General features: G+C 44.2%; 3 protein-coding genes and 1 long non-coding RNA gene across 7 annotated transcripts; 1 reads left to right on the top strand and 3 right to left on the bottom strand.

Annotated features, from left to right (window-relative positions):
• Window positions 1–38563: 38563 nt before the first annotated feature.
• SST (somatostatin) lies at window positions 38564–39917 on the bottom strand. Its single transcript, XM_069573018.1, has 2 exons — window positions 39723–39917; window positions 38564–38881 (listed from the first exon to the last, which is right to left on the bottom strand). The coding sequence occupies exons 1-2, from the start codon at window positions 39858–39860 to the stop codon at window positions 38669–38671; spliced, it is 351 nt and encodes a 116-aa protein (XP_069429119.1). The 5' UTR covers window positions 39861–39917; the 3' UTR covers window positions 38564–38668.
• A 23512-nt stretch (window positions 39918–63429) lies between these two features.
• On the bottom strand, window positions 63430–67014 carry RTP2 (receptor transporter protein 2). The gene is made up of 2 exons (XM_069573004.1): window positions 66811–67014; window positions 63430–63937 (listed from the first exon to the last, which is right to left on the bottom strand). The coding sequence occupies exons 1-2, from the start codon at window positions 66972–66974 to the stop codon at window positions 63430–63432; spliced, it is 672 nt and encodes a 223-aa protein (XP_069429105.1). The 5' UTR covers window positions 66975–67014.
• Window positions 67015–87746: 20732 nt separating this feature from the next.
• Window positions 87747–139210, bottom strand: BCL6 (BCL6 transcription repressor). 4 transcript variants are annotated; one of them, XM_069558164.1, is made up of 10 exons: window positions 139017–139210; window positions 100519–100557; window positions 99544–99714; window positions 97735–97956; window positions 95155–96126; window positions 94427–94611; window positions 92995–93162; window positions 91797–91927; window positions 91539–91676; window positions 87747–88148 (listed from the first exon to the last, which is right to left on the bottom strand). In XM_069558164.1, exons 3-10 carry the CDS (start codon window positions 99702–99704, stop codon window positions 88005–88007), a joined length of 2121 nt encoding a protein of 706 aa, XP_069414265.1. In that variant the 5' UTR covers window positions 99705–99714; window positions 100519–100557; window positions 139017–139210; the 3' UTR covers window positions 87747–88004. The 4 variants fall into 4 exon arrangements, with proteins under 4 accessions (XP_069414265.1, XP_069414237.1, XP_069414255.1 ...); XM_069558136.1 differs by lacking the exon at window positions 139017–139210 and adding an exon at window positions 110819–110883; XM_069558154.1 differs by lacking the exon at window positions 139017–139210 and adding an exon at window positions 103096–103250.
• Window positions 110914–117719, top strand: LOC138422742 (uncharacterized). The gene is made up of 4 exons (XR_011250004.1): window positions 110914–111493; window positions 115690–115997; window positions 117125–117243; window positions 117435–117719. It is a non-coding gene; the product is annotated as an uncharacterized lncRNA (long non-coding RNA).
• Window positions 139211–144179: the final 4969 nt, after the last annotated feature.

Below are 144179 nucleotides of genomic sequence, written 5' to 3'. Positions count from 1 at the left end.
CCCTAAGTGATATGCTGTGTGTCACTGATACGGTGTGTGTGTGTGTGTGTGTGTGTGTGTGTGCATAGGCAGGAGGTATGTGTGCAGAGAAAGAGAGATGGACACTTTTCCCTTTACTGACTCCACACCTTCCAAACAGTCTTTCTCTCACACGCTTCACCTAACTCTAGTCTCCATCTAGTACTCCCATACTCAGAGGGTAGGCACTATGACTGACGTCCTCAGACTGGTTGTCTCCAGCGAGGTGGTCAGAGGTAAGACTCCCTAATTCCACAAGTATTTGACTTGCCTTAAGAGCATGGGCTTTGTGGTCAGATTCTGATAGGGGCACAGTAAAAATACAAAGTAGATGATTAAATAGATTATCCCACTAGGGGATTATAAGTAGAAAAAGTATGGGAAACCCCTGTAAGTTAATGATTACTCTAGAAAGTAGGTTTGCTTAACCACATAACCAAGCAGGCTTCTTTAGCACAAAGAAGTGGAAGCATAAGACATATCCCCAAACAGTAAAACAGTGATGGTACGTGACCTACATAGTACTCAGTGAGCTCAATAAATTAGTTTTATGTGTGCTCTGTACACACATAAAAAACCAATAATTTGTGAACCTAGCTTGACCAGATAGAGACCAAAAAAAAGCAAAACCCTGCACAACCTGGAGGAGGAACTGATGATGGAAACATGATGTCTACTCAAGAAAGACAAAGAAGTTCTTCTCGCTTTCCCCACTTTTCCTTCGATTCTAAAACTGTAGTCCACTAAGCTCTTAGGAACAGCATTTCTCACCCACCAGCTTGCAAACCTCACACACGTCCTATTGTAATAAGTCACTTCTTACCTATCACTTTACTCTCGATGAATTCTCCTCTGTGCTGAGACATAAAGGACTATGGTATCCGAGCCCTTCTGCTGCAGCTTAGTCACTTCGGTCGTGTCCGACTCTGTGCGACCGCATAGACGGCAGCCCACCAGTCTCCCCATCCCTGGGATTCTCCAGGCAAGAACACTGGAGTGGGTTGCCATTTCCTTCCTCAATGCATGAAAGTGAAAAGTGAAAGTGAAGTCACTCAGTCATGTCCGACCGTTAGCTACCCCATGGACTGCAGCCTACCAGGCTCCTCTGTCCACGAGATTTTCCAGGCAAGAGTACTAGAGTGGACCAGAGCCCTTCGGAGCCCCCTTAATGACATCTAATGGTTTTAGCTCCACCAGGGACCAGTTGCTCTGAACCTCAGTGTCCTCACCTGCCCCACAGGCTGTTGACAGAATGATATGAAAAGGCAAGTCTGGTATCCATCACAGCACATGGCACACAGTGAACGCTCAGTTCACAAAAGCAGCTACTATTGACTACTCTGCTGACTCCCGTGTCACGTCTGGGCAGTGGCGTCCAGGCTGTTATCTGGTCTAAAGCTGGTGTCCTGAAACCTTCACCAGAGTCACTCTCTGGGTGTGAAGATGGAGGGGATCAGTGCTGTTCTCTCCTCTGAAAGTTTCCAGTTGCTGAACTATAGCAGTGACAATAAGTAGTCATTCCCATTTCCTGAACATTTGTTTTTGCCCAGAATCAACTTATGGATGCCATTGATGCAGTCAACAGCCCTGTCACAAAGGGCTACCATTATCCCCATTTTACATGTAGTAATGCCATTGATTGTGTCACCTGGGAAGCCCCAGTAAGAACAGGGATCTTGTCTAATCTATTATCTTTACACTATTTTCCTTGGGCTTAGAACTGGGCCTTGCATACAACAGGTCCGCAGGAAATAACTGTTTAAAGTAAATAAAATCACTGAGTAACTCATATTCTAAGTCAAGAGTCTAATTTACAGAAAGTGGTCCAACCCCATCAATCCATCAGTACCCAGTTGTCATTCACTGAATGTTGGGCTCGTTGTGTGAACTTGAGGTTGGGACGTGGCTACAGAGATTCATATGGCTAGTCCCTAAGCTCAGGAAGTTTATACCCTCGTTTGGAAGTTAAGACATATGCATCTGAAAACATAGCTGGAAAAATGCCACCAATGCTCAGGGACAAACAAGGGTTCCAAAGGCAGAGGTGTTGAAGGCGAGACACACAGAAGGTGAAAGAAGCTATGAAGGACACTTCACAGAAGGCACCGTATCTCTCAAATAGCCATAGCACAGGAGCGGCAGAGAGAGGGGACCACAGCTCACAATGTCCCCAGCCAGGACCCTTCAGCTACACTGCAGGCTTTCCTAGAAGCTCTGTGACTCCAAGAGACGTGGAGTTGGAGAGCTTGACTCAGAACCTGGCCCTTGGAGAAGAGTCTACATGAATCAAGTGCTCTTTCTGTGAAGGTGTACAAGGGTCACCTCAGTTATCCTCACCACAACCCTGCCACAGACGTACAATAATTCTCATTTTAGATCTATGAACATTGAGACCCTGGGATGGGAACTCTTTCATCCAAAGTGACACAGCCAACAGAACCTGGTGTACTGACCTCTCCAGCCTCCTACACTCAACCCAGTTCATACATCTGCCCCCTTTTGCAGGCTGGCAACTTGTTCAAATTCACAGAGCAACTAAGAATCCATCTCCTGATCTATACAAAGTAGACGCTCTTTAAGAAAACAAACAAACAAAAAAACCGAAACAAAACCCTGGCAGAGGTGAACCGGGGCAAAGCCCACAGTTGCTCCTTTTGCTCCAGTGCAGAAACTGAGTGCTTCAGAAGGCTCACATGCTTATGTAAAGGCAAGAATAACAGTTGTTAAAATGCGAAGCTGTACTTCCCTGTAATTCAGTTGGTTCTCCCACCCCTATTCCTAAGGAAATGATACCCTGGTGACAAGCTCTTTAAAGAATTTCCTCTCTACTTCTTTCTGCAGTTTGGAATAATTGTATGTCATCACAAACCTAGGAATAGTCAAGATTGCAAAATTCTTGCTGTGCTCTTGGCAACATTATTGCTCACCAACCAATGTTTAGAAATCAAAATGCTTCCCCTAAGTGCCATTAAACACAAATATTTATCAGCACTGTGCTAGAATGTTAGGCTGACGAAGGTTGGGTGTTGGTGGGTGTGCATGTGTGTACATAATTAGACTCAGATTCTCAATGAGCACAAGATGACTTACTTCTGTTGCTTTACTTCTCAGAAAAATGTTTAAAATCTTAGCAGTACCGACCAGAGATAGCCAGGAAAATTGTGCTTCTTAGCTCTTTGCAGGCATTGTGAAAGGTGCTGCCTATGATAAAACAAATGACAGGCTGATGGAAGAGACAAAAATTGGCAGATCAGGATAGCCAGTGCTGATGGATAAGTCATTGTTATAAACTCCTACTAAAATTTTCATGTTTGGGAACGCATGTAAGAATTAAAGATTTTAAAATTTAAAAAATAAAAAACTAAAAAAAAATAAAAAATAAAGAAAGTGCAGTTTTTAATCTCTTTCTTCAATTTGCCTAAACTCTGCTATGGGAGTTAACACCTCCTAAGACAGGTTAGCAGGCTTCCCTGGTGGCTCAGACAGTAAAGAATCTGCTTACAATGCAGGCTACCTGGGTTTGATCCCTAGGTCAGGAAGATCCCTGGAGAAGTAAATGGCAAGCCACTCCAGTATTCTTGCCTGGAGAATCCCCATGGACAGAGGAACCTGAAGGACTACAGAACATGGGATTGCAAAGAGTCAGACACGATGGGCCACTTTCACTTTTTCAAGGCAGGTTAGCATATAACTTACTGAGGTCAATCTCCCTAGAAGCTGAGCCCGAGGCTGGGGTTCTTGTTCCAGTGATTAATTGGAGGAAGGGCTCTCTAGGTAAAGAGAGTAAGGAAAGCAGAGCAGGGCAGGGGAAAAACTCAGAATATCCAATCCCACAGTAGTACAAATCACCCACAGAGTTAATTCCCAATCCCAAAACAAGGGAACAACTGGCCTTCTGTACTCTGTGCCAACTAGTCATGTGCTGAGGTCTGTCCCTGGAAAGACTCCCCTTCTCCTTGGTGTGACACAGCTGTGAGTATTATGACCAACACACAGAAGCTGGGACTCATGCATGAGTTGCAAAGGCATCTGAGTGGGGCACCAAGTCGGCCACAATAGTACTTGTCATGGTCCTTATGAAACTTTTCATTCTTCAGGAAAATGTGCAAACTTTTCAACATGGATTTGATTCCTTTTTTTTCATTCTTTGTGGCCACGTGGCATGTGGGATCTTAGTTCTCCAATCAGGAACTGAACCCCTGGCCCTTGCATGGGAAGCCTGAAGTCTTAACCAATGGACTGCCAGGGAAGGCGCTCAACATGGATTTGAAACCTTCTGCATTCTGGCCTAAACCTCTTGATTCTGAAATAGATTTTCTAAAAATCTCAGCCTGTTGATAGATCTGTCCAAATGTCTATGTGTGTGTTGAACGTACCATTCCAGGGGGGTCATAGGACATTCCTTCTCACACTGCCAATAGCCTCCCCTGTTTCCAGAAGGAGGTGGACTTCCTAGCCCAGCTGTCTCTGAGTCCCAGCCTCACCCTCACCCTCCAGCCTCATCTCCTCTCACCTCTTTTCACACAGCCTGACCTTGACAGTGCAGTAGACTCTGAGTCATTTCCCAAAGATGCCATGTTCTTTCACCTCTCGCTGCTTTTGTGACACTTGCGATCGATAAAGGTAAGATAGTACAGAGAACAGAAGCATACTTCACCCCATCCCTCAATGCTGCTGGCATTCTTGTCTGTAAGCAGTCTTAATCTCCTATGGCCCTTCTTACAAACCTCCCATGGTCTCTGTCTTAAAGATCCAAGTCCTAAATCCTAGGCATGAAATGTCCTTCGCCTGCTTCTCTCTTGTTCTCAGTTCTGACATCCTGCTCCAGTGCACATGCCACCTCTGCTGTGGACACTTCCCTGACTCACCCAAGCTTTCCTATCCCCTCACAGCACCACCCTGATTCCTTTTCTTAGACTGCCTTTATTCTGCTGTGAGCCATGGTCTGTAGTGTTGGTGCCCATCTCCACCATCAGATTGTGAGCTTCCTAAAAACAGTGAACTCCATAGCACCTGACAACTTGCTGGGTACCAAGCACATGTCAGTGCAAGTGTGTTGAAAGGAAGCAAGGAATATTCCTTTAGAGAATAAGGCCCTGGGAGAGGCATCACACACAAGGGGAGACTTCCATAAGGGACTCATTATTTGAAAGGCTGTAGAGAGTGACACAATAACAGCAGCAGCAAAAACCAACACGAAGACTCGCTGAACACATATCAGAATCTGTATTTAATATTCTACGTGAATTCACTAATCAAATCCTATTAGGCAGGTACCGTTTTTACTGCCATTTTACAGATGAAAAGACCTTGTCTTGGAGATTATGTGACCTATTTAAGATCACACAGCTAGTGTGATCTTAGTGCTAGAGCCAGGGTGTTGGAGCCAGAACCTGGGCCTCAGATCTTTGCTCTTAAGACTAAATTATCAGTGCAGGGAAGATTGGTAAGTCTCATAAAGTGAAAATGAAAGCATCAGTCACTCAGTTGTGTCCAACTCTTTGCAACCCCATGGACTGTAACCCTCCAGCCTCCTTTGTCCATGAGATTTCCCAGGCAAGAATACTGGAGTGGGTTGCCATGCCCTCCTCCAGGGGATCTTCCTGACCCAGGAATCAAACCAACATCTCTTATGTCTCCTGCATTGGCAGGCAGGTTCTTTACCATCTGAGCCACCAGGGAAGCCCAACAGTCTCATACTTGAAGTGATCCACCCAGAGGGCAGGGCTTCCTAAGTGGTGACATGGTAAAGAATAATAGAATATGCAGCATAATGAAAAACACAGTCAAGGCACTTCTGTGAGTAACAGTGAAAAGCCCCCTTCCTCTTCTTTCCTCAAAGGGAAATGGCCAGAATGAGAAGACAGTAAAGCAGATTCTTGATGGGTATTTTATGTTCACATACTCGTTTTATTTATTTATGTCAGAAAGGTTCTGACATGGAGTGAGAATAGTGCTTCTCTGGGGCTCATTTCTCATGAGTAAGAAGGGCTTTTGCCTGCCTTGAGTTATCTTAGGTGTGCTGCAGTCCATGGGGTTGCAAAGAGTTGGACACAACTGAGTGACTGAACTGAACTGAAGTTATCTTAGAACTCCGCACTGTTCTCCTGTCAGTTATAAGCTCCACAAAAGCCTCTAACACAGCACTAGGCGCATAACAGGCCTCAATACATATTCTTTGAGTGCATGAATGGTAGGCCATGCTGCTGGAAGTAATGCAGCATTTCTTTTTCTTTTTTATTGTAATGAGTATTTCTTCTTTATTCTGTTTTGAATAAGTTAGCATGCATTTATTATACATATATATTTGACTAGGAAGCTAGACCCCTTGTTGCAAATTTCTACCCTTTCTTGTTGACTATCAGTGCATTTTGGCCATTAAATGTCCAAATATGGAATAAGTTGTCCCCTCTCTTCCATAGTTGTGCCCACGAGAGTAATTTAATAGTGCTTCATGCTGCCGCTGCTCTAAGGAGTCTCACAGTCCAACACAATGTTTCTTAAAGTGCAGTTTTGGGACTCCCTGCTCCAGGATTGGCTTGGGTGGGGGGCTTATATAAATGCAAATTCCTGGGCTCAAAGGGGCTTTTCTACTCATTCATGTTGGAGAACCACTGAGGTTATCTCTCTGCAAGGGTCTGCAAATTCTGTTCAAAGTTAACAACTTAAGCTAACTTCAGATGAAGTTCCAAAATGAAGAAGCGAGAGGAAATTGTCTTGTTTCTCCCACACTTTACCTAATTTAATCATCTCACTCTCTCTGTCTTCTCTCCCCTTTTTCTCCTCCTCCTATCAGTCCCCTCGATGTCTCCCCAATGCCATTTATAGGCATTGGCTCAGGGCAGGACCTGGGACAGCAGACAGAAATGAAATTCTATATATGGGATTTCATTTATATAAATGCATAAATGTAGAATCTAGAAAAATGGTACAGATGAACCTACTTGCAAAGCAGAATAGAGACACAGACATAGAGAACAAACGTATGGACACCCAGGGGAGAAAGGGGGGTGGGATGAATTGGAAGATTGGGATTGACATATATCCACTACTATGTATAAGACAGATCGCTAATGAGATCCTACTGTGCAGCAGAGGGAACTCTACTTGGTATTCTGTGATGACCTAAATGGGAAAGAAATCTTACAAAGAGGGAATGTAGGTATACGTATAGCTAATTCATTTTGCTATACATCAGAAACTAACACAACATTATAAAACAACTGCACTCCAATAAAATTTTTTTTAAAAAAAGAAATAAAATCTTGTCCTTTGCCCCCAAGGATCTCTCAGTCCCACAAGAGAAAGGAAACAGTAAATTACATTTGGAGGTAATAGACTCTAGAGCAGAAATAAGCTAGGATAAAACTTTCCCCACTTACGGGGTAAAGAAAGTGGTTGCCACCTTGCGTTGGGCCTCTTCCCCTTAAGTACTATCCTTTAAATGTTGATGATCAAAGGAACTAAGGTGAAGAGTTTTGTTGTACTTTTTCAACTTTATTGAGGTATAATTGACAAAATGGTAAGACATTTTAAGTGTATATCCTGGTGATTTGATATGCTTACACATTGTGGAAGAATTCCCACCATCTAGTTATTTAGCACATCCATTTTGGTGAGAGCATTTAAGCTCTATTTTCTTAGCAATATTCAATTATACAGTACAATGCTATTAACTGTTTGACATTAGATCCTCAAATCTTATTCATTGCATAACTGAAAGTTTGTACCTTTTCACCAAGCTGCAGCCCCAGCAACCACTTTCTTTCTACTTTATGCGTCTCCGAGTTTGATTTTTTTTTTATTCCACATAAAATTGATACCAAGCAGTATTTGTCTTTCTCTGTTTGGTTTAAGTTTTTTATCTTTTTCATCTTAAAGGTTTATTTACTCTTTTCTTTAATAATTTCCTACCAATCCATACTCACCTTGTTTTTTCATCTTAAAAATCCAATTCCCTTCTATCCCCAGAACCTGCTTTTCTTGGTCAATATTTCTTCCTTTCAGACTATTTCAACTTTATGTATTTGTTTTTATTTGGGCCCAGCTTAGTCACAGTATAGGCTAGTAAATACTGGTTGTTTAACATCTTTTAGACAGTAGTAAATAACAATGATCAAGAATATCCCCTGAAAAATTCATCTTCTACATGATACTTTTCTTGCCTGTATTCTCATTGTGAGTGGATTTTTATCATCTTAATTTCAGATTCACAGACAGCATTTGATATTTTTCTGTGGACTAAATTCTGATTACTCGAACATTTACCATTTAGCAAAGTTAGGCATGAAAGTTGGTTACTTGAGCTCATGCCATGAGCTAAGCACATTGTATTTACTGTTCAATTCAATCCCACAACATACTTCCTGGGAGATATTATTACCCTCATTTATAGAAGAAGAACCTGAAGTTCAATTCCACAGCTAGTTAGTGTGAATAATATCCAGATTTCTTTGAACAATGACCAAGCACTTTTTCTTTATACTACTCTACCTCTCGCAAATATACCATCTGCTGAAGGAAAGTATGACCCTTTGTGCAATTAGCTACTCTATCATCACACTCTTCTCTCTTGACATTTTGCCTGCCTCTCTTTAATATTCATCACCACAGGGGATCTTCCCGACCCAGGGATCGAACCAGGTCTCCCACATTGTAGGCAGACACTTTACCATCCAAGCTACCAGGGAAGCCCACAAGGGCCAACACAGAGCTCTAAATATAGTAGCTTTGGGGAAAATAGAATGACTGATTAAATAAATGAATTTTTTTTTAAAGCCAATAGCCTGAGTGCAAAGTACTGGCTCTGAAAGCATGGAGCATCATTTTAACTGGAGAGTGATCTGAGAAACTTCAAGGAGGATGCAGTCTTTGGTGAGGGAGATTTTCATAGGTAGCCAACATTGCCAAAGGGGTTACCAGGCAGAGGAGGTGAGAGAAAGGCAAAGAGGTAGACAAGGCTGATGGGCTGTGAAAAGGAGACTGAGAGTACATATATGAAGCTTAAGGCACACTGGGGACAAGAAGATGAGATGCAGCAGGAGAAAGATCGAGGCCACAAAGTGAAGGGGCTTGAGGCCTTGGGAACAATGAAGAATCACCAGTCGTGCTTGAGAGGCTGAGAAGTGACCCCGAGGGTGCAGGAAAGACAGGCAGCAGCAACAAATAAATCTCAGAATTTACTTCGGACCCTGACAGCCAGCCCCAAATTCTAGCAGTCACCTCCAAGTTTCAGACGGAAAAAAAAAAAAATGACAAGAATTATACAATTCAAGGCACAATAAAATATTTTCCAAAAAGTCATCACATTCCTCTCCCCACAGCTGAGTGAAGCCTTGTGAATTTGTGCTCACAGTATGGAGAGATCCAGAGGGCCCGTCAGGAGGTGCTGTGTAAACCTCTTCAACTCGGGGATGTATCTAGAGCACTTGTTTACAAGACGGAAACCTCACCCGGTGGAATCTCATTGTCCCAACAGGCTTCAAGGAACCGAAAGACAGTCTACCTCTCTGTTCTCACTGCCTGGACCCTGGCCAGGGGCTTGACGGTGTTTGAGCCTGTGAGTGTCAGGACCTTCAGAGCACTCAGAGAGTCTGGGCTAGAAGTCAGGGCAGCAGAAGGAATCTGCCTCTAGGGATGTTCTGTGTCTCACTTGCGGAGACCTCAGCCCTTCCCTTGGGCAGCCAGCACAGGCTGTGACAGACTTTTTTAACCCACTAGGGTACGGTCTACCAACGTCCTTCCTGAGGAGGACAGGAGGAACACCGAATCAAAGATCCTGAACAGAAAAAACTCACTGTCCTGATGACAACATGAAGGTGAGAATCCTGCAGAGCGCAGGGGACCCCAAGCAAACCACACACAGTTGACTTTCTCTCCATGCCTGCTTGCCCACCGGCCACTTCATACCTGATGCCCGGCAGAGGCTTCAGGCTCTTTCCTCCATGTACTCTGATGTATGGCTAAAGTGACCCTTCCTCCACACCCTGCATGTATTTGCATTTTGACAAAGATTAAATGCTTGGGAGTAGCTCCTTTTAGGTTCTAACAATGGCCAAAAACTCCTTCTTTGATATGGGATCTTTCCCTTCTCCCCCAGCTTATCCCATATCCCATTGGAGCACAGAGCTCTGGACCAGAAATACTTGGATTACAATCCCATTTCTGTCATTAGTAGACTGTTTAAATTTAGGCAAATTATTTGGAGTCTCATTTGCTCATATGTGAAATGAAAATGATGCCTTTCTTCTCCGTCTCACAGTGGGAAAGTGCCATGTAACTGAAGATGCTGCTCACCCCACCAGTGAGCCCTTATGCCTGCCATCTAGGCAGCTTTGGGGGACACCTTTCCTGCCTCTGAGCAGAGCTCATGTCAATGGCCTGCTCCTGAAAGACCTGTGGCTCCCTATCACTTACAGAGTAAAATCCATATTTCCCATTTGAATAGACCAAGTCCTACACAGATTTGTCCCAATCTATCTTTATTTTTGTCTCCTGGTGATAAACACACCCTTAATACGGGCCAGGCACTGTTCTCAGTGTTTCACAGGCCTGCATATATCAATCCTTATAAGTGTGAACTGGGTAGGACTCTGATTCCTACTTTCTTATGTGGAAAATGAGTTTGAGAAAGGCAAGTGGCTTGTCTATGAATCTCTTGATCATTAAGGTAAAGCTGAGATTCAAACCAAAGCCAAATCTTTTGCACTAGATGACATTTTTTCTAGATAGTCCCTGGTTTTGAACCACACTGTGCAACACACCATTTCTCAAATGTGCACGTCCTGTTTGTCACCTACTCTGTGCCTTTATATCATCTTCCCCTGGCACACTTACTCTCTACCTGTCAGGATCTCTCAGGTGGAGATCCTTTGAGGCCCCAGTATGACTTAGTGCAGGAAACCCTCCTGCTGACCTCAAATGACTCTGCCTCTCCTGCTTGCTTAGCTCCTGGTGCCTGTCTAGGAGGTATTCTATGTGCCTGGATCCTCCACTAGGTCACAAGTTCTTTGAGGACAGGGACAGGTTTTATTTGACTGTCACCTTCTAGAGCGCACATGAGCACATCCTGCACTCACTCCCTGCCACCAGGATACCATGCACCAGCAACGTTCAACTCCCTCTGCCATGCGGACACGGCTCATAATCTTTCAAGCTGGAGCAATAGCCGGCCCACCTCCTTGTACAGATGAGGGCTCTAAAGTCCACAGAGAGAACACATATGCTCACAGATGCCAGCCAGGGAATAGGCTTCCCTGGTGGTTCAGTGGTAAAAACCTGCCTGCCAAGGCAGAAAACGTGGGTTCAATCCCTGGGTCGGGAAGATCCCTTGGAGAACCAAATGGCAACCCACTCCAGTATTCTTGCCTGGGAAATCCTAGAGAGGAGACTGGTGGGCTACAGTCCATGGAATCCCATGGACAGAGTACTCCAGCAGACTACAGTCCATGGGGTCGCAAAGAGTCAGGCACCTCTTAGCAACTAAGCACACACACGCACACCAACCAGCAAGGTGAGTGCAGACACAGACAGACGATAAAATCCCCGTTGCTGGCTTGCTGATCTTTCTTCTCTACCAGTGTTTGGCCTCAACTTCTTCCACATACACAGTGAGCGTTAACATTTTTCAGAGACCACATACTGCAGTACAAAGAGGTAAGTCATAACAATAGCTAACATTTCCAGAACCCTTACATGTGCCTGGCATAGTTCTGAATGTGCCTTGCACAGTGCCTGGCACAGGCATATCAGTTGGTCCAAGCAATAAGCCTGTGGGTGAGGTTCATGTTTATCATCACCTTCATTTTATACGTGATAAACGAGTCACAGAGAGGTTCAGTAACTTGCCCAAGGTCACACAGCCAAGATTTGAAACCAGAGAGTCCAACTCAGACCCACACATATAGACACTCTGCTTTGCTGGCTCAAAAGGCAATAGGTCCTGTTGCTGATTCCTGTGTGTCCTCAGGGGCTCCCGCAGTGAGTTAGTGGTAAAGAATCCACTTGCAGTGTGGGAGACACAGAAGATGTGACTTTGATCTTTGGATTGGGAAGATCCCTGGAGGAAGGCAGGGCAACCCACTCCAGTGCTGCCTAGAGAATCCCATGGACAGAGGAGCCTGGCTGGCTGCAGTCCTTGGGGTTGCAGAGATGGACACACGTGAAGCAACTGAGCTCACATGCACACACATGCACCCTCAGACACAGCTAGGACGCATCTGTGGCGCATGGGATGATGGGGAGAATGCACAGGGCAAAAGATGCAGGACACGTCCTGCGAGGTCCTGTACATAGTAGGCCCTCAGTAAATCACAGCTCTGAATGTTGCTGAGAAGCATCTCTCAGTGACAGAGCCCAGATTGGCAAAAGCTTTTCATGGTAATGAAAGAATTAGGCAAATAGAAACGTTTAATTAGCTGTTTATTTTCAGATTACCTGCACTGAGTTGAGATAAAACCTTAAGTGCATCACTCCAGTTGTGAGAAAGAGGTAGGCGAGAGCCAAAGTTTGACATTGGACTTAAAAGCTCTTAAATAATTACGGCGTTCAGAATAAACAAGGCCTTCATGCTTCATTAGGTGATGTGTATTACGTCTCCATTAACATACTGTGGCGCTTTTCCATTTCCCATTTTGTGAACCATGCTGAGAGGAGAGCTGAAGTCATCAGTGTTAATTGATAGCTAACAGAAACAAACTTCCTAAAAGAGGAATGATTTTTTTAGGTCCTAATTTGATTAATTATTAAAGCTCCCAGAACCTATCTTGATGGGGTGACAGGAAAACAAGATAATGTCAATATTTATTCATCTGAAAACACAGCTTGGTTACAGCCTACATGTACCTGCACCTTTTAATGTTTGTTCTTGATTCTCCCAAGGTAAATAGAAAATTCAGGAGCAGCTAAAGGGATATGTTAATATCTTAGTTAAGATGATTTGAAGAGAAAGACTGTGCTTTTGACCCTGTACTATTCTGTCTCAGCCTGCTCTGATGCCTCAATAACCACAACACTCACTGCTTTGGTTCATAATAAAAACGCAAGCTTTAAATGACTAAATGGGTGGTCATCTGAGTGAATGCCATTTCTTAACATCTTTATAGTTATATATTTTCTAATGTTTTTATTGGAGTATAATTGATTTACAATGCTGTATTAGTTTCAGGTGCATAGTAAGGTGAATCAGTTATACACATACATATATCCACTAATTTTTTTAGATTCTTCTCCTGTGTAGGTCATTACAGAGTATTGAATAGAGTTCCCTGTGCTATAGACATACGTACATACATATATATACATACATATGTATATATGCACATACATGTATATACATACATACACATATATACAACAGGTTATTATTAGTTATCTATTTTATATATAGTCATGTATATATATATATACATATCAGTCCCAATCTCCAACACCTTTATAGTTATAGATGTCTATGCAGGTATAGCTATAAGTAGATAGACAGACACAGATGCAAGCATAGATGTAGATATAGGTGAATAGATATTTCAACAAACACATGTAGGCTAATTTGTGTAGCAGTTAAGGATTGGCTTCTGGCACTAGATTCCCTGGTTCTGATTCTGGGATTAACTAGTAAGTAGATTACTACTGGGAAACCTTAAACAATATACCTAAACCTCCTATACCTCAGTTTCCTCATCGGTAGAGATTTAAAAAATGACCTCAATGTAGTTGTTGTCAGGATAAATGATTGACTAAATGTAAAATGGCTTAAACAGCTTCCGACAAAAGTGTTTTGTTGGTATTTGCTTGTTACTATGATCATTGTTTTCTCTGTGTGCCAAATCTCATTATGGGAAATATAAAGGTGACTCAGACTCAGGCCTTGTCCTCAGGAAATTCATCAACCATGTGCATTAAGACTTTTGCACAAATAGTAAATACAATTTCATAAACAGTAAGAACCTTACAGAGAAACAAAATAAAAGCTATAAAGATTCAGAGGGAATGAGAACACTTTCCAACAGGGAAAACAAGGGACGCTTTCCAGAGTGAGAGGACACGCTATGTGGAGGGAAGCATGTGCACGGAAGAAGGGAAGAGGGAATGGTTCCCACCAAGAGAAGTAACGCAAAGTGCTAGTCAATTAACTCTCACGTCAAGCAGGGAGAGAGAAGTCAGTCTGAGGGGTGAAAGTGGGGGAATGGGCTTCTCAGACAGCTCAATGGTAGAGAATCCATCTGCCAATGCAAGAGACTCTGGTTTGATCCCTGCATCGGGAAGATGCCCTGGAGTAGGAAATGGCAACTCATTGCAGTACTCTTGCTTAAAAGATCCCATGAACAGAGGAGCCTGGTAGGTTATAGTCCATGGGGTCACAAAGTGCCAGACATGACTAGGCACACATGGACCTTCTATTCTGTTGGCTAAAAGTAACACAAATTTATTATCTTACGTTATCAAAGTTAAAGGGCTTGAAGTCAGTCGCATGGTATCAACAGGGCTGTGTTCCTTGTAGAAGCTCTCAGGGAAAATCCATTTCCTTGACTTTCTTCAGCATTTTGAGACGTCACATTTCTTGGTTCATCCCTGAGCGACTGAGCGCCCACATGTAGTGGGTGTAAGAATGGCTCTTCTTAAGTTTACAGTGATGAATGGTGCCAGGAAGTACTGCCCAAGACCAAGAGGGGTGGGGAAGCCATGGGCTACCACCAGAAGATGGAGTATGTCATCAGTAGAAAGAACAAGCCAAACAGAGCAAAAGGGCATGAAGTCTCGCCCCATTCGTCTTTCACTAGTCCTGGTGATACCGTGGGTGATTCCCTGTCCTTCTCTGGGCCCATTTGCCTCAGCTATAAAATAAGAGATTGGGGGTAGGTAATCTCCAAAAACCCTTCCAGCTTTGGCATTCTCGGAGTCTAAGACTTTGCCAAAAGCCAGGGTACTTCCCTCTCTGAACCAACCCTCCCTCCACCAACTTCCTGCTCACACACATTTCCAACCCCTGGTACTCCTTCATTTAGACACAAGCGGAAATTAGTCAAGTAAGAAAATGACAAGAACTCACCCCAAAGAGAAAATATTAGTAAAGGGTTAAAAGTACAAAAAGCAAAGGAAGAGATTGAGGTCAGAGGCCAGGCATTTCTGCAGACAGGATGAGAACAATTTAATGGCAAGGCCACCTTTTCCAGGGCCTTCATTACTTGATGGTGAAGTTATTAAGGAGCTCAAACCACTCTTTTCTAATGAAGTGCTTTATCGGGACAAACACTTCAAGCTAAGAGGCAATGTTGCTGCAGCTAGAATTGAAGTGTTTTGCAAAGCATTAACACAATTTCTCACTGTCCTTCATCCTCCCCACTCCATGTAGTTGAGTTATTTGAATTAGCATTCAGCCAATACCATTTGGAGCCCTTCTGTGGCCCAAGTTTCTTAAGATTCTTCTATGTCACTTCAACTGACATGATTAACTTTTCATTAACTTTAATGGAAGCTGTGGGCCTGAAGTCCATTTTGTCCTCTGGGACTTTTGCTTCTTGTTTGGTGAATTTGGGAGCTTTATTTGACTCATTATAAATATACATTGGGTAAAGACTACTAAGGAACAGTGGTTCCTGAACAAAATGGAGCTTCCTCATCCAATTAATTTAATAAGCCAATAGATGTTCAGGATTAGAAGAATCACAAAGGTCATTGAGTCCTGCCATCATTTAAACCTCCTTTTAATGTCCTTATCAAGTAATAGTTCAGCCTTGGCTTGAATGGATCCAAAGGCTGGAAGTCAACATCTTTCAAGTGCTCGTCATGTGACAAATATTCAAAACATGTCACCATTCTGCTTACCCTTCTGTGGGTGCAGTCTTAGGTATATTTGTGGTTCCTATTGGGCCATGAACAATGGATTTCCAGGGACCCATCTTAAGATCACACTCCATCTGCTCAGTCAATTTCCATCTCAGTGAGCCAGACTATGTAATGTATACCTACAACCTGGTTAAGAACATTATACAACTGAGGATTGGCCCTCGGTCATTTGTGTAAAATGTGAAATAGTAGTTGTGGTTGGCAGAATAACAGCTCTCCTCAAATAAATGTATGTCCTAATTACTGAACCTATGAATGTGTTACCTGATGTGGCAAAGGGGGCTTTCCTGATGTGATTGTGTTAAGGATCTTGTATTGAGGAGATTATCCAGAGAGACCCAAAGACGAGGGTCCCTGTAAGAGAAAGGCATGAAGGTCAAGGAGATGTGACAACGGAAGAGGAAGTTGAAGTGACTTGGGGTCATGAACCAAGGAAAGTGGCAAGTTTCTAAAACTGAAAAAAGCCAAGGAAATGGATTCTCCCCTAAAGCTTCTGGAGGGAACACAGCCCTATTGACACCATGAGACTGACTTCAGGCTTCTGACTTTCAGAACTATAAGATAATAAATTTATGTTACTTTTAGCCAATAGAATAAAAGGCCCATGTGTGCTCAGTCTTGTCCAACTCTTTTGTGACCCAGGGGACTGTAGCTTGCCAGGCTCCTCTATCCAGACAAGAATACTGGAGTGGGCTGCCACTTCCTACTCCAGGGGATCTTCCCAACCCAGGGCAGATCCGGCATCTTTCGCATCCCCTGCATTGGCAGGTAGATTCTTTACCACTAGCCCTACCTTTCAGCCAATGCATTGTGCTAATTTGTTATCATAGCAGTAGGAAGCTGAAACACTAGCAATAATAGAATAAATTTAAGCCTGAATTGAATTGGATGAGTTCACCTAGCAGTAGGGACTGACTCAAGCTACCCAAATTCACAAAAGTCTAAGAACCCAAACTGACACTAATTTTAATAATTATTAACATTATTTTATCCAGGGTACACCCTTTCCAGGATCAGGATACCTAAGAATGAAAATGATATTTGCTTAGTAGTATAAAAATCAAAGTGGAGGAAATTATACTCTCTTTTCAAATATTTTATCAAATATAAATTATCCCTGGCCTGTTACTACATGCTCCTGCTGCTCAATCTGAAGTACAGATCCTCTCTCACAGGAAGGTCTATAATCATTAGGTAGTTTTCTTTCTCTGGTTTTCCCTTATCATTTGCTCTAACAAGTCAAAAAAACACCTTTCATCTTATATCAGTCAGGGCACACCTAAATACATTTTCCTGATAGACAAGATCAGTTGGAAGCCTCAGAATTAACACACATCTTGTGTTAATTAATTACATCTGAAATTGGTATCTTTTAATATCTTGGGGTGGGGGGAAAGCTATAGTTTCACTAACAACATTCAGAAGTCATCTCCAAGTGAATTATTTCCTGGAAGCCTTCCATACTTGATGGATGTCATACATTTCTGTTAAATTCCATTCCTGAGAACAGTATTTTCTGACATTCTCCTCAAATCCTTGAGCTATGCCCTACTTGGTTCCTGCAGACTCCTTGTCTTAGTACTGTTTTGAGATGTAAAAGAAATCTGTATGTATTCACTTTTTTCAATGAGAAATTGCAGAGTCACTCTTGACTCATTACTGTCTTTAAGGTCTTATGTCTAACTGGTCATTAAATACTGTCATGTTTTTTTCTTCCAAAATGTCTCTGAGTTTATTCCCTTCCTGGGTCAGCCCTCCAACTCCCACACCATATGATAATCATATTGGATCTCCCTGCCACCAAGTAATACTGAATTCAACCAGTGAATGCCAGGATGGACTTCAAAAGTGGGCTCTCTGTCTATTGACCTTTGCCTGGCCCCAGACCGAGGCACTTACACCTCTATCCATGACCCTTGAAGAGCCGACATGGATTTCTATGCCGAGTCCAATGTATCCAACTGGCTTGCAATCTGTTCTCCACCTAACATTTTACTTTTCACTATTTATTTAATAATTATGCCAGTTGGGTTGATATCCTGCAGATCCTATCCAACAAGACCTTCCAAAAAGGTCTTGCCTGTATTGGCTCTCACTCCTAGACCCACCCAGGTCTAACAGGAGGAGATCCCCAGGGGTTATGACACTTATCTAATGTGAGAACCACAGCAAGGGTCCAGGCTGGCTCTGTCGCCTCCTCCTAAGCCTCCCTGTAGAGTAGGGACAACAGTAACACTTATTTCCCTGGGTTGGAAGGGTTAAATGTGAGTGCTATTGTCATTGTGTGAAGTCCAGGGCTCTTCTAACCCAGTCGTGTGGGTTCTCAAATAGAAAAAATAAGCAGCAATGAAACCTCTCAGGACTCTCAAATTTACCCAAGTAACTGAGGCAAAGGGCCTCTCAGACTCAGGAAACATTAATTCCTTACTGATTACCCTAGCACGCATGCATGCTAAGTCGTTTCAGTCGTGTCTGACTCTGTATGACACTATGGACAGCAGCCCACCCTAGAGCCAATGAGATATCTTATTCTGCCACCCATGCAGTGCTAGAGTAAAGAGAACCAAAGGGTGGGTGGTTATGCTTTGAGCTGAATGAGAGCAAACTAGACCAGCCAGTGATTTCCATACCAGCAAATTCTTGGAGCACAAAGGGTCATTTTGATGACAAAATACAAGTCTCTTCGGTGGTAATATCTGCAGTGGGTCACCACATAGTACAAAAGAAAGATTATTTTATTCTAAAGTCTGAGCAGTTGATTCTGTAACTAACTGAGCTTTGACCTCAGTTTCAAGATCTGTGCATAAGCAATGGGACCTAAGACCCTCCACCCAACACGTTCTTCTATTTTATCTTCTCCAGGTTTCCAATGCTGCAAGAACTATGAGAGAGAAAACGAAAAGGAACAAGGGAGGCAAGGAGAGAAGGAAAGGGAGAAAGAGAGTTTAGCTTAGAGTTGAAAACTTCAAAAAATTGAAGGATACAGCTTATTAGTAAGGATAGTAAAGATAACAACTGACTTATCTTAGAGCTGCTCTAAGTCTGCCTGGTTATCCTAGAGATGCTCTAAGTCAACACTACCAACCATGATGTCTATCTTCCATGACCACCAGCCTCATAGAATTCAGAAACTCTGCACTCAGGGTTGCCTCATAAACAGGACTAGCTCTGGAAAGTTCCAAGATCTAGGATGTCTTTCAAATGCCAAGACATCAAGTTTCAGGCAGGTATCCCTCATTCCAACTTTGGGCCAGTCTGCCCACTTGAAATGAGAGGCAATAAGCCAAAGCCTCCCAGAATGCCTAGAGGCTAGAATTCCTACCAAATTACAGGAAGTGCTCAGGTTGAAGGTTTGTTTCCTGTCCAGTGTTCTTCCCTTCAGTGTCCACTTTCTTCCCTTGTTTACAAGATATGCTTAATGACTTAAGAATCCTTGGAACCCATTTTTTAAAGTTTAAGGTAGAATCTAGCCTTCCTGACCTCCAGAACTCTGGTCCTCCCAGGAGAAGATACAGACAGCCAAAGGAACTAACAGCCCATGTGAGCTCAGAGAATGGGAGCCATGGGCAGGAAGAAGAGAAGGGTTCATGACAGGCCTTCCTCTCTAACGCTATCATTGACGCTAATGAAAAGAACCAGGACATTATTACAATGAAATTCATCCCGAATCAAGCTGGTATGGGTGTCAGGGAATATGTTAGCCTGTATTTAAGCAAAGAGGAACTGTGTGCCTGCCATAAGTTATGATAGAACAAAAACTGAGACAATCAAAGCTGCATGCCTAACTCCCAGGGCTAAAAAGAATTTTTTTTCTGTCTATCCTGTTCCTAGATCTGCTGTTCCAAATTATCACAAACTCAGAATTTTAAAACAACGTGCATTTATTCTCTTACAGTTCTGGAGGTGAGAAGTCCAAGATCAGTTTCACTGGGTCAGAGCCCAGACCTCAGAAAGCGAGTGCTCCTTTCAGAAGGTCTAGGGGAGAATCTGGGTCCCGGCCTTTTCCAGTTTCTAGAGCTGCATTCCTTAGCTAAACCTCCTTCCTCCAGCATCTTCTTGTCTTACTTAGCTCCTTACCTTATTCTGTCTCAAATCATTCTCTGCCTCTCTCTTATATAAGGATGCTTGTGAATACACTTAGGGTCCACTCAGACTATTCAGGATAACCTTTCAATCTCAAGATCCTTAATCACATCTGCAAAGTCCCTTTTGCCATATGAGGTAATGTTCACAGATTCCAAGAGTTAGGATGTGGGTCTCTTTAGGAGGCCTCATTCAAGCTACCACAAGTGCCCTTGACTTTGTCAGATGTGGAAGTGGGTGGAGGATCCAAGGAAGCAAGAAAAAGTGGTGAATCTGACACCTCCCAGAGTAAAATTAACCTGAGGGCTCAGCAGTGTGACTCAAGGTCAGGAGGTTTGCAGACACAATCTCTTATAACACCTCCAAAGGTTATTCCAGTAGGAGTAAGACTCAGATGGAGACCCAGAATGGCCTGTTAGCAGACAAACACATTCCTTGACCCATGACCTCAAGCAGGTGGTGGTAAAAGGTTGCTGCTGTGAGCCATGTGTTACTCTGGGATTGATGACCTCCAGAAGAGAAGTTTTTGATCTGAGGTCAGAGATGAGGCTTCACTACTTGGAGCCTTTTGTGTAGCAAAGTTCTATTAAAGTATAACAGATAGAGAGAAAGCTTCTGACATAGACATCAGAAGGGAACAGAAAAAGTGTCCCTTGCTAGTTTTTAGCAAGGCATTTTATGTCTGTCGGTGAGCTCCTAATCAGATAAGAGAAACACTCAAGGCTGAGGGAGTTTCACCAGGCCCCTCTCCCACAGTGTGCATTTCTGAGATAGGATGGCACAAGGTGTGTCATCCCTGGCCATAAAACAATTGACATGAATACTGGTATGTTGAGCCATTATCAGCCCAAGGTTTGAGAAAAGAGAAAAAGGTTAGTCTTAGGCAGAACTGGTTTCATCAACAGAGAGGGGAGAAAAAAAGAGTCTGCCACTTGCAGATTATTTCCTCCTGACACTAGGGGACTGCTGCCTTCCTACCTGTTACCCTCTCTGTGGTACCCTGAAGGTCTGTGCACTACGACCTCTCACCTTCATTTTATAAGGGTTTATGACCTTCCTGGAAGACTCTGGCTAGATTTTCAAGCCCATCCTAAGTCCACTGACAATTTCAGCCCCTGTCCTGGAAAGAGTGGGAAATGGGAAAGAACAAGCTTGGTGTAACACATGCCGGACCCTCCACTCCTGCACCCAGTTTTGAGCCAATGTCTCAGGAACAACCAAGGGCAGATACCAGAGTGACAAGCGGTTCCAGAGGCTTCATGAGATTCTGAAATAAGTGTGCACTACCTCAGTGCTGGGGCCATGAAGATGACCTTCTGGAAAATGTGTCTGGGAATCCTGTGCTTCCCAGGGTAACTTCAGACCCTATCTGGGCTGGAAAGGCCTCAATCTGGGATCTTGGAGCCTGCAGAGCCATTTGTCTGAATTAGTGCAACTTCCAGTAGAAAGCCTTAGTCACAAGACCCCAGGGCTCATTCCCAGAGACAGACAGAACAGAAACAAAGGAAGGCAAACCTCTAAGACTTAGCTCCCAGACTAAGATGTCTTCCTCGTATGTAACAGATCCCATCCCAGTGAATCTGCACCTTAGAGATCTATACCCTCTGTATTCTCCCTGCCCAATACCCAGTTCCCTTCCAAGCTTCAGGGAGCCTCAGAAATACCAGAGTTCATGGGTTGACTTGTCCATTCTTATTCTATACAAAGAAAGATGGCCTGGACATCAATGAGCCATGGCCCCCTTTCTACTTCTAAAGGCACTCTTTTAGCTCCCTTTATCTTTCCCAGTTGAATCCCCTCACTCCTGAATGTCCAATATTCTGGGTCTTGGACTTGTATTTAAATCAAGTCTTCTGACTATCTTATTGGGTCCAGCATTTTAATTGCCTTCTTTTCCTATTATTTGATGTCTTCTTTTTATTTAATGACTTGCAAGAGCTCCCGTGGCACCCAGATTGTATAAGCGCCAGGGCTGGGATAAATGATGCCAGCAGCTTTACAGCCTGGAAGGAAAACATTTAAAGAGAATTTAATTTCATTCTACTTTCCTTTCAGCATGCAAAGACTCAAGGAAAATGATGTGAGAGTTTTCTGTTGTTTTTTTTTTTTCCCCCTTTCTGAAATGGGGGAGAATTTTCAAGAGGAAAAGCTTTTTTCTAATATCAGTTTATTACTATTTTTTTAAAGGCACTCCAAATACGAAGTGAATTGGCATCGCCATTTCTTTATTGTTCTTAATATGAGCAATCCAGTGTGATTGTCTTTAAATGCATCTCTGGGGCTTCAGCTATTTTTAATTAGTGTGGTTTTAAGTTCTGTTTTTGTTGTTGTTGTTGTTGTTGTTGTTTTTTACTGTTATCATTCTAGATTTGTTTTCAATCTTCACACTCCATCAGTCTCTGCCTCTTCGCCTAACTCTTCTGTATCCCGCATTATATTCAGCCAGGGTTTTATAGAAACTGGTACAATTCTGAATTATCTCTGTCTATAGAGATAAATGTCTGTGGTTCTTTCTCAGTGCCTCCCATAGCCCTCTCACCCTCATACTTAGAAACAGAATTGAAAGTTTATGAGGATATGTTCCCTCTGTAATGAGGAAAAACCCAATAAGCTGTATCATAAAAAGTGACTCATAGAATTAGAGGTGGGAGACTACATTTTAATGTTTCTCCAATTCTATAGGGAAGGAAACTGAGGTCCAGCCTGGCTGAAATCACTGCTTCAGTTAAAGACCAAGCTGGCCTCCAGGCTGGTGCTTGCACCAGGCCGCCCACCTGCTCTGAACTGGTCTCTGAAGGATGCAACAAGGCAGCAACCACAGGACCTCTTCCTCCATTCCATCACTTCCCCAACTGCCATCTCTTCTCCCCAGGAGAGCTGGGTGGTGCTCCAGCATTTCTTTTCCCAGGCACTGTGGTCATGTTCTGGAGTTGCAAGATCCTAGGGCTGAGAGTCAAAACACCCCAGTTCTAGTCACCTTTGACACTAATCAATCCTATATTATTGAATGAGTCATTTAAGTCTCCAAATTTCCATTTTCTCCCTGTGAACGGAAATAATATCTACCTGACCCACAGCACAGGACGATGATGAACAACTTTCCCATTTTTCAAATTTCTGCATCCTTTGCTTCCAGAACACCTTTCTTTTCTGTTCCAGTCCACTCAACCTCCTCTCTGATTTTATTCTCTTCTACTGCCTCCCACTAGGGGCTCCCCTCAGGGTTCCATCTTCCCTCCATTTCTCCATTGACTCTGCATTCTACTCCTGGAAAATTTCACCCCGCAGCTTCAATTACCATCCATGAACTATGATTCCCAAATCTCATCTTCAGCCCAGACCTCATTCCTGTAACATCTCTCTTCACCATTCCCCTTTGGTGGTCCTCAGTACCTAGAGTCAACATACTAGCCATACACCTAAGCCTTCTCTTCCTCTGTTGTCTTGGAGAATGGCCCTCCATGCTATTCTGTCGCTTACATTTAGAAAGTGGAAACAAAATGACAGGGACCTACTGTATAGCACAGAAAATGATATCCAACATCTTGTAATAACCTATAATGGAAAAGAATCTGGAAAAAGAATATACATATTATATATATATATATATATAATGAATCATTTTTCTGTATACCTAAAGCATTGTAAATCAACTATATTTCAGTTAAAAAGAAAGTAGAAACCAAGAGTCTCTACCTAAATGCCCAGCCACATTGTATATGCTATAATATTCGATTATGTCTTTCTCCTGAAGTCTTTTTTTCCATTTCATCCCATTTTACCCACCTTCACTGTCTAGTTAAGGCTCTATTTATCTCTTACCTAGACTATTTCCACTACCCCTAACCTATCTTCTCTTTTTCTGGTTTATTCCTTTCCAATTTATTTTCCACATCACCATCTTAGTTAACTACCCAAAACACAGTTCTGATCATTTTACTCTCGGTGTATTTAAAAGTCCCTAATTATCTGAAAAACAAAAGTAAAACTCTTTCACAATGTCCTTCATGCTAACCCTCCAATTTCATCTATTACCTTACCTCCATTAACATGCATGTGGTAACACACACACACACACACACACACACGCACACACACCCCATCACTACCACCACTACCACCTCACCCTCTGGCACTACCACCATTCTCAATTCTTATGAAAAACATCTACTTATAGCAGATAACTACTGCTATCTACTCATAGCAGATAACTTTCGGATTATCCTTTCAGCTTTCGGGCTCCCTTCTTTGAAGCTTTCACCCAGAGTGGAGAGCTTTGAACACCATGCCTGTACTACCTGACCTTCCCAATCTTGTTTTATTGGTAGGGCTGGAGTAGATTCTGGACCCAAGCCAAGCCAAGTACCAAAAATGTACACCGAGAGCTATAAACTAGACACCTCTGGTTCTGGGAATTCCTTTTCTGTTCTTGTTCAGCCCCGTTATGTGGCCTGACATTACCTTGCCCTTGGGGTCTATGCCATGCCCATGGTTCCCAATCATGCATTCCTATTCATATTCAAGCAAGTATGAAACGGGTTTCTTATACTTGCCTATAAATGAGTCTGAGTCACAAGTCAATGCGCTTAGTATCTGCTTTTCCTCTGACTGAATTATCTTCAACGCTTTCATCTTCATCCTCAGGACCAAGCTCAAGCACGGCCTCCTCTGCAGACACATTCACTTACTCCTGCCTGTGAACTGCAACTGCATTTGCTATCATACTTAATCATGACTTTGCTTACAGGACAGATTTTCCCAGAAGACTGTGAGCTCCTTCAGGGCAGAGATGAGGCCATAATTACTGTTCCAGCACTAGAGGAGAGCTTCACATGTAGGAGACACTCAGTACATTTATCTTGAGTGAATGAGTTGATACTTATAGAAGTGCTCAGGAAACTATTAAAGGCAACACATCATTAGATGCAGTTTTTTAAAGAAAGCAATAATCTTCATGTATAAAACAAAGGCCTTATTCTCTAATCACTAGATGATTCCCTCTGTCCTAAAATTCTGATTAATGCTTTGTCCTGAATATAAATGTATTATTGATATTATCAAGTTATAGGCTTTCCATAAAAATTAAGACAAACACAAGAGGAAAACCAGATACTGAAGTTGCTACCAATTTAGAGAAACAGAAGCTATATGATAATTGATCAACCTTCAAAATGGCTCTCCATCTTTTATTTAAAGTCACTTGGAGGTTGAATGGTCAAAAAATATTTTGACCACCTATTTTAACATTTTGTTTTTGTTCTGGGGCTGCAAAGTATAGCAAAGCCTCTTTGTTTTGACTCCTGCAAATACATTTTACTTTCTGAAAGACAACGAAAAATATTCACACCCCATCTCAAAAGAGATTCATCCTTCCCCCATCCATCTCAGGGAAAGACTTGACTCTCTGCATCAACTATGAACAAGCAACAGCTGAAACTGTTGCTTGAGGGCCAAGGAAAATCTAGATCAGAGTAATACACCTCAAAGCTGATCCATCATTCTTGGGACGTCTCTGGTGGTCCAGCAGTTAAGAATCTGCCTCACAAGGTAGGGATGCATGTTCAATTCCTGTTTGGGAACTAAGATCCCACATGCCTCAAAGCAGAACAACTAAACTCTCACACTGCAACCAGAGAGTGCAGTCTCTGTGCCACAGTGAAAGATCCCATGTGCCATAACTAAGACCCCACTCAGCCAAATAAATAAATAATCTTCTAGTGTCTAAAAAAAAAAAGGATTCAGCATTCTTGAAATGCTCCCTGCATTTTCCCACTCTGTATTTTTGCCTTTGTCCCCTCAGTATGGAGTAACAGTCACACACATCAGCTTTCCACCAACTGTAAAAGCTCAGCTCTTCCAGTTTCCCTGCATGGGAACTTTTTTTCTCTTGGCTGCTCTCAGGCAACAACTGCTTCACACCTTACCCATAGAACTTCCTACACTCACCCTTGAGCTTGTCAACCTTCCACCCTGTATTGGGCTCCTCAAAGTCAAGGTCTGAGTCTCTGAATACTCATAGCATCTGGTTGGTGCCTCAGCACTCAATAGTATTTCGTGTAACTAAATAGAAAGAAAATGTTATTCACCAGTCCTTCTTGAAGACTGTACGACACTGCACTGGTTTAAAACTAAGCCCAGCTAAAATTGGGAAATCCAGTTACCCAGTTCTACTCATTGTGTCTTCAGCTCAGTTCAGTTCAATCGCTCAGTCGTGTCCGACTCTTTGCGACTCCACGAATCGCAGCATGCCAGGCCTCCCTGTCCATCACCAACTCCCGGAGTTCACTCAGACTCACGTCCATCGAGTCCGTGATGTCATCCAGCCATCTTATCCTCTGTCATCCCCTTCTCCTCCTGCCCCCAATCTCTCCCAGCATCAGAGTCTTTTCCAGTGAGTCAACTCTTCGCATGAGGTGGCCAAAGTACTGGAGTTTCAGCTTTAGCATCATTCCTTCCAAAGAAATCCCAGGGCTGATCTCTTTCAGAATGGACTGGTTGGATCTCTTTGCAGTCCAAGGGACTCTCAAGAGTCTTCTCCAACACCACAGTTCAAAAGCATCAATTCTTCGGCACTCAGCCTTCTTCACAGTCCAACTCTCACATCCATACATGACCACTGGAAAAACCATAGCCTTGACTAGATGGACCTTAGTCGGCAAACTAATGTCTCTGTTTTGAATATGCTCTCTAGGTTGGTCATAACTTTTCTTCCAATGAGTAAGCGTCTTTTAATTTCATGGCTGCAGTCACCATCTGCAGTGATTTTGGAGCCCAAAAAATAAAGTCTGACACTGTTTCCACTGTTTCCCCATCTATTTCCCATGAAGTGATGGGACTGGATGCCATGATCTTCGTTTTCTGAATGTTGAGCTTTAAGCCAACTGTTTCACTCTCCACTTTCACTTTCATCAAGAGGCTTTTTAGTTCTTCTTCACTTTCTGCCGTAAAGGTGGTGTCATCTGCATATCTGAGGTTATTGATATTTCTCCTGGCAATCTTGATTCCAGCTTGTGTTTCTTCCAGTCCAGCGTTTCTCATGATGTACTCTGCATATAAGTTAAATAAGCAGGGTGACAATATATAGCCTTGATGTATTCCTTTTCCTATTTGGAACCAGTCTGATGTTCCATGTCCAGTTCTAACTGTTGCTTCCTGACCTGCATACAGATTTCTCAAGAGGCAGGTCAGGTGGTCTAGTATTCCCATCTCTCAGAATTTTCCACAGTTTCTTGTGATCCACACAGTCAAAGGCTTTAACATAGTCAATAAAGCAGAAATAGATGTTTTTCTGGAACTCTCTTGCTTTTTCCATGATCCAGTGGATGTTAGCGATCTGATCTCTGTTTCCTCTGCCTTTTCTAAAACCAGCTTGAACATCTGGAAGTTCACAGTTCACATATTGCTGAAGCCTGGCTTGGAGAATTTTGAGCATGACTTTACTAGCATGTGAGATAAGTGCAATTGTACGCTAGTCTGAGCATTCTTTGGCATTGCTTTCCTTTGGGATTGAAATGAAAACTGACCTTTTCCAGTCCTGTGGCCACTGCTGAGTTTTCCAAATTTGCTGACATATTGAGTGCAGTACTTTCACAGCATCATCTTTCAGGATTTGAAATAGCTCAACTGGAATTCCATCACCTCCACTAGCTTTGTTCGTAGTGATGCTTTCTAAGGCCCACTTGACTTCACATTCCAGGATGTCTGGCTCTAGATGAGTGATCACACCATCGTGATTATCCAGGTCATGAAGATCTTTTTTGTACAGTTCTTCTGTGTATTCTTGCCACCTCTTCTTAATATCTTCTGCTTCTGTTAGGTCCATACCATTTCTGTCCTTTGTCGAGCCCATCTTTGCATGAAATGTTCCCTTGGTATCTCGAATTTTGTTGAAGAGATCTCTAGTCTTTCCCATTCTGTTGTTTTCCTCTGTTTCTTTGCACTGATTGCTGAAGAAGGCTTCCTCATCTCTTCTTGCTATTCTTTGGAACTCTGCATTCATTGTGTCTTAGGTTAGCAGAAATTGACCACACAACCTTCCTAAGCACCACTTCCTAACTCTACCTCCCCAAGCACCAAATTGTCTTAAATTCTACTATTAACTTATGTGATGGTTAGATGGCACCACCAACTCAACTTGAATTTGAACAAACTCCAGGAGACGGTGGAGGACAGGAGCCTGGCGTGCTCCATGGAGTCGCAACAACAGCAACTTATGTCCAGTTGATACCTACAAGTGTCTTGGGGAAGATGATATAGGGAGCACTGGCTTAAAAAATAACGAGAGCTAAGTTTTAACCTGAATGTAACACTGAATATAATACTTTTCCTACCTAATTCTCACCTTTGTCATCTATATAAAAAAAGGAGTTCTCAGTATTTGAGAAAATATTTTCCCATGGTTTGGTGACAGTAATGAAATAAAAAAGCCAGCACAAATTAGCTTCCAACTAACACTTAATCAATATAGCCAAGGTACCACGAGGCAGAGTCCACCAAAAAAGAAAAGTTGGTAGATATAACCCTTTTCTTAGAAATCTTTCTTTCTTGAACATTTAGAATATCTTTTCTTTTTTTTTTAATTCTCAGGAGACAAAAACAAAAGATAGAACACATACTCAAAGGCATGCACAAATGGGTGAAAGAATTGAAATATGTGTCATTTGCAAGATAATAGAATTGGGGATGGCTAGGAGGAAGAAGAGAACATGTAGGGGCAGTCAGGGGCCAAAGCATGGGTGCTCTCTGCAAACATTTGGAGGACTTCCCCTGAAGGAGTGATTAAACTTTGTCTAGCTGCAAAGTACCTCAGGAGGGAATGAGTCCTCCACCATTAGAGAAATTTAAGTCTGGGTGACAGATATCTGGATAAGGATATGGTAGAGCAAGTATAGGAATCGAATGGGGGATTAGAACACAGTGTCAAGGACAGGTTCAATTCTGAGCCATGGGTTAGCATATAGCCAGGAAATACTATGATTCTTTCTCTTAGGTCCAACCATATGTTGCTCAGGCCTGGATCAGAAGGGTATCGGCGAACGTCTGATTAGGGGAGCTGGACAGAACTGTTACAGTAATGAAATTCACCAAATACAAATTTACCAGATTTCTAAAGAGGCTTATAGCAGGTTAAACAGCTTTAGGCCATAATGGCCCCTGGACTGGTCCCAGTGAACAACTGATTCTCTTTGTGATTTGATCCACTCAGGCAGATAAAGCCTTTGCCAGTTAATCCCCAGGTTAGTCCTTTTTTTTTTTTTTTCTCCTGATTGTCTTTCTTTTATTTTTTCGATTTTTTAAAAATTAATTTTATTAGAGTCTAGTTGCTTTACAATGCTGTGTTAGTTTCCAGTGTACAGCAAAATGAATCATCCATACCCCCTTTTTGAAATCCCTTCTCGTTCAGGTCACCACAGTGCCTTAAGTAGAGTTCCCTGTGCTCTGCTGCTGCTGCTGCTAAGTCGCTTCAGTCGTGTCCAACTCTGTGTAGCCCCATAGACAGCAGCCCACCAGGCTCCCCCATCCCTGGGATTCTCCAGGCAAGAACACTGGAGTGGGTTGCCATTTCCTTCTCAAATGCATGAAAGTGAAAAGTGAAAGTGAAGTCACTTGGTCATGTCCAATTCTTCACGACCCCATGGACTGCAGCCTCCCAGGCTCCTCCATCCAGGGGACTTTCCAGGCAAGGGTACTGGAGTGGGGTGCCATTTCCTTCTCCACTGTGCTATGCAGTATGGGATAAAGAAAAGGTGGTATATATATACAATGAAATATTACTCAGCCTCCAGGTTAGTCTTGATTCAGCTCCTTCCGGATAGAGGTTGAAATAGCACGTTTCAGTTTTTCAAACTAGTGTCTGATTGGTTCAGCTCCCAGTCTCCCTTAGAACCACATGATGGGAATTTATGCTAACTGGGATAAAGGGAATTTAGAAATACCTGCTGAGATTCAGAGTATTCTCTTTACAGACCATTTCCAAAGAAGCAATTTTAGTGAGGCCAAATCTTGATGAGATGAAGAAAGACAGAGAGGCAATAAGTAGTTGGGCTTAATTATATGGATTTTCAAGTGTAGCCAGCTACAGTGCAAAAGTTACCTGGAAACATGGAAGGAACTCTTTTGTCTGACAGAAAGGGACTAGGAGACCAGCAGAATTATTTTGATTTTAGATTTCTTCTTTGGTAAAGACAGATCATTCAGTCTCATAGTACTGAGGAATTTCTAAGGACATCAACAGCTTCTCTCCCAAACAAATTTGAAAAAATCAAATGTTTATCAATAGACAAACACATAATTAATTTGGATATATTTGTATAATGAAATATTATGCAAAAATTAAAATGACTGAAACATATTAAAAATTATAACTAAGATTGTAACTAAAGGTTATAACTAAGCTATAAGGTATAAAGACTGTTACAGTACAAATCTATACAACGTATTATTTATGATCATGGAAATTGCAGCCCACTCTAGTATTCTTGCCTGGATAACCCCATGAACAGAGGAGGCTGGCGGGTTATAGTCCATGGGACCCCAAAGAGTTAGACATGACTGAGCAACTGAGCATACACACGTATATATAGTGAAAGTATAAAATCATGGACAGGAAGAATACACATTAAATTCATAAGAGTGCTTGGCTCTAACTGAAGAGAGAGGAATAAGAACATACCTGATGATGAGATCAAGAGACTTCCACTGTATTTGTGAATTTATTTCAGAAATATTTTGGTAGGAAATATAAAAATTTGAAAATTAAACATCTTACTCACCATGGTGACTTTCCTGTTACCACCCAAGCTTCATATTTTTTCCTTTATTGTCACATAATGATGATTCTCAAAATGTAGTATGCATCAGAATCTCTTATCCCAGATGACCCCCACAACAGTCTTAAGTTTCACTGTGATTGGTCATGTGCCCAAGTCATCAACCCATTGCTATGATCGGGGATGATATATTGTGAATGGCTTAATCCATTCTAGTCTCCATCCTGGACTAGAAGTGGAGTCATTCCCATTTCCGCATGGCTGAGCATGCACAGAAGGTGGATTACAAAAAGGAACTTGGGGTGCTGCTATCCAAGCGAAGAATGAGTGTTAGAGAAGAACTAAGAAGAGGAGAAAGAAGAAGGCAGCAGCAACACCACCAGAAATCTGTCCATTGACACTATCCACAGTAGGAGAACACATGAATAAGTGTTCTCATAAATCATATGAGAAAAACAGCATGACAGCCAGGGGATTCCAGAAGGCTTCTTGAAGTCTGTAGAACTTCAGTGCTTACTTATGAGTCCATCATGCCAACACATGTATAGTAACAAATAAAAATCAGGATGATGAAGACGTTGGTGGTTAGTTTGATAAAATCATCACCTTTCATCCTTGTGTTTGGGGAGATTGTAGACAGAAAAATGAAGAAGAAAGATCTAGGAAGGAAGTCCTAGTTAAATTCATAAATCTTGAGTCTCATAATATGCCTTTTGTAGTCAGATAAATCCTTACCAGGGGATAGCAATTCTAGGGTAGCTTAATGTTTTTTTCATAGAGTGTGCCATTTGACCCTAATGTAGCATTGGAAATGAAAATGTACTTTTACACATTTTTTATACAGGAAAGATAGAATTAAACAGCCATTAACTGGGAACACATTATCTTTCTTAACTATTTGAACCTTATTTTAAAAGCTTGAATTTCTTGAAATATTATTAATTTTAATGAACTATTTAATCTCTAGATAACAATTTCACCATCTTAATGGGCCATATTCCAGAGACATGTGAAGCTAATAGGAATAAGGTGGCCACCCACATGACCTAGAATATTTATCTGAGACCTTGAGGGATGTATCAGCTTCAGTGGTATAAAAGGCTACTTAGTAACAGCTTGTCTCATTTATAAGTCTCAATGAAAATTTTCTGGTCTCTACATCCCAGCTTCAGGCCAGCTTTTCACAGGATATACCTGCAAGGTCAGAGGAAAAAATATACAATCACTACCCAGGGTTAAGTGAGGCAGATGTCATGACCTGTAAATTAAAGAAGGACTTGATGGATTTGTAATTACTTCAAGCAAAAAATGCCCACAGCCCGGGTAGTACTAAAATTTGTGTGTGTGAGACTGAGTGGGAAAAAAGATGTGCTTTAAAGCCTAGAGCTATTAATTCTATTTGTTTGTTTATTTATTCCTTTAGCAAAACTAAGACTACGATATGGAACATGTGGAAAAACAGATTACAGGGAGTTCCTTGGAAATAGCGCTCCTAATGAAGTAACAGAATGAAACCCCAATCCCAGGGCCTAAATCTGTTTTTCCTCTGACAATAATAGAGTGGTAATGCCCATTTGTGTATGTACAGAAGGGCAAATTAAGATGATCTGAAGTTGATCTGCTCTTAATTTGCCCAGCAAGTTATAGGTTCCCTTTAATTCACCTCTTTTCCCTAAAATACTCTGGGAAGTGCCCTGGATTAGAAATCAGACACCTATTTCCAGCTCCATCACTCACCAGTTACTGACATCTTGGGCGAGCTATATAATCTCTCTTTCCCTCAGGCTCGTCATATTTAAAAAAGGAATATAAACACTTTTCAAGCTAACCTAGATTATATTGCAAAAGTGTGTATTATATCATTATATACCTATAATTTATTCATTCCACCAAGGGTAAAATCACTTTGACTTTCAAACCATAATTTAAAACTAATGAGGAGAATGATTTATAGAGAAAAAACCGAGGACGCTACTGGCGCCTCTTTTTACCCCTAACACTCTAGATGGTTTGTGCATGCTCAGGCGTGTCCAGCTCTTTGCGGCCCCATGGACTGCATGTTCCTCGGGGCATGCTCCTCAGTCCATGGGATTCTCCAGGCAAGAATACCGCAGTGGGTTGCCATTTCCTTCTCCAGGGGGATCATCCTGACCTAGGCATTGAATTTGGGTCTCCTACATTGCAGGCAGATTCTTCACTGTCTGAGCCACCAGAGAAGCCCAACAGTCTAGACAAACCTCCATTATAGCATTTGCTCATTTTTAAGGAATATGTCTTACCTCTTAGGCTCGGTTCCCTGAAAGCATACCATACAAGCTTTTTTTCCCAGTGTCCAGCAAGTTCCTTGACCCTGAGGCACATTCTAGGTAACAAGAAACTGAACACCTGGAATTAAGGCACTCATTCTCATTTACTGCGGAAGCAGAGGAGGTCACTGAGGTGTCTCCTCCTGGGTCCCACAGACATGTATCATAACATCTTTGAAGACCACCTTCCCAGGCACAGCCCTGTCTCCTGGCTATGAGTCCATCCACCACCTGCCGGGGAAAGACTTAGTCTGTCTAAGCCCTTTGCTTCTTGGATCTGTCTTTGTTTCTTGGGTCTAATTTAGCCAAAGAGTGTCTCCCTTGAATCTCCTTTTTCTTCATCCGTATCTTTTCCATTTCTTCCTAACATTTTTTCTATAACTACAGGAAGCTATTTTATATCAACTGTCTTATTTTTTCTCAGATGCAGACGAGTTGTTTGGGGGAAGGTGAAGAAGTTCCAGGGACAAAATCAACATTCACTAATGGAACACGACAATTAATGGAACTACTGGAACACAACAATTATCTAGAAGGTCAGATTCCTTGAGGGACAGTGTAGGAAAATCATCAAAATAACCCTGAGGTATGAGAGGGGGACCTTTGACTTTGTTCAGACTCTACATCAACACTGCGTATCCTGAGCAGTGTCTCCATATGTCAGCCTCCAGTAAAATGAGTGCTGAGAAACATGATCTCGGGGCTCTTTTTATGTCTACTATTCAGAATTAAAGGTATATTTTTATGTCATCATAAAACAGAATTATCTCTATATTGGAGAATAGTTTGAGCCAAGGCCAAAAAACTGGTCTTGTAAGACCAAGTGTGGATTTGCATGATCTTAAAATAAGTGAATGTTATAAAAGTGCTAATGAATCTGATTCTCTATAACTGTGAGTCCATAGCTGGTAGACAGTTAAGCAGACCCTATTTGAGGAGCTCTGTAAAATGGTTAAGGAAAACTGGACTAATTTCAGTGTGCAAAATGAGTGTCTGCTAGTCACATACTTCAGTGGTTATTACAATTATAACCATGTGCTGTGTCTTTCTGGAGTCACACCAGCATCATATAGAGTAACCACTAATGCCATTTTCCTGTGCCATTCTTGAGAAAAACCTCCATTGCCTAGTAATAGAGTTTTGTTTCACAGGAGATAAGCTCCTGGATCATTCATTCATTCTTCAATGAACACTGAGAACCTGCTATGTGCAATGCCTGAGGCGCTGATTTCACCTTACATATGTATCCGACATATATTTAGTCATTGGATGGTCATACACAAATGCTTTCTAACATATACTCATGCAACTATTAATATAACCAATGGGTTAAAGTGATAAGTAAGTACCTTGGAAGAGATGCAAATTAATAGAGAAGGGAAATGTCCCAATTGAGGGCTCGAAGCAAGACTTTTATGGAACAAGAAGCATATAAAACAAGTAGTAAAGGCTGGCTTAGATTCAGGCCTGCAAAAATGACAGGAAATAGCAAAAGCAAAGGAAGAGAGGCTAGAAAACACAGCACATGTGATAAAAATAACACCAGTTGTGACATCTAACTTACCAAGCGTTCACTACATGCTAAGAACTATAAACACATGGTCTTGCTGAATCCTCATGACTCTAAAGGACTGGTTTTATTAGTATTCCTGTTTTCAAATGGGGAAACTTGAGGCCCAGAAAACAAGAGCACCTTGCCCAAGCTCTCCCATTAAAAGAAATAGTAGATAGTTTAGGACTGCTGAAGCCTGTGGTTGTGTTAAGAGGAAGAAAAATATAATCTGAAAGATTCATTGTGGTTAAATGATAAACGAGCTAGAATATTAGACTCTTCCAGTGAATAAAACTTAAGAGGAACACAAATGAACTAAATGGGAAGTAAAATGTAAAGCCTTCTATATATTAAACAAACAAACTATGCTCCATATCTTGACTAAAATGATCAAAAATCAGTACTCCCTTAACTCTTTTGTCAATATCAAAGCACAAAAAGGCAGGCACATCTGGAAGGGATATGAGTACCTTTGCCAGTATGACGTCCTACTTAAGAAAAAAAAAAAGAATTTATTTATTTGTTTGGCTGTGGCATGTGGGGTCTTCATTGTGTCATGTGAGATCTTTCATTGCAATGCATGGACTCTCTAGCTGCAGCACACTGGCCCAGTTGTTTCAGGGAATATGGGATCCTGGTTCCCAAGCCAGGGATCAAATCCATGCCTCCCACACTGCAAGATGGATTCTCAACCACTGGAACTCCGGGGAAGTACCTATGACCTTCTGCTTTTGCAGGTGACAAAACTGAAGCTGAAAGACACCTAACACTGATTAAATGTTCGTTCAATTTAATCTTTAAAGAATAACTATAGATATGTGGGCACATAACTATACAATTATTGCCAATTATTTCCATACTACTTTGGGAACAGATAACTAAAGATGATACTGAAAACTTAAAATCTCCTGGCACTCATAGAATCTATGTACTGCTCAGAAAACAATTAAGTTGTGTTCTCTTCTGGGCTTTAATCATAGTAATGTGATTATATCACTCTACTGAGTTGTGAACCATGAACTTCCAGATGTTCAAGCTGGATTTAGAAAAGGCAGAGGAAACAGAGATCAAATTGCCAACATCTATTGGATCTTTGGAAAAGGAAGAGAGTTTGAGAAAAACATCTACTTCTGTTTTATTGACTATGCCAAACCCTTTGACTGTGTGGATCACAACAAACTGGAAAATTCTTAGAGATGGGAATACCAGACAGCCTGACCTGCCTCCTGAGAAATCTGTATACAGGTCAAGAAGCAACAGTTAGAACTGGACATGGAACGACAGACTGGTTCCAAATCTGGAAAGGAGTACGTCAAAGCTGTATGCTGTCACCCTGATTGTTTAACTTATATGCAGAGTACATATGAAATGCCATCCTGGATGAAGCACAAGGTGGAATCAAGATTGCTGGGAGAAATATCAATACCTCAGATATGCAGATGACACCACCCTTTATGGCAGAAAGCAAAGAAGAACTAAAGAGCCTTTTGATGACAGTGAAAGAGGAGAGTGAAAAATTTGGCTTAAAGCTCAACATTCAGAAAACGAAGATCATGGCATCTGGTCCCATCACTTCATGGCAAAAGGATGGGAAAACAGTGGAAACAGTGATTTGGGAAACACCAAAATCACTGCAGATGGTGACTGCAGCCATAAAATTAAAAGACACTTGCTCCTTAGAAGAAAAGTTATGACCAACCTGGAGAGCATATTCAAAAGCAGAGACATTACTTTGCCAACAAAGGTCCATCTAGTCAAAGCTATGGTTTTTCCAGTAGTCATGTATGGATGTGAGTGTTGGACTATAAAGAAAGCTGAGCGCCAAAGAATTGACGCTTTTGAACTGTGGTATTGGAGAAGATTCCTGAGAATATCTTGGACTGCAAGGAGATCCAATCAATCCTAAAGGAAATCAGTCCCGAATATTCATTGGAAGGACTGATGTTGAAGCTGAAACTCCAGTACTTTGGCCACCTGATGTGAAGAACTGACTCACTGAAAAAGACCCTGATGCTGGGAATGGTTGAAGGTGGGAGGAGAAGGGGACAACAAAGGATGAGATGGTTGGATGGCATCACCAACATGATGGTCATGAGTTTGAGTAAGCTCTGGGAGTTGGTGATGGACAGGGAAGCCTAGCATGCTGCAGTCTATAGGGTCACAAAGAGTCGGACATGACTGAGCAACTGAACTGAACTGAACTGAGTTGGTTGGTAACCAAACATACATAATGTATTTAACACAGACAGATCCCCCCTAAGTGCACACCTTAATTTGCTCCTCAAGGTCTTGTAAATAAAAGGTGCACCAGTACCTGAAAGGATGTTCTGTTTTCACAGAGACTAATAAAGTGGCTTAGATTTCTCTTGTTTGATCAGCTGTTTAAGAATTAACTTCCACTAAGTTATGTTCATTAATACATTAAAAATGTGTATTTTCTAACACAAATATTGTCTATAAAATAAGAAATTCCTCTTAGATGTTTATATGCTCCCACTAGTAAGTCTGTGCTCCAGAGATTTATATTGATTTTATGAGTTTATTGACCTTCGGTAAATAATCTGCCAGAAATGCAAGAGACCCAGGTTCAGTCCCTAGGTCAGGAAGATCCCCTGGAGATGGGAATGGCTATCCACTCCAGCATTCTTGCCAAGAAAATTCCATGGATAGAGGAGCCAGGCAAACTACAGTCCATGGGTTGCAAAGAGTTGGACACGACTGAGCAACTATCACACTTTGTTTATATTTAGTTGCTGATTTTAGCAGTTATTTTTTAAATACAGTTGATAGTTAAAACACACATCCTCAAAGGGACATCTTTTTAAGGTCTCTGTGAGTTAAATTAGCAATGTTTTTATCTGTCTTGAGCAATACCACTTAGTATGTTGCGTGCTCAGTTGCTCAGTCGTGTCCGAATACTTGTGACCCCATGAACTGTAGGCCACCAGGCTCCCCTGTCCATAGGATTTCCCAACTGAGAATACTGGAGAGGGTTATCATTTCCTTCTCCAGGGGATCTTCCCAACCCAGAGATCAAACCTGCATCTCCTGCACTGGCAGGCAGATTCTTTACTATTATGCCACCTGGGAAGCCCTGCTTAGTTTGTTATTATAGTGCTGATAATAATAGCTAGCGTATATGGAATATTTGTTATTATGATTTGCATTTTTATTTGACTCACTTTCATAAAATCAAAAGAAGATCTGAGATCTCTCCTCTTACTCTGTGATTATGATATTGTGCTTCAATACCTTTAAGAGTGTAACAGTCACTGAGGTGTCCCAGCACATGTGTTTCTTGTAACCCATAGCTCTCATGTTGGAATCTTATAATTAAACTAATATTTCCCTTGAGGAAAAAAATAGGCGCTTACTTTTAAAACAGAAGCAGCCATTTAACCTTGTTCAGTTACAAAGAGGGTTGTCAAAGAAGATTTTAAAGCAATGTTTTTCTCTGGATAAATGTTCACAAATTATAAATACATTTTAAAAGCTCACAGCTTTATTTTAGCTATTTAAACCAGCTTCTTTCCTCCAACTTCTAAGTGATTTTTCCCTTTCAATTTTAATATATTATTTATTTTACATATCAGTCTGATGGTTAGTTGGATATTTCAGCCTGCTTACCTATTAATACTAATTCTCACTTCTACATATAATTTTAAGTGTATTTAAAATATAATACATGTTTGTGGTAGCCCCTTCCAATAATTATCATTGGATTAAAATTAGAATTCATAAAATTATTTGAAATCATTTATGTTTAAAATAACCCAAATTATCAGAGTTACCAACCAAAACATAATCTTTATTACCACAGGGAATTTTAAACATTGTATCTGTGAGATTTGGAGCATGTGTATTAAATAACTTGACTGAAATCACAAATTAAGTCATATATCATTGAACAGAAATATTTAAGTCAATAAGAAACCAAAATCTTATTTTTCATAATTTCACCATAATTTTATTTTGTATTTACAGTCTTCAATTTCCAACACGAGGGTCTTATTGAGGATTGGAGGGGTTAGGGAGGTGAGATGGGGTTTGGAGAAGAGGAATCAGAGGTCTTATATGGGCAACAATCATTAATAAAGTTAACAGGATGTGAAAGTCTTCCAGAAGAAATTCTTGCAGCCAGCTTTGCGTTCTCGGGGTGCCATGGCGGGGTTTGAGTTAGCAGATCTCTGCAGCTCCAGCCTCATTTCATCCTGCTCAGCAGCCTGGGACAAATCTTCAGGCTCCAGGGCATCGTTCTCTGTCTGGTTGGGTTCAGACAGCAGCTCTGCCAAGAAGTACTTGGCCAGTTCCTGTATGAGGTGGAAGGAAGACAGAAGGAAAGAGGATGAAAATGAGGATGGTGGAGAAGAAAAACCAGAAGAGCTTGGCTTGAAATACAGGTTTAACCACAACCAAACCCCAATTTTCCCAGCTGCGGACTTTTTGTGACACTTAAAATCAGTTAAGGATGTAAAAAAAAACAAGGGCTTTTGCTATATCCACCAAGTTACACAAAGAAGCTTTAAAAACTCAAATGTTTCTGCAAGTTTTCTGCTTCTGTAGGTTTAAAACACACACAAAGAAGGAAATAGATCGTTAGTTTTGCAAAGGTGAAACATAAGCCAATAGTTTAACTCAGTGTCCATATCATGAGCTACAGACTAGAATTGTTCTTACCGTTTTTACTAAGCCACCCTTTAGGGAATGAGACCTTTCACAACCGTAAACATGTTGTGTTCTGGCTGTACAGTGCCCTTTAGCCCCTAGTCCCGCTGCATGGGAGGGAGGTACTGCCTCGCCGCTTCAGAGGTCCGCGCTTTCAGCACCTGGGTCAGCACCTCCCGCGATCAGTACCCGGGAGAGATGCCATTATCGCTTCGAGATCAATTAACCAAGGTCTTGGAATTGTCTTGAATCCCAAAGAACTCACCTGAACTGTGACCTACTGCGCTGATCGGGAAAGAAAAAAAAAAAGGTAAAAAGGTATTCTGGACTTTGAAAGTTTTCCCGAGAGCTTTGGTGGCTAAGGGACCCCAAAACGCACCGGCACTCTGGGAGCACCTCAAATTCACCCAAGGGAGCAGGGGCAAGGCGAGGGAAGGTTAGGGGATTCGGGTGAGGGGAAAGAAGACGTCGAGGGAGTCTCCTTACCTGTTTGCCAGCGGCAGCAGCCAGGGATTTCTGCAGAAACTGACGGAGTCGGGGATCCGAGGGCGCGCCGGTGACACCGCCAAGAGCCAGGACGATGGAGAGCGCGGCCAGCGCGCACTGGAGGCGGCAGGACAGCATCTCAGCGGCGGCGGCGAAGCCGAGCTAGAGTGCGGTTGGTCAAACTCCAGGAGCTGATCGCAGGCAGCAGCGACGGCTCGAACCTTGCCTCTCCTAAGGCAGCTTGTGTGCTCTCCTCCGTCTCCCCCTTTTTAAACTCTCTCTCTGACGTCAGACGAGGAGGCGCCCCCAGATCTCACCAGCCCTTTTACGCACCATTACCCTCGTGAAATCAATCACAGAAGTGAGAGGAGGCTGCACAATCAAAAGTAGCTTATTAAAAAAAAATAAATCCTGTACACGCACAGGCCCACGCGATTCCACATGTCGCTCCATCTACACAATTTTTTATATTCACTCAGTGCTATGCACATACGAATTCTATAGTTTCACTCATACAAGTGCACATTCAATTACACACACTCAAACACTCAGCCTCTGCAGAAGCAAATGCGCCAGCACACCTAGCTGCATGCCCATAAATATACCAGACAACTCTATCCATCATCACACTCAGACATTTTAGGAGAAGCAAATGCACAAGTATGAGAGTGTAACAAGTGGAGACCGTCACGAGCACTCCTTGTGACAATGAATGTCAGAGCATTCCTCTAAGAACAGATTTGAAAATGGAATGTGGATTTTAGAAAGATTGAATCATCTTTCTCCATTATCTCTGTGAAAAGCCTTATAGATAAGAAGTCATGGGGCTCTGAAAGAACTTCACTTCTTATAATGGAGAAGAAAGCACCTTAAGTTCACCCACCATCCCTCTTTCTCAGCAGCTGAAACACTTTTAGTCTACTTGCCTTTCCACCGTTACCCTCCCCTGAAAATAATGCTAAAGGAAAAAAAGAAAAATTGACTTGATTTTTGTCCTTGAAACTTGGAACTAGAAAGAAATCTCAGAAACCATCTACTAAACCCCAGAGTTTGAGTCATTGAGCCTAGAAATGGGCAATGAAATTCTCTGACTCACATAGTGCACAGCTGGGGTCAGGACCAGTCCTCCACACTTCAAGGCCAGGGTTCTTTTCACTCAACTCTGAGTTTCCTAATAAGTTCCTGACTAGTAGTCGCAGTTCTAGGTCAGGGACTCCCAGTCTGGACATACAGAAGTCCAGGAACCCCTTGAACGTATGTGACCATTATTGTATGTTTCTGTGCAAAACAGCATTGACAGTACTCTCCCACTCCTCTCACAAATAAAAAGGAAGTTTGAGAAATGCTGGTCTAATTCTAGCTGTGGTCTGGTTAGATGTCTGCTATCCTGATCAGAGTTCTGGCAGCTTTTTTCCTTTTTTTTTTTTTTTTTTCTCTCCATGAAATAATTCCTTATCAGGGAAGGGCCAGATGAACCCTGCAGGCTCTTCTGGGACTTATAGTTTATAAGCTCCAAGCTCATAAAAGCTGAAAAAAATTACTGTATCTCCAGAAACCAAGTGAAGCAGACAACATGACTAACCCTGTCTCCAGCCAGGCATCACATATGTATTCTCTATACTAGACCAAGACTGTGGTAAGAGGCAGAAGGGACTGGGAGGTGGACTGAATGGCTTGATTAGTTGTCAGCTTTTCCTTTTGTGTCTGCAAGCTAAGAGAAGGAGTGCCAAAGCTTCCAGGGTTTGGTGAGTCCAGACAAGGCTATGCACAAATGAGGCATCAAAGTCCCTCACAAAAGGAGATAAGCTTTTGAATGCAGTTTCTGGCCTGCTTACAACCCTGAATATTTATTGGAAGGACTGATACTGAAGCTGAAGCTCCAATACTTCGGCTACCTGATTCAAAGAGCTGACTCATTGGAAAAGACCCTGATGCTGGGAAAGATTGAAGGCAAAAGGAAAAGGGGGCCACCAATTAAATCATTGGTTAGCATCACTGACTCAATGGACATGAGCTTGAGCAAACTCCAGGAGAGAGTGAAAGATGGGGAAGCCTGGCGTGCTGCAGTCCATGGAGTCTCAAAGACTCAGACATTACTCTAATCTCTTCCTCTCTTAAGGTCCTCTAACAATTTTTCCTCTTTCCTTAGCACTTTTTCATAAAAAATGTTCATGATCTTTAGCAGTTTAAGTACTCACTTCAGATCAGTAAGTCACTTTTCTCATATCCTTGCTGAAGTGCTGAGTCTGTGGATAAGATGACTTCTGGGCTTTTTGGTTTGATTAGTTTTATAATCCTTAAGTTATTAGGAGTCTAGAAGCCACTTAAGAAAGAAGAACCAAGACAAAAGGAGATGCAAATTCTTTCTTAAGCCCCCCACTCATGACCAAATTTTGCATAAACCTTAATTTAGCACAAAGACACTTGAAACTTCCCCAACCTCAGCTCTTTGCAGCCAAATTCCCAAAGGCCTCACTCCCAAGTTCCAAAGGCTGGGAGGGGGAGGCTCTTTGTGTTTGTACTGAGACCCCACTTCCTTGATCACCAGAAATGATTCCTCTCATCCTTATTCAGCCTTCTGTTGTTCACAAAGCACTTTCTCACCCAGTGTGTCAAGGCATGCTAGCCCCATCTCACCAGAGGAGAAAACTGAGTCCCTGAGAGCACAAGGGCCTCACAAACAGGCACAGAGGCAGGAAGTGGCAAAGTCGAGGGAGGCTGTTGAATGGTTCTAACAAATTCCCTTGTCCCCTGACTCAGAAATGCCAGAGTCACTTGGCTGAGCAGTTTGCAGCCAGGATGCAACTACCTTGAGGGAGGCATCCAGGCCTCTTTCATTTGCTACTCTCCAACCAGGATCTGATTTCTCACTTCCCTGTGAAATGTACATTAGGGGGAGACTACCTGTCAATATGAGAAGCAAAACTCATTTTAATAAGAGACAATAAAATCCGTGAGCACTCAGATGTTCAATATTAAGCAGTGCAAGGAGGCAGAGAGTAATTGTGCTTGAAGTCCAGAGACCTGAGTTCCAGTTCTGCTGATGTTCAGCTGTGGGCTTTTTCTCTGGGCCTTAGTCTCCTCATCTGCAAACAGAAGGGCTGCTAGGTAATCTTTGTGAGTCTTTCCAGCCCTGATCATCAACAAGCTTGAGTCAGAGAAAAGTAAGAGGTAAACTAGAGCATACTGTAACATGCTGTCTCTTACTCAAGTTGAGAACTTCACATTGGAAAAGTAGCCGTTGTTCATGTAGTGTGAGGGGGGAAGCCAGATGCAGTGGGCATTTCACTGCCTATAAGAAGGAAAATTAGCTTTTGCATCTTGCTTCTGCTACTGACCTGCCCCTTCCCACCTGCACCTCAGTTTCTCCATCTGGAAAATTGATTCACTCCAATTCTTTCTACAAATAAGTGCCAAGAATCTGCTCTGCTTGAGAGGTTGTATGATACAATAGTAGTGAACTATATAGACAAAGTCCTAGTGAGAGAAACAAACAGCAAACTTATCAATTAATTAATATATGTTCAAATTGACTAGAATTAAAACAAGACAGACAGGGGTCAGATCACGTAGAGCCTTGAAGATCATGGTAAGAAAACCACTGGAGGATTTTGAGTAAGGGATTGACCTAATTTGAATTTTTTAAAAGTAATTTCTCCTGCTGAAGTAAAGAATTAACTATAGAACAGCAGAGTCAGGGAGATGACTTAGGAGTCTAAGAATCATTTAAGAGAAAAGAAGGGCCAAGGTGGAAGGGGCACATTCTCCCTTAAATACCCAAGCCAGTTTTCCTGGCATAAAGTCATTTCATACCTCCAACGTGAACCTTCTGTAGCCAACTCCCAGGGCTTCTTTCCACAGAAGGGAAGACGGTTTGTGCTTGTTTGGGGGACCTTACTCCCCAAACTCATTCAGGCAAGAGAAGATGGTTTATGGGTGAGAGTGACAGCTATGAAGGAGCTGAGCACTGGTTAGGTTTGAAGTTTATTTGGAAGTAGAGTTGACAAGACATGCAACGGCTCGTTTGGATATCAAGTTAAGGAAATGAGAACAATTGGTAGCAAGTGATCTAGACATTCCCTAAAATGTTTTCAAGTTCCACAAATTCCTGAGAGTACAGGAAATGGATTTCTGACAAAATCTCCTCTTAGGCATTTTATAAGTGAAAAACCATTTTATTTCTGTCAGAAGAGAGTGAGAATTATAGGTGGTGGGGAGAAGCAAGATGGAATAGTGGAAAAGTCCTGGCCTGGATGTCTGAGGTCTTAGACTTAAGTCTTCAATTTTCTCTTGCTTAAAATGGGCCTGATAATCCTTGCTTTTGCTAAAACATGATTTGAGATCCAGGTCAGACAATGTAAGTGACAGTGCTTAGTTATCCATAAAACACGATGAAAAAATAAAGTCCTGTTTTTGTTCTTGCTGCCCAGAGGGAGGCCGTCAGCCAGCACCAAGGGGTGATATTCAATAAGTCGACCTCTGAAAGCTGGAGTGTTCTCACTGATGCTCTGACCTGGCTAGACAGTCAGGCCTTCCTCTGGGGACACCTATCTGACAGTCCACAAAGATCTCTCAAGAAATTCAACAGACTGGTGCTGAAATCCATCTATTAGAATTAGTCTATGAGCATCAGACTCTAAGAAAATTGTCTCTTCTCTCATGCACTTTTTCTTGAAGATATAGCGCCTTAAAACTTCACAGTTATTAACACTTTAATGTGAATTTATATGTTGAATTATTTTCTTGCTTAGAGCTGCCTAAAGGACAGCTTTGACTTAAGTAAAGCTGGGAGATCAACTTGGAGTGTGTGATCCATCTTGTAGAGGGCAGACTTATTGGGAAGTGTTGCTGGGGATACAGGCAGGCTATATGGAGCACAGAGACTCCTTTTGCCCAAGGGCAAGTGTGCTTGGGTGAGAATACTCTAAGGGCCTTTCCTTCTAGACCAATCCCACCACCATGGGCCATGAAAATGAGAACTTGTGATGCTCTAAGAACTTCTGTGAAGCTAGATTTCAGTTGGAAGAGTCCCAGCTCATGCCCCTGAAATTGCTGGTGGTAAAAGAGCCAGATTTTTCTGCCAAGTTGGCTTTCACGAACTTCCACAATGAGCATCCCTGGTAGCTCGTAAGGTAAAGAAATTGTAATGCAGGAAACCTGGCTTTGATCCCTGGGGCAGGAAGATTCCCTGGAGAAGGGAATGACTACCCACTCCAGTATCTTGCCTGGAGAGGAATTTGGCAGGTTACAGTCCAGGGGGTTGCAAAGACTCTGACATGACTGAGCAACTAACACTTTCACCGTCTTGCCTAAAGTGATTGCATTAGACAAGAAGAGTGAAGGGGTCACTAATTGAAGCCCAGGGGTAAATTTTTTCACCCGGGGTGAAAATAATCTCACCCAGGGGTGGGTGAGTGGTGACAGCTCAGGTCTGTTCTCCTGTAGTACTTTCCTATCTGGTCTCCATCTCATCACTTTCCAGCTCAGAAGCCCTCAGTGATTCTCCAGTGCCAGCTAGTTCAAATGCAAACACATCAGCCTAGCGGTCATGTTTGCTCAGACCCTAACGGTTCTGGTCAGTCTCCCTGCTTGTCTCAACTCCCAGCCTTCCCGTTGCCCCCAGCTACCTGCTCTTCCCTGTACACACCCTGCTGTCGCCTGCATCCACTACTGTGTGCATGCTCCTCCAGCACTTGGAATACCTTGGACCCATCTCTGACTATTAACATCATGTGGCTTGTTTTAAGACAAGAATGTCTCACTTAGCATCAATAGGGCCCCTTCCTGCACCCAAGGGTGTATCTTTTGTGCCTCTCCTCTAGTAGAGACCATGCTAGATCATTGTATTTCTGTTCCCTGAGAGTCTGTATGTCTCATCCGTGAGCCTAGAGATCCACCAGGGGCAGAAATCTGGTTTTGCTCATATTTGCATTTTCCTCAGAGACCATAAAAATGTGAAGCACAGACTAGTTGCTGAAAAATGTTGATTGAGTGGGAGACAGATTTCTTCTTCTTATACGTGAGGTCTCTGTGAATTCTGTAGCTAGAACGAACTTCAAGTGAACCTCAGGTAACTGAAGACTATCTCACTTGACCCTCAACCCTAGGTAGCTAATACTTTCAGGAACAGATATCCATTGATTTCTTAGTCATCTCTGAGCTTCAGCAAAGAAACCCCCCAATTGCTGTTCAATGTAACTTTTCCTATCTACTTAGAACTACCTGAAGTTGCCATGCTGCTGCTACTACTGCGGCTAGGTTGCTTCAGTTGTGTCTGACTCTGTGCAGCCTCATAGACGGCAGCCCATCAGACTCCCCCGTCCCCAGGATTCTCCAGGCAAGAACACTGGAGTGGGTTGCCATTTCCTTCTCCAATGCATGAAAGTGAAAAGTGAAAGGGAAATCGCTCAGTCGTGTCCGACTCTTGGTGACCCCATGGACTGCAACCTACCAGGCTCCTCCATCCATGGGATTTTCCAGGCAAGAGTACTGGAGTGGGGTGCCATTGCCTTCTCCGGAAGTTGTCATATGAATGTGCTAATATACTCATTGGAAAGATACAGGACTTCACTGGAAGGCTTAGAGAGGACTCATCCACTAATCACAGAGGAAATAAGTGCCCAGCACACAATAGAAGAGAGCAGCACAGCTGACTCACCTCTGCTTATTGTTTAATGTTTGATTGTGTGTTAATACCAACCAAGCAAGGGCATGGAGGCCTCAGGTTACATAGTCAATGCATAGCTGGACTGAGGCGGAGCCCTTTCCGCCACCCCAACATTTTCTCTCACTTTGAGAGAGAGAGAGAAAGGATGCATTGCCCCTAATTATGCTCCCAGATTCCTTTCTCTTCGTGAGTCCCTAGGGTCCCCAGTCGGATAAGGCAATGGCACCCCACGCCAGTACTCCTGCGTGGAAAATCCCATGGACGAAGGAGCCTGGTGGGCTGCAGTCCATGGGGTCGCCAAGAGTCGGACATGACTGAAGTGACTTAGCAGCAGTAGCAGCAGCAGTGTCCCCAGAGGCATCCCTCTTGCTGATCTATGACTTCTGCGCAGGGCTCCCCAGTGAAATGAAACTGGGCTGTGCTCTGCCCCCGGCTGTGCCACCGAGACAGAGGCCGTCTCCCAGTTCTCTTCACCTATCTTCCTCCTAAAAACAAGGTGCTAAATTTCAGATCATCCATGAGCATTCCCAGTGTAGTCATGAGGGGAGGATATGTCTTGAAAAGCTGGGTCTGAGAAATGAGAGACCAGAAACCAGTTGTCCTGTCCCTGAAACAGTATACAATAGATGGTGAAGTTCCTCTTCAGTGTGATGTTGAGATAACCCCCATCCCCGTCTTGAAATGCCATGACAGGGGTATGTGAACACAGAAATACCCCCATGGGCTGAGAGCATTCCTATAGACTAGTCCAATTTCCCCCACTCAAGCTGTGAGTATTCATCTAGACCAGTGGATCTTAACCCTGGCTTCATACCAGGATTGCCTGGAAAACATTTTAAAAGCACAGATAGATGCCTAGGACTCAACTGCAAAATTCTGACTCCTAGGCCTATATCTTTTAAGAGCTGAATTGTGGTCTGCAACCAGAATGATGGAGAAAATGATGGAGTCACCAACCACTGCCCACCACGGCTCCCCTCTCATCTCATTCTGTCCTGTCTTTTCTTTCTCCTCTTCTCCACCTTTGACCTGGGGGACACTCAAGCACAATGGGCTTGGCTTGAGTCCATCAGGAACAAAGCATCTGTTTCATCGACTTTTCTGACACAGCCCCAAGAATTGAGGGCAATGGCAGGACTGCAGCCAGAAGTGGACCCATTCACAGACCAGGACTTCAGAAGCATCTAGTGCCTCCCCAGTGTTCACACACTGGAAAACTGAAGTCAAGAGAAAGGGAAGGTCTCTCGCAAAACCACATAACTACTATTAGAGTCAGATCCTCTGATTCTCTTAGTTCTGTGGTTTTTCTGTGAAGTTTTTTGAATCCCTTCCATCCAAGCAGCCAAAATCGTGCTGCACTGGCAGTTCCTGTCTTGTTATCTATTTAGCTCCCCGACAGCCTGAAGCAAAGCCTTATTTGCTGTCAGGAGTATTATCCTAGAGAAGAAGCTTTGCGGATTAATGTGTTGGGCCTTCATGCTTTGTGTCTCCATCCTTTCCTGATTGTGGTTTCCTAATCTCATGATATGATCCAACCTGCTCCTCAAGGCCATGGAGGAGCGTGGCTTCAGCTTTGGTACAGGAAGCTGTTGTTAAACTGAGCTCGCCTGCCCTCTGCTGGCTCAACTGGTAGAAGGCAACTGTATCTAAAATTTTATATTCATTCCTTCATTTACTTCCTTCACTAACTTTTTAAAGCACCCACGATTCAGAGAACACTCTGCTTGGTGCTAGGATCGTAAAGAAGTACTCAGACAAGAATCTCTTTGTTTAAACATTTTATTAGTGAACACTCTGTGCTAGACACTGTACTACTGATTCAGATGACCAAAACTCATTGTTTGGCTTTGAAAAGAGGTTGCATTCTTATAAATTATTCAGATTATTGTCTAAGACCTAGAATCAAACAATTAGCAGTAGAGGGAACTTCAGACCCTTTATAACTCATGCTAATCCTGTAGGCTTCCCAAATTAGGTACACCTAATTGGAGAAGGCAGTGGCACCCCACTCCAGTACTCTTGCCTGGAACATCCCATGGATGGAGGAGCCTGGTGGGCTGTAGTCCATGGGGTCGCTAAGAGTCGGACGCGACTGAGCAACTTCACTTTCACACATTGGAGAGGGAAATGGCAACCCACTCCAGTTCTTGCCTGGAGAATCTCTGGGACGGGGGAGCCTGGTGGGCTGCCATCTATGGGGTCGCACAGAGTCAGACACGACTGAAGCGACTTAGCAGCAGCAGCAGCAATTAGACTCCCCATACACAGGCACAGGGACTCCAGAAGTATCGGGAGAGGGCATGGGGCAGGAATTTTATTTCATTGAACAGCATTCTGCAACAAAGTTTCATAGAAACAGAAAGTTTAAGGGGGAAGCAAAGTTTGAAAACTGCAGTTTCTAATACAAACCGTCTTCTTAACATATACCCTGAATTCCTCCATCTCATGAAACTACACTCATAATCGATGTCAGTTTACAGATGGTCTCAGGCCTCATCACTTTTTGAATCTTCATAGCAGTGAAATCTCACTCCCTTTGCAAGGTGCCTTCAAGGAGGTCTCCCCGGCATTGAAAATTCCCTCCTGTTCACGCTGTTGCTGCTGGGTTTGGACAGAGTTCCCTTGTCCCCAGGTTGCTGGCAACGTTGTGCCCAGAACCAAGGACACATCATTCTTGTGTCCACTGCTCTCCCCATGATGCTGTTAAGTGCCAACTTGGCATCTCTTACACCATCTCTTTCCAACTTTTGACTGCATCTTACATAAGAAATGCATTTTACATTACAGTGCAGTGCATGTACATACCTGAGCACAAGTTTCTCAAAACAGTACTTAACCTTTACAATTCACTCTGGTATTTTCTATCCTTTCCTAATTCTTTTTTTCTTTAATGCAAGTCATGACCCATTAAATTAACTATGTGACCCGCTACTGAGTCATAAACCAGTTTGAAAGGCTCTGCCTTGGGCCATGGCCCACCTGCCTGCCCTCTGCCTGGACTTGGAATTCCCAGGCTGCATCTCCCCTCTACTGTGAGACCCTAGTGGGGCACAAGCCACAGGCCCTGCCACTGAGGTGTTGGTGTTCACTTCTCCTCTCCTCTGCTTTCTATAGTTTTAGAGGGTCTAATTGCTGTTTTAAAGCCAGGGGCCTACACTTGTTAAGCAACTTATATCCCTGCTTTTAAAGAAGCAGCAGTGTTTACTAACTGGTGGGTTGAATTGTGGCTCCCCAAAAATATGTCCACGTCTTAACCCCATACCTGTGACTGTGACTTTATTTGGTGGGGGGAGGTCTTTGTTGATATAAATAAATTTGCTGATGTCAAGATGAGATCATCCTGGATTATCTGTGTGGGCCCCAAATCCAAAGAGTATGCTTATTATTAAAACATAGTGATTTAAAGATCACTTAATATTCATCTAAATCTATATCAGTTATTTATTTCTAACTATCTTGTTCTAAGAGGATTCGTTGATGGCTAAGTGTACAGAATCTGCCTTCCAGTGCAGACACAGGTTCAATCCCTGGAATGGGAAGACCTCCTAGAGAAGGAAATGTCAACCCAATCCAGTATCCCACAGAGAGAGGAGCCTGCCAGGCTACAGTCCACGAGGTCACAAAAGAGTCGGACACAACTTCCATACTAAACAACGACAATCTTGTTCTGATGAATATTCAAAGTAGTTTACAAGAGCAGACTTTTTATTTTTTTTTTAATTTTAATTTTAAAATCTTTAATTCTTACATGCGTTCCCAAACATGACCCCCCCTCCCACCTCCCTCCCCACAACATCTCTCTGGGTCATCCCCATGCACCAGCCCCAAGCATGCTGCACCCTACGTCAGACATGGACTGGCGATTCAATTCTTACATGATAGTATACATGTTAGAATTCCCATTCTCCCAAATCATCCCACCCTCTCCCTCTCCCTCTGAGTCCAAAAGTCCGTTATACACATCTGTGTCTTTTTTCCTGTCTTGCATACAGGGTCGTCATTGCCATCTTCCTAAATTCCATATATATGTGTTAGTATACTGTATTGGTGTTTTTCTTTCTGGCTTACTTCACTCTGTATAATTGGCTCCAGTTTCATCCATCTCATCAGAACTGATTCAAATGAATTCTTTTTAACGGCTGAGTAATACTCCATTGTGTATATGTACCACAGCTTTCTTAGCCATTCATCTGCTGATGGACATCTAGGTTGTTTCCATGTCCTGGCTATTATAAACAGTGCTGCGATGAACATTGGGGTACATGCGTCTCTTTCCATTCTGGTTTCCTCAGTGTGTATGCCCAGCAGTGGGATTGCCGGGTCATAAGGTAGTTCTATTTGCAATTTTTTAAGGAATCTCCACACTGTTCTCCATAGTGGCTGTACTAGTTTGCATTCCCACCAACAGTGTAGGAGGGTTCCCTTTTCTCCACACCCTCTCCAGCATACTTTTTAAATGCAACTTAGAAAGTAGTAACTTGAGGTTCAAGATGGTGAACTCAGCCCATGCCTCTATTTTGCAAACCTTCAAAACATTCCAGATTCCTCACTGACATAAATAAATGTGAAATAGAGAGTGTCGGGGTTTGGCTTCAGGCTGATACATGGGGAGACACACGAAAACAGTCCAAAGAATCCAAATAAATGCCTCTCTCTCTCCTATGGACAAAGTTACTACAGGAAACAATAAAATAGACAGAGCAAAATCTCACCAACTTACAGGTCTCTACAAGATTTGTAAGGCTATTGCATCAGTTTTTTATATTACCTTAGACAATGTAAAAGGAAGGAAAACAAGGTTGATAATGGGTTTTTTCCTATCTCAGTAAATTCCAGAAGACACTGAAAAAATACATACCAAGTTTTGAGTGAAAAAAAGATAAAAGATTGTGACAATAAAAATTAAAACTTGATCTATATATTTAGGGGGGATAAGAGCAGTATAAGATCAATCACATACTCTTTCTCTCCCTGAAAATATTACTCACAAACATAAGAAAGGAAGAGAATAAATCAGAATAAAGAATTCAAAAGTACAGTGGGCTAGAATAAAGATGGTGAGGAGGAGTAAATCTATAATATTTAAGAGTTCAGTTCAGTCTCTCTGTAGTGTCTGACTCTGCAACCCCATGGACTGCAGCAAGCCAGGCCTCCCTGTCCGTCACCAACTCCCAGAGCTTACTCAAACTCATGTCCATTGAGTCAATGATGCCATCCAACCACCCATCCTCTGTCGTCCCCTTCCCCTCCTGCCAGCAATCTTTCCCTGATATTTCTTCCAGCATCAGGGTCTTTTCAGATGAGTCAGCGCTTCACATCAGGTGGCCAAAGTATTGGAGTTTCAGCTTCAATATCAGTCCTTCCAATGAACACCCAAGAATGATATCCTTTAGGATGGACTGGTTGGATCTCCTTGCAGTCCAAGGGGCTCTCAAGAGACTTCTCCAACACCACAGTTCAAAAACATCAATTCTTCAGCCCTCAGCTTTCTTCACAGTCCAACTCTCACATGCGTACATGACTACTGGAAAAACGATAGCCTTGACTAGATGGACTTTTGTTGGCAAAGTAATGTCTCTGCTTTTGAATATGCTATCTAGGTTGGTCATGACTTTTTTTCCAAGGAGTAAGCATCTTTTTATTTCATGGCTGCAATCACCATCTGCAGTGATTTTGGAGCCCAAAAAACTAAAGTCAGCCACTGTTTCCACTGTTTCCCCAACTATTTGCCATGAAAAGATGGGACTGGATGCCATGATCTTCGTTTTCTGAATGTTGAGCTTTAAGCCAACTTTTTCACTCTCCTCTTTCACTTTCATCAAGAGGCTCTTTAGTTCACTTTCTGCCATAAGGGTGGTGTCATGTGCATATCTGAGTTTATTGATATTTCTTCCAGCACTCTTGATTCCAGCTTGTGCTTCATCCAGCCCAGCGTTTCTCATAATGTACTCTGCATATATTCAAGAGTAGATTCTTCAATTAGTATTATGACACATAATGTATTTGTCTAACATAATTCATGAAAGAAAATGTAACAGCTATAAACTATTTTATTAATTTAGTTATAGAATACTAGACTATTCTAACAAAACTGGAAATCCAAATTGACAGGAAAGAAGGTATGTGAAACTCTTCCCCACCAACCAAAAGAAATAAGAACTCATGAACCTTTATTGAAATAGATATAAGAATGTGGATGAAAATGTAGTAATATTTCCTAAAAATATAAATATACTCAGAAGAATAGACATTTGCTGTATAACTTTCTAGGGGAAAATGATTTTTAAAAGTTGAACAGTACTTTAAAATAAGTTTTTGAAGAATTAAGAAGTGGGAGGGAGGCTCAAAAGGAGGGGATATGTGTGGCTTATAGCTGATTCATGTTGTACAGCAGAAACTAACACAACATTGTAAAGCAATTGCTGTTGTTCTTGTTTAGTCACTAAGTCATGTCTGACTCTTTTGCAATCCCATGGACTGTATCCCACCGAGTTCCTCTGTCTATGTGATTTCCTAGGCAACAGTACTGGGGTGGGTTGCCATTTCCTCCTCCAGAGGATTTTCCTGACCCAAGAACTGAAACTTCATCTCCTGCATTGGCAGGTGGATTCGTTATTATTGAGCCACAAAGGAAGACCCTGCAAAGAAACTATCCCCCAAATAAGAAAATCTTTTAAATGCCAAAAAAAGAATTAAGAAGTGATAAAATAAATAATTTTATATGTGATGCTTTTCTCCCTAAACTACAAATACTTTTTGTAGTTTTGCTTTTCTAACTAAAATACAAGTATATTCTATTTCATTTTTATTCTAAGACTTAGAAACAGCCATTTTCAATTTCCAAATTCTTAAATTTTATGTGGTCCACTGGAGAAGGGAATGGCAAACCACTTGAGTATCCTTGCCTTGAGAACCTCATGAACAGTATGAAAAGGCAAAAAGATAGGACCCTGAAAGATGAATTCCCCGGGTTGGTAGGTGCCCAATATGCTACTGGAGATCAGTGGAGAAATAACTCAAGAAAGAATGAGGAGACAAAGCCAAAGCAAAAACAACACCCAGTTGTGGATGTGACTACTGATGGAAGTAAAGTCCAATGCCGTAAAGGGCAATATTGCATAAGAACCTGGAATGCTAGGTCCATGAATCAAGGCAAAATGGAAGTGGTCAAACAGGAAATGGCTAGATTGAACAATGTCATTCTAGGAATCAACAAACTAAAATGGGCTGGAATGGGTGAATTTTACTCAGATGACCATTTTTTCTACTACTGTGAGCAAGAATCCCTTAGAAGAATTGGAGTAGCCATCATGGTCAACAAAAGAGTCCAAAATGCAGTATTTGGATGCAATCTCAAGAACGACAGAATTAGCTCTGTTCATTTCTAAGGCAAACCATTCAATATCGCAGTAATCCAAGTCTATGCCCCAACCAGTAATGCTGAAGCTGAAGTTGAACAGATCTGTGAAGACCTACAAGACCTTTTAGAACTAACACCCAAAAAAGATGTCCTTTTCATTATAGGGGACTGGAATGCAAAAGTAGGAAGTCAAGAAACACCTGGAGTAACAGGCAAATTTGGCCTTGGAGTATAGAATGAAGCAGGGCAAAGGCTAATAGAGTTTTGCCAAGAGAACGCACTGATCATAGCAAACACCCTCTTCCAACAATACAAGAGAAGACTCTACACATGGACATCACCAGATGGCCAACACCGAAAACAGATTGATTATATTCTTTACAGCCAAAGATGGAGAAGCTCTATACAGTCAACAAAAACAAGACCAGGAGCTGACTGTGGCTCAAATCATGAACTCGTTACTGCAAAATTCAGACTTAAATTGAAAAAAGTAGGGAAAACCACTAGACCACCCAGGTAAGACCTAAATCAAATCGCTTATGTTTATACAGTGGAAGTGACAAATAGATTCAAGGGATTAGATCTGATCCAGTGCCTGAAGAACTACGGACAGAGGTTCACGACATTGTACAGGAGGCAGAAATCAAGATCATCCCCAAGAAAGAGATGTGCAAAATAGTTGCTGAGGAGGCCTTACAAACAGCTGTGAAAAGAAGAGAGACAAAAGGCAAAGGAGAAAAGGAAAGATATACCCATTTGAATGCAAGAGTTCCAAAGAATAGCAAGGAGAGATAAGAAAGCCTTCCTCAGGGAGCACTGCAAAGAAATAGAGGAAAACAACAGAATAGGAAAGATTAGAGATCTCTTAAAGAAAATTAGAGATACCAAGGGAACATTTCATGCAAAGATGGGCTCAATAAAGGACAGAAATGGTATGGACCTAACAGAAGCAGAAGATATTAACAAGAGATAGCAAAAATACACAGACAAACTATATAAAAAAGATCTTCAAGACCCAGATAATCATGATGGTTTGATCACTACCTAGAGCCAGACATCCTGGAATGTGAAGTCAAGTGGGCCTTAGGAAGCATAACTACAAACAAAGCTGGTGGAGGTGATGGAATTCCAGTTGAGCTCTTTCAAATCCTAAAAGATGATGCTGTGAAAGTGCTGTGCTCAATATGCCAGAAAATTTGGAAAACTCAGCAGTGGCCACAGGACTGGAAAAGGTCAGTTTTCATCCCAATCCCCAAGAAAGGCAATGCCAAAGAATGTTCCAACTACTGCACAATTGCACTCAACTCACACGCTAGTAAAGTAATGCTCAAAATTCTCCAAGCCAGGCTCCAACAATACGTGAACCGTGAACTTCCAGATATTCAAGTTGGATTTAGAAAAGGCAAAGGAAACAGAGATCAGTATCTGTTGGATCATCGAAAAAGCAGAGAGTTCTAGAAATACATCTACTTTTGTTTATTGTCTGTGCCAAAGCCTTTGACAGTGTGGATCACAACAAACTGTGGAAAATTCTTCAAGAGATGGGAATACCAGACCGCCTGACCTGCCTCCTGAGAAATCTGTATACAGATCAAGAGGCAACAGTTAGAACTGGACATGGAACAACAGACTGGTTCCAAATCGGGAAAGGAGTACGTCAAGGCTGAATATTGTCACCCTGCTCATTTAATTTATATGTAGGGTACATCATGAGAAATGTTGGACGCGATGAAGCACAAGCTGGAATCAAGATTGCTGGGAGAAATATCAATAACCTCAGATATGTAGATGACACCACCCTTATGGCAGAAAGTGAAGAAGAACTAAAGAGCCTCTTGATGAAAATGAAAGAGGAGAGTGAAAAAACTGGCTTAAAACTCAACATTCAGAAAATGAAGATCATGGCATCCGGTCCCATCACTTCATGGCAAATGGATGGGGAAACAGTGGAAATAGTGGCAGACTTTAGTTTGGGGGGCTTCAAAATCACTGCAGATGGTGACTGCAGCCCTGAAATTGAAAGACACTTACTCCTTGGAAGAAAAACTGTGACCAACCTAGACAGCATATTCAAAAGCAGAGACGTTACTTTGCCGACAAAGGTCCGTCTAGTCAAAGCTATGGTTTTTCCAGTAGTCATGTATGGATGTGAGAGTTGGACTATAAAGAAAGCTGAGTGTCAAAGAATTGATGCTTTTGAAATGTGTTGTTTCACATTTGAGAGTCTCTTGGAGTGCAAGGAGATCCAACCAGTTCATTCTAAAGATCGGTCTGAATGTTCATTGGAAGGATTGATGCTGAAGCTGAAACTCCAATACTTTGGCCACCTGATGCGAAGAGCTAACTCATCTGAAAAGACCCTGATGCTGGGAAAGATTGAAGGCAGGAGGAGAACGGGATGACAGAGGATGAGATTGTTCAACAGCATCACTGACTCAATGGACATGAGTTTGAGTAAGCTCCGGGAGTTGGTGATGGACACGGAGGCCTGGTGTGCTGCAGTCCATGGGGTTGCAAAAAGTCGGACCCCACTGAGCGACTGGACTGACTGAACTGAGCTGTTTAATTTTCTCAGTTAAGTTTCTCACAGGAAAAAATCTTTTTCTGCACAGTTTTGTCTTATTTTTTTAAGTTCATTGAGATATCTGTGTACCCCATGGATAAAGAAGTGATATATCATCTCTTTGCTGATGTTCCTCAGCCAAAAGACCATCAGAAACACATGTGTCACTGAACAAAGCTGAATTCTTTGGCTCATTGCAAAGAGTGAGAATGCCCTTGGCAACCATGCAGCATCTCAGCAAGATGGTTTACAAAGGACACACTCTAGCATTGGGGCTGGTGTCAGGTAGGGGGAGGACCACGTAAAAGACTTTGCTCTGGTTTAGATTTGGCAGAAAGTGGAGAAAATTTTATCATTAGATATCTCGATGGTTCCTATCTAGACAGTGAGAAGACAGACAGGAACAAGGCTGAAGTTGTGATTGGTAAGATAGCAGCCAATATCATATTGGCCAGAATAGGAGGTTGTTAAGTCATTTTTGTGTTTTAGACCATGTTTGTGCTCTTATTCATATTCAAATGAGACTACAGACTGGTCTTCTTTTTTGTTGCTGTTTTAATTTATTTGACTATGCTGAGTCTTAGTTGTAGCACACAGAATCTTCATTGGCACGTTCACGCTCTTAGTTATGGCATGCAAGATCTAGTTTTCTGACCAGGGATTGAACCCAGGCCCCCTGCACTGGAAGCATGAAGTCTTAGCCACTGGACCATCAGGGAAGTCCCCTTATGCTTGCCTTGATCAAGCATCATACCAGAGTACTCTAGTCTGAAACTGCTGCTCTGTGGAGTTATGCTCAACAAGAGAATACTAGGGCCATCTGTGAATGCCAGGCCGGCTCCCAGGGGTGTTTTTCTCTTTCTCATCTTTTATGTAAACACTTTGATATATGAACACACACATATGCATACATAATCCAAAGTTTTATATATTTTATTTCATCAGGGACATTTATTCTTATTTAATGAATCTACTAAATGTATATAAAGAATGTGGATATATGCATATTTAAATCATAAGAAGGTAGTTCACCTTCAACGTAGAAACAAACAGAAAGGAATAAAAAAGCAAAATGGAAAATCAGCTGTACTCCAATTGTTCTCAACTGAATTAATAAAACATGAACAATTAGGACCAGAAACAAACTGCTACTTTCACTGATTATTAAATTAGTTAATTGACTTTATTTTCAGCATTGAATAAACAAAGGTTTCTGTGTTGTTTGAGCAAAGTTGTTACTTTTGTGACTTGCAGCCCAGATTCTCATTACCTACAGTGCACCTGAAGAGATCATTTATTGCTGTATCTAAAGATAAGAAATGAGGCTATTCTAGCCCCTTGAATGAGAGGAAAACATGGATGGAGAAAGATCAGAACGAGGAGGAAAACTGAATGCTACTTTAATACATAGAGGCACCCACGATAAAATATGCAGGCATTCAAATGTTTCTAGAAGACACAAGGGTAGGATTGCGGTTCAGCACTATTTTTTTTTACATTTGTTTTTAAAGACAAGTTCTAAAAATAATAATAAAATGTCTTTCATGCTCCTTGCTCTCACTCCTTACTTGAGCCAAAAGAGCTGTCTTTACCCAACACCAACCCTCCTTGCTTTTCTGCCTCTTTCTGGCAGAGTGCCTAGATTCCTCTTGGCCTCCATCCTGCCCTCTTCTGGTAGCTGGTTGCTTATTCTTTCTGAGCATAAAATAAGCTCTGTCTCTGCTGCTGCTGCTGCTAAGTCCCTTCAGTCGTGTCCAACTCTGTGCGATCCCAGAGACGGCAGCCCACCAGGCTCCCCTATCCCTGGGATTTTCCAGGCAAGAACACTGGAGTGGGTGCCATTTCCTTCTCCAATGCATGAAAGTGAAAAGTCAAAGTGAAGTCGCTCGGTCGTGTCGGACTCAGCAACCCCATGGACTGCAGCCTACCAGGCTCCTCCATCCAGGGGATTTTCCAGGCAAGAGTACTAGAGTGGAGTGCCATTGCCTTCTCCAAGCTCTGTCTGTAGGTCTCCCTTTTTCTTTTTCTAATTTATTCACTTATTTTTGGCTGCGCTGGGTCTTTGTTGCTTCGCTCGGGCTTTTCTCTAGCTGCAGCGAGTGGAGGCTCCTCTCCAGCTGCAGTGTGCAGGCTTCTCACTGAGGCGGCTTTTCCTGTTAGGGAGCATGGGCTCTGCACCAGGCTTCAGTAGCTGTGGTTCACAGGCTCTAGAGTTCAGGCTTTGTAGTTGGGATGCATGGGCTTAGTGGCCCAACAGCATGTGGAATCTTCCTGGAGCAGGATTGGACTTGTGTCCCCTGCATTGGCAGGTGGATTCTCAACCACTGAATAACCAGGGAGTCCATGGGTGTTCTTTTTTGTTGACTCAGCATGGGATGCCCTTAGCTCCCTCTGAGACCCACCCTTGACTCCCTGACCACTTCTACAAAATATACCCCTGCATGACTGGTCTAAGAAACCATCCCTAACTCCTTACCCCCAGGTATGACTAAAATTGTCCCTTTCCTAGCATTGACTGGCACACGTTGTGAGCCCTCCAAGTTAGCGACTGTGTCTAATTATCTTTGTGACCCAAGAACTTAGGACTACCAGGAGTGAAACAGACCAGAGCAGACAGATGTTGACTTATGGATGAAAATGGAAGGATAACAGGTGTATAACCGTAGGATATACTCCATGCAGTTTTTCCTGGGTTGGTAATGGGTCTGCATTGACTCACTCCACTGTGCTGTTAGACTAGTGCCTAGAGATCCTGAGTCTTAGCACAAATTATTTTCCACACCTCACTGTCCTCTTCATCAGATACTCTGCAAGCAACTGCCAGCCAATAATTAACGAAAGCCAGATATACTGACTTAGTGGTGTGAAAATAGTACAAAGAGACACACAGGGGTTATAGTGCACTGATTTCTTGTAACACCTATAACACAGATGCTGTTGCAGGGTATAAAAGAATTAATAAAGAAAACAAGAATAAGAAGACAGCCTCTTTTGACAGGCCACATGGGCTTCATGAGAGATGAGGAATAAATATCCACTCCACATCACAGGGACAAACATCCGTGCCCACAGGGTTAATTTCACACCAAGTATCTGAGAAAGTTCTCTCCTAAACCTCTTGTCAGCCAAACTAGCAGGCAATTATTGCACATTTTTCAGACATTTCTGCTTCCAGGTGTTAGAACTCAGACTCTGACTCCCCACCCCATCCCCTCTCCACCCACCTTCAGGTCCAGCTGTCATCCAAATGTTCGTGGGTGCCTCTGCCCTCTGGCAAAGTGCTGTGGTCTTTGTCCAGGATCTGAGCCGAGTCTCAATATATGTAATAAACATAATATATTGAGCCCAGAAGGGCTTATTTAGTTCTTTATTTCTTGGAATCCTGGGTCCTGTAACAACCTAACCAGCTCACTAACCGGACATCTCACTAAGCCTGTTTTCCCCCTGGAAGTGTGGATAATCATAGCGCCTATTTCACAGGCTGTTGCTAAGCGGAGATTAGAAATACTAGCTGACATGAAGTCGGCATTCCCTTCACTTCCAGCTGGGGTATCACAATACGTGGAATGCACAGGATTGTTCTCGGTGGGAACAAAGGTGTGGTAGAGAATATTGCAGCAGCAAGACAAGGATTTAGTCAGTCGACCGTTCTGATTAAGCAGTGACTTTGTGTCAGGTCCTGGGGATGAAAAACAAGTGACAGTGGGGGACAGGCACACATACGAATGGTGGCAATATGCGAAGTGCAATAGCAGAGGCAGCTTCAAGGGGCGAGGTCCTGGCACCTCCCGGGGCTTAGCACAGCGCCTCGCACACAGTCAATGACTATAACAGCAAGCGTTTCTTGAGTCCTCCTCAATAAATGGTATGCATTATTAGCATCTGGAAATGAGGTGTGGCTGGCTAATGAGAGTTTCATCCATTAGCAGGAAAGAGTGCAAGCAAGGGAGTGACTCAACCATGTAGATTATTAGAAAAGTACCCCGGGGTAGTGGTAGTGTGGCGGGTGGGCTATGGGCGGTGGGGGAGGCTCCAGCCATGATGATAATGAAGACTACAGAGCCAAGGCGTGCAAATGATGAGTTCAGGTATCAACCCTGGAGGTGCTTGGGGAGAGCAATCGACAGGGCATGGTGACCAATTCGGCCAGGGTGGGGAAGGGCGGTACAAGAGGTCAGGAGATAAAACACCAGATTTCTAAAATAGGAGGAGCAAGTTTGGATGGCAGAATGATGAGATCAGCTTTGGTCATGCTGAGGCAACTCCTGGTGGAAAGGTCAATTGATCTGGAGATCTGGAGTTCGGTAGAAACAGTTAGAGAATCAATAAGAACCAGAAGTTCATATATACTGAAAACCTAAGTCACGGGGGGTGCATATAACAGAAAATCAGCAGAGCGAGAGAATCCCAGGGAATGTAAAGCATGCTGAGAGAAAGAATGCCGTAGCAGCAGAGAGGAAACAGAAATAGGAGACTAAGGAGCAAATGCTGACCTGGAACCTTCAAGGAGGGAGAGCAAAAGGCAGCAGTGGGACAGAGATGGTTTGGCAGTGGGGTGCAGGGTGACAGTTTTAAGGACATGGAAATGAGACTCCGAAGAATTAAGGAGAACATAAGAAATAAAGATAAATATAATCTACTCTTTGAGAAACATGTCTTTGAGGGAATTTTTTTAAATACCTAATAGTAGTTAGAGGGGATGTGAAGTCTGGGAAGTTTCATTTGAGTTAAATATGAAGAAGATACAGGTGCACTTATAATACTGAAAAGAAGGGATTGCTAAAGGAGAAGATGCTCATCTCCTCGAATTTTCCCCAGATCTCGTCTCACTCCACCTGCTCTAGTCCCCTCACCTCCTTCCATTTTTAGTGGCTCTTCAACCCCCAGGCCCACCTCAGAGGCTCCACCTTTGTTGATCCACCTGAGGCCTGACTCTCCCCGTGACGCAATCTCAGCAGTCTAGCCCTAAACTCACATACCACAGTTTCAGTAATAAATGCTGCTGGTGCTGCTTTATCAAGCTGGGAACAGTTGGAGACCTCAGGAAACCTCATGATTCCTGGACTGCCATGTTCATCTTTCCAGAAGCCACCTCATGTCTGCGGTTGAGCAACACCCCTGAGGCGCATGCTCTGCAGAGGCCCAGGCCCAGGTGGGCCTCCTCTGTGACTGGAAGAGGTGAATACACCCCCATATGCCCGCTAGTGGGCAAATGCACCAGCCTGAACTTTCCTGTGCCTCTCCTGCACCCAGTCGAAGAAATGGAGATTTTCCCAAACAGCCTAGCTCTCTGCTCCTGCAGGTCCATGGAGGAATCTGGACAAGTCACCAGAAGCCCTCTGCCAAAGCCAGAGAAGGGTAAAGCCAGCCTGCACATAAGTGTACAGGTGACAACAGCGTCCACAGCAGCCCATCTCTGGAATCACGTCCACACAAACACACCACTTTGAACTCCCATCTTCAGTTTGCAGGCCCCACTTGGGGCAGAAGCTCTAAAGGTGAGCTATAGAAAGGGATGAATGTCACGAAACAACTCAGAGTGTTGAATGGGAGAGTTTCTTTTCCTATTCCAGATAATAATAAGCACAGGGTTATCTGATACCAGATCATGAATCAAATTACCCAGTCAAATCATCCAGGTCACAGCTATGCCTGAGAGAACAGATAAAGCAAATGCATTCTCCCTCAGTGGGCAATCTTGTGGACTGGGCAAGGGGGAGGGGCTGGCAGACAGGCACTGTCTCCACTGTTCACGTGTCCCCCTGGTCATTGCCTGCCCTAAACAGAGGTATACAGCTCCACTGTCACCTGGAGGAGTCACATCCCCAGATCTGCCTCACCTGCCCTTTCCCTCAGCATCCTCGGCATTTAGAACAGCTATAGAATCTTCTACAAGGTATTTCCATACAGGATGGCAATATCACACATCATACTGCATCACACGTAAACAGGGGTGCCACAGCTCACATACTTCTACAGAGCACAGGAATACACTCTCCCAGCCCCAAGCCAACACACACACACACACACACACACACACACACAGCCATCACTTGCGGTGAACGTTTACAAGGCCTCCTTCCCAGGAAATAAATTTAGGTAGCATTGGGATTCAAGAATTCCAGTCATTCCAGAAAAACATCTACTTCTGAAAAAAAAAAAAAAGAATTCCAGTCAACTGACAGAGCACAGAGGATACATATTTATTTGTGTATCTGTACCCCACAATCTGTCCCTGTCCCCAGAAGGCCCTAGACTGCAGACACTTCCTGTACCCACCTCTTATTTTATGAGACCACATACACTGACATGGGAATTTCAAATTCTAGACAAGTGCTATTCAGTAGAAGCTTCTGTGAACACGTTCTATATCTGCACAGTACCACTAGCCACTAAGTCCTTGATATATGCCTGGTACAACTGAGGAACTGAATTTTTCATTTTATTTTAATTAATTTAACTTAGCCACGTATGGCTAATGACTAATAGTATTGGACAGTGCAGTTCTAAATAATTCCAGCCAAGCAGGCTCTAGCATCAGAGTTAAAAAAAATAAATAAATGGTGCCTTTCAGAATGGTGGGAGCTGGCTCTCCAGGAGAGGCACAGGGTGAAGACACACTGAATATTGACTGAAGATGCCTCGGGTGGAGCCGCAGTCCGCCCCAAAGGGAGCCATGGTGGGATGCTCAGAAGCAACTGAAGATAAACTTGAGAATCAGGCAGGGACAAGACTGGACCTAAGGGGGTCCTAAGGGGATATGGGATATGAAAATGAAGCAGAAGAAGGGGTAAAGATGGAGGTTGGGGGGTGGGCGGGGGGGGGGGGGGGGGGCGCTGCCCACTGTAAGCTAAGTACTAACACCAGACCTGGAGAGTTCTAAATCCACCTTAGACCCTTCTCCCCATGCCCCCATCACTGTGAGTTTTAATGGAAGGATTATTAAATACCTCCTGGAGCAACTTTCATTCTGCAGGGTAATAAGCTGAGGTCCAGAGAGGTAACTGGGCTGTCCAGCGTCATAAACTGAATCTGTAGCAGAAGCAGGATCAGAACTGCACCCCCTGCATCCCCACTCTCACCCCCACGAGCCCTCCCGCACCCTCAACCCGCTGCACTAAAAGAAGCTCGATCTTCGGAAGGAGAACTGCAGATATACAATAAGCAGACAGAGGGAGGCCCAAAAGAGGCACCAGCGAAGGGAGAAGAAGTTGTAGCCAGATCCCTCCTGGGCCCTTGACTTGGAGGCACCGGAGAAGGTCGCCTCCTCCTCCAGCAGCTTCTCGCTGGGCTTCCAGTGCACGATGCCCTCCTGGCAGGCCTCGCAGAACTCGCTGCGGTGCGGCCCGCTATCCGGGCGGCTGGCCACGTGGATGCGGTACTGGCCGCCGTCCTCGTCGTAGCACTGCTCGCGCAGGCTGGTGATGAGGTTGTCCACCAGGTTCTCGATGTTCTCCTCCAGCATGCTCGACTCGTCCAGCCGCGCCGTGCCGCACTCATAGCACAGCTGCTTGAAGACGCGCATGCGCACCGAGCCCGCCCGCTGGGCGCGATCCAGGTACATGTGGAAGAGGATGACCACGTTGGCTGACTGCCAGGTATGCCAGCACCAGGTGCAGTGGAACCTGCGGGGAAGAGAGACAGGGATGGACAAGGTGGGCCTCCCTTCCAGACAGCCCTCCTGGAGGAGCCTGGAAAGGAAGGGCCCTGGGTGCCTGTGCCTGGAAGTCAAGGTGGAGTGTTTACTGCCCCCTGGGTACATTAGTGCCTTAGCCGAAGTCCCAGCCTCCTCTTGGAGAACTCCCCTGGGCCTAGGACAGCATCCTCATAAGCCAGACACTGGAGCCATCTGGCCTCCAGCATTGCTCTCCAGCCTACCTCCTGTGTACCCTCCCTTAGCCTGACATGGGTCTGGATGCTGCCCAGGGTCACTCCTGCCAGTCTGGACCTTATTTCTCATCTGTGAAATGCAGGATAATTGTGTCCAATAAGAATCCTCCTGCTCAGACCTCTCATGACTCTGATAAAGAGGATGACCACACATCTCACTCATGCATCCTGTCTGCTCTGGGGCAAAGATTTGCCTCTAGCTGTCTCAAACACAGAACACAGAGAATTCACAGGACGGGCAGGCAGATGGGTGAGATGGGCCAGCAGGCAGAAGACTATAGAGTTTGGTCCTTGCACCTTCACAAAGCGCACTCGCCTGTCCCTTGACAGATCATCCTTAGATCCCAATCCAGGGCTGCAGCAGAGGTTGGGAAGGTGTATCCTGGTTTGCATACCCGTCCACACACATATACACACATGCATATTTATGTACTCACAGGCCCTCCACACACATATACACACCACATTTACATATACACTGGCTGCTTTGTCTAACCAGGCCCCTTTGGGTTTTGGCCTCAGGAAGTACAAGGGAAGTGGCCTGGGACTCATATGGCTTAGGCTTCATCTCAGCTCTCCCCAGTGCTTGCACACCTTCAGTGACAGAGAACTCATTACCACCAATGGCAATTCCTTCCACCCCTGAGATAGAGCTCTTCCAGGGCCCTGTTCCTGAGGCTGTATGGCAGTCTTGGGTCCACTGAGTTGCATCTGCCCTCACTGTTGACCCTTTCCAAGACCCCTGTAAATAGCACTGAAGGACCTCTGATGAAGAACTCAATTCAGTCCAACAGGTCCTGCACAGCAACTACTGTGATGCCAAGCACCACGCAGCCCAGGCTGTGGAATGGAGATGAAGCCAAGCATGGCCCCAAACCCTAGGGCCCACAGGCAGCACAGGCCCATCACAGGATCCAGTGCAGCCTGAGGCAGGGTTGGCAGGCCAGAGCGTCCTCACTGGCCCTGAGCCGGAGGGGAGTGTCCGCCTCCATCCTGCCTCCCTGTGCTAGGCCAGAGCTGCGGGGCAGCAGGGTTACTGAGTCCCAGCACTTATAGGTAAGGGTAAGTCTCTGTGCAGAATATGCACAAGGGTGATGCTTCTCCAGCCCCACCTGAGGCCAGCTGGGAGCCAGGAGTAAGACCAGCTGAGCCCTGAGGCGAGAGGAGCCACGAGCCTGTGGGGCTCAGCCTCCAACCTGCTGGGCCCCTGCACCTGAGTTTCCAGCCCTTCCACCCCTTCCACTTGCCGACTCAGAGCTTCACATTGTCAGTCTCCTCCTTCAGCACCTTTTAAAATCAAACCAATCTGGAGATCTTTCCCCTCCCTCAAGCCAGACCTCAGGTCTTATATCTCAAAGTCCAGGAGGAGGGAAACTTCGGATCATTCAGTCAGCCTTTCATTTCATGGAAAGAGAGCCCTCTGCACACACACAGCTAGTCAGAGACAGAGCTGGGGCCCAGCCCATAACGTGCCCATCAGATGTGTCTTGTGGGGGGTTAAGTTGAAATGAGCCAATCGACCCCTGCCTCTCTGTCTTTTGCCTACAGTCGGGTTCAGGCTAACATTTGCAGGTTTGGGGAAGGAGTACAAGAGTAAGCTACCCACCCACTGCCTGCCTCCTTCTGTCTCACCCCCAGTGCCACAAGGAACTCCACAGGCAAGCAAGCACGTGGGAACTCCCCAGTCTGTGTGTCCAGGTTCTGTGTGTTTACACCCCCAGAACACAGCCACCTCAGGAGCCTAGAGTTACCATCTGCCCTTAATTCAGTGGACCCAGGGAAGAGTCCCACATCAACCCTGGAGAGGAGCTTGAGGCAGTTTGGGCAGGGCATTCTGTTGGCCCCAACCCCAACTGTGATCTAGAAGAGAGAGAGGCAAGTGGACTTCAGATGAATGTGTCCTCTTGACCCAAGGACCCCTTGCTGTATGAAAGACATGGAGCGCCTATCCCATAATGTGATGCTGTGCCCTGAGGACCTACTGAACTCCTGCCCAAAGATCTTTTTGTCAGAGACCCAAAGATAAAAGAGCTGGAAGAGATTTGACTGATTACCTCAGGCCCACTCTCTGGTTTTGCAAATATGAAAACAGAAACTACACAGGGAAAAGGATTTGCCCAAATTCACAGCTGTTAGCTCCAAAGCCAGTTTCTAGAACTTAGCAGGTGAACAATAAATGCTTTTGTATTCAAATCTGATTTCATTGAGTTGACTGCACAGACCTAGGACCAGAAAGAGCTTTCCCCAGTGGACCACATGGCCTCCTCCGCTTTGTTCCTACCAATCTTTAAGAAATTAGGAACATGTGAAGACATTTAAAATGTCAGAGATTGCAGGAGCATTGAAGAATCACAGCTCTTTACTATGGAAAATACAGACCTAGAGACAGAATACAGCTTGCTAGGAGGAGCACTCAGGGAGTTAGTGGTATAGTTGGGATTAGAATCAAAGCTGGTTCGACCCACCTGGCAGTTCCTTCTCTGGCCTCTAAGCTCTAACCTGAGTTGACCCTAGAATGGGGCTCCACGCATCTCTGCCTCCTCTTGGAAGGTGCCCCCCAGGGCTGTGCCACAGGGCTCCCCGCAGCCCTTCACACCCCACCTCTTACCTGCCTGAGGCATGCTGCTCCAGATATTGCTTCCAGCCAGGGGCCAGCTCGTTGGGCTTGAGGTTGGGGTCTATGATGAGCTCCCAGCTGTCGGCTGGCTTGGCCACCTCCATCTTCTCATAGAAGACTTTCTTCCACTCACAAGTGGTCAGGCTGGTACACATGGTCCTGTTGGCAGGGCTGGGAGTTTGAGCTCAGCCTGAGCGAGAACCCAGAACAGCCAGGTGGGTGCAGAGCAGTGCAATCTCTGAGGCCTGGAAAGCTTCCTTGTCAGGACCAGAAGGAAACAGGATCCAGCAACCTCCTTTGTCACCCTGGTACCTGTTGCCATGGCAGCTGAGGCCAGGGCTGGGGAAGAGGGAAGTCCCAAAGGGGAGTCCCAGGGCCCTGAGCTAGGCTGGGGATGCAGGGCTGGGCAGTGATCCGAGGGCAGTGAGCAGGGTAGGGGCTGAGCCCCGGACCACACTCACCCAGGCTTCCCAGGGCTCCAGGAGGCAAGGACGATTCGGTGGCTGTGTTTCACCCCTACCGGTCTTCCAGGCATTCTCCACTTCATGTGCTATGGAGACTGGGACACCCTAGGGGACCACGGAGAAATGAGGGACTGGGAAATGCAGCGCCTATGGCACCCACATCCCCTGACATGCTGGAACCATCACTTACCATGTGCCAAGCACTAGCTGCTTGACCCGTGCTCTGGCCAAGGCAGGGATTACCCCCACCCCCACCTCACTTCACCCAGATCAGGAGGCTGAGCTTTATACACCTCCAAGTGGCTCATCCATGAGCCAGATTCAGCTCCACCAAACCCAAACCCATATGTTCATTTCGTTGTTGTTCGGTCACTAAGTCATGCCCGACTCTGTGACCTCATGAACTGCAGCACGCCAGGCTTCCCTGTCCTTAACTGTCTCCCAGAGTTTGCTCAAACTCATGTCCATTGAATCGGTGATGCGATCCAACCGTCTGATTGCCCCCTTCTCCTCCTGCTCTCAGTCTTTCTCAGCATCAGGGTCTTTATTGCAGTACTATTGCACTCCTGACACATAAGAGACGTGACACATTGTGAAAGAGCTGACATGTGGTTCCCTTGCTTGGGGAGCTCACAGACCAGTTGGTGCGACAGAATATAACTTCACATGCTGTGAGAAGCATGGTGATAACATTTCAGATTCAGAAATTCATAGAATTGTTGAGCTTGTATTCGGTTCCTAATCCCAGGCAGCTGCTGGGGGAGCAAGCTCGTTCTGTGCTGATGGCTACTGCTGCCTCCGCTGCTGCTGAAACAGGCAGGCAATAGGGTACCCACAGCTCCCTGATGCCCAATTTAAGTACTTTTGAGACTAGCAGGGAACTTGGCCCCATATTTGCACAATCCAAACGAAGGCACAGTCACTGGAGAGAGGCAGCCTCAGCAGGGAAAAGATAAGGTGCCTTGGCAGCTGACTCCAGCTCTGCCCCAAGGTCTACATGGTCTTAGAATTCTGTCATTCCCCATAGTGGAGTGCAGTCTCCTCACCCACACAGGGGAGGCTGTGATAGAAGGGCTTTTCCAGCTCTAGTCTGGGCTTCCCAGGTGGAACTAGTGGTAAAGAACCCACCTGTCAATGCAGGAGACATAAGAGATGCAGGTTCGATCCCTGGGTCAGGAAGATCCCTTGGAGGAGGGCATGGCAACCCACTCCAGTATTCTTGTCTGGAGAATCCCATGGACAGCGGAGCCTGGTGGGTCACAAAGAGTCAGACACAACTGAAGCGACTTAGCACACATGTACTCTGGGGGTAGTCATCTTTCTGTTCTTCAACCAGGAAACTGGATCACAGAGTGAAGAGCATGCAGAGCTAAAAGGAGCCAGAAAGAAAGCTTTCAGTGTTGAACTCCAGACGTGGTCTTTGCCCTGAGTGCTGTTCACCTCAGGTGAGGTCATGGGAAACACCACTGGAACGCCTCTCAGAGGAGGACGTGTCCTCTACCAGCTGTGTGCTGAAGACCGACAAAACTGTGACTTAGAGACCTTGACTGAGAGCACTAGGGGGACCCTTTATTTTTTTGCGACGGGCCGGGGGCTACTCTATTTTTAAATATCTGATTTCCTCATTGAGCTCCTCATCTCTTACCTGAAATCTCACGATGCTGAATTAAAACAGCTTTTGCCCAGAAATGGAAATGATTTGGCCAGGGAAATTCCTGGGCTCAGGACTGGGCGGCTCGCTTCTCAAAGGAGGTGCTCTTAGCAGTCAGTTACCAGCCAGGCAGGCTGGGGTTCCCGGGAGTCCTGGGCGCTAAATGAATTGAGGAGCCCACGACCCAGCCCAGAGCCATGTGCCAGGAGTTACTCTCTTGAAAATACTGTGTCATTGTTCTCAGAACAAATGACAATGAAGGAAACACAAAAAGATAGAGGGCAGGATTGTCAGGGTTTACCTGCTTGCTTTTACTCAAATGATGCAATCCCCTTAGGCCTAGAATGATACTTAATTTGAGTGGGAGAACTCTAAACAGAGATCAATATAAGTCATCCTTCCGTACCACAGTCCTGTTTTCTCTCAAGAAGAAATGCTTGTGATACAACCAAATTACACCTCACAGTTACAACCTCACTTGTCTGCAAAGAGCACTGGGTTGGTCCTGGAGCCACAGTGTAAGAGCTCACTAATGTAGCTGTGGCCACATCACACACTGGCAGCTTCACTCCGCAGGGCGGCCATATTTTTTAAAAAATGTTCGTTGGAGTAGAGCTGATCTACAACGTTATGTTAGTTTCAGGTGTACAGCAAAGTGAATCTGTTATACATTTACATATATCCACTCTCTTTTAGATTCTTTTCCCATCTAGGCCATTACAGAGTATTGAGTAGAGTTCCCTGTGCTGCGCCATGGATTCTTACTAGTTGTCTATTTTATACATAGCAGTATGTATATGGGAGAAGGCAATGGCACTCCACTCCAGTACTCTTGCCTGGAAAATCCCATGGACGGAGGAGCCCGGAAGGCTGCAGTCCACGGGATCGCTGAGGGTTGGACACGACTGAGCGACTTCACTTTCACTTTTCACTTTCATGCATTGGAGAAGGAAATGGCAACCCATTCCAGTGTTCTTGCCTGGAGAATCCCAGGGATGGGGGAGCCTGGTGGGCTGCCATCTATGGGATCGCACAGAGTTGGATATGACTGAAGTGACTTAGCAGTAGCAGCAATATGTATATGTCAATCTCAAATCTTCCAACTTATCTCTCCTGCCTTACCCAGTGTTAATTGTAAGTTTATTTTCTTTTTTTCACTTTGACTTCAGTTTTATTCCAACTGTAACTTCCAGAGAGGGAAAAATGGTCATTTTTAAATTTTCTGTCTCTTATATGTAGACTGCGCAGCATGAAACACATCAGGATCTTTTTGGAGGGGAGACTTATACTTCCTTATTAACATAACGTAACTAATAAAGTTGACAACAGGTTTAGAAAGAAATATCTCTTTCAGTAGCATTTCCAAAGACTGCCATTACTGATCTGAACCAACTATTGAGACTTACAGGGTTCGTAAGGTTATTTTTTACATCTGTAACTCTATTTTATTTTTTAGATTCTGCATATAAGCAATGCCATGATACTTCTCTGTCTCTGTATGACTTACTTCACTCAGTATGACAGTCTCTAGGTCCATCCATGTTGCTGCAAATGGCAAGATTTCATTCTTTTTTAAGGCTGAGTAGTATTTCATTGTGTATATTACCACATCTTCTTTATTCATTCCTCTGCCACGATGGACACCTAGACTATTTCCATGTCTTGGCTATTGTAAATTGTGCTGGAGAGAACATTGATGTGCATGTATCTTTTCAAATTATGGCTTTCTTCAGATATATGCCTAGGAGTGGGATTGCTGGATCATATTGTAGCTCTATTTTTAGTTTTTTGAGGAACCTCTATATTGTTCTCCATGGTGACTGTATTAGTTTACATTCCCACCCACAGTGTAGGAGGGTTCCCGTCTCTGCACACCCTCTGCACCATTTATTGTTTGTAGAGTTTTTGATAATGGCCATTCTAATCGGTGTGCAGTGATACCTTATTATAGTTCTGATTTGCATTTTCCTAATAATTAGTGACGTCGTACTTTTTAACCATCATATTTCGTTTTTGGAGACATGTCTATTTAGATCTTTTGAACATTTTCTGATTGGGCTTTTTTTTTTTAATTGAGCTGCATAAGCTGTTTGTATATTTTGGAGATTAATCCCTTGTTAGTTACTTCATTTGCAAATAGTTTGTCCTATTCTGGAGGGTTGTATTTTCATTTTGTTTATGATTTCCTTTGCTGTGTGAAAGGTTTTAATTAGGGCCCATTTGTATTTTTTTTTTTCATTACTCTAGGAGGTGGATTGAAAAGTCTTACTGTGATTTATGTCAGAGTGCTCTGCCTCTGTCTTCTTCTAAGAGTTTTACAGTGCTTGGCCTTACATTCGGGTCTTTAATCCATTCTGAGCTTGTTTTTGTGTGGTGTTAGGCTGTGTGGTCTCAGGACTTTATGGAGCTCATGTTCTTGATGTCTCACCACAGAAAAAATTCAGTGAGAAACAAAGTGATAGGTAAGAAGTGGATTTATTTAGAAAGAAACACACTCCACAGACACAGTGTGGGCCATGTCAGAAGAGAGAAATGTCCCCTATTTAGATTTTAGAAGATAATATAGAAGGACAGGAAAGCTTCCCAGGTGGCTCAATGGTAAAAATGCACATGCCAAAGCAGGAGTCTCAGGAGACGTGGATTCGATTCCTGGATGAGGAAGATCCCCTGGAGAAGGAAATGGCAACTCACTCCAGTATTCTTGCTGGGGAAATCCCATGGACAGAGGAGCCTGGCGGGTTACAGTTTTGGGGGTCGCAAAGAATCAGACATGATTGAGCACACATCATGCATAGAAGGACAGGAAAGTTTTAATGTGAACTGACACCAGTAAGGATGGGAAAAAAAGAGTTTGAAAAATAATTTATACTGGAGAGTAAATTCTGTGATGATAAAGTAGCCAAAGGTGCAAAATGCATTATAATTGTTTAATCTGTATTGCTCTCTGCACAGTTAAGTCCAAGAGGTTGAGGGAACTCTGGGCTTCAATCCAGAATGGCTTCAATGTCCAAGAGGACCTATTGATGTAAACTGGTCAGAGTACACCAAACTCATGGGTAGCTTCAGTTTCCATATGGGAGTCCAAGTCATTCTTCCAAGAGACTTTATATGATGTAAGAAACAGCAGAAGTCACAAACCAGTTCTTGAGACATCAGGAAACAGCTAAGGAAACAATGAAACAAGAAAACAAGCAGATTATTTCTTCACTTTAAAATCTAGTTGGAGGATATAAAATCAACACACAGAAATCCCTTGCATTCCTATACACGAATAATGAGAAAGTAGAAAAAGAAATTAAGGAAACAATTCCATTCACCATTGCAACGAAAAGAATAAAATACTTAGGAATATATCTACCTAAAGAAACTAAAGACCTATATATAGAAAACTATAAAACACTGATGAAAGAAATCAAAGAGGACACTAATAGATGGAGAAATATACCATGTTCATGGATTGGAAGAATCAATATAGTGAAAATGAGTATACTACCCAAAGCAATTTACAAATTCAATGCAATCCCTATCAAACTACCAGCCACATTTTTCACAGAACTAGAACAAATAATTTCAAGATTTGTATGGAAATACAAAAAACCTCGAATAGCCAAAGCAATCTTGAGAAAGAAGAATGGAACTGGAGGAATCAACTTGCCTGACTTCAGGCTCTACTACAAAGCCACAGTCATCAAGACAGTATGGTACTGGCACAAAGACAGACATATAGATCAATGGAACAAAATAGAAAGCCCAGAGATAAATCCACACACATATGGACACCTTATCTTTGACAAAGGAGGCAAGAATATACAATGGAGTAAAGACAATCTCTTTAACAAGTGGTGCTGGGAAAACTGGTCAACCACTTGTAAAAGAATGAAACTAGATCACTTTCTAACACCGCACACAAAAATAAACTCAAAATGGATTAAAGATCTAAATGTAAGATCAGAAACTATAAAACTCCTAGAGGAGAATATAGGCAAAACACTCTCAGACATAAATCACAGCAGGATCCTCTATGATCCACCTCCCAGAATACTGGAAATAAAAGCAAAAATAAACAAATGGGATCTAATTAAAATTAAAAGCTTCTGCACAACAAAGGAAAATATAAGCAAGGTGAAAAGACAGCCTTCTGAATGGGAGAAAATAATAGCAAATGAAGCAACTGACAAACAACTAATCTCAAAAATATACAAGCAACTTATGCAGCTCAATTCCAGAAAAATAAACGACCCAATCAAAAAATGGGCCAAAGAACTAAATAGACATTTCTCCAAAGAAGACATACGGATGGCTAACAAACACATGAAAAGATGCTCAACATCACTCATTATTAGAGAAATGCAAATCAAAACCACAATGAGGTACCACTTCACACCAGTCAGAATGGCTGCGATCCAAAAATCTGCAAGCAATAAATGCTGGAGAGGGTGTGGAGAAAAGGGAACCCTCCTACACTGTTGGTGGGAATGCAAACTAGTACAGCCACTATGGAGAACAGTGTGGAGATTCCTTAAAAAATTGCAAATAGAACTACCTTATGACCCAGCAATCCCACTTCTGGGCATACACACCGAGGAAACCAGAATGGAAAGAGACACATGTACCCCAATGTTCATCGCAGCACTGTTTATAATAGCCAGGACATGGAAACAACCTAGATGTCCATCAGCAGATGAATGGATAAGAAAGCTGTGGTACATATACACAATGGAGTATTACTCAGCCGTTAAAAAGAATTCATTTGAATCAGTTCTGATGAGATGGATGAAACTGGAGCCGATTATACAGAGTGAAGTAAGCCAGAAAGAAAAACACCAATACAGTATACTAACACATATATATGGAATTTAGGAAGATGGCAATGACGACCCTGTATGCAAGACAGGGAAAGAGACACAGATGTGTATAACGGACTTTTGGATTCAGAGGGAGAGGGAGAGGGTGGGATGATTTGGGAGAATCACATTCTAACATGTATACTATCATGTGAATTGAATCGCCAGTCTATGTCTGACGCAGGATGCAGCATGCTTGGGGCTGGTGCATGGGGATGACCCAGAAAGATGTTATGGGGAGGGAGGTGGGAGGGGGGTTCATGTTTGGGAATAAAAAGAGAAAAAATAAATAAATAAAATAAAATTCATATGGAACCAAAAAAAAAAAAATCTAGTTGGAAGGAAAATCCTGATTAGCCTTAATTATAGTAAAAGTTAATAGTGACAGAGTGCTTACTTTGCATCATGAGCTTTTCTTAGTACTTTACATATGTTAATTAATTTAAACACACAAGAATTCTATGAAGTTGATAATCTAATTATTATCCCCATATTGCATATGAGGAAACTGAAGTATCAAAAGTCTAAGTTATTTACTGGCAGTCACTTAGTTAATGGGCTTCCCCAGTGGCTCAGCTGTAAAGAATCGGTCTGGAATGCAGGAGATGCAGGAGACTCAATTTCAATCCCTAGGTTAGGAAGATCCCCTGGAGGAGGACATGGCAACCCACTCCAGTATCCTTGCTTGGAGAATCCCATGGGCAGAGGAGCCTGGTGGGCTTTACTCCATAGGCTCACAAAGAGTGGGACACAACAGTAGCAATTGAGCTTGCACGCATGCACTTGGTTAATCAGTGACAGTTCCAAGATTTGGACCCAAACAATCTGGCTTACCAATATGTCCATTTTATCCTTTAAGCTTGTCCCTATGTCCAGATTTTTTAAAAGCAATAGACTCTCTATAAAATGTCAAGCAGTACACAATGTATTAAAGAATAGGCCAAAGTTCTACACTCTCTTCTCCCTACCTCTCCCTGCCCTTCACTATTTTGTCCAGTTATTACTGGTAAAAAATTTTACTTTATTTGACTATAAAATGTGTTTAAATTAAAAAGGGAGTGTAACGGTCTTTAGTGTTGTATAGCACTGATATATTTCTAGTTTGGTATATAATGACTTATGAAACACAGAGCCTTATTCCCGAGCCTGCATTCAGGCACCCCATCTGGCTCTGCCATCAACCCCTTAGCTGCAGCGTCCCCTTGAGCCTCGCACGTGCTGCTGCCCACACCGTACCTTGTGACGTCATTACCATACTGCCTCTGTGTAAAAATAGACTCTCAAAAGCTGAAAAAAAAAATAGTCTCCGGCAATGTGAAGGGTCTACTCTTGGCATAAACCATTCTATGGTGAGACAGAGACCTGGATACTTATCTCAAATTGGTGATAAGCTCAGATCGATCACTTTGATTCTTCTATTTCCAAACGTCAGAAGTGCTCACCTCCCCAGCTCTGGTCACTGATGAGATTTGATGTCTAGAGGCACCATGAGAAGCAAAGTGCTCTCACCAACCTTAATACAGATGTCCAGTCCTTAATTTCACTGTTCCTACCAACCTCTGTCTGTGTTTCTGTGCGCTTTTGCTTCTGGTAGCGCAGCTTCCTCCAGCTTTGTCTTATGGATTCAAGTGACTATAGGTATTGTCCACCATAAGATCTATTTTTTAATTCATAAATAGACAGTTATGGATTGACTCCCTGTCAATGCAGAGTGAAGCTCTGAGGCTATCGGGATGAACAAAATGCAGTCCCTGCTCTTCTAGATTCAGTCTGAGGCAGCATAGAGTTGCCTTTGTGGTCTTGAAACAATTGTACCTTCGCTGCAATGACAGTCTATCCATGAACCTGTGGCCGTCTTGTTAGAATAAGCTCCTTCTCTTTTTCTCTGACCCATGAATTGTTTTAGGGTTTTGTTGATTTTTTTAAATTTTCAGAAAAATGGGATTTTTCCAGTTCTCATTTTGTTACTGATTTTTAACTTAATTGCATTGTTCTGAGAGAATGCAGTCTATAATGGTATCAAACCTTTGACATTTTCTGAGGCTGCTGTTGCCCTTTCTTTATTGTGCTTTTCCATATTTAGGCTTTTAAATTTTGTATTGAATATAATTTGAGAGATGGTGTAATATTATAGTTAAAACCTCAAATTCTAGAGCCATATCTGTATTTAATTCCAGTTCTGCCTATTACTGGCAGCATAAAATTGGGTGATTATCTGTCTCCATGTCCATAAAGTAGGGATAGTAATAGAGACTTTGCAATGGTATTGGGAGGATCAGTGAATTCATACTTACACAAAACTAAAAGCACATGTGAATGCCCCTGGCACATAGTGAATGCTCCACAAATGGTATTTATTATTATTATTTCACTATATTATATTGCTATTAGTATGTTCCGTTTATGAAACATTCTGAAAATGATGAATTTATACAGATGGAGAACAGATTCGTAGTTGTCAGGGATTAGGGTTGAAGAGGGAAAGAGGATAACTCAAGGGGTAGCACGAGGGAGCTTTGTGGTGATGGCATAGTTGTGTGTCTTGATTGTGGTGGCCATAAATCGATATAGGAGATAAAATTGCACAGGGCTGTCCACACACACACACACACACACACACGTGTGCATGCACCAGTTCATGTAAAATTGGAAAAATATGAATAAGATCTGTGGTTACACCAGCTGAATCACTGTCTTGACTTTGATATTGTGCCTGGTGGCTCAGACGGTAAAGAATCTGCCTGCAATTCAGGAGACCCAGATTCAGCCCCTGAGTCAGAAAGATCCCCTGGAGAAGGGAAGGCTACCCCCTCCAATATTCTTGCCCAGAGAATTCCATGGACAGAGGAGGCTGGTGGGCTACAGTCCATGTGGTCACAACACAACTGTAAGACTAACCCTTTATAGTTACAATACTTTACCACCGGGGGAACTGGACGAACGGCACACAGGACCTCTGCGTATGACTTTTGTGACTTCCTATGAATCTGTAATTATTTAAAAATTTTTTTAAATTTTTGTTTAAAGATCCTAGAAGTGAAAGTGAAAGTCACTCAGTCATGTCCAACTCTGAGGCCCCATGGACTGTGGCCCACCAGGCTCCTCTGTCCATGGAGTTCTCCAGGCAAGAATACTGAGTAGATAGCCATTCCTTTCTCCAGGGAATCTTCCCAACCCAGGGATTAAACCCAGGTTTTCCAAATTGCAGGCAGTTCTTTACCGTGAATCTATAATTATTTAAAAGTAAAAAAAAAATTTTAATGATCCTAGAACATTGTGAATATTCATTAAATGTTATTTAAACACGCGGCAATAAGTTATTTTTAAAAGAAAGATTATGCCTTAGCAGTTACGAATTATAATTATGTGTGAACTTTAAGCCCCATGGGAACTGTTAAGTAGAGTTTTTGTAAGCCACTCTTGAACTGTGACAGTAACAGAAGGCTTGAGCAGGGAAGCCCCAAAGCCAAAATGTTGGTCTCCTGGACGCAGAAAACACTGGGAACAACAGATGAGAAGGGGCCAGCCTCCAGCAATTAGAATTCCGGGGTCTGGATGCCTGAATTCTAGTCCCAGGACGCCCCCAGCAAGAGAAATTACCCACCGCTGTCTCCCATCTGCCAGGTGCATAGGCTGGAAAAGCCAGAGTCATGGTTTCTTATTGGCTTGGGAGACAATCCTAGACTGTCTTTTCATTTAGAGCCAGAGCCTGAAGACCAGAAGAAGCTTCCTGACCAAGAACAAAGAGCTCAAGTAAGGGCCAGAGCTGCTTGCCTGGAATAGCATTGTGTAAAGTCTGCATCAGCAGGGACTGGCTGATGTCACACCCACCCACACACACACACCTGCCCAGGAGATAGCACTGTGTGAAGTCCACATCAGCAGGGAGTGGCTGATGTCACACCCACACACACACACACACACACACCTGCCCAGGGTCACTGAATGTGACTAGGAGAGCACAGTTCATGGCGCCTCCCCAGGTCCTCAGCACGGAAAGGGAGCAGTGAGGCAGCCAGTCCACACCTGACGCCAGGCCCCCGAGGTTCAGGGCCACACTCTGACACGAGGCTGCTGTTGCCGTGTCATGCTGTGTTCCACGCCATGCCTCTCTGTTTCCTCCCCCTCTCCCTTAAAAGTTTTTGTTTTAAATGGAAAGGAATTCTAGTTCTGAGGTCCTGAGCTCTTTTCTGAGCCTGTGTTGTACAGTCAGAGAAGCCACGCGCTAGGGCACGTGAAGACAGCACGATGATGCAGAATTTATCTTTACCTCATCACCCAGCACACAAAGGTACTGTCTAGTGAGCAACCACCGACCGCAAGCTGGAAGGCAAAGTCTCCACTCCCAGCCCACCGCTTACTCTTCATGCGCTCTCCTTTCTGAGCCTCAAATTCTTCATCTGCCAAATGGATTCTTTCTTGACTGGCAAGATGGCATTGAAGATTAAGTGAGCTCTTGGAAATGAGAGCTCCTGGTGATCTCTAAAGTTATTCTTATTAGTATCTCTCCTATGACCCCCTCCCCCCGCCACACACACACTCCTTTCCAAGGAGAACTACAAAAGCTAAACTCAAAGGAATGACTTCCTGAGTGGAAATTTACACTCCCAAGTAGGTCTCTGAAGGAGCGATTTGAGGGCCAAAGGACCTCGAGTCACATCCCACGGGCCACCAGCCAATTCTGTTGGATAACTTTGCTAAGGAAGGAGGGTCATAGAAAGGGAAGAAGCACAAAGCATAGGAGGCCAATTAGAAAAAAACTGCACAGGCTCATTTACATCTTGGGGCTTCCCAGGTAGCACAGTGGTAAAGAATCCACCAGCCAAAGCAGGAGATCCAAGAGACATGGTTGTCTCTAGGAAGATCTCTTGATCTCTGGGAAGCTCTCCTGGAGTAGGAAATGGCAACCCACTTCAGTATTCCTGCCTGAAAATTTCCATGGACACAGGAGCCTGGCAGGCTACAGTCCATGAGGTCACAGAGAGGTGAACAAGACTTGCCACTGAGATACTCATTTACAGTCTTTCTCTGGAACCAGTGGCACCTGCGGCCTTCACGGCTTGGTCTACCCTGCCACCTTGTGGCTATTTTCTAGACTGCACTAATAAAACTGCCTCATGTAATCTGGGTGCCAGAAGAGCTATAAAACCAACTGGAACCCTTAATCACATACTCACTCTTTCAGTCTGCCATTCAAGAAAACTATATAGATGCTCACGGGTTTCCAGGCTGAGAAAATTCATGAATGTATGGTCTTTGAAGAGTCCCCAGGGTGAGGGAAATTAGAAGAAGAAAAAAAGACATGCTAAGCAGAGGCTGTGATACGTACAAGGACACTGAAGACTGGTATGTTGGGAAAACGATGAATTTCTCCATGAGACTAAAAGATAGGGAGCTCCAGGTAGGAATAGAGGGAGATGAGGCGTAGTCCCACTCTCAACAAATGCTGTGTGTGAACCCCCAAGAAAAAAGGAGGGACCCAGGCCACCCCTGGAATGCAGCTCAGTCCAGGGGTACAGAAGCTGTCATTCTACACAAAATAGCCCCAGACTCACGTGGTCGTGCTCTTTTCTCTTTTGAGATTCATAAACAGACCCATGCTCTTGACTCTTTCCGTGATCAGAACCAGTTTCTCAGTGGGATGGGATCTTAGGAAAATCGCAAGCTTGAATGGGATCTTAGAGTGATTTAGTTCAACTCTCCCTGCAAGTCAAAGTTACTGCCACCTCACTGTGCATTTTCCACTTCATCACCTCAGAAGTGAGCTCAGAAGCCACCTCAAAGCCCATCCCATCCTTAGACATCTATGTGAAAATCCTTCATATGTGAAAATCCTCAATCCAATTGAGTTCCTCCTCTTTATAAACCTTGGCTCACGTTTCACTCCCCTCAGGCTGCACTGAAGAAGTGATGCCATGCAGGGAGACATAGGAAGAAGACAGTCATTTAGTGGCTGCACTCAGGTTGTAGAAATAGAAATCATGGCAATGATTTTACTGGAAAGAATACTGGTTTGGGTGTTGGGAAAGGTGTGTCTGAGTCCTCCTAGAATCTTTGCTTAGTGTCACTTGGCATCCTTTTATGTACAGTGAAGGGCTGGATGAGAGTCGAGGGTCTCACCTCTCAGCAGGGAGCAGGCAGCAGTACATTTACATGCTCACTAAGGCAGAGGTCTGGGTTAGGTCACCACCAGGGTCAGCGCAAACTCTCCGGGGCTTTTCAAAATACCACTAACTATAATAGTCTCCTGTTCCTGTTAGGGGACTTTTATCAAACCTGTAACGATCTGTATACATATTCTCAGAGATCCCTATTCTGCAGAGATTCCCGTGGCTCTTAGAGCTTTCTCCCCTCTGCATACTGGAAGTGTCCTTACTCGCTGAGCTCAGTTACCATGTTTCCTTGTGCTCTTCAGAGATGAGACACACTTCCCTCCCTCCCCTACGGCCACCATTGAAAAGGGGGACAGGTGGCTGAGAAGGGAAAGAGAAGAGGCACTGCCCTACTCCTACCAAGTGACCTCTTGTCTGGGAAAGGTCAAGTAAGTGCCCCTCCCCACCCCCTGCAGTGCTATGTCGTGACATGACTGAGGCCAGGGTGCAAAGCCCTGTGCCCCTCGGACAGTAAAGAGAAGGTGTAAAGATGTACGGGGGGTGCTGCTTCTGAGAGCATCTCACCACCCCCTCCCATGGATAATTCCTGTCATGTGCTGAATCGCTGCCCCTGTGCTGTGTGCGCTGAAGTCCTGCCTGACACTTGAGACCCCATATGCGCTGCAGCCCACCAGGCTCTTCTGTCTGTGGGACTTCCCAGGCAAGAACAGTGCAGTGGGTTGCCATTTCCTTCTCCAGAGGATCTTCCCAACCCAGGGATTAAACCCATGTCTCTTGCATCTCCTGCATTGGCAGATGGGTTCTTTACTGCTAACACCACTTGGAGGCCATGGGCTGAAGTATACACCCCCATTCTTATGTTGAAATCCTAATCCCCCAGTACCTCAGAATGTGACCTGATTTGGAAACAGGATCTTGGCAGATATAATTAGTGGAGATGAAGTCTGTATGGTGGGTGCTACTCCCATTTGATAGGTGTCTATTAAAAAGGGAAATACAAAGATACATACACATACACACGGGAGAATGCCAGGTGAAGATGAAGACAGATCAAGGTGACGCTTCTACAGCCGAGGAGTCACAAGGGTTTCCAGCAAACTAACTGAAGCAAGAGGAGAGAACTGGTATAAGATCCTGCCTCACTGAGCTGCAGGAGACCCCGGTTTGATTTCTGGGTCAGGAACATCCACTGGAGAAGGGATAGGCTACCCATTGCAGTATTCTTTGGCTTCCCTGGTGGCTCAGCTGGTAAAGAATCTGCCTGCAATGCGGGAGACCTGGGTTGAGTCCCTGAGTTGGGAAGATCCCCTGGAGAAGAGAATGGCTACACACTCTGATGTTCTGGCCTGGAGAATTCTATAGACTGTATAGTCCACAGTGTCGCAAAGAGTAGGACACGACTAAATGACTTTCGCTTTCTTTTCACTGAGCTCAAAAGGAAGCAAGCCTGCCAACTCCTTGATCTCAGAGTTGTGGGACAACCTACTTCTGAGTCCAAGCCACTTAGTTTTTGGTGCTTTATTAAGGCAGCCCTAGCAAACCAACCACCTCCAGAGATGGCTGCTATGAGTGACATCAAGGAGGAGAGATCTTCACAGATGGAAGGAGGCACTGCAGTCCCACAAAAAAGAGGAGGACTTCACCAGTCCTGGGAGTGCTTCCACCCAGCCCCAGCTCCACAGGCCTGCTACCCTGTGCTGCCCTAAAGAGCAGCTTGCGTTCCTAGCGTTTTGGAATCCTCAAAGCCACACCCCTCTCCCCTCCCGATAGTCAGGAACATCATTTTTTAGCCACAATGGCATGTCTCATGTTTCTTTGTGATTTTACTTCCATGTTTCTCCATGTTTTGTCTTTCCAAGTGACTGCACACTCCCTGGAGGCTGGGACCATGTTATAAACTACCTGGGTGTTAGGAGACCTCTTGGTTAAAAATTCTGGGTGTGGCCTTCAGCTTGTTGCCTTTCCCCTGGTTTCGGCACCCATAGACTAAAATCTGGGCTTCTCAGGTGGTGATAGTGGTAAAGAACCTACTTGTCAATGCAGGAGACACAGGTTCAATCCCTGGCCTGGGAAGGTCCCCTGGAGGAGGACATGGCAACCCACTCCAGTATTCTTGCCTGGGAAATCCCATGGACAGAGGAGCCTCAAGGGCTTCAGTCTATAGGGTCTCAAAGAGTTGGCCATGACTGAAGTGGCTTAGCACACACACAGCCCAGAATCTCAAACTTCCCTGGTGGTTCAGACAGTAAAGAATCTGCCTTCAATGCAGGAGTCCTGGGTTCATTTCCCAGGTTGGAAAGATCCCCTGGAGAAAGGAATGGCAACCAATTGGTGTCCTTGCCTGGAAAATTCCACATACAGAGAAGCCTGGTGGGCTACAGTCCTTGGGGTCACAAAAGGTCAGACACAACTGAGTGACTAACATTTTTCTTCTTTCTTCAGACTAAGATCCTAATCGCTATGGCCCGTACAGGCATGCTATTTTGTGATTCTGATTCTAAGCATGCTTGTTATTTAATTAACCTGCCTGTTGCAAGAACTAAAGGAGGAGGGACCCAGGAAACTCATCTCTTAGAGGTACAGAGAAGTTAGTTTCTTGTGATTACATGAGTCAGAATCATTTAACAAAGGGGCAAGACTCCAGGGGCTTCAGTTCAGTTCGGTCAGTCATGTCCAACTTTTTGAGACTCCATGGACTGCAGCAAGCCAGGCCTCCCTGTCCATCACCAACTCCCGGAATTTACTCAAACTCATGCATCCATTGAGTCAGTGATGCCATCCAGCCATCTCATCCTCTGTCGAACCCTTCTCCTCCTGCCTTCAATCTTTCCCCAAAGCAGAGTCTTTTCCAAGGAGTCAGTTCTTTGTATCAGGTGACCAAAGTATTGGAGTTTCAGCTTCAACATCAGTCCTTCCAATGAATATTCAGGACTGATTTCCTTTAGGATGGACTGGTTGGATCTCCTTGCACTCCAAGGGACCCTCAAGAGTCTGCTCTAACACCACAGTTCAAAAGCATCAATTCTTTGGTGCTCAGTTTTCTTTATAGTCCAACTCTCACATCCATACATGACTACTATAAAAACCATAGCCTTGACTAGATGGACCTTTGTTGGCAAAGTAATGTCTCTGCTTTTTAATATGCTGTCTAGGTTGGTCATAACTTTCCTTCCAAGGAGCAAGTGTCTTTTAATTTCGTGGCTGCAGTCACTTTCCACAGTGATTTTGGAGTTCATAAAGTCTGTCACTGTTTCCATTGTCCAGAGTCTTAGGGTTAAGATAGTTCTCTATGGGTTCTAAACCCCATTGAGTGCTCTTCCTAGACTCCAAGACCCTCCTGCTTTAGCGCCTGCCTTTCTAGAAGGCCATATCCTTAGTGATGCTGAAGCCTTTCCTCCTTCAGTGAAGATGCCTGACCCTGGAGACTGTGTTGCTGGTATCCACCAGGTCTCGGCAGCTGTGTGCCTTTGAGAAGCCTCCTGCCACTGCTTTGAGGGATTGGAGGAACGTGGTCTTTCCATGTGGTTACAGTACATTGGGTAGACCATGCTTTGTGTCTTATATGGGAGGGATTATAGCATTCCTTAGCCTCTTATTGAGAACCCTGAACCCAATCTGAGAGTACCGAATGGTCTCTCTGATGGCACATACCTCAAACCTGGGTACATGTGTAAACTGTGCTCTTTTGGTTCCAGGAAACAGGGACTCACTCAAGCCAGGCCAAGTGTGATGGGTGATATAGGAGAAGAGGCAGAGACCTTATTAGGAAGTGGTTATAAAAGAGATGGAATCTTCTAGAAATCAAGCTGGTGGTGGCAGGGCATTCTAGTTAAAATCCTTGTCCAGGGATCTCATTGTGGTGCCATTAATGACATCCAGCTTCTCCCCAGGGGATCAGCTTCTCTCTGCATCGCTTTCCTTTTCTTTCCGTATCCCAATTCTCTTAGTGTTTTCCAAACATACCTCTGATAGAACATATAGTTTCTAGAAGGCACGGAGTGAACATTTTTATTATGAATGATGACTATTTTTATTTATGTTGGAAGAACTATACCTTGAAAGTGAGTTGATTTAAAGAAAACTGGTACATAATGTCAGAGAAGGCAACAGGAACCCACTCCAGTAGTCTTGCCTGGAAAATCCCATGGATAGAGGAGCCTGGGTAGGCTGCAGTCCATGGGGTCACGAAGAGTTGGACACGACTGAGCAACTTCACTTTCACTTTTCACTTTCATGCATTGGAGAAGGAAATGGAAACCCACTCCAGTACTCTTGCCTGGAGAATCCCGGGGACAGCTGAGCCTGGTGGGCTGCCGTCTATGGGGTTGCAGAGTCAGACATGACTGATGCGACTTAGCAGCAGCAGCAGCAGTACATAAATGTTCAAGGTATGATGAGATAGCAAAATCATGAAAGTGGATTACAAATCACTGGAACTGGAGAAACACTGGACTGGCTGGTTGTCTCCAAATGTCACTGTAAATCCCCAGAACACAAGATTCTAGTGGCCCAACTCATCATTGTCTCTCTCAGGCAGCACTTTGCCCTGGGGTCCTGTGTCCATCCTTAGACAAATCAGGGAGGTAGGTCACGTGGTATGAGATGTGGTTGCCCAAGGTCTGACTCCTCCATTGGGGCTGGGGCAAAGCAGTTGTTTTTTTTTTTTTTGGAATTCTGTGTGCAGGTGCAGTTTGATGTGTTATTATGGCCCCTGGTTTTCCACTGTAACTTGAACTGCTGCTATTCTGGAGTTTCTGAGGTGGGTGTGTGTATCCCCCCACTCCCCGCCCCCGACACCTCTACTCTGAGGAGTAGTTATGAGATAAAATGTGATTGCTGATACCAACGTGCTTTGAAAATCCTAAGCGCCTCACAAATGCCAGATGTTATATACCATATATATATAATATATATATACACCATATACCATATATATATACCATATACCATATTTAAGAAATATACTACTCTGAGTGACACAGAGAGGCAAATGAACCCATATTTCAAAGGAAATAGCTCATTTTCCCCCCAAAAAAGAGGTGATTGAACTTGCACCAACAAGCAGTTGTAAGAACTCAGATTAGTTGGCCACATCTTAGCTATGTGACCCTGGACAAGTCCTTGCATCAGCTTTCTCATTTCTACTGATCTTCTTTCCCTCCGGGTGGGGTCAGAGGCAGGAGCCTGACCTCTACCCTCTGCCCCCGTGCCCTGGGTGACGGTAGCCTAGTTTCTTCACCTCAGTCCCTTCCCGGGTCAAGGACAGATTTCAACGAGGTGATCCTTACCATCCTCCATCCTTCCAGCTCCTAAGCTGATTCTAACCAACCCCTCTCTCCAGGTCCACCCTCCAACCACTACGCTGGTCCTTAGAAACTTTTCCTCTCAAAACCTTAAACAACTGAGAGAAAAGCATCAGACACCCTGTTTTAAAAGTTATGCATTTGTGAAAAGCTGTGCTCCAGTCACGCTTTGGTAATAAAAATTCTGTATTCCCTCTGCCCCAGCTTAACTGTTTAGAGAGGTTTGCCTTTTACCTGTTATTGATTGTCAATTGGCTGCAGTTACTCTTTGATCTTCTCTTTTGTTTGAACTTGAATGCCACCCATACTGTCTGCCCCAGCCTCCTCTCTCTCTCTCTCTCTCTCTCTCTCTCTCTCTCTCTCTATTAAACAGTAATGATGTGTAAACAAACTCGGAGGCCCCTGGGGAGCCAAGCAGCCCTGGGGCCAGCCTCCCTCGGGCCTGTGAATTGTCATTCCTGAAGCTGTCTGTTTTGTAAGTTCTTCTGCCAAGTGTCTATGGGAGCAGAGGGATCATTTTTCCCCCCTTTCAAAGAGCAGGGTGAGCCGAGGCCTTGAGCTGGAGAGTCCTTTAAAGTCATCTTCAAAGGAAACCTGAGCTGCAAGGCCGGCCATGTGGCTGGCAGAGGGGCAATGTGACTTTCTGAGGTTCTCTCAGGAGCCTTGGGGGGTCAGCTCCCGCAGGCTTCCCAGCACGTGCGTGGAGCCTGCTGCAGAGGCACTGCCAAGGGACACCACCATCCAGACAGTGGCCTGAGGGCCCAGGGAAGGCTCTGCCTCACGTCCCCGCCCCCCTACCGCCACCACCACCCAGGAACGGGACAGGGCGGTGAGGACTTTCTCCTCTGGGCAGGCGGCCATGACCACACTTGTCCTCACCATTCTTAGTTCCTGTCAGTCAAACTTGGTTTCTGAGGGGGATTGAGGTAAAATAAAACCGGTGCCAAAGCAAGCCAGGGTAAATCATGGAATCGTAAACAATCTAGTTAATCCGATTCCCGCAGGGGTGGGTGGGAAAGGGACTCAGAGGGGTAATGGTTGTCACTCAGAAAGAGGCGGCTGACTTCCACCACAGAGTTCTTGGTGCAAAGAACGCTTCTGCAGGGATGGGGTTTGGCTTGGCCTATAGGGATTCATAAAGCTTCTATAGATGTCTATAGATGTCTATCCATCACCTAGCAGACAGCAAAAATCCTCCAAAAGCACCAAGGGTGAGGAAGGCAAGAGTCGAAGCTGAGGCTTCCCATACTGTCCTTGGACCCCAGGAGAGAGAAACTGTTTATGAAGCCAGGAGGCAAGATGAGCCTTCTCACTGCACAGAATGAGCAAACTCTCTAAGACTCAGAGGAGGAAAGGACCCACACATTGGTCTCAGAAGGGCTAGAACTGAGGTCACTCATTTTGAGTTCAGCCTAGAGCTCTGAGTGAAAAATAAAGTGAATGAAGACAGTTAAAAAAACAAAACAAAACAAAACAGAAAAAGGAGGGAACCAGCCAGAGATAAGAGGCAACAGGTCCATTCAAAATCCCCAACCTGGGCGCCACATGAGCAGAATATGGCATCTGCGGTCCATCCTTCTGCCAAGAGCTGAAGGCGGGCCCTGCCCAGCAACCAAATGCAAACCCCAGCCTCAGTCTTTCCCTGCCCTCCATGAGCACTGCCCACCCAGGTGAAGAGCTGGGGAACCAGACCCATTCAAGTCCTGACTCCAGCACAAGGAAAAAAATCCAGAACAAACCGATTTGACTTTTCAACATTTTATTCTTGTATTTGTACAGCTATATTTTACAACGCAGTAATGCAGTTTAGACACAGCCAAACCCTGTCTCCGGAGTAGTTATAACACAAGCATGACGCAGAATGTGATGAGACAAACATTCCCAAAGAGAGCTTAGTTAGTGACAACTCCAAGTCCCTGTGTCTGCCTACACTTCCAAAAGGGATGGCGCAGTCGTCCCCTGTTGAAAACTTCCATGAAAAAAGGCACCGTAGGACACGTTGTACAGGTATATACAAACCGATAACTAGAACAAAACTACACGTTTTTTCCTTCCACAGCTTTTTTTGTTCTTTTTGTTTGTTTAATACACACTTTGTAAATTGTAAACCTTCACTTGCAAAAAAATACAAATACACTGAGGCATTTTAGACAAAATATTTTCTTACTTATACAGATGCAATACTTAAAATAGTCTCTTAAGTGCTCTTTCTCAATAAAGATTCTCAGATCCGTGTCTGCCTGCAGATACAAAATCGAGCCTTTAACGCAGTTTTATATTTTTAATATATCTTTTTTAGGTTTATATATATTTATTTTATATATATATATTTATATATTTACAGCTCTGCCATATATTCCTTCACCTTTGGTTAAAAAAATTAAAGCCCTCTCTTTGATAACATACCGACGTCTCTTCTTTTAAAAGAATGCACATTTACATACAAAAGAAACATCTGATCCCACAAAACATATACATTCCTCATTTTGCAGACTAAGTCAAGTCAGAACTTTTGCGTACTTCCCCCGCTTTGATATATAAAATGATTTTGCTTTTTGCTGACATGGTTCGCCGTACACATAGGAGAAGAAGCAATATTATTTTCTTAAAGTTTTACGGCAGTGGGGGAAAGGGAGCTGCCTTGGCGCCCCATCCCCCGCCCCTCCCCCCACCCCGCCCCCGCCAGCTAGGATTTGCACTAGTGGATGAAAGAGGCACTACATCACGGGATGAACATTGTAAAGTGTTACAGTATCCTTTGGGTAGATTCCGAAAAGGGGCTCGAATGGAAAGCATCAACACTCCATGCTTCAGCAGGCTTTGGGGAGCTCCGGCGGCAGATCAGTGGCGGACACGCGGTATTGCACCTTGGTGTTGGTGATGGCGCCGTGCTTCTGGCGCAAGTGAAGACGGAGCTGACTTTTGTGACGGAAATGCAGGTTACACTTCTCGCACTGGGGGAGAACCAGAGGCAAACTGTTAAGTCATCCACTCAGGAAACGTGTCATTACTCAAGGACCTTGAGAAGGAGATTCTCCCTTCCAGGGATGGGGCAGGTGAGAGCCCACAGAAATGCTGGCTTCTGCTAAGGGACAAGTACACTTTGTGCAAATATCTCTTCCCTGCTTTCCAAAGTCTTGGTCACGCTCTTCCCCTGCTTGAGATTCATTTCCCTGCTCTAACTCAACAAATTCAAGTCTAAACCAAAAATGCAGTTCAGCTGCAAACTCTTCTAATTTTTAAAGTTTTCCTGAATCTTTCTAAGGTGAAAATAGTTCCTTTCCTTTGACCTCTGTAAGATTTCCAGCCTTGCCACTTAATGCCAAAAAGCCTTGGCATCCCAAAAATTATCATCCTTCTCAGATGCAGAATGCTTTGACAATGACGACTACTTCTCACTAAACTTTGTAATCTTCCCAGTACCTGTAAGTATACCTCTTAGGCAATTATGCAGTACATCTGAATATATTTGGACAAATGGATTAGAACAGTCTGAATTTTGCAAATGAAAATTCTGGAAATCTCAGATATGCTTTTAAAAGGCAGTTATATTCCTTTAACTTAGTGTATGTATCTTAGAGGGCTTCCCAGGTGGCACTAGTGGTAAAGAATCCACGTGCCAGTACAAGAGACTTTGGTTCAGTTCCTGGGTCAGGAAGATCCCCTGGAGGTGGGCATGGCAACCCACTCATTTTCTTGTCTGGAAAATCCCAAGGACAGAGAAGCCTAGCAGACTACAGTCCATTGGGTCACAAGCAGTCGGACACAACTGAAGTGACGGAGCACATCTGCACACATAGACCTCAGATCAGCTAACAAGCCATTAGCAAGTGAAGCTGTTTCTCGTTTTGATTCCAAGAATGGGTGATAATAATTTTAGTGGAAAAGTTCTTTAAAAATAAAGTGGATGACTAAATGTAATGTGGTACCCTGATATAATCCTGAAACAGAAAAATGTTTTAGGCAAAAACTGCTGCTGCTGCTAAGTTGCTTCTGTCGTGTCTGACTCTTTGTGACCCTAGTCCACCAGGCTCCTCTGTCCACGGGATTCTCCAGGCAAGAATACTGGAGTGGGTTGCCATGCCCTCCTCCAGGGGATCTTCCTGACCCAGGGACTGAACTTGCCTTTCCTGCATTGGCAGGATTCTTTACCACTAGCACCACCTGGGGAGCCCAAGTAAAAACTAAGAAAGTAAAAATAAAGTATGGATTCTAGTTAATAATAATATACCCAGTATGGATTCATTAGTTGTGGTTAATGTACCCTAGTTATAAGATTTAATAACAGGGGAAATTGCGTACATATGGTATCTCAGTGCTATCTTTGCAACTTTTCTACAAATCTAAAACTATTCTCTAATAAAACTATAATAAAATACATTCATATAGAGAATATGTCTTAAAGTAAAAATGGAAATAAACTTAGAAATAAAACAGGTGTGCAGTGAGTATAAAGAGCCCCAGTCTTGGGAGACAAGGGCCCCTCATACCTGTGCGACCCACTGCCATGTGCCCTGAGCATGGCATTTCTCTCTGAGCCTTGGCTTTCTTTCCTGTAAGGGACTGAGTCAGTACACTCTGAAGGTCGCTCAACTCTGATATCCTGTGTATCTAAATGTCCAGCAAATAATTATAACAGCAAATACATACCGGACTCTTACTATGCGGCAAGCACTGTTCTGAACACTTCCGGGAATCCATTAATTTAACATAACTGTGTGCAGTGAGCACTATTATCAGGCTCAGATGAGGAAATTAAGGTACTGAGAAGATAATTAATTTGCCCAAGAACAAAATCAGGTGAGAAGATATTCACTCAAGGAGCAATAAACAAGTGAATGAAAATAACCACCTTCTCAGGTTAACATTTTGATATGGGTTAACCATTCCTTTATTCAGCCTTGTGTCCATCACTACCTACAGAGATGTCATAAGTTCAGCAAAGCCAGCCTCACCTATAACAGTAGTTTCTACACTTGTAGGACATGGGATTCTTTTCTTCAAATTAAATGGAAACTGGAAAGGGAAACAGGCTGCTGTATCATTCCAGTCCTGCCCTGCAGGGTTTCAGAACCTCAGTGATTGAAACAGCACAGTTGGAAACCTGCTCATCTACCTCATTCTCACCATTTCATAGAGAAAGAAGACTACGGCCCAGTGAGAGGGTCGGGGTTTGCCCACAGCCTTAAAAAGGGTCACTGCCAAAGTCCAAATAAGAATGCAGATATCTCAGCTCCCTGGCCAGTATCTTTCTACTTTACAGCAGAGATCAGCAAGCTGTTTCTGTAAAGAGCCAGACAGTAAATATTTCACACTTGGTGGGCCTGACATGCTCTGACATAACTACTCAGCTCTGCACTGTAGCGTGAACACAGACAGAGACATACGTCAACAAATGAGCCTAGCTGTGTGCCAACAAAACCTTCTTTATGGACGTTGAAATTTAAATTTTATATAATTTGCATGTCATAAAATATTATTGATATTTTTAGCCATGTAAAAGTATAAAAACCGTTATTAGCTCATGGGATTTCAAAAATTAACCCATAAGCCATAGTTAGTCAAGACTCCACTCTAGAACACTGATTCCAGTGGCCTGATCATGGCCTCTTGCTTCTGGTCATTTGCAGCTGTCTTTTCTCTAGTTTTCTCCCCCTTTTATCACCACCTTTCTCTGGTTCCCCTCCTAGTCTGTGACTGCTTCTTTTCAAACACTTTAGCTCGTCTGAAGTAGACATCTAGCCCAGTTTAGGGACAGCTGGAAGCACTCAGTAAGTGTTTGTAGAAGGAATGACTGACTCTGATGTCTATGTAACCATAGTCCAGACCTCTTTCTTAAGGCCTGGATTACCTAGCCCAATACCCTCAACTTCAAAGATGAGCAAGCTAAGACTGATGCTGAAACTGAAGCTCCGATACTTTGGCCGTTTGGTGTGGAGAGCTTACTCACTGCAAAAGACCCTGATGCTGGGAAAGACTGAAAGCAAAGGAAGGGGGCGTCAGAGGATGCTAAGGTTAGATAGCGTCACTGACTCAATGAACATGAATTTGAGCTAACTCTGGGATATAGTGAAGAACAGGGAAGCCTGGCATGCTTCCGTCTATGGGGTCACAAAGAGCAGGCCATGACTCAGCAACTGCACAACAACAACCACAAACTAAGACTCAGGCCAACCTCAAGCTGGTTGTCTTTGAAAATCAGACTGAGATCTGGTTTTAGGACCATGAGAGTTCAGTGGTCATCCCACTGCATGCCTGAGATTGAAGCGAGCAGTCCTGTGGCCCCAGCCCTCCACCTCCCCGCCCCTCCCAGGCCAGCCAGTGGCCACAAGAGGCTCACGTACATGGTAAGGTTTCTCTCCTGTGTGGATTCGCAGGTGGCTCTTCAGAGTCTGAAGGTGCCGGAATCGGGTGCCACAGATTTCACAGGGATAGGGCTTCTCGCCAGTGTGGATGAGCACATGGGCACGGAGGTGGGCCACCTGCATGGAAGAGCGAAGAGCAAACAAACTGAGAGGCTTGGTTGAGGTGGGCTGCAGACCCCCTGAAGCCTCTTATCAGCACACTGGGTTGGGGGTCCTTGGCCCACGCCCCCTGCTCACCTGGACAAATCTGGCTCCGCATGTTTCGCATTTGTAGGGCTTCTCTCCAGAGTGAATTCGGGTGTGGGTTTTCAGGTTGGCCGGTCGGTTGAACTGGGCCCCGCAAATGTTACAACGATAGGGTTTCTCACCTGTTGCAGAGAGAACAGGAAAGCCATAATTAGAGAAAGTTCCCACAGTCCCTGAGCCCTGGATTGCAAAGCAATTGGCCCTTCCTTGTGCCACTTCGGCTTTCCTTCCCTTGGAAAGGGTCAGAGAGAGGTGTCAGGGACCTGCCACCCCTACCTGCTACCCCTCTCTTACACACACATCAGCACACCTCACCCATGACCGGGGTCAAGAAGCAGGTGGTGATATGGAGGAGGAGAGACAGTGTCAGGCATGGGTCAGGGAGGAACTGAGGTCCCAGGAACCAGCTTTGTCATCAGGATGATCTAACTTCAGGATGTGGATATGTTACTTGCCTTCTCTGGGCCTCTCTGGCACAGAGGGATGAGTTGAGATGACCCAGGAAGGCTCTGCTAGCTCTTCCCTTGGGTAAGGCTGATTCAGTCAACCCATTCCTCAGAGAGGTAACACTCAGGCTGCTCTAGTTTCTGTCTTTGAGAAAAAACATGCTTTTCCTTTCTGCTTGCGGCAACTACAGCTGGATTCTATTTGCAAGAGAGGTGGGGTCTGAGTTGGAGTAGATGCTCAAACAGAGGAAACCAATAGAAGGGCCACGTCTTCCTTCATGGAAAGTTTCTGGGATAATGGGCCCATTTAAAATCCCAGGAGAGAGGCAACTTTGGACAACAATCAGGTTATGAGATGCTACCTGGTGAAGGAATGTGAGCTGATAAGGAACAAGCCCTTGGAGAGACTGGAGAGGCTTTAGTGTTTTTCTGGTTTATAAACACCAACCTGTCTCTGCCTCTCTCAGCCAAGGTTCATCCCCTGTATAGTAAGACGAACACTTCTGACCCCAGTGAAGGTGAAGCAACACAGAGCATCTCAAAGGAAAGACAAAGGGAACACAGAATGGCTGGGTCACTAAGCCGAGACGTGACAGGCCAGGCCTAGACTCAGGCCAGGACAATCCCTGCTCCCTACCTCACCCCACCAGGCCCCAAAGCCCCACGCTGCTTTCTCTAGAATCCTTGCCCTGTTCTGCCCCGGGGAACCCTGGCGAGCTTGGGGATGGGTTACAGAGCCATACCCGTGTGGACAGTCTTGTGGCTGGCGAGGTTGCCCTTGTAGCGGAAGGAGGCCTGGCAGCGGTCACACTTGTAGGGTTTGTCACTGTGGGTCTGCAGCGTGTGCCTCTTGAGGGAAGCCTCCTCAGAAAAGCGGCAGTCACACTCATTGCAGAAGAAGGCCCCATTCTCTGTTGGAGGGTGAGGGGAACACCAGGGTCAGCATGTCAAGAAAGGGAGGTGGGGCTCCACGGCCTCTCCTCTGGAGCCACCCCCAGGGCCAAACTGAGCCCCCAGTGCCCCGTCTGCCCATTGTTCATGGGAGCCCAGAGCAAAGGGCCTGTGAGAATTCCCTCTTTCTTAGTGTTTAGGGTCTCAGTCATGGAATCGAGGAAGGAGACAGATTCAAATATTAAGGTAGAAAAGGGAAACTCACACCCAAGGTACCCACATGGCCTGTACCAGCTTACATTCATGCACAGAAGCCCTCAGATAAGACAGCCTCTGTCTGTGTCTCTATCTTCAAAATCAAGATAATAAACCCCTGTCCTGCCTACCTCACAGAAGCATGTTGTATAACATCAAGCATCACAGGAATGTAAGATACGAATCTCAGAGTCAAAAATACTTTGAGGTCATCGAAGGAGGAATTAACAATGACTGTGGTCACCCTTGTGCCCATCTAGACTTTATGTCTCCCAAGCACTTCTGAGATAGGGAGACAAAAGATGATGGTGGGCGTAGAAACAGAGGCCCAGAGAAAAAGAACTGGAGTGTAGAGCGAACAGCCAGGGAGCCAGGATGGGACAGTCCCTCCCTGCTCTCCCAACTATTGGCCCATGGCCCTGTGCCAAGCCTCTCAGTATAAGGAACTCATCTTTTTCTTTTGTCTTAACAATTTGGAAATGACATATCATGGTGACTTTACCCCTAAAAGAAGTATTGCTGGGCTACCCTACTGGAGCTAGAGCTGGGGGAAGAGGGGAAAACTGGGGGTGCCAATCACAAACTATCCAAAAATGTAAATTAACAATCTGTTCAGTGAATCAAATTCAGCTAATATTAACTGAGTGCCTACTCCGTGCTAGACTCATTAGGCCCTGTGGAAAACACAAGCATGAATAAGGCAGATGCTTCTCTTTCTAGAATGTACAGTCTAGCAAGGTGAACTAGTATGCATACAATCAGTTTGGGTCCAGAAGGCCTGAGAAGGCTCTGGAAGCTAGTGGTAGCCAGCCTCATTGAGAGCTGTGTGATCCTTCTCTATTCCCCAAGAATAACTCAGATTCTTTATCCCTTGCTTTGGTCAGTTTCATTCCCTACATAAGGTCTCCAAGAGTGGGAATCTTGGCTGGTGAGTTAAATGCCAATGGACTTCCAATGAGGGGCTCCTTCCAATCAGTGAATAGACACACAAACCTCTGGAGCAGAGACCAGGGCAGGGAAGGGACTCACCGCAGCTGGAATCTGAGTACTCAGACTGGGTCTCTCCCAGCTCCTCGGGGAACGTGGGGCCAGCGGCATGCAGGCACATCTCTGCGTGCTGCGGGGACTGTGAGCCGCAGGACGTGCACTTGGGGGGGTGCAGGTATAGCGGCGAGTGGCTCTCGCTGCTGCTTCGGGGGGAGCCAGTCAGGGACCTGTGGGTAGGAGGAAAGGGCCTCAGCAGATGGAGCAGGGCAGAGTTTCCACCTGGCCTCCATGCATCCCTCTTCCCTGTGCTCAGGGCAGCCCAGAGGCCACTTGAGATCAGGAACCACAGAGTTACTCATCCCCAAGCCTCCCTTCAAACAGCGGACATACCAAGATCACCGATGGGGGTCACACGGAGCCCAAACCTCACTCCCAGGCTCAGTTCCCTCCCCTTGGTGCTGCTGTCCATGGCCATCCTCCGTCCAAGACAGCAGGAGGATGCCCCGTGCCATACCGAGACCAAGACCTCAGGAGCTTAGGATTCTTGCTCATCTACCATGGAGGGGAAATTCTCTCTCTCACTATGAAAATATACTGAAGCTTAAGGACCTTCCTTACTTAGGCTAATTCAGTCAATAGGCTTTAGCCCACACCTCCAGTACATTCAGCATGTCAGACAAGAGAACACAACCTCTGCATCCATCAGAAGTGAGTCCAGAACCCTGCTCAGGTAAGCCCTGGCCCCAAGTCCCAACTGCCTCTGAAATCACCTGTTGACGATGTTGTTGAGCCGGCTGGCCTGTGGGATGGTGGAGTCTTCTGCACTGGTGCTGAGCTTAATTGGGGACTGGAGATCAAGGGTATCGGGCTCCATGGGTGGCTGGCAGGCTGGCGGGGCAGCATAGGCTCGAGGGGAAAGGCGGCCCAGCTCTGCCTGCTCAGGCCCCTCCGGTTTGGCATTCTGGTTGAGACTGTTGAGCACGATGAACTTGTACTTCTTCCAGTTGCAGGCTTTGGGGTCAGTGGGGCTCTTGGCCGGTGGGGACCCAGAGGTCTGGAGGATGCAGGCGTTCTTGCTGCTACAGGACTCCGTGGGTGAGTTGGGCTGGCAGTCAGACTTCTGGGGACTCTGTGGGCTAACCAGACCCTTCCTGTTCAGGGGTGCATTGGGGGGCTCGAAATGCAGGGCAATCTCATCTTCCGAGGAGGGCCGCTCTTCCTCCTTGCCGGCCTTGTCACAGGGGAAGTATGGGGCACTCCGGGCTGAGGGTGCAGCAGGCTTGGGGCCCTCGGCCACACTGTAGTGCATGTCACTCCGCGCCTCCTCAGGAGCCGCCTCCTTGGGCGAGTAGATGGTGCTGTGGCACACTCCGGGGGAGATCTCCATGGCTGGCCGACTGTACTCACTGGGCACTGGCCTGGCACTGTCGCAGGGGAGGGCCCGATCCTTGGGGAAGGGGTTGGCTATAGGCATTCGGGCATCCCGGAGCTCCTCATCAGAGAAAAGGAAGCTGCTGACTGGAAGGTGGCCATACACAGGGTATGAGGCTGGTGGTGTGGACAGGCCATTGTACAAGCTGGGGGCAAAGGCTCTGCTCTCACATCCAGGGGCATTCCTCAGTGGCAGGCTGTTCTCTACCACCTCCCGGCCCCGATAGGCCATGATGTCCTGGGGCATCAGCATGCGGCTGTTGAGGAAGTCTTCACGGGGAGGCTTGATGGCAGGAACCATCTCTGCTTCACTGCAGGAGGGAAACAGAGAGAAGACCCCGGCCTCCTAATCAGAACCTTCCGAGTGACACTGGCCTATGAAACCCACACAGGCGTGGGGGTCAGCTAGACATAGGCAAAGTGGCCCTGGACTACGGAAACACTTGTAGTTACAAGGCAGTTCTGCTAAAAGTCTAGCAATCTAGCCCAGAGAAGCTAAGTGAATTAGCCACACAATCAGTGCCTGTTCAGGTGTGATTTTGTGTAAGTCCCATATGTTTGTATACATGTGAATCTCTAACTATTCTGCTATTATAAAATGGAAAGCTTTTGGAGCCCTTATCTCATTTCATCACTACAGAATCCTGCAAGGAAGGTTGAGAAGGCATTATTGTTTCCGTTTTACACATGTGAAACCTGAGCTTCAGGGATGAAGTTTAGCATGAGTATAGATGAGTATAGCATGAGTATAGCATGCTGGTGTCACATGTTTGGAGGGGGGTCATTGTCAAACTGGTGCTTGTGAAGAAGGAACTCACCCTGTGAGATGCCTGGAGTCACAGGGAAGTTTCCTTTTGGAGAAGAGGCAGCAGGTGCCAGGGTGGGAAGCCCTGGCTCTGCAGCAACAGAACCTGGTTTCTAGTCCCCGTGGTGCCACTCAGCAGCTCCGTGACCTGGAGCTAGTTACTGAAGGCTCCAGCACAAGGCTGGACCCAGGGAAAGCACTTATAAATGATCTTGCCACCATGATCACCCACAGGAGACAAAGAGCTCAAGCTGCCTGTACTTGAAGGGACATTACGTGGGCGAAAAGTGGGCCCGCTCTGTCTGATTGCAGTTAACAGAGGTAGAACCAAGGAATGAAGGTTAAAGGAGCCAGATTTCAACTTTCAAACTGTCCAAGGTAGAACTGCGTGGTTCTGGGAACAATGAGTTCCTTGCTCCTGGAGATGTTCAAACAGAGGCTGGAAACCTTTCTGTTGGAGAAGGGCTACGATCACCCTAGAGAAGCTAAATCAAATGATTCTACAGAAGTCAAGGCCTAAGTGTCTGTTACACTTAGCAAAGCTCTTCACTTTTTTGGCTCTCAGGTTTCTCATCTTTCAGTGACTGTCCTATCTCACCAGATCCCAGGTAGGGGGTTAGACCCAGTGAACCCAATGTAATTCAGTAAACATTCTCTAGTTTAGGAGCAGAGTGACATAAGAGATGAGTATAGCAGCCAACAATCCAGTGGGGGAACTAAGTATGTAAACAGTTACAATGGAAGCCTAAAGGAGAACAAAAACACGCATGCAAATAGTGAAAGAGAAGCAAAGTCTAACAGGAATACAAAGGGCTCTGGGAAACAACTGAAAAGCTGTGGAAAGAGCAAAGTGATTATTGCACAGTGAAGAAGCTGGCATCCGGGCATGGTCAACAGGATGGGTGGGAGGAAAGGGTCAATCAAGTGAATGGAAGGAAGCAAGAAGTGGGGATGCACATGGCATATCTGAATAGCAGGAGTGTGCAAAAGCAATGGAAAGTAGGCTGTGGCGTATCACAGAGGATTATTTTTTCTACATTCATGCACTATCAAGGGCCACTGATCTTTTGTGATCCCCTCCATCTCCAAGGCCTCCATCCGGGTGGCAGCTCACCTGGCCTTGATGAACTTCCGGCAAGTGTCCACAACATGCTCCATCTGAAGGTACATAGCTGTGGCCATCACGGCCATGATGTTGCCCTCCCGCAGATTGAGCCGAGATGTGTACATGAAGTCCAGGAGGATGCAGAACCCCTCCGGGTTGATCTCAGGATCCAGATTGATCACACTGAGGTTGCATTTCAACTGGTCTGTGAAGATGCTGTAGAACAGGCCACTGTAAAACAAAGGAATGTCTCACTATAGTAGACATCAATTACAGAAACTGTCATCAATTATGGTTAGCAGGGGGCGCTAAGCCCCTTTTCCCTGGACCTAGCTCTGGACCTTCCATGCAAGTTAACAATAGCTGCCATTCATGGAGAGTTTACTCAATGCCAGAGAGTCATTAAGCACTTTATGTCTACTCTCCTGTGTTTCTCACAACCTTATAAGATAGATTCTATCCTTCTCTCCGTTTTCAAATGGGGGAACTAAGATCAAAGAGGTCAAGTAATTTTCTCAAAGTCACAGAACCTATATTCCTTTTGGTCTTCATTGCACAGATTACCAGAGTTAAATTTAGCACTCATTTGCAGTAACTATTTTTAGTTTACTTCTTTGGGATAAGCATTTCCTTTCTTGCTCCACCACATTATCCTTATTCTAAAAATCTTATTGCATTTTTTAGAAGCAAATTGGGTATTGATGACAAACAAATAAAATGATACCTATATCTATAGTTTACTGATTTTCTAAAAGTCCATAGATTATTTTCTAAAAGTCCATCACAAGGTCAATACTCCCAGGAGAGCCAAGTCAGTGTCAAGCTATACCTCCTGGTACCATGATGTCAGGTTCAGGAAAGAGCATGCAGGGAGAGGCCAGAATTCTGGACTGTCATCTGGATTCTACTCTTCCTGAGCATGTTGCCAGAAATGAGCTAGACTTACTAGACTTTAGTAAGTAACTATGAAACCTTGGGTAAGGGACTTCACTTCTCTGTGCCTTGGTTTCCTTATCTGCAAGCAGGAATGACAATGTCTCCCTTACACAGTTGTGGCAAGCATGAAAATGTAAAGGGGACAAACTGATGCCTGAACACAGTAAGCATTTGGTTAGTATCATCTATTATTTTAACTCTCTATAAACTTTACCACTATTTTTTTTAAAGGTGCTTGTTGTAGATGTTCTGTATGTCCTCTACTTGCAATCAAGATTCCTGACTCTCATCAGCTCACCTATAAACATCTTCATCTTATCATCTATAAAATAGAGCTAATCATGCCATCCATAATATAGGCCACTTTGAAAATCCAGGGAGGTTATGGAGTGTAAAACTGCTCTGAACATTTGAAACACTTGACAAATATGAAGAATTAGCCAGCTCACTTTCACCAACTTAGATATTCTCTGAAACACCCACGGAAATATAATCATAGTATAAATAAATACAATCACAGGAAAAAAGAGCAAAAGATCTCAAGGTAACTTGCTAGAAATATTTTAAAACTCACTTTCACTTTTCATTTTTTTCCCATTGGTTAATTAAAGTCATCCCGTTTGCCCTAAACACATCTCTTCTGGAGACAGCATCTGATTTCTTCTCCCTCTATTCCCACAGAATGGAAACGCTTTCTTTTCTAAAAGTGTATTCATTCATTTGCTGCCTGGGAACCCACTCTGCCAGGCCATGTGCTGGGGACCTAGAGACAAATGAGATGTGGCCCCAAACACTGCGAGAGGCCCCCACCCTCCACCCTGGCAGCCAGCACCTTTGCTCCCATTATATCCATCATCTGCCTTCTACTTCCAGACCCCTTACCTGCAGGCCATGAGGACCGTCTTATGGGCTCTAAACTGCTCCCGGCTCACCACTATGACAACATCAGTCAAGATGTCACGGCTCCGGAGGCGATTAAGGTTGAGAAGAACATCACTGGCATGGCGGGTGAACTGGATACAGCTGTCAGCCGGCGAGGCCATTTTTCTTCACCTGAAAGAAAAGGTCAAAATCCTGTTAGTCCTCCAGAACCTGTTTCCTTCTTACCAGGAGTGTGAGAGCAGGTGATTCAGCCTGCTCCCTTGTGTTTGCTTTTGAACAACTCATGGCCCACCTCTGGGCATTTCTCTTCATGTCTATACTAGGAGATAATCATCTTTACCTGACTTGTTAATAGAAAACCCTATAGGGGAAAGAGGAAGGGAATGAGTATTTGTTGAACGTTTTTTCCACATACCAAACGCACCGCCAACATTGAGAGGCAGTGAGTGAATGACAGGGGAGAGAAAGCATGCTTTGAAGGTTAGCACGTGGGCCATACCTTTCACAGGCTGTATAACTTGAAACAGGTTGTTTTACGATGTCTGGGCTTCAGTTTCCCCAAATGGGGAGTACTAATTCCTCTGCAGTGGTAAAACTTAGAGATATGTGCCTGGTCCACACTAGATTCTCAAAAATCATAGCTATTCTCATCAGTATCTCCTCTCATCATCCTAGCCACCATCTGTCTCTCCCCTGCTAAACTTCAGAATTGTCAGAATGCAACTGTCAGAACTGCTGGTGCATAGTAGGCAGCAAAATTACTGTGAACCAAGCAACAAGTAAGGTCACATGACAGTGTTAAGATAGTCAAATGCAGGGGCAAAGGGGGGCGGGTGGTGGGTGTGATGGAGAGGCAATCAGCTGTCCTTCCTCTCATCTAAAGAAAAGTGGCACTGTTCACAGACACATGCACTGGCAATTCAAAAGAAACAGTTTGTCCACAAAACTGTAAATCGTATAATTCAATTTACTTACCCAGTGCCTTGATTCACAGTCTAAAATTTTGCTTAAAACCTGCAGGGAAGAGAAAAACCAAGCAGAAATTGATTTAATGAATGTAAGATTGTCCACTATAGTCTTATTTTAGGACACACATATTTAGTTTTACTCTGATAGTTGCAGCCTGCCAGCTGGTGCGGTTTTACCACAAGTGAGCAAACACTTTATCCAGCTCGGCTCTTACAGAAACAACAGGCACCCGAAGCTACGCGACAATAATGTTTTTACCTTGAGTACTCAGAATACAATTTCATACATTAATTACATACGTGTATACAAATTTAATTCCTTTTTCAAAGTAAAAAATGTATGCCATCCAAAGGTAATTGAGTTTATGGGAAAGAAAAAAAATAAGAAAAGTGATTCTTTCAATATTAATGAAATGATCCTTAGGGGCCTAAAAACTCCGGATGCTTTTCAAAACCTGCTAAAATACTATCTTTCAAACTTAGAATGATTCCACAAGACCAACAAGGTCAATATCTTTATCCTTTGTTCACAGAGGACAAAATTGAGTTCAAGTGGCTTACCCAGGACAAACAGCCAGGCAGTATTTCCTGACTGTCTGAAGCACTTAAGACTAAATAAGGAATCTGCAGAATCCAACCTGAGATGGTTTATCTACTCTTTTGTTCTTTTTCAGTTTCCAATCCCATCTCTCCTGGGTCTAAGAGCAGATATAGTGCCACAAACTTCCAAGTTTGTGCCTCCCCCTGCTGGTGAGAGATTTAACTGTGTGGTTTAGCTGAGAACTGGCCAGGGAGCACTCAAGAAATACGGACCCTCTCCAAATTGGTTTCTCTAAAACAAAATCATTTAAAGTCTCCGTGAAAGACTCACTTATGATCACACGGGCTGCAGAAACAAAACAATATCTGAACCCTCCCCCAACTCGTCTTTTTTAAAATGTAGCTTTTCAGAGCTATTTTCTGGGTAAAGGGGCCAGAGGCCAAGGAGGTCATACTGGGCCACATAAATGGTGATTGACCCAGCCCTAGGTCTTCTGGCTCAAATTCTTGTCCCCTTTCCAAATCAGCCTACGTGCTGTAGAACATGCAAGACAGCACCCTGATGTGGGTGAATCTCATTTCTGAGTTCCTTCCCCCACACAGACACTTTGCCCCCATTCCAGGCTGCTGAGTCTTACCAAATGAGCACTCTAAAATGAGAGGTTTCCTTGAGTCTGTAACCAAACACTCTGACATTTCTCTGTGGTCCCAAGTGCCAGTCACTCAATCTCATAGGCTTCAAGGTTAATGTGTGCATGTGAGTAAGTGGAGGCGGGGAAGGAAACAGGGGAAGAGAGAGGATAGAAAAAGACAAAAGAACCTATTTCCTCCTCTCCCCATCCGAACTTGGATTGGCAAAGAGAGATACATGGAATGGGTCCTAACCAAAGTTCAATGATTGTCTCCTTGGAAAAGGAATACCGCAGACACATGTGAGGTTTATTTATAAACCTTCTCTTCCCCTATGGAAGAGATCCCTCAACAACACTGGGATACTTAAGGCTCTCCTTTAACCAGCTTCACCCACCCTCTCGCTTGTGGATTTCCAGTCACACAGACTCTAGGAACCACAGGAAGTGGAGATTTGCCATTTCACCTTGACAAGTGGCAATGACTCACTCCTGATGTGGAATGAAACAAACTAAACAAGCCCCCTGGGTCCACTGTCAGTCAGGTTGTTGGCTGGGCACTTTCCACTGTAAACCTCTCGCCTGGCTTGACCAAATAATGCACATACACTAAGGCCCCTCCCCTTATTAAGTGCACTCCTTTCCAAGCTAGCTTTATCTTAGGAACCCCCCAAACCAGTGAGTATGTCAGTCATGGTGGGTGTGGACAATGATGCCACCCTCTAGATGCTGCAGGTGTGGGAGCACCACTAGCATTTGGTTTGCGTTTCACAGACCACTCAGCTGTTTCTCATCCATTTTTGTGCCTGATCCTTATAATAGCCACCATTTACTGGGAGGAGAGTGAGGCTGCATGAGATAAGTCTTTCCCAGGATCTCAGAACTAATTCCAAGCAAAGCCTGCTAGAAACCCTGCCTACTAGCTTCAGCCATCCCACCAATGTCAGCACAAGACTCCTTCCACAGAAGCAACCAAGAGAGCAGAGGTGTCAAGAAGAAACTGACATCTGCAAGAGTCCAGACCTTTCCCGACACCATCCCAGCCCCAGCCGCAGTAACCACCAAGTGAAAGTTAGACTGGTCTTTTCCACCCCCATACACTTTCTCTCCTTTGGCGCTTTCCCTGTGTAAACGAGGCACCTTGAGAAGGCAGATCCTTTAAAGGGCTTGATGAAAAACGAGGGAATTCCCCTTAAAAAAAAAAAAAGGCAAAGGTAAAGAAGACAACAGAAAGGCAAAGAGAGACAAGATATAGGAAGGGCTAAGCCAGCCTATATGAAAAGATCCCATCCTTTTCCTCCCACCTCCAGAGGCGGCCCTCTTCTCTTGCTCACACACAAGGGCACAAACTCTAACCCTGCAGCCGGGCAAGCCGGCGCAGATTCGCAGATTGGCCCACCCCCATCACACCGTACCTGTCTGCTAGGGACCGCCCACCCCCGGGCGTGTCGCTTGCACCGCAGCGAGTCCACCTAGAAGCCCCCCGCAGGCGCGGCGGAGCCCCGGCGATAGCCGTGAATTTGGTTACATTCAAGTAAAACTTTTAGTGCACCTCAGTAGCTAACATTATGTGTGCTTTTTTTTTTTTTTCCTGTTACGCTGTCAAGGCAGGGGGCAGTGAGGGGAATGGCACAGCCCTCTCATTCCCGGAACACAGTCGATCTCAACTCAGCGGATTTCACAGAACACTCTCTGCCTATCGCCGACTCCAACGAGAAGTAACTTTCCAGGAAGCTGCCGGCCCCGACGGCAGCCAGGATCGCTGCCTGCGCCGGTCGGGCCGCCGGGGATTCACCCGGCGAGGGGGGGCCGCCTGGGGAGCCTCGCGGGGAATACGGCGCACTTTCCCCTAAATCCCTTATCCGCGCCAGGTCCAGGAGTCTATTAGAGTTCACCTAGTCCAACCCTTCCCCCACAACAATTTTTTAAACAGGGAAAGTCAGGCAAGTTAGTAGCACAGCCGAGCCTGAAAGCCAGGATTTCGCGTTCTATCCCAGGCTTGACTTCAAGTTGCCCCATTACGGCGTTTGTTTGCCTGGTGTGTCTTTTTCTCTCTTTCTCTTTGCTTGCCCCTCCGTCCCCGTCCCCTCGTTTGAAAGGGATTGGCCGGTCGAGGGCCCCCAAGTCAAAAAGATGGAGTCCCTACAGCTGGAGTCCCATCCAGCGCGCCCCAGCCGAGCTGAAGGAAAACTAAACCGAAAGCCCCTTCCGCCTACGTTGGCAAGAAGGAGAACCCAGCTCAGCTCAATTTCCGCCCAGAATAGAAGCTGCCAGGCCGAACCTGGCTAGATTTCGAAATTTCCGAATCCGATTTCTCTGAAACCATAGATTAAAAAGGTCGGGATTGGCACAAGCCTTGGGCTCAAACTCTAGCGCGTTCATGGGCGCACTCCAAGGTTGCCTTGCCCTCCCCGGGCCTTCCTCGGAGTTAGAACCCCCGGGCGCCATCTCCTAATCGGTCTCAGCATCGGACTCCGAGAGGCACCTGCGGGACCCAGTGGTAGGGAGTAGGGGACGCGAAAGATGCAGCCTCTTAGGCCGCAGCGCAGTCCTAAAACTGGCGGGTAGCGTCACACTGCGCCGCGCAGCACCTCAGCAGCGGGGGCGGGGTCAGTAAAGACGGGGCCTCTTTGGCCTCATAAAATCCCACTTTCTCATCCCTTCGCCGGGTAGAATAAAGGTGAAAGCGAAGGCTGCAATTTAATACGGGATGGGGTGAGAATCTAGGAAGGGAAGCTAAAATTAAATGCATTTATTGGAAATTAGGAGTCCCCGTGGTTCCGGGAGCTCAAACCTAATCCTGTTTTACCGCTGCCTGACACTAGAGAGAGCCCTCCATCAAGGCTTAAAACCGACTCCTTGTCGCCCCGCCCCTCCTTCCTATTGACCTAGTTTAGATTGAGTCTCCGGATTTGGAGAAAACCTTTCCCCCTCCCCCCTTCTCTATCCCGGTCGGGTTTTGGATTATTGGTAATCTAATAACTCCAATAACTTGTTGAGAAATCCAGAGGAGAATCAGGAAGTGCAAAGCACTCTTCAGAGGCAGGGACGAGGCATTTTAATAAGGCCGGAGCCGCCGCAGTGGAGCCCGCATCAGGGCTCTGGCCGCAGCGCTCCCTTTCTCCGCAGCGTCTCAGCTAAGGAGCCGCCCGGGTCTAGTCTCCGGGGTCTGGCGGTTGGGACCGGGGTGGGGGTAGGGTCAAACCGCCAAGTTGTTTTTGTTCTGGGGGAGAAACACCCCGTCACGCTTTTGTCTGGGGGGCGGGAGGGTTTGGACACCGTAGATGAAAGTGAATTTGATAACGTGGTGGCTATTGCAGTCGCTTTGGGTGACCGGGGAGGTGTTCAGGGACATGATGTCCTGACTTTCATTTCTATCACACTTCCTGCCAACAGCGCTCTTGCAAGCCTGCAAGCTTCTAGGAAATGCAATAAAATAGAGGGATGTGTTTTATCATCAAGATCTGAAGAGGAGCTGCAGAAGGGACACTCCCCGGGCGCCCAGCTCGCGACTGCCTTCCAGAAAGGGCCGGCAGTCAATGCCAACAGACCACGAGCAAAGATATTTTGGCCATCCTGGCTGGAGCGGGCTCGGCCTTTGCAAAAGGCTGGCGGGGGAGGGCAGAAGCATGATCTCCCCAAGCAAACAATGCCTTTAAAAATCCGATCTGGACAGAAGTCAGCCAAGGTCTTTATTCACGTTAATGAAGATGGAAGGCACTAACTGTCCTTGGAAAACGATGAGTCAAACTTGACCGCTCTTCAAACACGTCCCCAGATTCGTTTCCAACCCGAACAGAGGCGCGTTTCTGCAACGCGGCCTGCAACAGCTCCCGCAGTGGGAGAGGCAGAACTTGATTCCTGCTGACCAGGGCGGTGGAATCAACGGCTTGTCCCGCGGGTGTGCGTGCCAGTGGTCGCTAGGGGCCGCCAGCACGCGGACGCGCGTTTGCCATCTTAAAGTTTTTAACTCCAAGCGAGAAAACTTTACTGAGAAGCTGTTGTGGATTACACTCTGCCTGTCCATAGGACCCACGCACACAACTGATTTCTCACCAATCCACTAAACAAAGTTTGTAAGTGGGGGGTGGGGTGGTCAGAGCTATTTTAGGATCCAAATGTGAGCCTCCGACACAGTGAGGTGCAATCTCCGAAAGTTTAGGGACGGGGCTTTAATCACGCCCTAACACACGCACAACCCCCTCCCCAAGTTCTGATGCTCCCACCCCTCAGCGCATCAGTGGGCTTTTCAAAGTCTGTTACTGAAAATCTTGGGCCATACTTTGTAAACAAGTTGCTCGGAGAAATATGGACAAGGAACCCTTTTTCATTATGGTTACCTAAGAGGTTAAAATTATGGCTCCCTCTGACTTCTGCTCCTTTTTCTCAGCTACCTAGAAGGGGCGGAGACAAACTCGCCTTTGACTTTAAGTCACTGACCTGGAATTCAGAAGCTTAATCTGGTTCCGGTTAGGTCACTAACCCCCCATTAACCCTCACATCAAGGCTGTTTCCTCACTGTAAAGAGCTGTATGTCCTAGAGCCTTTGTGGTATCCCTCCACTGTAGAGTTTGCCCCGGGAAAGGCCACAGCGACTGGGAGGTTTTCAAAAGGGGGTGCTTTTTGGTTCTCTAAGCAGATGCAGATATCTGCCCGTGGCTGAGCGACGTGGATGGGGTAAGCATCCGCAGGCCTTCTAATTTTCCTCCGCCTTACCAAAACTTTGGAGGTCGGGTGTCATCCTCATTGGAGGGTGCCCTCCATCAGTCCTAGCACCTGGTTGAGATACTTGAGGGACCCGAAGGTGACTCGGTCTGTCGAATGCCCAAAGCGGGGAACTCCGCCAAGACCTACCACTAGGTGGCGGACTCAGTCCGTCCGAAAACCGCCGCGCGACCACAGCCTTCTACCCTCGACTGCCCTCCACCTTTTTGCTGTTGTGGTGTATTAGGGGGAGGGGATTGCCACCATAGGGCAAAGCAGGAAAACATTTTAATTTACAGAAGGTAATTCGTTTTCCCCCATGCTCACACTTCTACCAACCACAACGCAATATCTGAAGCTGCGTTCGTGTATTATACGTAGATTTTTCCAGCCCTAAATGTACTGGGAACAGAAAGAAAGAATGCACTTGTCTTCAAGAAGCAGGATGGCACTCGGCAGTATTGGCAGAGGTTCCTGCCAAACCCTGTCGACCACCAAAAAAGTCGGATACAAATTGATTCCCACGGAGAAAAGGGACCCTGGAGGCCAAGGGCAGAAGAAGGGTCCCACCCAGTCTTATAGCGCTTGGCTAAATCGGGGATGGGGGAGTGGGGACGAGTTGGGTCTTTGGTGGGGCTGTGGTCTCGGAGTGGGAGGCGGGCAGGGTAGGGAGGAGCCGTTCTGGCTTCCAGCGGGACGAGGAGAAACCGGCCAGCTTTCCCACAACCCAGCACTCTCGCTCCTATCACTGCGGCAGCTTTCCCACTTGTTGCGCAGGGCAGGAAACTGGCACGCGCCACACTACTTTAGCTCCCAGAGGTCTCCAAACCGGCTACAGATCAGCTTGCCATTGCCCCTGGCAATCCACAACCCTCCCTCTCCAACCAACCCCCCACAGACACCATCTCCACCGCCAGCAAAAACTACAGGACTTCCAGTCAGTATGTTTTGTTTTGTTTTTACACCAAAACATTCCTTCTTATCTCAATATCAGACAGGTAGCAGAATTCGGGTGCCCAGAGAAGTCAAGTCCAAGGGGCGGGAGGGGGGCGCTACTTCCGCCTGTAAAACTCGCCTACGTAAAGCCAACCAGGCAACCCTCCCCCCATCACACACACACACACACACTCGAACTACTTCGCCTATTTTGACACCATCCTAGCTCGAAAACCGTTTTTCTCCCTCCTTTTGAGAAATCAACTTTTTTAAAAGCTAGCTTTCTCTCTCCTTCCTAAAGAAAAAAAAATCCTCATAAGGTCATTTCACAATATTTTTCAAATATTTGACTTTTGCAAATAGATAGTTTCATCCACCGAGGGGTGGCGCTGCCGCGCCACCTCTCTGAATCTTAATTTTTCACAACAAAGTGGGTTGTGAGTGTGGCTACCCAGCAAAGGAGAGAGGGAAGGAAGAATTTTGACATCTAGTCATGGCTACCATTTACTCAACCAATAACTGGAACTCTTTAAGGCTCAACTAACGACAGAGTTTAGAGTCCCATTCCTGTCCCAAACCCAGAATAAAAATGGGACATTTTTCACGAAAGCAAGGGGGTAGAACTCTTAGAAACTGAGCATTGTGGTAATAACCAGTTGGAGAATTCCCACTTCTATCTGCTTTCTCCTTCAGGTTGCTCGGTTTTTACAGATAGCCTTATCGTCACTATCAACAGACCCTTAAAATCAGTCAATGTTTGGGCCTGCAGTATTGGAAAGTCTTCCAAGTAGGATATTGGAAACTTCTATTTATAAATGGAGAGGGGGGTACTATTTCCCATCCGCAGGCTTCTATTTTGGCCTGAAAACTCAACTATAGTCATTTTAGGCAGGGAATGCCCATCTCCTGGTACTCCCTTTCCATTTCCTCCTCCCCCAGAGACACATTATCTTTTCTCCTTTAAAAAAAAAAAGCATATATTTTAAAGCGAGAATGTGATTTCACCTCCTTCCTTTGAGCTCATGTTTGCTACCTCCAGGAATAGCGTGTGGACTAGGGCCAGATGAACTTCAACTTGGGCTGCAGATTTACGAGGTTCTGTTCAAGTGCCAAAGGCTCTTGGTAGTAAATAGCGAGCAAAATAGATACCTGTCTCCTGACGGATCTTGCCGGCCCCCCTCTTAATTTTTTTCTTAAGTTATTTATCAAAACCACACACACCTTGCAAAGAAAAAGGGAAACTGGCAGTCTCTGTAGAGGAAGCCAGTGGCATCGCTCTGAGCCACAAACTGTATTTCTAAACAGCCCTTTCCCTGGTTCCTTCTCTCCTGCCCCATTTTTTTTTTTTCCTTTTTGACAGTAAAAAAAAATGCATCTACTGACACTCACTTTAAGGGGGGGGGGGGGCATTACAAGATTCTCCTCCTGGAAACTATAAACTGATTGAACAAAAAAAAATCCGAAAGGATTAAATCAGTTTCCTGGAGGGGATGGCGAGCTCACAGAAGAGGTCAGGGACCCAGTAACAGTTGTTGACTTTGAGCGCCCAGTTTGGGGCCATTCCTTCGGCTCAGCTGTCAGGACCCGCACCACCAAGACAAACATTTAGAGAAGGGGCACAACATAAACAGGATCCTTTTCAAGCTTTTTTTTTTTTTTTTTTTTAATTTGTAGGATTGTGTACTTGTTTTCCATGGGATAGCTTTTAAAACTCAATTATTGCAACACGAGTTCCATATTTGGCCAGAGTTCCAATAACACGGCATCATAACGGCAACGCAATCTACAGTTCTCAAGACATTTACCACGGTCACTACATCCGGCAGCGGAGTGGCCCCCTCGCTCCCGCGGCTCCCCAGCGCAGCCGATTTCCGAGGCTTCCACTCCCTACCGGCTCCCGCCCCCGGCCGCCGCCGCCGCCGCCTTCCCTCATTCCTACTCCCTCGAGGAGAGCTACAGGTTGCAAATCCAACCAACCTCGCAATCCATTTCTGCAAAATCACTCAGAAAGATCTCCCGTTCGCGCCCGCGCCCCCTCCTCCGGCGCCAGGTCCCCCAGCCAGGGCCACAAAGTGCCCTTCTCTCCTCCCGGGTCTTGCACGTAGGAACGCGGGCTGGGGCTGTTTGTTTTTTCCCTCGCCCTGTGCAAAGACCTCGGGAATCTGAAGCCTGACGCCCCTACTCTCCGACCCGCAGTTTTTGTTTTGTTTGTTTTCACAAAGCTTGCACCATGGGAAAAATAAAAATTTAGGAAAGCAGGGAAACAGCCATTGGGAGCTAACACCGAGTCACGCAGCGCCCAAAATACAAACACCACGACCGCCAGAAATCCCGCCACCTTCCCGCTTGGCTGGGCCGTTCTGCGAAGGTTCCCGGAGTCCCCGCACTCTGAACAGCACCGCAGGTGCAAACGCGCACCCCTTTCCCACCCCCACCCCCAAATCCCCATCCCGCCACAAGCCTCTCTCCCCAGGACCGGGAGAGGGAGCGCGCGGGGGTTCCCGACTCCCTAGACTGCAACCAAGAAAGAATGATTTCCAAACTATTCAACATCCCCGCCCCCAGGCAAGCTAAACCTCCCCCAAAACGCAGGGGAAGGGGACACCAAAACGCTCGGATCTCGTTAGGAAGATCGCGGCTCAGAAAGGAACACTTCATCTGGGTTTATGAAGGGGAAAAAAAATAAATATCCACTAGGAGTTCGCTTGCATTTCTCCTCCAAAATCTCGGCTCGGAGGTGGGGAATCGAGAGGACCGAGGCCGGTGGAAGGGAGCCAGCGGGGCGAGCGAAAGGGCAGTCTCCCTCCTCGCCTCCCGGAGTGACCAAGAAGGACGGGAGAGGGGAAGGAAGGAGAGGCGAGGGAAAGGAGAGGGAAGGAAGGAAGGCGAGGCTGGAGCGAGGGAGCAAGGAAGGCAGTTTGCAAGCGAGAAAAGAGGGAAAAAAAAAAACACAGCCGCACGAATCCAGCGAGATCACAAGCCGTACGCAAGCAGCAGCAGAAAGAGCGAGAGCGCGAGCGCGCGTCCTCTCCGCCGTCTGGGGCCAGACAGCCCCCAGACTTGCCCGAATCACCCCCCAAGCACTGTCTCGTCCTTTCTGCTCCGGCCGCCCCCTAATTCCCCTCCTTCCTCTCCTCCACCTCCTCTTCAAAAACCAAAACAACACAAGGGAGGGTGGCAAAAGCCTCCCCAAACCGGCCAATTCACTCAAAGACAACAAGAATAAAATAATAAAAATATAAAAATCTACATCCTAGAGTGGGAGAGACGTGGGACTAATCTTCGGCATTTATTTTAACACCTGACAGCTACAATAAATAAATATATACATTTACATCAATAGATACACATAGGAAACTTGGAGCCAAAGCATTTGGCAAGAGCAGAAAAAAAGAATTAAAAGGTAAAATAATGATCATGAGCAGCGGCGGCGGCAGCGGCACCAGCGGCAACAGCGGCGGCGGCAGCAGCAGCGGCGGCAGCAACAGCAATAATCACCTGGTGTCCGGCCTTTCCTAGAAACTTCTTGCATCACCACTTCTAAGAACCCCAGTTCTAAGAATCAACAGAGCTCAATTCTCGGAATTTGAGCTGGGGACTTTACCACTGCTACGTAGCAGGGGAGGACTCGGTGTCAGCTCTCCACGACTTATGCCTCCTCCGGGCCATAAAAAGCCCTCCAAGCCAAAATATTTTCCCGCTGTCGTGCAGATTTCGGGGTCCTGACGGGCTGAACGTCTCGGGTTTGGAGGTTTCGGCGCGAGGGTCGAGGGGCCGGACGGTGGCTCTCCCTCCCCGGCCCCCGGTCGGTGGTACAGCCTGCTCCGCCACCGTCACGTGGGCGCCCCTCTGTGACGTCGGCGTCTTCGCTGTAGCAAAGCTCGGCCTCTGGAATTCTGAGAACTAATTTGCTATTCGGTGACATAAGAGGGGGAGTGCGCTTTGCTTCCCCGGGGTCTGGGGCTCATTTCTCCTCTCTTCCCCATAAACTCAGCTCCTCCGAGCTCAAAACACAAAAGGAAGCGAGAGGTTCGAACCTTTGGGAAAAGTCTGTTATATATAGTAGGTTTCGGGGCGAGTAAGGGAAAAAAAAAAAAAAAAAAAAAAACACCACAGCTCTTTCCAGCTAGAATATTAGGCACCACGAGAAAAATATTTGCCAAGCAGTTTTCGGTGGGTTCATTTGCTTTATTTTTATTTGGGACAGTTTGGGATTTTTTTTTTTTCCTTGGTGTGGTGGTTTGGGATTTGGGGTGGTTGTATTATGATGGTTTGCGGATTTTTGCTTCTGATTTTTGCCTTTTGCAACTTTGTGATGTTACGTAAATCGTAGGATCCCGCATCGGTTGGATTTTGGTTTGTTTTACCCCTATGAAATGTCTCAAACGATTTAAGGAAGACGTGTTATTTTAATACTGATAGTGTTGAAAGAAGCTTGAGTTTTTTGTCATATGTAACAATTCCGACCCCCACTTTTTTCAGGGGGGCGGGGAAGGGTGTTCAATTTTCCTTTTTCCCTTGGACTTTTACTGAGAGGACGCTCTCCTGCGCTAGAAAGACATGTTCAAAGGATTTGTTTTGGTTTGTTTCTTTCCAGGACAGCAAGTGGTGGGTTTACTCTGTTATTGTTGACTCTTAGGAAAATTCTTGCTGCAAGAAACGTGTGTGTATGTGTATGTGTACGCGTACGCGTGTGTTCTACAAAATTCTGTGAGCCAAATACATGTTTGTGTTCTGCTTTTTCTTTAGGTCTTGGTTCCCCCCCCCGCTCTCTCCCAGCTCGTTTCAAGGTCGTTGTTAAAAATCTCTCCTGTCTGTGTTTAAAGAGACCAGCCGGAGGGAATTCTAAAGGCCTGCGGTGCCAGTATCACAGATACTGCGTGGATTTAGAACAGACTGTGCTACAACTACAACGCGGTTCACGCAGCACAGTCCTCTTAGTTTTAGAGCTGAGTTAGGAGGAGGAGGAAAAGGGGGGAAATCTTTCTTTCTTCCTTCCTTTCTTTTTAAAGGCAAATGCAGTGCAGAATCATTTCACTGTGGGCCTTGGTTTGTTTATTCAGAACTGCCAGTTTCCCTATTTAAATGTTGGTTGGGGTTTTTTTCCCCTCCTACTCATCCCTGAATGAGGGAGACTCTTGTTTCTTTTATGTCTCTCTCTTAAAAGAGGGTGTGAGGGGAAAATAATATTTCAGATTCCTCAAGTATTAACCCAAAATGTTTGGACCAGAAGCAGCTTTCAAAGGTCAGGCTGTTCTGAGCCTTGGCTATGAAAGTCCTTCAGGCGGACTCATTAAATTACAGAGGAGTTCTTAAAGGTTCCACAAAATTTCTGCACATGTTAATTTCCAATAAAGATATCTCCCCAAATAATCTACCTCTCCAAATTTGGGTTTATAGTGGAGAAGGGAGCAGAGAGATTACTGGCTATTTCCTGGGATATTTGGGGATCTCTTTCCCAGAAGTCTCTAAGAAGTTCAGATCTGTTGCTGAAAATGTCAGTGCAGCCCCCCTTTTGAAAAGGCCGTGTTGGAGTTTTTAGAACCAGGAGAGATCGAAGGGGTCGATTGTTTTCCACAAGGGCTGGAGCTTAGGAAAAATGCCTAAAGTGTGTCTGTCCCTTTGAAATCTGAATATTTTAATACTTATTGACAGATGGATTACTGCAGCTTCTGCAGAAAAGCCTGTCTTTTGAAGGTTTTTTGAAAAATATACATAGGCCTAATCCCGTCACCCTTGTGGAAATGAACATTTTACCCCAGAAGACACACGTTATCATTAAGTGCAGATTCATTTTGCCAGAAGGCAGACTGTTTTTTAAATTGTCCCCTTCCTCCTGAGTTCGAAAGAGTTTTAAAGGAATCCCACCGGATTCTAAATGACACCCGATTTTGCTGAAGCGATCGTCTTTGTGTATTTCTATGGGTGATAATTTTTGTATTTTTTATTAGTATGTTCTCAGGTGTATCTGTGTGGTTTGGAATGTGAATTGTGTGGTTCTCCCCTGCTACTGATTCTGCAGTGTGATAACTTTTGTGATGTGGGGTCCCTTTTCTTGTCAAAGTTGCCATCCAGCCTCAGTGGGTCCTCCCCACCACCACTTTAAACACACTGCTTGTCCCTCTCGCGTTCTCTTTGCCACTCCAATCTTAGCCCCATGGGGGCGCTGCAGAGCAAAGGGAAATCTGCTCTCTAGCAGTAGAACCAACCAGAGTGGGGGCTGGGAGTGAATTTACCCTTCTAGTTCCTCAGCCCTCTAATTCTCTGCGAGAAGTCTGTAAAGGAAGACCCCACTAGGCCTGGTTTATAGCTAATTAATCCCGTCACCAGGGCCCTCAGACCGTTTCTGGGGCCAAGTGCCAGAGTCCCACATTTCTAATACTACCCCCCCCCACCCCCGCAAACTGAAAGAAATTAACCAGGAGATGTTGAAAGAAAAAAAAACTATTGAAAATATTTTAAAAGTAAGGATTTGCATTTTTGTAGGTCCCCTTCTCGTTTCCAAATGAGTGGTGAGGAAAATTGTGCACCCACCTCTCAATCTCTTTTCAGTTACTAGGAAAGTAACTTTATCAAATGTTTTATACCCATTGAATTTCTTCCGTAATGTCCTGCCTTCTCTCATTTCTTGATTTCTCCCCACTAGTAACCAGTTGGCATCACTCTGTGAACCTCCCTCACCCCAGCAGTGATAAGATTAAAGGAAGGATTGACTTGAATATATTCAAATTCTTTCAAATCATCCATAAGAAGACCTGAAGAGAGATTTCATGTCTGGGGTCTTATGTGTGATTCTTGTGAACTTGGTGGGTTATGTATCAAACCAGTCCTATGATTTAATGGCTTCTGGCTATTAATACTCAAAGTAGAGGATCAAGTTAGCCCGTTTGCCTGGTGGTTTGGGCATGGTAATAGGTTCTTAATCACAGGTTCTGGATAAATATAAGCTTTGTTGCAAAATAAAATAGCTTGGTCTTAATATTACATCTGTTTAAGGAAAGGAACAGATTTTGCATCCAGTTCCCTCACAAATTTCCCCACAATACAGTCACAGCTGTAAAGGAGCTATCCTTGGAGTAAACACTGTCTTGTCCTCTTTCTAAGGGGACTCCCAAGAGGAAGTTGGTTTCACCTGTCAGGGATTTCTGGCACCTTGGTAGATCTTGAAACTGTCACATAAGAGAATTATAGATTTTAGGACTGGAAGGAACTTTGCAGATCAATCAACTCCTCGAGGCTTCCTTCTTTCAAGAGGACAGGAGGGCCATCACTGGAGGCATGCGGGACCCCGAGACACAACTGAAAACAGGTCTTTGTGGTTCTATGGTCCTGTGTTAGAGGAATCAGGAAGATCTGACTACCTGGGCTTTGAGGTGGGTGTCTCGTTTTCTGACAGAATTGAGGAAAGCGAGGCTGCTTTGGGCTCTGTGTGAATCGTAAACTGGTTCTCAGAACAAACTCCAAGTCACAATGAGTGTTGAGTTTTGACAGTCATTTGGACTTGGTGGTGCCTGTCGCCTATACTGTGGTACTCAACAGCTACTTTTGATAGGTATGGGAGATTTTATGTGCCCATTCATTTTATTTCAAATCCTTCATTTAGAGCTGTTGTAAACAAGCCCCTTATATTTCCTTGGAGAGACAAAAGCATTTTCTTGGTATGATTTAGAAAAATTGAGCAGAAAGTTTTGAGACTTTTTTTTAAAAAAGATGATTTCCAGTCACTACCTTCAGAAAAAGCAGTGTCAACGTTTAATTTTGATCCATATGCTGCCTGCTTTCAGCCTGTATTATTCTGAGACTTTTTTTTTTTCCTTTAGAAACCTTTTCAGCCTAGCTCAGAGTTTACCCCCAAAACACTGATTTTTTCCATACTCTTCTCACTAATTTAAAATGGAAATAAATATTGGGAGCTTAAAATAGAGAAGTGATTGGGGGTGCATAATCATTTGTTTATTGCATTCAATCACTGTTTTGAATAACAGGGTTTTCACTTCCTTTGAAACCTTAGTATGAGGGAAAGCAACAGCTGGACCAGGAGGGGGTTGGAGGGAGGAAGGCACCGGAGTGTTTGTAAACTCAGGGTGGCTGGCCCACCCTGCCATTGGCTGCCGGCTGCAGTACTTAGCTGTCTTTACTACCTAAGGCTAGAAGTGGAGAAACTTGATTTGCGTGTTGTGCCTGCCTGTTTTTTTTTTTTCTTTCTTCTCCACACCTCCCTCTGCACACCTGACCATGCCAAAGCCTATTTGAAGCCGGCTTGATGGCAGGGAGAGCTGGAGAGCAGAAGAATGTGCAGAGGGGGAGGGAGGGAGTACTCGGTACTTTTCCATTCACATCTCCACAGTGGCTTTTCTTGTTTATTTCAGCCTCCACCCGCAGAACCCTTTGAGCTGCCTGAAATCCGAGTCATTAAACTGTTCCCTGAGGTCAGACCACAGATGCCCGATGCATGTTTCCTCCATGTCAACGTCTATGTAACACATGTACATACAGAGACACACGCAAAAAACTGTGTAACTCTGCGGGGGCACAGTGTGAGGTAGGAGAAGAAACAAAACAAAACTGGATTTGCTGCCAGAAGACCTTGGTTTCTAATTACAGTTCTGCCAGGAACTCCTTATCTGATGTGGAACAAAACCACTTGTCAGGACTCAGCCTCCTTAACTGTGTGAAGGTATAACCCCAGTGTCTGCAGAATGTCTATCAGTTCTAAATTTGATACCTTTATGTCTAAATATATATATATATATATATCTGTAACTTTAAGGTGGAGAGGGGAATGGAAAGAAGCTGAGTATATATGTGTCCCTGAGGTGGGAGAAAGAGTTAAAATGTAAACTTCTAAGTAAAGAAGGCAGTCCCAGAATCCTCACCCTATCAATTTTTAACCAATTGTAGACCAAAGTCTGAGATTATGCTGAATAGGTCCAAAAGCCAATTGAAGATTTCAAATGTTAAGAGCTGGAAGTGCCAGTTCTAAGACCTTGTACCTTTGATCTCCTGCATTCCTAATCAGATGTGACAGTTCCCAAGTGTCTTTTCTGCACCACAGTTCTGTCCCGCCCCACCACTTCTGTTTGTTTTTGGAATCAGTCCTAGTCAGTGACAGGAAGGAGTTGACACTTACAAACCATGCACACTCTAAGCCACTGGGTCCCATGTGGATGTAAAAAATATGTCATAATATTCATACAGAAGGAGAAGAAAAAAAAAAAACCTAGATAGAAATTCCTGGTAAGAAACTGAGAGGTAGCTCAGCCATCACTGCATTAAAAGTAATTATTTGAAGTCAGAGGAAATAACAGATGAGGAGTTTGACCATACAAAAAAAAAAAAAAAGCCCTTCCTCTACCAAAACAAAGGCAATGATAGAGATCCTTTCTGCCAATATTTCCTATACTTCTATGATCTCCATTCTTTAAAAAGAAAGGTCTGACTGTCTTAAGCAAAAGGCCTTTAACGGACCTTGGAATCTTCAGGAAATAAAAGTAACTCCTATTTATTAACAGTGACCTCCCCACCACCACCATCCCTCCATTTAAACCTTCTGGAATATTGATGCCTGTTTACAAGGAGAGATGGAGCCAGTTCCACTCTCTCAATGAAAAACTATTGAGAGTTATAATAGGCTAGCACTGGGAAGTGAAAGTGAGTCACTCAGTGGTGTCTAGACTCTTTGCGACCCTATGGATTATATAGTCTGTGGAATTCTGCAGGCCAGAGTACTGGAGTGGGTAGCCTTTCCCTTCTCCAGGGGATCTTCCCAACCCAGGGATTGAGCCCAGGTCTCCTGCATTCCAGGCAGATTCTTCACCAGCTGAGCCACCAGGGAAGCCAAAGAATACTGGAATGCATAGCCTATCCCTTGTCCAGTGGACCTTCCCGACGCAGGAATTGAACCGGGGTCTCCTGCATTGCAGGTGGGTTCTCTACCAGCTGAGCTACCAGGGAAGCCCTCTGTCCTCAGCAATTGTCTGATCCCACACAACTGATTTTGTATCATTGGAAACTGAGGCCCACACAGAAAGTATTTGCCACACACACTGGATCAGGCTGAGTCAGATCCAGAACTTTGATGTCCTAGTTCTAAATCCGCTGTGTTTTTCCATAGCTTATCATGAGAAGAGGATATGGGGTGGGCAGACCTGCCAAAGAGCCATTTTCTGTAGCCTTACGTTTTCTGTGACCTTCAGAGAAGTCCCCACTTCTGGACTCCTGAGATGATCTCCACTGAGGCTCTAAATCAGTCTTAACAGAACAGTGACTGTATGGAAAGGAGCAGACTGGCATTCCCAAGTTCTGCCTGCGGGTCCCAGTGTGGGACGCCGTAGAGGATTCCTCACCGTTTCCTATGGCACTGTGACTTATCACTGTTAATAAACCTATAATTATCTCATGAGTAGTGCGATTGCCTTGTAATTGTGTGTACGTTGGTGTTAAAAGTGTAAAACTTAATATATTTTTGGCCTAGAAACAATGATGCTACGATAGCCAAGAGCCCACCTGGTGCCAGTTCTTGATTTCTTGAACCAGCCTTGGATAAATGGCTGGTTCTAGGCTAGGACTGGGGCAAGAAGTATATATGAAATTAGAATGGAACATTATATAGCACTGTAAATAAGGAATTGCTGAAAAACAAAAACGGCATCCATAGAGTATTTCAAAGAGACTGGAGCCACCTGAAGAACCCCCAATGGCCAAAGCTGGAAAATTTGGAGCAAGAAAAAGAAATCGAATAGTATTGGATCACAACCCAAAGTATAAAAGAAATATCCATGAATCTACACTGATCTAAATTACTAAATAAATTAACAAAAGAGAAAAGAGAAAAATTTCTTTTGCAGAAGAATTCCAAAGAATTTGTGTAGATACACTGCTGTCAAGGATGGGAATAGGTATATAACTGCTCACTCCTGAAGTGTGAGCTATGGGTAATGACTTCCTTCCAAAGAGTACAGTTTAGGAAGGGACGGGGGGGAGGCAATAATTTTACATGGAGAAATCTAGCAAACACTACTCCATACTTCACATACAACACTTCATCAAGAGCAACATCAGCAATTGTAAACCGTGTTGACTGTGTGTACCTTTGATATGAGGAATCCGAACATGGCTCTTTAACTCTGTGATCTTTCTTCCATACCCCAGACTATTTATGAGAAAGGTATCAGACAGATTTCTACAGAAGGGCATCCTACAAAAGACATCACCAGAATTCCACAAAACTATCACAGGAAGTCTGAGAAATTGCTACAGCCAAGAGCAACCTCACACAAGATGACAATATAATGTAGAGTCCTTGGTGGGGTCATAGAAAAAGATAAACCCAGACAAATCTGAATAATTGACAGAATTTAGTTAATAATATTTCATTAGTGTTGTTTCATTAGTTGTTAAAAATGTTCCATTGTAATATAAAATGTTAATGATAATGAGAAAATGGTTACAGGGTTGTTCTATCTTCTCAATATATCTGTTTAAAAAATATTTAGAGGCATATCTTTTTTTTTTTTTCCTTCAATATGAGAAACTTCAGAAAATGAGTTGCTGCTGCTGCTGCTGCTAAGTCGCTTCAGTCGTATCTGACTCTGTGCAACCCCAGAGATGGCAGCCCACCAGGCTCCCCCGTCCCTGGGATTCTCCAGGCATGAACACTGGAGTGGGTTGCCATTTCCTTCTCCAATGTATGAAAGTGAAAATTGAAAGTGAAGTCGCTCAGTCGTGTCTGACTCTTAGCGACCCCATGGACTGCAGCCTACCAGGCTCCTCCATCCATGGGATTTGCCAAGCAAGAGTACTGGAGTGGTAAAGAATATTTAGGAGGCATATCTTTTTTTTTTTCCTTCAATATGAGAAACTTCCGAAAATGAGCTAGGTCTCTTGAAATCTAGGAGATTTTCTTCTCACTCAGTCATGCCCCCCAAATAGAGTCAGGAAAATGAGGGAACCTGCATGTATTCTTCAGTTTACTAAATTGAAAGCAATTTAGCTAATTTCTGTATGTCACCATCTGGACACAGAGCTGTCAGAACACCAGAGAAGCACCAAAGACCAAGTGTTGTCATGGTGGTGGATGACTCAAGCCACCTCCTTAATCTACTTCGTCTATATTTCTTTCAGAAAACCCTCCATGGAAACAAGGTCCTGAAAGATCTAGCCTTCAGTCCATACAGGACACACAATACTTAGGGATTCACCACTGAGTTTGGGGGAGCTCCAGGACCTTCCAGAATGTCTGGTATCACATTGTACAACTCCAGAAGATCTGTGCATCTCATCAGAGGTTAACTCTGGGTCTAGAGAAGAATGCTGGCTAGACCCCATAACTCTTGAGTTTGTCTTCATTCTGACTATGACCCCCTTAACCTAAACTAGAAAAATCCAGAGAGAGAAATGGTTTGCCAAGACCACCCCACAAATTAGTGGTAGAGTTGATTCCCGTCAACCAACCTACCCTGAATAAAGATTTTTTGCTGCAGTATTCTCTTTAGTAAACTGAGGACTACCATTGCATTAGTGTATTAATACATTATTTCAGAAATGCCGCATTTATTTCTCACTGTCAGTTACCAGTGGTGTCCAATTCCGATGCTGCACTGCGTTTTAAGTGTCTCTTCCTTCTTTCCCTGTTTTCTCACCTTTTCCCACTTGCATCAACCTCTCTGCCACGTGGTTATAAGATCCTTGGACCAATACCTATACTCACGATGGAGGCTGTTATTTAAATACTTCTTGGTGAAATGAGGTGAGACTAAATGCTATCACAGTCCAATTTGGGTAGCATGACTCTCAGCAATCTATTTGGTCACATGTCTCAAGAATCATAAATGTAGTCATGCCCTTCGACCCAGTAATTCTACTTCTAGGAATCTATCTTCAAGGCACAATTCAACATATGGGGGAAAAGAAATCTTTGAGTGAATATATGCATCCAAGCATTATATCTAGCAGCAAAATGGTTGAACAATCTACATCTCCCATTATGATGGGTTGGAGAAAAGGGATTGAACACAGAATGGTTAAATATAAATGCAACTAATTTTAAAAAAACAGGATTGGAAAATACTTGTGGTAACAGATAAAGTGAAAAGAGGTAGAATGTATATGTAGTGTATTTATGTGTGGGTGCATGCTCAGTCACTTCGGTCATGTCCGACTCTGTGACTCTGTGGACTGTAGCTCTCCAGGCTCCTCTGTCCATGGGATTCTCCAGGCAAGAGTGGATTGCCATGCCCTCCCCAAGGGGATCTTTCTGACCCAGAGGTAGAATCTGAGTGAGTCTCTTATGTATTCTACATTGGCAGGCAGTTTCCTTACCACTAGTACCACCCGGAAAGCCCAGTGTATTTATAACTCTGTTTTAAAATATTATACATAAAAAATAAACTAGATATAAATAAAAGTACACAATTACCAAAAAAAAAAAAAAAAACCCAAACAAAAAAAACTATTTACATTGCTTCTCTCTTAAGGAGGTAGGATCACGGATACTTTTTTCTCCTTTATTTTTTGTCTTCCAAACTGTATAATGTTTATATATCAGTTTGATAGCTATCTATCTCATAAGCACATACTCAAGACCATGAAAAGCCCTGAGTGATGTCTTTTAAATGCAAGCAGTTAGCCCTGTAATTCACAGTTTTGAATGTTTGATCTAAAAGTTGAAGCCTCCCACATCTTTGAGGCCTAGAGCAAAAGTGAGAACTGCCCACTCAGTCCTGGAGAAGACCTTTTACTCTGGGAGACACTTGTCTCCACACCAACAAAACTTTTCTGAGCACATTGACCATAAAGAGTTGAATGGATCCTGTAAATCTTTGATCTGTCTCCGCCCCCTGGGTCTTGGTGTGCTTATCTGGTTTGTTGGTGTTTCACAGCATTTGCAAATGTCAAAGGGTTTCCCGGTTGCTTTACTGTCTCTATGAGGCCACCCAGGAGATCTCCTGGTAAAGAGACCTTCTTTGAGATCCTCCTGGGACTATGGGAGATTTGTTTTTAATTCTTATAACCTGTTTGACTAGTGAATTCTAAGGAGAACAATTTAAAAACAAACTATCAATTTTTTTCCCCCTTCAGAGAATCACAGGGTTGTTAGGAACTTCTAGGGGGTGGGCGGTTACCATCGTTTGAATCTCTGGTTCTCAGAAAAGGGCATGGAGGGGAGATGGCAGGATCTAGGAGGTGAGGTAAGAACCATGGTTCTGTTAAGCCCTCTTCTCTTAGACCACTGATCTAATTCCTCATACTCAAGCTCGTTCATTCACTCATTCACACAACACACAGTGCATTGGGAGCCTTTTGGGGGAGAGACACTACTTTCACTGTATACTGGGAAAATAAACATGAATACAACAGGGGACTTTGGCTCTAGGGGACACATAGTCTACTGAGAAAGCAAAGGCCAAGAATGGTGCAAAATCTGCCCTAGGTCATGCAAAAGATAGTCCCCTTGCCAGGCTGGGCCCCAGTATCCTGATTGTGAGCCAAATAAAACTCTCTGGCTTCTTCTCAGATGCTGTGTCTACCTCCCACTCCAAACCAGTGCCAGGCACTGACTGCCTCCTTGGGCAGCTTCAGCCTCTGAGTTTTTCATTCAATATTGATGAGAACAGACTATAACTCAGCTGCCTCAATGTACCATCCAGCAATGGTGGATACACTATGCAATGCACCCAATACCCAAAGCAGAAAAATCCACAAGAGCCTGAAGCACATGCAGCTTCACCACCCCCAACACCTGGTCAGCTCAGCCTACAGGCCAGAGCTTTGCCTGGACTGTGATTTTTACATCTTTGCATGCCTGACAGGTTCTACAACGAACACAGCTTCACGCTATTCCAAAGCACACAGCCTCAAGTAATGTCCACAGCCTGGAATCCAGAACCCAATACAATATCTAACAGGATCTAAACACCTAGTAGATCCTGATGCCTTCTCAACTAAATCCAAGTTTACCCCAACCCTCTGGGCATCCTGGACCTTTGGGTAATACACTAACAAGTGATAAAACCAGGTACCAATCCTGCTCCCAGACCATTTTGCATAGTACACTAGTTGCCAAGGCACAGCCTGCCTGATGGTTGGACCCATGTGCCAGGAATCGTAACCATTCCCTTTCTATGGCCAGGCAAGGATGAGTTGGTTATAAGAATGGCCTAAGAATTCCTGATACAATTTCAACAATCTTCAATTAGTTGGGAGGTGCATGAAGCGGCAGCTTGCAGCTCACCCTTTGGTGGCACTGGCACTAAAATGCTGGCAGAATGCTCAAAAGAAAATGGGACAGAAAAAGATTAATAATGACATTAATAAAGGTCATAATTTGGAAATATATATTGAGAAGACTTGACGATGGTGATGATAAATCAATAACCAAGCACTTTAGGCCCTCAAACTTCTTCCTGGTCTTGTCTCCTGTAACAGTTTTATACCCCAGACTCTTAGCATTCTCCAAGGACCCAGACACTTACCTCCACTCCACATCCGGGGCTTGATCATTGCCTTTGATAGGCTAGAAGCTCCTCAAAGACAAGAATACCTCATTTTTGTTGAATTGTACTTATGTCCAACACATGGTACTCACTTAGGAAATGTTGATTGAATTCAAGTAGGTAGAACTGAAAGAGAATTTGATGTGAAATCTGATGATCTGGGTTCCAGTTAAAGTTCCACAACTGACTAAATTCTTTGAGTCTCAGTTTCTTGTTCTCTAAAATGGTAATTTCTGTTCAGGGACGACATCACAGGATTCCCGTGAGAGTCAAGTACCATGGAGGGGAAAGTACTTTGGAAATTATAATGCATAATTCAAAGTAGTTGTTGACTGTTGAGTGAATGGACAAACTAACGAGTGAATCATCACAGTGAAGTGAAGCCATCAGGTTATTCCATAACCGATTTTGCGATTCAGATTATATCTGGGGAACAATGTGTTTGCAGTGTCCTGCCTTGACTGTTAACCATCCTTAAATATGGTTATTTCACTTCCTGAAATAATTTAACTCTTTCAGTACAGGAAGACATAAATTACTGCAGAGGAGTCATACTCATCCATAGAAAATAAAAAAGATCATCAGAAAGTCTTCATGTTCTTGAAATGCAGAATTGGAAATGACCCATTTCCCAGTAATGGGAACTGAAATCCAGTATTAGATCCTCCTTTTCGGTACCTTCTTCCTCTTCCTCCTCTTTCTACCTTGGCCCCTCCCTACCCCTCCCTTGCACCCAAATGGAATGAGTCTTTTGTTTTGAGCTAACTTTAGTCTTGGAAAAAGGTATTAACAAAGCACAAATCCATCAGGGCTGTTTTCTAGGAGCAACAAGTTAAGTTCTTGAGTTGATGGGTGAGTCACTAAAACAGGAAGGTAGGATAGCTTTGTACCAAAGGCCCAACGCAAATGACAGAGAGAACCTTGGACCAGCTTTGTCCTGTAAGAGAATCCATGCATCTCTCTATCCCTTCTGCCTCCCCAACAAACGTAGAACAGATTTCATGGATGTGACAGTGAATATAAAAAAGAGTTAGGAACAAGCTGGTCTTGATAAGGAGGAGGAAACAAAACATGAACGTGGGTGCTGGAGAGAAGGTAAGGGCTTCACTGCAGTAACAAAACAAGGCAATGTGTAAGCTGAAGCAACAGACCTTTGTTAGAATTTAAAAAAAAAAATCTACTCAAAAGTCTAGATTCTACTTCTTATAATCTATGACAATAGGTACCTAAAAGGAACGAAATACCAGGTGGACTCAGGGGAAATAAAAAGACAAATCTTCAAAAGGGCCAGGACGTGTGGCAAGAGAAAGTTCCTAGAACTGAGACGTCGTCTGCCCATATTTGCCAGTTTTGCCAGCACCAAACCCATGATGAACAGCTAACTTATTTTTGGATTCCTAGTGGTGGGAAGAAGAGAATACTGGATGTATATGGCATTAAAAAAAAAAAAAACCAAAAACCTCCAACGTGGGAGCGCTGGGACAATGTCCAAGATGTGCAAGGGCAGCCACCTCCCCCATATGGTTCCTTTTTTTCCCTTTCTACCCTTCCCATTCCCAACACCTCTAACCCGAGCATACCTGTGAAGTTGCATTCCTGCACAAAGCTAAATATGTGTGTGTTGTTGGGGGTGGGGGGTGGGGGAGGGGGATGGCCCTGGGAGAAAGCAAAGTAACATAAAGATACTTCCCTTTTCAACACTGAAAGCTGGGAAGGTTCAGAAGAAAATGAAGGAGTGCTGTAAGATTCTAGGAACTAGAAACTGAGAAGATGGAGAAACAGAAAATATTAAACTGTATTCTTTTATTTTATTATTCATTTGCTTGGACTTCTTTCAGCATGGAATAAATATGTGTTGATATTTTCAGGTCTTATCAATTTACAGCTACAGAAGTAATGAAGTGAGCACCTATGCTAAGTACTAGGCTACACTTTGCACACACAAAGAACAATTGCAGACCTGCCGTAACAGAAGCTTGTAGTCTATCTAGTCAAGGAGACAATCATTATACAAGTAAATCCACAGGTGAGTATACATTATAAATTATGATAGCTGAAATACAGGCATAGGTAACGTGCTCTGGCATGGGAGAAGGAGGGAACTTACCTAATGTACGGGCCTCTCTATAAGGTCAACTTTAAGCTGAGATCTGAAAAAAGAGGATAGGTTAGCCAGGTCAAGAATGAGGAGGAAAGTATACTGGGAAGAGGGAACAGAGATCAACAGTCCTAAAGGGAGTAGAACCATGGCACATTCGGAGAGCTGAAAGCGGCCGGCATGGCACAGAGACAGTGGATTTGGAGGGAGAATCAGGAGCTGCGCTATGTAGGTCTTTGTAAATGATGGTCAGAAATTTAGAGATTAAGTGCGGTGAGAAGTTATTTAATATTTTCAGGCAGGGTGATGCCATGATATGACTTGTATTTTAAGAAAAGCAGCCCAGCTCGTGTGTGGAAGGTGAATTAGGAAGAAGCACCAGGAGATTCTTGAAGAGGCTATGGTCAGAGTCCCAGAGAGAGATGAAGGTAGCTGGGACTGTAGAAGTGGCAGTGTAGGTGGGGAGGTATGAGAAGGTTTGACACATACTTGGAGGGTAGATTTGACAAGATTGAAAGAAAGATTGGGTAGAGTAGGAGTGGGTGGTAAAGCAGAGAAGGGTATCAAGAATGAATCCCAAGGTTCCGATTTAAGTAATTGGGTGGATATGTTTCTATTTACTGAGTTAAAAATACTGTGAAGGGGGAGCTTGCTGGGAGATAATTGCTGGAAATCAAGAACTCTGTTTCGAATGTGGTATATTTCAGTTGTCTCTGGAGTAGATGTCAAAGTAAGCAGTTGGATATTTAAGACCTGATCTCAAAAGAGATGTCTCAATTTGGGAGCCATCAAAATAGAGCTAGAATTTGAAGCTAGGAGAAAAGATTGGCTTTCATATCAGACCAGGAGTTGAAATATAGAGTAAAAAATAGTAAAGGTGGAACATGTCTTAGAAATGCTCCAGTCCAAACTCATTTCTCAATTGGTAGTGAAATTGGGAACTAAAGTGAAGCCATTGGTGGAAATGGAATTAATAAGAGACTCGGTCTCATTTTTGAAGCAGCACTTTTCTCATTTTACAATGTTCTGTCAACATCTGCAGAGAAGGCAATGGCAACCCGCTCCCGTACTCTTGCCTGGCAAATCCCATGGACAGAGGAGCCTGGTAGGCTGCAGTCCATGGGGTCTCGAAGAGTCAGACATAACTGAGCGACTTCACTTTCACTTTTCACTCTCATGCATTGGAGAAGGAAATGGCAACCCACTCCAGCGTTCTTGCCTGGAGAATCCCAGGGATGGGGGAGCCTGGTGGGCTGCCGTCTATGGGGTCGCACAGAGTTGGACACGACTGAAGCGACTTAGCAGCAGCAGCAGCAGCAGCAGTCAACATCTGACATCAAAACGATGTAGACTGAGGTATTGGGTGAGACATAATTCTATAGGTCTGGCTCATGGTGTCATATCTCTGTCTCTGCTGGTTCCCTACTTACGAAAAAGACAGTCATCCCAAAGGAACATATCTGGCAATTTGCTATTGAGAGGGTCCATGCCTTAGAGTGGGTACCAAGCTGCTAAAGCCACATTCCTGTGTAGCTCTGTCCTACTCAGCTTTGCACCTGTGGTCCCTGCAATTATTTAGGAACTGGACCATCTCTCTTCCCAAATGTGAGTCCCTGAAGTTCAGGAGCCATTTTTACTTTTCTTGTTATGTATCTTAATCTCACTCTCACACCTGCAATAAGTAACTTACTCATCTAATACATGTTTTGAATCAGAGGAACCTGATAAATTGAAACCTTCCATCAGATTTAATGCACCTTTAGTTATCTTTCCATTCTTCCAAGGAAATACATTTACAGAGCATATGCTATGTGTCAGGTAATGGTGCTAAAGGTTCTAACCATGTTCAGTCTTTAAATATAGGTATCATGTCATAGTTGTGATTAGCTTTTGTCCAGTATCTTTAGGCTTATTCATCTGTACACGTTTGTGTACCTGCCATCCGATTAGATGAATATTGTGTGCATCAACCGTGTGTACAGAGTTGAAAAGCCTCTGTCACTCAGGGCTATTAGGCCAGTGCAGGAGAGAGACGTACTGGACACTAGCAATGTCGAGGGCCGTCTCTGAGCTACAACCAGTGTCCTTGGTTAAATATATGGGAGCATGATTGTTTCAAACTGAGAGATCTAAAAATGTTTCTTGGCGGGATGGAGTTTGAACATAGTAATAAAGTAATGTAAAATAATGAACATATCCTTGAAATAAATATCAAAATAACAAATCTCTGAAATAGTAAGAGTTAACACATATGTGGGACTTAGCACATACTCGTGAAAATACTTTACATTTGTGAGTGTATTTAATCCTCACAGCCATCTTTTTTTTTTTTTTTAAGATTTGTTAATGTAGACCACTTTAAAAAAATCTTTATTGGATTTGTTATAATACTTCTGTTGTTTATGTTTTGATTTTTTGGCCATGAGTCATACAAGATCTTGGCTCCTTGACCAGGGATCAAATACACACCTCCTGCATTGGAAGGTGAAATCTTAACACTAGACTGCCAGGGAAGCCTTCAGTCCTCACAACGATCTTACATAATTGGGTGGTGCTGTTATCGTCACTTTAGAGACAGGAAACTGAAGCCCAGAAAGTAACTTCCCTATGGTCAAATAGCTAACACACAGCAGAGATAGGGATTTGAGCGCTAGCGATGGAAACCTCATGCTCTCCTGCCTTATGAATGAGAGGACTTCAACAGCCAGGTTCAGAAGAAGGGGTGTGGGGAAGGGGGGTATTTCAGACACAGAGGAGAGCTGAAACAAAGGCACACAGATTAGGTATCGCCTAATGATGCGTTATTTTCCTAGAAAGCTGTCTAGTTTGCAAAGAACTTTCTCAGTCAGTCTTTAACATTCTTGTCCTTGTGACCCTGTGGAGTATAACGTGATTATTATTCCAGTTAGAAAGATGAGGAAATTGGGAGTCAGGACGGGAAGGCACCAGCTGGGCTAGTGAGATATACAGTGAGAGGCAAAACCCAATCTTGTCTCCTGAGACCAGTGCCCTTTCCCATGTTGTAGTGTAAGCAACTAAATATATTCAATGTTCCCAGTTCTAAGCAGGCCCCACGCTAGGCTTTTCTTTACAAAAAAAAATTTTTTTTTAATTTATATTGAAGTTCAGGTGAGCCTGGCAGGCTGCAGTACATGGGGTCGCAGAGTTGGACATGACTTAGCAACTGAGCACGCATGCATAGCTGATTAACAAGGTTGTGATAGTTTCAGGTGGATAGCAAAGGGGCTCAGCCATACAGATACATGTATCCATTCTTCCCCAAACTCCTGTCCCATCCAGGCTGCCACATAACATTGAGCAGAGTTCCTTGTACTATACCGCAGAAACTTGTTGGTTATCCATTTAAAATATAGCAGCGTGTACATGTAGATTGCAGGGGATTTCCCAGGTGGCTCTGTGGTAAAGAACCCACCTGCCAAGGGAAATATGGCTTCAATTCTTGAGTCGGGAAGATCCCTTGGAAGAGGAAATGGCAACCTACTCCAGTATTCTTGCCTGGAAAATTCCATGGAGAGAGGACCCTGGCAGGCTATAGTCCTTAAGGTTGCAAAGACTTGGACATGACTGAGCATGCACATAGGCACATGTAGATCTCAAACTCCTTAACTGTCTCTTCCCTCCATTCTTTCCCCCTGGCAACTATAAGTTTGTTCTCTTTCTGTATATATTCTAATTTCATCTCCACAATGCCCCTTAGAGGTAGGTGTTATTGCATTTTCAAAGAGGAAATATTTCAACTCTGCCTCTACGTCTTTTTTTGCTTGTTTGTTTTTTTGAGACTACTAATGATTCCCTACAAGCATGTTGAGTTTTGAGTTCATGTTTTGTCTACTCTTTGGCCCCTGGGAACCCCTGACGCTGGAGTATTACCCGTGTGTGAGCCCAAGCAGTGTCTCTAAAAATGGAAAAATCCAATTCACCTCTTTGCCAAAATCTCCCAGTCACTCCTTGCATTTGGCCAACCTTTCCTGTGTGGTGAAAGTCAACATTTAAATATGAAACCCGGCTCAGTTTCCAAAACTTTAATTGTATTATTAAGAATTAGTTACACCTGGGCCTTGTGAGTCTCTGAGGGGAAAGATTGGGAATGAGGCTGACCAAACCCTCGAGGCTGGCCAGGAATTTGGTGCAATTGTTGAAATTCTTGACGTAATCTGGGTCTGCACTGGTTGGTGGTACCATTCCAGCTCAGTGAGTACCCTCTGTGTAGGGCATAGTTCTAGGCCCTCTGAGGAAGTATAAATTAGTGGCTAGAGAAAAAGACTGCCTGTACCGTGGATCCGGTGACAAGTATGTCAAATGCCAAAGAAAGCCGATCAAGCAAGAGCTGGTAAAACTTCATAGCTAGCCCTATGGCCTGAGGCAGCAAGGGCTGGATTCCTGAGCACCAACTTTGTTTGTGCATGTTCAGTTGGAGAATCAGGTAGGGAAGAGGAAAGACTGTCTTCAGTCCTGTTGTCTTCCAGATTTGATGAAGGCTCTAAGAGAGTCATGACCTCAACCTCGAAGGGCAACATTGGGAAAAGACCAGAAAAAAAGGAGAGATAAAATGGCTAGAGCTTTTAATGCAGGGGTGTAGGGGGTGTAGGGGTGTAGGGGGTAATGGATAGAGTGAAACTTGCAAGTTTTCACTTGATTTTCAGGCCAACAATATAATGAAGGGGTTTGTTTTTTTTTTAAGCTGTTGTCATGCCTTTCAAAAGAGTCTTCCCAGCAAGCCGGATGCCAGACCAGAGGTCTAAGATGTCTCTCCTGATGCCTCTGGCCTTGGTTTGCTGATTTTTAAAAGAGGAAAGCAACTGCTACTTCACAGGTATTCTTTTGAGGACTAAATATGGTAAAGCACAGTAAATGGCTTATTAACATAAATGTATAGAAAATAGACTCTTTGATATCCTGTCCAGCTATCCCATCTGGTAGAAAGTACTAGACAGTTCAGTCTCATTTAAGAGAAACTTAGAAATCATCTGCTCCAATACCTGAATGCAGTAGATGAGGAGGGAGAAGGCAGTAAGTGCCTTGCCTAAATGTTAGGCACTTGCCTGAGGAAGTTAGAGGCTGGGGGAGGCGGTGTGGGGAGGAGAGAGCCCCTGGGACATAATCTAATTTTATACTGACAGGAGACATAGGCAGGGTCTTCATTTTATGTCAGACCCAGAGGTTCCAAATGGAAATAGCCTCCCTGAGATCAAAGAGCTAGTAAGCAGATGAGGGGGTGGTTCAAAGCCTGGTTGAGTTCAAACCAAAGCCCATGGTCTTGACCTTACACCATCTCACCAGGTTTTCTGATTCCTTGCATTGACCGATTTTTCAAGGTTTCCATAGCACCTTCAGAAAGCACTGGTGGCTAGAGAAGGGGTTGTTCTTATTTTTTAGAAGCCTGTCTATGAATCACTACGTAACCCTGCTTTATGCAGCTCAATTTTATGGTCTGAAATATCTAAGCACACTGGCTGCCCCAGGCCTCTTTCACCCCTAACACTTTATTGGTGCTTCACACCAATCAGAGAATGGTCCCCCTTAGCCTCCAAATTCAAGTAGTTCTTACCTATAAAAATAAGTTCTTTAAAATCGTCTCCATATGTTTCTTTTTGTTACCTGAGGCCAGCAAAGAGACATGCCTCTCACTTCCTTCCACCAGCACCCAGTAGGTGCTTAATATACTTTTGGATGCATACATTGGTAAAGCAGACATTAATTCTAACAGCAACCTATACACTGAAATAGATTTTTTTTCTTTTATTTTTTGCGTTTCTCTGACCTATGGCCCCAGTATCCATCCATCTGTATGTCCATTATCCATCCACATGAATTTACATAGATAATTATCAAAATCACACCCATTACATACATGGCATAGATGTGCATGGAGATGCCTGCATATATTCAGTAGACATTGATTAAATCCCTTATGTTACCTAGCTTGAAGTATCACGGGTTAAATCTAGACTGGATTGTTAACTATCTCTAAAGTCTTTTCTTATACTATCACTTAAAAAAAAATTCTGATACTTAGACCAGAAGACATTGCTATGAGCTATATTACTCTATGCTTTACTGAAAAATTAGCTCAAAATCCTGGTCTCTTCTTAATTGTTACCATGTACTGCTGCCACACATATCACGTTCATAGCACAAAGCAGTGGCCTAGAGAAGGGTTTACATTCACAGGTGGCTCATGGACCTTCCTTTTCACTTTCTGAATTATGTTTAACAGCTTAGTCTATTATCTGCCTGGACCCCTGATGTTAAACTCATGTATTATTCACTTGCCCAAATTCAGGAGATTAAGGCAGCGCTGCTGGTTGCTGAATTAGCTGTATCTAGGTCTCTGAAACGGAGAAGGCAATGGCACCCCACTACAGTACTCTTGCCTGGAAAATCCTGTGGACAGAGGAGCCTGGTAGGCTGCAGTCCATGGGGTCGCTAAGAGTCGGACATGACTGAGCAAATTCACTTTCACTTTCATCCATTGGAGAAGGAAATGGCAACCCACTCCAGTGTTCTTGCCTGAAGAATCCCAGGGACAGGGGAGCCTGGTGGGCTGCCGTCTCTGGGGTCGCACAGATACAGACACGACTGAAGCGACTTAGCAGCAGCAGCAGCAGTAGCAGGTCTTTGAAAAGGCAGCCCGTGGAAAAAGCACAGGCTCTTTAAACAAAGCTAGTTTCTTCTGGCTCTGACACCAAATACCTGTGTAACCCTGGGCAAGTTAACTTCTCTGAGTCTCGGTTTTCTTAGCTCTAAAGAAAGGAGGAGTGGTACCCAACTCACAAATGTATGTAAAGATAAATAGAAAAGTAATTTCCAGAACCTGGCATATAAAGGCTAACAGGGGTCAAGCATGGCTCCAAGTCTTTTGGCCTGAGCAAGGGTAACAAATGAAATTGTCATTTAACAGTAGCCCAGGGGATAAATAGCACCTCATTTGGGCACTGTCCTTGTCTTCAGGAAGGTACATCTTCCAATCCCCTCTTCTGTGTCCCTCCCATATCTTAAAGCCTTGATGAAGGACTTCTGAATTCATCACCAGTGTGGGGCCCTTGCCTGCCTTCCTAGTCACTGAGGTAGATAACCTACATGTGAGTCTGAGTGATTATTTCAGCACAGTCTCATGCATTCTGCTAATCCCCTACAATCGTCCTGCTTTCAGAGTGGAAAGCACTTTCCCATCCGTCACCTCATGTGATCTTCACAGCAACCATATCAAAACCCAAGCCAGTGGTATGATACTTTACTTCTTTGACAGATGAGCAAGCCAAGGCTTAAAGAGGTTAAGTGGCTAGCCCAGGGTCACACTTCTAGATACAGGCCTTCTATGACTCTGGATTCTATCTGTGAGTTTTCTATTATACCAAACCGTTATGGGATTTTTGCTGCATACTAAAAGACAGACAATAGGGGCCTCCTTGGTGGTCCAGTGTTTAAGAACATGCCTTCCGATGCAGGGGACGCAGGTTCGATCCCTGGTTGGGAAACTAAGATCGTACATGCTTTGGGGCAATTAGAGAAAGCCTGTGTACCACAAGAAGACCCAGTGCAGCCAAACATTTTTTAAAATATTAAAACAAATTAAAGGATAGACAATAGATCTTCTGGAAGAAATAAAACCAGGAAGGAATAGACTGACAGAGAACAGTTTCCTTAGGCTGGCACTGCCCGAATCTGGCCCTTGCCCAGTGTTCCTCTCTCCCAGTCACTCCTTTCTCAGGCTCCGTTCACTCAGGTCCTCCCTGTGGTTCAGAGCGTCACTTAAACCCACGCTTCTCCACGCAGTCTGTGGCCAGCCACCCACTCTATTATCTAAAGTATACTGAACGCTGGACGCTGTGCTCTGCTGTCTTATAGCAGGGAGAGACAGATAATAAATTCAAGGTAAACACGTACATTGTGTGGTGTGTTTTGTTGCTCAGTTGTGTCTGACTCTTTGCGACCCTTTGGACTTGCAGCCCGCCAGACTCCCCAGTCCATGGGATTCTCCAGGCAAAAACACTGGAGAGGGTTGCCATTTCCTTCTCCAGAATACATACACTAGCTTGGATGATAATAAAAGTCAAAACGGGAAAAAAGCAGGGAAGAAGGATAGGGCGTGTGTGAGGGAGAAAGATGCAAAGTGAGACAGGCTGCTAGTGTAGATGTTCTGAGCAGGTGACTGGAGGCTGAAAGATGAGGGAACAGACCATTTGGTTATGGGGTAAGAGCAGCAGGGAGAGGGCGCAGACCTTGGCCCTGAGCCAACGTGCGTGTGGTGTTGGAGGAACAGCATGGAGGCTGGCGTCATGGGAGCAGAGCAGAGGCCAGAGAGCGGGAGAGGAGGGCAGAGAGGAAAGTGAAGTACATTTGCGCACATCCCATTGGGCACTGGAAGGACTTTCTGTGACTCTGGATGAGATGGAAAACCATTGAAGAATCCCTCTGGAGGCTCTGTGGAGATGGGCAAAGTGGAAGTATAGACACTATTTAGGAAGCATTATAATAATTCTGGAGAAAGATGATGGTGGCTTCGAGAAGGAAATGGTGAGCAGTGTTCAAATTCTATTTTTTTTTTTTAAGCAGAGCCAACAGTATTACTGGTAGTTTGGCTGTAGCTCATGAAGAAATAGGAATCAAACACAGCTGTAAGTATTTTGACCTGAGCCACTGTTACAAGTGGAATTGTTATTTACCAAAAAAATAAAGAAGGGCTGAAGGTGAAGTAGATCTGAAACAGCTAGGGGCACACAGGGAACCCCAACTTGGAGGTATTCAGCCAGGGAAGCGAAATATACAGGCAAAGGTCAATGACTGACTAGGCAGTTGGATTTTGGAGTCTGGAGTCCCAGAGCGAAATCAAAGTGGAAAATACAAATTTAGGAGTTGTTATTGTTCAGATTTTATGAAAACTGTGAAACTGAATAGGATCCTCAGGGAACTGAGGACAAACAAGAAAAGGTGCCTTAGGACATTTTCCAGTCAGAGGTTTGGAAGAAGTTCACCAGCCAAGATGAATGTGTAATGGCCAGGGAGATAGGGGAAAACCTTGATATCCTATCTGTGGAATCTTGACAAAACTTGTCTATCCTTTTTAACTCTTGCTTTATGTTCCTGGGTGGAGGCAGACTCAGGCATCTTTAGAGTGAAAGCCACATCACTTCTCCACATTCCATAATGCTCAGCACCTAAGAGCCCTTCCGTTAAAACTCAGCTGGCTGACTTATAGCTGAATCACAAAATGACAGAGCATAAGGGACCCAAGAAATCATCTGGTTCTATGATTCCCCAACTGTATTCTTTGGAGCGAGTCAGAGAGTTCTTTTCTTTCATCACTGGGAAACCTATTAAGCTGTGGCCTCTCTTTTCCTAGAAGGGCTAATAAAAGAAACAGCATTCTGACAATCAAAGGCTTCACCCTTTTCTTCTAAGAAATATTTGAGATTTCCAGCAGACACTTCAGAAAGTTCCAAGAGCTTGGATCTAGTCAAGAACATCCACTGGTCAGAGGGGCTAAGGAGAAACATACTGTTAGACTCTGGCCTTGTTTCATATTGATCTGAGAAGGAGAGACACCATCTGCCACATTCCTTCCTCTTAAGACCAGTTGTAGGCCCAGGATCCTAGACAAGGTCATAGAGATCATCTAGTCTAAAGACCTCCTCGAAAGATGAGGTCCTTGGGCCTAGAAAGTCCCCAGCATCTTGTTTAAAATCACATACCAAGTGTGTTGGATCCAAGATTAAAAATCAGATCTCAACCTGAAACTTTCTGATCAGAATCAGATTCAACTAAGCTCTAAGAGCATTTACTATATGCCTGAAAACATGCCAGGAGCTTTTACATATTATCATTCTTAATCCTTACCGCCACCTCTAAGATAGATCCTACTGCCCACTCTTACAGGTGAGAGCTGTGATGCTCAGACTGGAAAGTGACGTGTCTGGGGTCACATGCCTGGAGAGTTGGAAGAGCAGGAATGGAGGCCATGTTCGTTTGACTCGGGGTTTGTGCTCACCCAGCACACCTGCTGCCTTTCCCAGCAAGTCAGTCTCACAAGGTTATACAATCTGACTGTATGGCTGACTGCCCCAGACCCTGCCTTCCTATCCATAGGTGACTCCCCTCCAGCTTGCTGTGTTGGAGAGTGACTTAACTTTGAGTCCAGAGTATGAATTCTGCAACCAACCTGCCTGGACTTGAATCATGACTCTGCTACTTATGTTAGCTATGCAATGTTGGGCCATAGAACTTCCCTAAGCCCGAGTTTCCTCATCTGTGAAATGGGAACAATGGTATATTTACCTGCAGGGAGTTAAGATTAAGCAACAGAATATATGTAAGTCACTTGGTACAGTGTCTGATATGTATAGCAGATGTTCAATAAATGTTAACTGTATTAGTCAATAGCTGACCTTTTAGGAAAAAAAAAACACACACACACACACAACCCTGGAGCTCTTTTGAAACATATCGTCTGATGCTTCAAAATTTATTTCAGAAATATGTCCAGGTGGGGAAGCCAATACTAAAATCCAAACCTGACAGGGTTTAGGAGTTTCAACAACATGCTCTGTATCGATCTGGATTCAACTAGGAAAGAAAAGTGATATGGAATTACAGGAATTAGCTCTTGCACAACTGATAGAAAACCAAAGGTGTATATTAAGATAAGTCCTAAAAACCTCTTTGAAGTACCAATGAAAAGATAAAAATAGAGAGTATGCATGTGTATGTATAGAAGAAACACTGGAAGGAAACTCATCGAAATGTTATAGTGAGTATTTCTGAGTAACGGGAAAATGAGTGTCTTAACTTACTTTCATTTACTTGCTTTCTAATTTTGTACACCGAACAGGTATTCAGATCAGAAATTATTTAATTGTTAATTATTTGTTGTTCACTTCTTTCTTACCTAACATCTTTTTTCCTCTAAAAAAACACAAGATAAATTATTGGAATCACATATGATTATAGTGCTAATGATGGAGAAGAGATAAGAAGGAGTTAGAATGGACATAGAATAGAAATGCAGACCAGATAACTCCTTGAACTTGATTTAAGTTAAGAAGTATTTCCTCAGGATTCTAAAAGTCGTGAACAGAAGATACTATCATATCCAAGTAAGAGCTTTAAAAAGAAAAATACCCAGCATGATGGTGCCACGAAACAGGCACTCAACTGGGATGTCAGTGTGTCTGGGCTGGATCCTAGTCCCCCTGAGGAACTGACTGTCTTCACCCTTCCTGTGACTCCCTTTCTCCTTTCTAAAGTAAGAGCCGTCGGCATAAAGGGATGCCTATCATGTCTGCGTGTTTCATTTACCCAAGCCTAAGGTCACTGGGAAGGCTTCCCCAGTGGCTCAGCAGTAAAGAATCCACCTGCGGTTCAGGAGACAGAGGAGATGCAGGTTTGATCCCTGGGTTGGGAAGATCCCCTGGAGGAGGGCATAGCAACCCCCTTCAGTATTCTTTCTGGACAAATCCCATGGACAGAGGAGCCTGCTAGGCTATGGTCCCTGGGGTTGCAAAGAGTCAGACCAGACTGAAGTGATTGACCACATACACACCCACCCACAAGGTCACTGGCAGATGGAAGGACCAGGGAAGTCTGGAGGTGGGTGATCACAGTAAGACCTCTGACTACTGTGGGGAAATGTGTTGCTTCTTCTGTCCACTGTCACCCTGGCAACCCCGAGAAGAGAGAGGCAAACCAAAGGCAAGAAGCTTGAGAATCTTTTAACATTCTCTGTGAAGCAGGTCTGGACCAGAATCTGATTTTCTAGATAGAGCCAAAGAATGTCAGGACTGGAAATGTCAAAGGCTATGTAGTCCAATCCCTATCTTTAAGGCGAGGACACTGAAACCCATAAAGGCAGGTCACTTTGTCTAAGACATACACAGCCTGGAGAGAAACAGGCTCCTAGTTGAGTGCACTGGCCACCATACCTTGACTTTTCCAAGGTCCCACCCATGATTGATTTAATGATGCTGATAGTGACTGAAAGGGAAGAGAGCAAGAGCCATTTAATCTTCGCCTTACTTGGTAGGAACTGGAAACTTTCTCCCATGGTTAGCCACCCTAAATTGGTTAGTTTTCGTCAAGATCCCAGATTGCCCACTGTAGAAGACACTGGGCTCCAGTGAAATGCCTTACCCAGGGTCACACATCTGGCAGATACAGAAGCATTAAAGCTTCTGATTAATAATTAACTGGGAGTTAATTCTAATTAACTGCCAGTGAGAGGAGTGATCCAGGTGTGATCCAGGTATGAACAGTCTAGGCTCTGCTAGACAAAGCTCCTGGGCTAACCAGCTGAAAGTGTGCTCTCTATCAGGCCCTCTCCCTGATAACACAAGTGGAGCTGCCTAAATTTGCTCCTGAATCTCAACAGAAACCACATAACCAGTCATTGCTCCCAGAAAACCTCCCTACCCATAAACTTGCCCATAGCTGGCCACTCAGCTAAGACAAGTAATGAGCCGAGAAAAACTGAAGAGAGTATGGTTTTGATATACAGAATTTTGTTATTGGCATTAGTCAAGTAATCGTGGGCCAGCAAATTTTCAAAGCAGTCTTAAAAAATAATCCCTTCCCTTGATTCCCAGACACTGAGCAGAGAAAGATGGATGACAATATAACCTTCAGAAAGCTCCTTTTTTTTTTTTTCCTTCTGAGTCCTTTTAAGTAACTCCATGGACTCAGCTCTAGAGTCTAAAAACTTAATCTTAAAAGATTATTGTGTAGGGAGAGGCAGAGAGATGTAGTAAAAAAATCATACTGAGCCTAAAGTAAAAAAAGTAATTTTTTTTGGCTATGTGATGCAGCATGTGGGACCTTAGTTCCTCATTCAGAGATCAAACTCACACACCCTACACTAGAAGCACACAGTCTCGACCACTAGACCACCAGGGAAGTCCCAAAGTGATGCTGTTTTGATGCTTCTGTCCATCAGGTGTATGACCCCAGATAGTCATTTCACTTTGGGGCCCTGCTTTTCTCAGAAACCTGGGGTAATATTCATACTTCTCCCTTCAAACTCTGGTGTGTTGTTCAGAGGACCAACACAGTAGGTTTAAAACTATTTGAAGACTATCGTTTCATCAATTATAGTTTTAGTTCTAGTTTTCAACAGCTTCAGTCCTCTGCACAAAATGAAATGGGTCTCCAGGTATCAAATGTATATACGCATTTCTGAAGGGATTGAGAAAAGAATGTAGAAGGAGCAATTTTTTCTTTTTTTTTTTTTTCCTAGAAAGCTCTGTTGTTTAATTTGCTTCTTGGAATAAAAAATCCCAACCACACTGTAGGGAATAGAGCTCGGCTTCTCTTTGATGTCACCCTCACCCCATAGCCAGTATCACTTCCCCTTTTTCCCCAACAGATTCAAGACCTTTATGTTTGGGCTTCCCTGGTGACCATGTTAAATGTTTAAATCCACTGCGAATGCATATAATAACCTAAACAGCTGAAAAGAAGACAGAAGACAAGGAATAGAAGAGAGGAGAAACAGGAAGGTTGGGTTATATTCTTTGGAAGGAGGGTAGCTAATGAGACCTATATTTTAGTTTTGAGCCAAACGGTTTTTTTCTTTTTTTCAGAGAAGGTTAGAGCAACTCCAGACAGGAGCAGGCAGGAGCAGGAACATGAGCCCTGCCTGCTCTCCAGCTAGTGATGTTACCATCCATTTGTGATTCCTGAGACAGAACAGAGCAAGCCAAGCCTTAACACCTGCCTTGCGTTAACAAGCATGAACCTGGCCTGTCAGGTACAGTCCTTCCAGGGATGGGCCTCTCCCGTTCGTCTTGGATCCTGCCTGAGGCCAGGGTGAGTCCTGTAAAGATCCAGAACCCTCTTGATCCACACAGACCAAGCGACCAGCCTTGCCAGTGTTGGACTGCACACCTCCTTCATCCAGCCAGCAAATCAATGCAAACCCAAGGTAAGGCATGCATATCAGAAAATTTTACAGAGGGGGGCACAGGCCATGTAGAGAGCCCAAGGAGAGAGTTAGGGCCGGAAACCTCTTCAGTGACTCCTTTTCCAAGCCATTCTTTAACTCCTGAGTCACTCTCCACACCCCACAGTGCAAACCAAGACTCAACCACCTTACCAGTTCAGGATAGATGCTGCAAATGCTGCCTCCAATGGCTATGACAATTCGACACGGTCTTCTTCAGTTGCATTTTACATCTTCACGTGTATCTTTTTTCTCCAGTTGTCTGTTCTCTGCTGGATCAAGGAAAGAACAGCCTGGTAGAAAACAAAGCCAGTGATCACTAGCCAGTGTTGTGCCTTGAGCAATGCATGTGTAGTTATGCTAATCGGTTGATTGATGCAGATTTGGTTGGGAAATGCTACATTTTAAGGAAGTGCAACCTTATAACTTCTGAGTTGGAGCAGGCAGCATGCCAAGGGAAGGAGGACTGAATTAAACAGGAGAACAGTTTTTTGAACCATGGACATAGAGCTAGGCACAAACCAAGCTGGCTCCTGGGATTCTCAGAAGATCCAGGGAGAAGTGGGCTGGCAGGTAATAGTTGAGCATCACAGAAAATACCAGCTAGGTGATCGTGCCCACTCTCGTGTGCCAAGTCCAGGTTTGGGCATGTCAGTTTCCTCTACTGAGTTTTTTTTGCACAATGCTGCCTTTCATATTTAATCAAAATTTATAATTCATGGCTCAGAAACCTGGAATATTGATGTCTTTAGTGTTAAAAGACTCAGTTATCCAATGTGAAACATCAGCCTCTCTTCTTTAGTAGGGTTAAACAGCCCTGTTCTTTTTTTAATATAAAGATAAAACCATTACCCACATTCCAGGATTAGCCTGATAATATTAGGTAGAACCCCCAAATCATAAAATTGTTGGGTTCAGAAGGACTTCAGAGATCACTCCATACCTGAATCTTCTATGTGATACCCCTAACAAAGTGTCCATCAGGCTTCTTCTTAGATATCTCCAGGCTGGGAACTTTCTACCTCCCAGCGTGGCCCATTCTATGGTTGATCAGATTTAGAAGTTAGGTGTGTTAAACTTTGACTTATTTATTGACTCAATTATAGGAAGTGATTTATCACAGCAAGATAGCGCTCACCAAAGATATTTGGGGCTGTGTGTAGGTTGGTGACCATAATGGACGCAAATAGGATCCATGATCACAGACTATACCCTACATCCCAACCCATATGTAAGCCTTCAGTCAGCAGAGTGAACAGAAAAATATTGGCTGCTGTACACAGTGTCAGGGCTAGTGATATACATTCAAATGACAGCCTTAGGTATTTGTGATAAAGCTTGTGTGAAAATTCTTCATTGGTCACAGAGAAGAACTTGATCTAATCACCTTTGACTTTCAAGAGAACATGTGAAATTCAGGTCAATATCATAGTTTTTCAGACACCAATGGACATTTAATCTCTCCCATCAGATTAGTCATTTCCACAGGTTTTCTTCCTCTTGGACCTATACCTAGGTAAGAAAAATTATAGATTTGGGTGCTGAATCCAGTTTTAGGACTGGAAAATTCCCAAAAGAAATCTCATCTGAATTCTCTATCTTAAAACTAAGAAACAAAGGCCCAGAAAGAGGAGGCATCTGCCCCAAGATCACAGAGCCCTTTTGAGATGGACTCAGGACTAAATCACTGGTCTCCCTACTCCTAGTAGAGTGCGCTGCTCTTCATTATCAGTGGTGATGTGCTGAGTATGTATAGAGTGATGCTGTCTCTAGTGTGCTTTGGGTCAGGCGCTATAGAAAGTTTTATGGAGTATAAGAATGAGCCAACTTCTCTCAGATCCCATTGTGCCAACCTCAAGGAAGTGGCTAATATGCATTTGAAAATTATCAGTACACAACAACAACAAAATACACTGTGAACACCATCTACTTGTATCTGCATGCAAATATATAAAAATAATCCTCATCATAAGACCTGCTAGCTATTTGTGTATCTACTATGTTCCCAGGTGGCTCAGTGGTAAAGAATTCACCTGCCAAGGCAGGAGATGTGGGTTCAATCCCTGGGTATGGAAGATCCCCTGGAGGAGGAAATGGCAACATATGCCAGTATTCTTGCCTGGGAAATCCATGGTCAGAGAAGCCTGGTGGGCTGCAGTCCATGGAGTTGCAAAGAGTTGGACAAAACTTAGAGAGTGAGCATCCACACACACTCTGTTTCGAGCACTTTAAATAACTTTTTTAGCTCTAAGCCTCCCAACAATTTTGTGAGGTTGATGTTATGATTGTTTTTCATGTGAATAAACTGAGGCTCAGAAGCCACATAGCCAGTGTGGCAGAGTCAGGATTTGGGACCTAGTCCTCTTGGCACCAAAGTCTGTGATTTTTACCATAGCCACTACCTTCTCTGTTGCTGCTGCTGCTACTGCTAAGTCGCTTCAGTCGTGTCCGACTCTGCGACCCCATAGACGGCAGCCCATCAGGCTCCCCCGTCCCTGGGATTCTCCAGGCAAGAACACTGGAATGGGTTGCCATTTCCTTCTCCAATGCAAGAAAGTGAGAGAAGTCACTCAGTCGTGCCCAACTCTTCACGACCCCATGGACTGCAGCCTACTAGGCTCTTCCATCCATGGGATTTTCCAGGGAAGAGTACTGGAGTGGGGTGCCATTGCCTTCTCCGACTACCTTCTCTAGATTATCTCAAACCTACCCCTGTGCCTCACCCACCAATTAGCCCCAAATATTTTCTATGACTGGTGCTAGTGTGTAACAAAGTAGAGATTTTTTTTAAAATTCCTTAACTATTCAACTAAGTTATCCCTTCAGGCAATTTGGGAAGTCTCTTCCCCTTTTACCGGTGTGTTCTTTTATTTAAGGAATCTTATAGAAAACAGGGCAAACCAAGACCCTAGCATCTGGTGGTAAATTGCAATGTTCGATATGTAAACATAAATAAATAGAAACAATAACATTCTGAAAAAATTTATTCATTGGTCATAAATTTAAAAACTGTTTGTACTAAAACATATTTATATGAAAAGGCTATATGTGAAATATAAAATCAGAATTCTTTTTTCTGTAGAGTTAGGTCCAGCATCAGTTTGTAAATTACTTACATAAATTAAAATTTTTTTCTATAATATATATGTCTTAAGATATATATTTGATATTTTAAATGGAAAAAGAAATATAGGGATTACACCAACACTTGCCTTAATAAAGAAATATCTACGTTTTAGGTTAGGGTAACATTTAAATACCAAAAAATAGAATGTGGATTCTGATAGATGCAGTGTTCTGGTAAAGTAAAAGAAAATATAACTGTGTCGCTTTGGCAGAATTATCCTATGCTCCTCTTAAAGTCTTGGGTTAAAGTTCACAAACATGGAACATCGACATCTACTTGGAGTTCTGCCACATGAGAAACTGCATGGCGCTTTAGAGAAGCCAGGCCCTGGGCCAATGAGAGCACTGTCATCTTAGGAATGAAGTAGTTATAAGGTACAGGATGTGTGATTTATACTCCTGGTTCATACCCAAGTGAAATATAAACATCCTCTCTTCCTTTGAAAATTCACTAGGGGTTCTTTGATTCAAATATATTGTTTGAATTGTTTGTTCAATAAAAACAATTAGAATCAATGACTGAAGTGTAATAAAAATAGCTAAACTGCTTGTAAGCCAGGCTTGTTCTATGTTCTTTTCAGGTATTAGCTCTTCGATCTTCACAACAGCTAGTGCAAAAGGTGTTGTGATTATCTGCTTTCCTGAATGCCCGAATTTGTAGAGCTGTTGCAGGAAGGAGTCTTTGTTCAGAGTTAGACAGTGACTCCAAGAGCCTGGGGTCTCTCACCACAATGCTGCCCTGCCTCCAGCCCTGGCCAGTAAATGGGTCCTCCCCTCCTCAGACACGAGCCCAAGCAGCAAGGATGAAGTCGACTGTGGTGAGTGTTTGTGTAGGAGCTTCGTGGTTTCAGCTGCCTGGATGCTGCCACCTTCCCTATCAGACAGAGTTTCCTATTTTGATGGGTGAGTCATCAGGCGCTTCATGATCTTCAGCTGCAGTTCCTCTTTAAGGGGAAGCCCCTGCCCCTTCAGCACCAGGCTTACCTTACTGGTCACCTCTGAATGTTTGGTTGGTCATTCCCTGAGCTTGAGTTACCTTTACTCTGCCAACGTCTGCCTTTTTTCAGACTTGAAAAACACCAGTCAATTCTCATTTACCAAAACATAAGCATCCACAAACCAGGACTCATGTCTGATTTATTCTTTATTCAGTGTCGTCTTGGAATGGGAGGATCCCCTGGGGGAGGGCCTGGCAACCCACTCCAATATTCTCACCTGGAGAATCCCATGGACAGAGGAGCCTGGTGGGATACAGTCCGTGGGGTAGCAGAAAGTCAGACACAAATAAAGCAACTTAGCAGGCAGCAGGCCGTGTCATCTTCCCAGTGTTTGGCAGTTATTTGATAAATGCTGAAAGAATAAATAGTGGTGAGTAAATGTTGAAAGAAGGAGCAAATGACTCCCTTTTGAGAACCTTCTAGACTAAGCAGTCCCCTACATCTGCTCTAGTACTGATTCTTTCAGTTATTAACTCTGCGAATATTCCTTGAGTGTCCATGACCTGAAATAGAACCTGAAGTCCTATACATAGAATGGGAGTATTCACGCTTAAAGACTCACACTTTCTTCATTCATCCATGTGTTCATTCACTCAACAAGCATTTACTGAGTACTTCCTATGCTAAGAATAAACTGTAGATTTATACTGGAAATTCCTGGTTTTCAACTTGGTTTCACCCCTCAATAACTGTGTACCTGGGCAACTTTCATAACCATTGTGTACTCCCTGTTTCCTTATTTGCAAAATGAGGAAAATATAGTATCAGAATCCTCAGTTAGCTGTGAGGATTAAAAGAGATCACACATGTTAAGTGCTCAGTAAATCTTAGCCATTAGCTATTATCATGTCCCTGGTAAGTAACAAAAAGAACCAAGGCGGAATTAGACATAATCCTTCTCAAGGAACCAGGATATTCATGAGTATATAAGTTTTTAGTGTATGAGGTACAAATAAAAATGCTAGGGATGCTCAGATTAAGTAGAGATGATTTGCAAACAGGGAAAAATCAGAGATGGAACCCTTCCTCGAGAAGGCTGTGTTTAAACAGGTTTGGATATGCAGATGTGTAGGGGAAAGCATTCCAGAAGGTGGAAATGGCCCAACAAATAAATGGAGGTATAACACGCCTGTATTCTGGCTCCTGAGTTACTGAGCAGTTAATTTGACAAGACTACAAGAGACAAAAGGGG

Source organism: Ovis canadensis, chromosome 1, assembly GCF_042477335.2.
Source record: "Ovis canadensis isolate MfBH-ARS-UI-01 breed Bighorn chromosome 1, ARS-UI_OviCan_v2, whole genome shotgun sequence".
NCBI classification, from domain to species: Eukaryota; Metazoa; Chordata; class Mammalia; order Artiodactyla; family Bovidae; genus Ovis; species Ovis canadensis.
The sequence above is the reverse complement of the archived record's forward strand: the minus strand, read 5'-3'. Positions and strand labels throughout refer to the sequence as shown.

Excerpts from the sequence above, each read along its gene's own strand:
- SST (XM_069573018.1), bottom strand. The coding sequence starts at position 39,860 with ATGCTGTCCTGCCGCCTCCAGTGCGCGCTGGCCGCGCTCTCCATCGTC. Across the intron at positions 38,882-39,722 it reads CTGCTGCCGCTGGCAAACAG|GAACTGGCCAAGTACTTCTT; the intron begins GTAAGGAGACTC and ends CACCTCATACAG.
- BCL6 (XM_069558164.1), bottom strand. The coding sequence starts at position 99,704 with ATGGCCTCGCCGGCTGACAGCTGTATCCAGTTCACCCGCCATGCCAGT. Across the intron at positions 94,612-95,154 it reads CTCAACAACATCGTCAACAG|GTCCCTGACTGGCTCCCCCC; the intron begins GTGATTTCAGAG and ends TCCTACCCACAG. Across the intron at positions 88,149-91,538 it reads CAGGAGAGAAACCTTACCAT|TGCGAGAAGTGTAACCTGCA; the intron begins GTACGTGAGCCT and ends GTTCTCCCCCAG.
- RTP2 (XM_069573004.1), bottom strand. The coding sequence starts at position 66,974 with ATGTGTACCAGCCTGACCACTTGTGAGTGGAAGAAAGTCTTCTATGAG. Across the intron at positions 63,938-66,810 it reads GAGCAGCATGCCTCAGGCAG|GTTCCACTGCACCTGGTGCT; the intron begins GTAAGAGGTGGG and ends TCTTCCCCGCAG.